Source organism: Tenrec ecaudatus, chromosome 13 (genome assembly GCF_050624435.1).
Source record: "Tenrec ecaudatus isolate mTenEca1 chromosome 13, mTenEca1.hap1, whole genome shotgun sequence".
Lineage (NCBI taxonomy): Eukaryota > Metazoa > Chordata > Mammalia > Afrosoricida > Tenrecidae > Tenrec > Tenrec ecaudatus.
The window spans coordinates 5005110-5146734 of record NC_134542.1 but is presented as its reverse complement, the minus strand read 5'-3'; the positions used below and the strand labels follow the sequence as shown (position 1 = coordinate 5146734).

Genomic DNA, 141625 nt, shown 5'->3' with positions numbered 1-141625 from the left:
TATTCCTCTTTGCAGGCTGCTTGATGCATTCTGGTTCTGAGCCATAGAAACAACGCATGAATAATTAGCCACTCGGCGTGCAGGTGAGTCTTGTCCTGCTTGCAGGGGCAGTGGCTGCTCTGCCAGGGAGGATGAGTCGCAGCCACTAGGTCAGAGGAGGGTGCCCTGGGATGTCCTCTCAACCGCAGTGACCAAGAAGTGAAATGCCAAACTTCGGAGGCCGGCTGGTCACCCCTAGGCTGCCTCTGTGTGAGTGGAAGGGCTGCTGCCAGGTCAGCAGTTTGAAACCACCAGCCACTCGTTGGAGGAAGAGGGAGCTTTCTACTCCCACAAAGAGCGACAGTCTCAGAACCCGCAGGGGTGGTTCTACCCCGTCCTATAGGGTTGCTGGGAATCCGCATTGACTCAATGGCAGGGAGGCTTTGGTCCAGTGTGCTCTGAGAACTGTCCGTGAGGCCATGAGACCTGGAGGGCTCAGGGGACCTCATGGGCACGCGAGAAGCTGGGACAGTCTCACATCAGTTCATTGGGAGGGCTTTTATATTTCCATCAACCCTCTATCATAAGCATTGAGTGGCGACCTTATGGTATGTACCATGGTGAGGAGTGGTGAGATAAGGGGCAAAGAGTCCTAAGCTAATAAGAAAAGCTGGGAGGGGGACCCAGAAGGATTTGAAATGCTCAGTCCCCAGAAAACCCAAGAGCCTAGCTGTGCTCCACCTGCCTGTCCAACAACTCCCAGTTCAAGCTTCCTTGTGTCTCTCTGCACCCCATTTGCCTGCCTGTGGCACACTTTGTCTTCCTGCCTCGTGGGCTTGTGAGCCAGAGAGACCTGGTGCCTCCCACTGGCCACCCTGATCCTCTTATTCTGTCCACCTGATTCAAAACCCCAAACTCAAACCCATTGCCAGACTCCTGAGGGCCCTGTGGGACAGGGTAGAATCACCCCGGAGGCTTCTGTGCCTGTATACCTTCACAGAAGCAGACTGCCTCATCTTTCTCCTGTGGAGCAGCAGGTGGGTACCAACCGCCCCTGCTTTCAGTCAGCACCCAGCACTCACCACCGGGCTATTCTGCACCTCACTGGCCATCCCAGGGATGGTTGTTGGATCAGCTCTCCTGGGCCACACACATTCCCACCACCCACCCTCACTGCCTCAGGACAGAGAGAGTGTCGCTCAGAGAGAGGCCATGGCAGTCCCAGCTCCAGGAATAGACAGAGTCATGCTGGTTAAGAACTTGACTCCTCACCAAAGGGTTGGGGGTTTGATCCTATCCAGGGATGCCTGGGGAGGCGGCATCTCCTCTGCACACACATCTCACATCATTCGGACATGTTGTCAGGAAAGACCAGTTCCCTAGAGAAGGACATCGCGTTTGGTAAAGTGGAGGGACAGCGGACAAGAGGAAAGCCCTGGACAAGATGGATTGACACGGTGGCTTCAACAGTGGGCTCAAAGACAGGAACAATTCTGGGCATGGTGCGGGGCCCGGTAGGGTTTTTCTGTGTTGTGCATCATGTAGCTATGGATCGGAGCCGCCTCGATGGCACCTGACATAAGGTCACCAGTAGTAACCGTGGACTCGATGGCAGTGGCTTCTCACATCCAACTGAAATCCATAAAGGCCTCAATGGAGAAACCACAACCACTCCAAGATTGCTCTTGTTATCAGACAGACATCAGGTTTCACCGTAATCAATATATAAAATCCATTCCAACCAAGGAACGTCACCAAACTGGGTCAAATCATGTGAGACCACATGAAACGGGATCTCCAGAGAAGGTTCTCCGGGAGAGGTTGGCTTCTTCCCGGGTGTTGGGGGCACCACACCCTTCCCCTTGTGTCCAGTGGAGATGCCATCTCAGGGGGTACAGAGCATTGTACAAGCCGGTTCCCTTCGCCCTGGTCCTGGATGTCCTCAGCTTGTCTCTGGTCCCATCGAGGACTGGGGCTCAGAGGGGTGGGCCTAGTTGTTGGACCACAGCACACGGGGCTACGGGGTATTGCATGGGGCCCAGCGTGCTTACAGCTCGGTGATCCGTGGGAATGGACACACACAGCTTACAGATACATTAGCCGAAGAAGCCTGGAGTTGAGTGTGATCATTTTCAGGGTACCCTGTGTTCATCTCCGGGTTGTAATGAGAGAGAGATTGCTCAGAAGAATCTCTGGCAATTATCTCTGAGTGGGAAACCGTGTTGATATTACCGAAAATGGAATGAATTCACTGGGGAGAGGCAATGCCCCCACTTCTCGTGTATTTTCCAATCAGGTCAGGCGCACTCCCAGGAGTGAATGTGTGCTGGTGGCGGCCACGGGAAGCCATAAGAATGCTTTGGCACCAACCACAACATATGAGATCCCTGGTGGCAGAGGAGATTATGCTTTGAGCTGCTAGCCACGTGGTGAGCGATTCAAAGTCACCAGCCACTCTGCGGGAGAACCACGGAGCTTTCTACCCCCAAGAAGAGCTACAGTCTCGACACTCATGGGGACAGTTCTACCCTGTCCTACAGGGTCCCTCTGAGTTGGAATTGACTCGATGGCAGTGAGTTTGGTTTTTCGGTCACAAAATGTAAGCTTATCTTTAGGTGTTTTTAAAAAATGGGTGGGACAAAATATCCCCAACAGATATAACTGCCCACCCCCAATGGGAGCTGGAGACGAATGCTGAGGGTCCCACGGACTGCTAAAAGGACAAACCAACTTGTCTAGGAAGAAGTACAGCCAGAGTGCTCCTTAGAGGCAAGGACGGCGAGACTTCAGCTGACATACTTTGGGCATGCTCTTGGGAGCACCAGTCCCCGGAGGGGGACATCGTGCCTGGTAGAGTGGAGAGGCAGTGAAAAAGAGGAAGGCCGTCAAGGAGATGGATGGACACATCGGCTTCCACCATGGGCTGGAGCGTAGGAACCACAGGGAGGACGGCACAGGACCAGGCAGTGTTGTGTTGGGTTGGTCACTGTGGGTCAGCACTTACTGAGTCGATGGCACCTGACAGCAGCGATTCCCAACTCACAGTCTCCCTAAGTGCTTTCTCAACCTGGCAAGTGTCGGTGGCCACACTGTGCCCCACTGCCACACTGTGGACTTGCTCTGGTGACTCCAAGCAAGAGGAATGGCTTCAAGAGGAGAGATGGGGGATGTGGAGTCGATGTCAGCTCAGGGCAGCCAGCAGGGTAGGGGGTGTGGAGCTGGGCTCTGTGGGGTTTCAAGGCGCGGGGTCTTGAAAACCGGTCTCGGACTTTCTCTGGCTGGACTCCAACCACCAGTTTCTCGGCTGGCAGCTGACCCTGTGAACCCTGTGCACACCCTCACCTGCCGAAAAGGGCAGCCTCCACTCACCTTCAATCACTTTGGGGCAAGTCTCTATTTTTGAGAATGTCCAACCTCCCAAATAATAAGAGTGACGGAGCCATATTGTGCAGACAGAAAATATGTATAAGCACCTGTGATCTCCGATTCCACATTTCTAGGGTGACAAAAAATAAAAAAGGATGTGTTTTCCTCATCAGTCATTCAAATGGATTCTAGTTCGCCCCTTTGATAAGGTCTTATCCACTTTATGCTGACTCATTGTTTGCTGGTGTGTAGTTTATTCCGACTTCAGAAAGCATCCACAGGAGGTAGTCTGGGCGGGGAATGGAGGGGGAACATTGAAAGATGAACTGTGGGTTCCCAAAGCTGGCCCAGCCCAGAAGGGTCAGGAAGGGGGTTCGAACCCTGCCCCTCCTCCACTCCCCACCCCCACCTCCCTCTCCCTTCCCTCAGAAATGGACTCCTCATTTGCTTCTTGTCCCTTGTCTAGGGTCCTTCAGCCCAGCGAGAAAAGCAAAGTCTTCCTTGCTTCCAAAGACCTGTGACTCTGGGGCCTTGAAGACCCAGAGGGCTCCAGCAACCAGACGAACCCCGGTCCTCTAACCTCACATCCCCTTTACCCTTGGGCCTCCTTTGTGACTCATCGTTAATGTTTGAAAGTCTGAGATCGTGGCATGGCTAATAATTAACTGAGTTTCCTTGTTGAGACCATTCAGGTGGAACCGGTAACCATGGGCCCAGGAGAAGCACCTGCAGGGAAGGGAAGAGCTGACAGGGACAGAAGGCAGACCCAGGATGGTCCAGGAATCTAGACAAGGCCAGCAGGAAGCTGATGAGCAGATCAGTGTGTGTCCAGCATCTTCTGCTTAACCAAAGACTAGCATTTCAGCTCGGCCTTTTCAATACATAGACAAGAATACACAGAGAGCTATGGTGGACCCAAGGGTTTCCTGAGGCGTCTGCCGATGGTGTTATGTGATGAACGGCCTCCATTTGCCCTGGCGGTGCAGTGGTGAAGAGTTCAGCTGCTAAGGAAGCATTCAGCAGTTCAAACCCATGAGCAGCTACTGAGAAAGAAATCTTACGTTGTCCGTTGATTCTGTCCTGTAGGGTGGAGATGAGTTAGAATGGACTTATTGACAATGTTCTGTTTAGTGTTTGTTGTTGTTGTGTGTGTTTTCTACTTTTGTTTTCTTTTTGGCAGGCAAGGCCATTCCCTGGAGAAGGACACCGTGCGTGGGGGAGTGGAGGGGCGGCAGAAAAGAGGAAGGCCCACAGCCATGGAGACCATTAGAACCCACCTCGACCGTGTTGCACAAATGAGAATTTGCTCCCGAGGTTCGGAGGCTGGGGATCTTTCCAGAAGCAGGCAGCCACATCTTCCTCCTTCAGAGCAGCCGGTGGGCTTGAACCACTGACCTTGCAGTGAGCAGTACTGCACTACATAGAAATGATATTCATGCTCACAGAGAGAATTCAGTGCCTGAGTGTGAGCATGTGTGTACACAGGGAGAGCTTGGGTCATCAGTGCTGCCACACGTCCCTGGGTCTCTGGGTCTGACCGCCTGCAGATCACCCTCATTTCGGAAACGCTCCAGGCTGAGCATGTACGCAGGCAAAGACGCAAGAACCAAGGCACGTCCCCTGAGCAGACTTACTGGCCCTCCTGGCACACAGAGGCGCTGAGTCCATTCTCTCCAGAGACAGGCTCTGTTCTCCAGGGAGCCCGTCCAGTCCCCAGTCCTCCGGCTGGAGCACAGCACATCTCCCTCACATCCATTCCTGCACAAGGCATACTCCAGCCGAGTGTCAAACCACATCTTGCTTCCCGGACGCGGGACCCGGACCCGCTGCCATTCCAACAGGGTCACAGCCAGGGGGGAAGCTGCCCCTTACAGTTTCCGTGAATCTGTATGGGAACAGACAGCCTCTTCTTTCTCCACGGGAGCTGATGGTTCCGGTGGGTTTGAACTGCCAGCCTTGGGGTTAGCAGCCCAATGCCTAACCCGCAGCACCACCAGGGCTCCTAGGACCTGGAGCAAGCAGTGAGGGTTTCTTCTCTGGGAACCTGGTGGTTGTTACCAGGTGCCCTCGAATCCAGAGAGACCTGAGGTGCAACGGCGCAAAACCCTGCCTGGTCCCGTGCCAGCCCCCCGAGTGTTGTTATGTTTGAGTCCCTTGTTGAAGCCGTGGTGTCTGTCCATCTGGTCCAGAGTCGTCCTCTTTAGCACTTTTGACTTTACCAAACATGCTGTCCCTTTCCAGAGACTGCTCTCTCCTGAAATATGTCCACAGTACAGGAGATCAAGTCCCACCTCCTCACAGCTAAGGGACATCCTGGCTGTTTCGTCCAGCGTTCGCTTACTGGTCCTTCTGGAGGTCCACAGTACTTTCAAGATTCTAACAGCATCATTCATGCACATCAGTCCCTTATTCAAGGCCCCGCTGGCCCAGGCAGGCGAGAGACTGAAAGTACCACCGCTTGGGTCAGGGACAACCTTCATCAAGAAAGCTCCTTTGTGAGGGGTGGATCCCACAGTTCAGAAGGCCTAGGATTTTTTGTCTTGCTGGGATTGGAGGGAATGACTCCCATGGCGGCTGGTTTTCCATTCAATAGTCCAGACACCTTGTGTTTCTTGACATGGACTGTGATCCCCACAACCCAACTCCCTCCCACTCCTGCCCTGTATCCCCTGCCTCCCGCATCCCTCTTTCCTCTCCCTGCCTGCCTCCTGAGCTCTCCCTGGCCAGTGCTGCCCTCTCCCTCACAGTGAATTGTCCTAAGGAGGGTGGCTGTGCCCTAGTGCTACTGTCCTCCTGGTAGACCTGCCTGCCCATTGTTTGCTGGAAGTCCAGCCAAGGGGCTGAATTCAATTCTAGACCTGAAGGGTCACTAAGAGACAGACTCTCAGGCTTCCACCAGTCTCTGCCTGACCACCACGTCGTGTCTCCTCCATGATTTTGAGTAGCTCCGTTCCACATTTTCCTTCCACTCCATTCAGGACCTCCTGTGGTCTCCCATCGTGAGCCAAGACCTGGGTTTTTATTACAGGAGGAAGGAGGGGGTGGGGAAGGGTGGGGGAATTCTTGGGAAAAGGAATTCCGTGGGGGGCAAGCCATGCCAGGAGAAACCAGGCGCCAGGCACACAATTTCAGGAAGCAGGGTGGGGCAGCCAGAAAGTAACACCAGGCAGACCCAGGAGGGGAGGGGCCCAGGCCATCCCTGTGGACTCCTGAGTTGAAGGAGAAAGGGCGGTACCCCTCCATCCATGGTGTTTCCATGGTCACAGTGGTCAGACGCAGGGGTCAGGCCCTTCCCAGGGGCACCTGATTCACATAGGACCACCCAGGGGGCTGCCTTTGTCTTCTTGGCACAGAGATCCCCCACAACGCACAGCAATTCATGGCTGCTGGGCGGTCACTGGCAAAGCAGGGCGCTGCGTTGCCCTGTGCGGAGATGCTGTTTTAATGAGCCACTTCCCCTGCCCCCAGGGCAATTGACACCGCCAGCCTTCAGCCTTCGCTCTGTTGGATCCAGCCTTACATCTAAAACATGATTTCTCCTTTTACGAAGTGCACGGCTGTTTTTCCCTCCCTGTTACCAGGATTGAAAGCCAGCAAGAAACATTTAACTAGAATCTCAGGATAAAGAGCCAGTAAATCTAAAAATAACGGATTTTTATTTGCCAGGAACTGCGCTAAGCCCCTTGCTGTTGAACAAAGGGCGTTCGTGGGCCGTTATTCAAAGGGAATATTCCAAGCACCAAATCGGGAAACATTCCTCTTTGCTACCAGCACACAGCTTTCTATATTGGACCGTAGAAGCTCCGAGAAACATGGGGCACGCTCCTTTTTCCCAAGCATCCATTCCGAAGCCCGCATCTCCCTGGGATACTGTGGAAATGAAGACGGCACTGATTTTACCCTGGATTTAAGTAAGCGGAGATAATTAGAAGCCTCCGTGTTAGTTAAGAAAGAGAGAGAGAGAGAGAGAGAGAGAGAGAGAGAGAGAGAGAGAGGACTTCTTTCTATCGAGTCAGTTGACTGTTACCTTCTACTTTCTCTCCTCTTTCCTTATCAAGGACTTCATCTTGCTTGGGTTCACAGTCAATGCTCAGGGAAGCAGCAGACAGAGGGTTAAACGAGGTCTCCCTCACACTGCACAAAGTGTTGAAAAGCAACGGTGCTACTGTGAGAACTTAGGTGCCCTTGACCTACCCCTGGCATCTCCAACAGCCGCCACAGGCATGCTGGACATCGAAGAAGGAAGACGGAAGGAGAACCGGTGTCTGAATTCTTGAAAGTACCCTGGACTGCCAGAAGAGCAAACACATCTATCTCGGGAAAAGTACAAGCAGGATGCTCCTTAGAAGCGAGGGTCAGTGAGACTTCGCCTCGCGTACTATGGACGTGTTGTCAGGAGAGAGAGGTCCTCGGGAAGGACACCGAGCCTGGTAAAGTGGAGTGGCAGCGGAAAAGAGGAAGGCCCTAGACAAGAGAGATGAACACAGTGGCTGCAACGCCGGGCTCAAACATCGTAACTGTGAGGATGGCACCGGAAAGGGCAGTGTTTCCTTCTGTTTACATCTGGCTGCTATGGGTCCCAACCAATTCGATGACACCTCACAACACCACCTTCTCTTCCGGTGCCACCGAGGGATGGTTATGGCCGCTTCCTGGAGGAAGTCTCCCCCAGAAATAGCCTTTGCCCTTGGAAATAAAGACCAAATTGTAAACAAGATTATTTGTCTTTGGCCACTGTGTTAGTCTGGGTGTACTAGAGAAACAAATTCATAGACACTCATGTGTCTAAGAAAGAGCTTTATATACAAGAGACGTTGACTATTGAGAAAACATCCCCCAAAACCAAACAAACAAACATAAAAAGCCCAGCCCAGTCCAGATCACGTCCATAAGTCTGATATTAGCCCATATGTCTGATACGAAACTATGAATTCCTCTTCAGACTCATGAAACACATGCAATGACACCGAATGCAGGAAGATCGCAGGCCAGTGGGTGGAAATTCTTGTGGATCCAGTGGTGGGAGAAGCATCTCAGTGCTGGCAGGGGTCTCCACGTGGCTCCTTCAGCTCCTGGGCTCTCTAGTGTAGCTCCATGTGTCTTCTTGACAGGAATGTCTTGCAGGGAGTGTGGGTGTGTCCTGCCTCCAGCGAGCTATTTATCTCCTTGGCGCCTCCAAATGAGGTCATTCAGCTGCAACCTGATTGACAGGCTAAACCCCACCCCTTCACCCTGAAGTCTCAAATTGACAGCAGATGATGTAACGACCACAGCCACCTTCCAGCATGTCCCTGTAGCAGAATTTCTAGACTCAATAAGCACCATGAAGGACAGTCAGAGACAGAGCGAACGTAGCAAGGATCCCATGTGGCCCTGGGGTTAATTAGCAGGCTGCTGCTCAGCTCACGAAATGATCGGTGGTTGGTGTCCACCGGCCACTTTGAGGAGAAAAGATGAGACCATCTACCCCTGTGAAGACGTCACGATGTACAAGCTTGGAGAGCCTGCCCTGGGTGCTCACTGCTGCTTCTCGGTGGGTCTGGCGCTCAGGTTGTAGGCGGTTCCTTCTCTAACAAACGGAGAGTCAGGGCAACAAGGGCCCAGCCCAGCAGAGAAGCGGAGAGCGCATGGGAGGACAGAGGGATAGGATACGATGAGGAAGTTGGAGAGTGGAGGTGCCATATGCCTGGCCCCCATCCCATAGGAATCAGTTTTGTGCTGTTCCTGCTTCTTATGCTTTGGGAAATGAGGAATGTTCTTGTGCTAAGCTGCTCATGTCTGGAGACCCACCCAGTAGTCTTACAGCTCCTGTTGTGAGCGGGGGATTCTTGTTAGGTACGCTGCGCTGATCAGCCCCTGAGATGGAGGGGTTAAAGAGTCGGCATGTATATAACAGCCAGACCACGGGTGCACCTGGACAAATGAATGATACTGAGGTAATGCATTTTACTCATAAAAATCAGTAAATAAATGAGTGACCCCTGACGTGGCATTTGACCTTGGGTCAGGCTGCCTGGATGCAGGTGTGATTGTGCGTGAACAACTGTCTAAACTCACTTCACATCCAATGCTTCCATTTTCTAAGGAGGAGGGGTGCTAGGCCTAGGGGTTCTGGCACGCAGAGATGCTCATTAAAGGTCCATTAGTGGATGTTAATGAAATGTGATGTGTTAACCCAGGTTGACTAGAGAAACAAATCCGGAGATAATCATAGATGTGTAAGAAAGAGTAATTATAGATTAAGAAGCCATCCCAGCCCAGTCCAACTCAAGTCCTTAAGTCTGATACTAGTCCACAAGTTCCTCTTCAGACTCATGCAGCCACATGCAGTGATGGAGAATGCAGGAAGATCACAGGCCGGTGGGTGCCAAGTCCTGTGGATCCAATGGCAGTGGCTCTGGCAGCCATCAGGGTCAGTCAGCAGGGAGGTGAAGGCAGAGAGAGAGGGAGGTTCTCAGGACCCTCCTTATAAGAGGGCCACACCCACAAGGAGGCTCCATCAGGCTGTGACCGGATTGACAGGTTGAATACCACCCCACACATGAAATGATGTAGCTACCTCGGTGGGTTCTCCTAGACGACAATACCACCTTATTGGGGGCTCTGGCAGCTCTTACATCCATTGTATCAAGCACAATTGTACATAGGTTGCCCTCATCCTTTTCAAATATTTTCTTTATGTTTGAGCCCTTGGTATCAGCTCCTCTTTTCTCCATCCCCCTCCCCACCCTCATGGGCGCCGGATAAATGATAAGTTATCAATGTTTTCATATCTTACACCGCCTGCTGTATCATAAACCACCAGCTCGCAGGTCATCTCCGGAGTCCCTGCTGGCTCTGGATAGCTGCTGGTATGGTGGGTCCCACAGCAGACAGACCCTGGGCTTTGGTGTGGGATGCTCATCGGAGCCTGACACTCCCTGTGGTGGAACCCCGGAGACTCAATCCCACGGAGCCACCAGGCTCAGGAGACACAGGCACCTTGTCCCATGGTCACCACCCCCACAGGAGATACATACTCCATGTTCCTGGTTCAAATAAGGAAGCTCATTTCTTGTGTACTCCTTGCCTTGTTCCACGCAGCAACACACAATGAATTTCCAAACGACTGCTTACAGGCAGTCACCTCTTGCTGCAGAGCCCATCGCCTGAGGGTGGGGGAGGAAATCAGATTCTATAGAGGATAATTCCCTGGCATGCTCTGAAATTGCCCCTGATCCTGCAGCCCTTCCCATTGACGGCTGTGCCCTGTTAACAGAGCCGACATCTCTGGGAATACGGGGTCCTGGACCAGAGGAGAGCTAGCGGGCAGAGGCACCTGCTTTCTCAGGGATTGACGGGTGTGAGTTTCCACTCAGACAGATGCGGCCTCTCTGGTGCAGAGGGCTTTATTCAAGTTCTCTTTGGCATAAATATAAATCTACAGCTGGAACAGGTGAGGCTGGTCCTGAATGTTCAGAGCTCATGCCGGGCTGTTAACAATGGTGTTCTACTTCTGATGTTTCCCGGTCTCTGGTTTTAGGCGTCACAAAGAAAGTTCCCTCAGTTGACAAAGAGGGGAACTGGAAAAAGGTGAGTACAATGGTTAGAGAGTATGTCCATGACAGACACTCCTGGCAAAGGGCCGGGGTGGGGCCCAACCTATCAGTTCACATCACCGCCCGATGATACCTACTTGGGAGAGTCTATAAGAGAGACAGAGAAGAAAGAACATCTCTTTGGCCCTTCACCTTTTGCTAAAGCCTTATCCTATGTCTGATTAAGTCAATTTCCTGTTGCCACACCTACGGATCCCAGGAGCCCAACTACGGATGGTGGATTCATTTACCTCTGCATCCACCAGCCTGTGGCACCCCTCTACTCCGTTATCCTGCTCGCTGTTCATCAGCTGCCACAATGACCCAAGTCAGGGGAAGCCTGACCTGAGCTGGACTGTATTGACCTATTTCTACCACGGTGTGGGCCATTTCTCAATCTAAATCTCTTTCTATAGGCAAACACATACAAATGGCCCTGGTTTTGCTTCTCGGGTGAACCCAACCAAACAGGGTGAGCTTTCTGGCACCTGTCTGTTGTTTGACTGTTACCTTTGAGCTGGTCCTGGCTTACAGCCACATGAACTCATAGAAGCCCCACCCCACAATAGCACAGAAGGTGGGCCAGTCCTGCACCATCCCCGTGATCAATATATGGATTGGACCGTGTTGATCCAGAGGCTTTTCAATACTGGCTGATTTTCAGAAGTAGATCATCAGACCTTTCTTCCCAATCTTTCTAGATCCGGAAGTTCCACTGAAACCTGTTCAGCATCAGAACAACACACAAGTCTCCATGAACACACAGGGGTGGCTGCACCCGAGATGGCCTGGCTGGGAATGGAACCCAGGTCTCCCATATCTTCTTTTGCATGAGTACTTTGTCTGTTTTAAAGAGCTACATGTGATTAGTGGTCCTGGAAACACCAGTCTAGAGGTAAGATGATGGGCATTCCCAGGATTTCTGTTTCTTTCGGCCACCATCTGCTATGTTGGCCTCCAACCTTTGCCCGCATCCAGCTCACCTGCATCTTTTCCAGGTGTCTCTCCCACCTGGGGGATCTCATGGCGACTGTGTTCATTTTTCTCTATGGTGGCCAACAGCCCTTGACATCCCTTGGCTTGTAGCCTCATCACTACACTCGTGAATTCCTGGGAGACATTATCTAACACGGAAAGCGTGTAGACTCTAACTACCTAAGGAGGTCTGCAGGGGACACCTCCCATGCCAGGACGGCCATAGGAAGATGGCTTTGGTGCTCCACCCCCGGGGCTCTTGGGCCATGCCCAGACGTGGGTGGACAATGTTCAGATTCAAGTTCAGGGGCCATGTCGTTCTTCTTGAGCACATCCTTATGGTCCTTGCACTCTTTCCTTTCCCCTTGGTTCCCCGTCATCTGATTTTGCATGGAGGGTTCACAGCATCCACTCACTCCTGAAAGGGCTCCGATGGACAGCCAAGAGCCACCGGAGGCAGCCTTGCATGGGCCCATCCCCTGGCCTCCTAAACTGAGAACTGGTTTCCTGTCCTGGAGCTCTGCTCCATCCCGGTGTAAAGAGGCTCAAGTTTGGAGGGCCCTGCATCTTACCTAGCTGACCAGCAGATTGGAGGATCCCCAGGAGAGGACTGAAGCTTGGGGGGTGGGGGTTACAGAGAGTCAGCCCCTAGACTGTGCATGCGGATCTTTGTCCTGTAGTCGCACACCTGCACCTACGTGCCCCAAGAGTGACCAAGGCGTCCAAGAGCACATGCAGTCCCACTAGGATGGTTGGTCACACTGTTTGCACACCTGGGTCTCTCTTTCCAAGCTTAGAGACCCCTGAGCTGATGGTGGGAAGTCGTTCTCTCTTTCCATGTTTCCTCCCGAGTATTTCAATGAGAAAGTCCGCCCTCCTTGGAACAGCCCGTTCGATAGTCACACTCAGTACACATGGCCCCCATCAGCCACCCTGATACCTACCGCCATCCGTCTTCCCGCCGAGCAACTTCTAGCAGGACATGGACGGGTCCCTCTTCTGCTGGTGTTGTGAGGGGCTGCAGTGAGCAAGCTGCCACTCTCCTTGGTGTGAAAGTGCCCAGTGCACAACACAAAACGCTGCCCAATCCTGTGCCAGCCTCACAATTGTTCCTATGCCTGAGCCCCTTGTTCCAGCCACGGTGTCACCCCATCTTGTTGAGGCCCTGTCTCTAGTTTGCTGCCCCTCTAATCTACTAAGCAAGCATGATGTCCTTCTCCAGGGACTGGTCTCTGCTGACAATGCGCCCAAAGTATGGAGAGGTGAAGAGGAGGTCTCGCCACCCTTGCCTCGAAGGCGCGTTCCAGCTGTCCTTCTCTCAAGACAAAATTGTTGTTTTTTTGGCAGTCCGTGGCACTTTCAATAGTCGTCTCCAGCACCCCCATTCACATGCATCGATTCCTCTCCAGTCTTCTTGATTCAGTGTCCAACCGGAATGCGTGTGTAAGTTGGACCTTGATTGGACGGGATTGGAGTGGGATTAAGACCTCAGCCAAGTCACGCCTTTTATTTCCTGGGGGGCATCTTTAAAGCCACTTCATTAGAGCCTGTGACTTAAGACACCATCCGTTGTTTTCCTTTGGAGCATGGTCGGCTAGAAGACAAGACCACCCCTCCATTAAGCCAGAACCCTGTGTCCTGCCTGAGCAGTGGTGGAAGCAGGAAGACCTGCTGGGACTTGGGGGCATTTTTGGCTTCTGATTCTGGACCCTGCATTTGGTTCACCTCTGCCTGGCCTTTGGATCTGGGACTGGACAGCACCCACCATCCGGAGTTTCTGTGGGAGCTTGTCACAGATGACAGAGCCCAGGGACATGAGGAACGTCAAGGGAGGAGATCAGGGGTCAGGGTGGGGGTCATAGAGTCGCATCTTGGAAGAGGTGGACTTTGGGGACATCATTCATCTCTGACTCCTTGGGACTCAACCAAACTCACTGCCACAGAGTCACTGCATAGACTCACAGCGGCCCTGCAGGACAGGGTCGAAGAGCCCCTGTGAGTTTCTGAGACGGTCACTGTTTGCAGGAGCAGACGAGCTTTCTCTTTCTCCTTCAGAGCCGCTGATGGTTTCAAACTGCTGACCTTTCAGAGTGCAGCCAACTCATAAATACTAGTACACCCCGGCTCCTTCCTTGGGACTTGTCTGACATGAATTCTTCTCCAAGAAAGTATCACCACTCTCTCAACAAAGCCCAGATGAAGGATGTTGCTCAAATACAGAGAGGAGAGCCCAACTCTGGACAGACAGACAGACAGGGCCAGTCGCCCGGGAGTGCTTCTAGGTGCTGCCCCCTAGAGCCAGGGGACCTGAAGAATTTCAAATCATACGGGGTGGGAAAGTCTGGGGATCCCAGGAAGAGAAGATCTGGAAGTCCGAGGAGACCCTCAAATGAGATGGAGTCTTTAACATCAACAAAACTTCTAATCATGAAACTGGGTGCAGCTTGAGGAAGCCAATCCGCTTTCTATGCAGCAGCTCTTCCCCATTCTGTTTCATCTCACTCGCTGCCACTCCCTCCGCCGGGATCTCCCTTCCCCCCCCCCCATTTCCAGCTCCACTCCTTTCAAGACGCCCCGCCTTCTGAGCTCTGTCCCTGGACAAAGGCTCTGAAATAGATTCTCATCTGAAGAAGAACCACGTGCATTGGGGGTAGACCAGACTCAGTGGTTGGCGTGCGGGAGGCGGGGGCCAGTCACACCTGACCACAGCTCCTGCACCCGTGTCCCGGGCTCCCTGTGAGCCAGGCGCTTCTGTAGGGCAGAGGCAGAGGCAACACAGCAGCTGGGGGCATCGAGGAGAAGGGTCTCAGCACCGGGTGGCACTGGGCCCCGGACGGTGTCAAGACCTTTATGTGAGTACATGCACTCAACACTGGTCCTATGACTCTGCCTAGGCGGAGAGCAGCAAGTGAGCAGCCCTTTGCTGCACCCCCAGTCTGCCCTGGACCCATCAGAGGGCTTCACGTACTAGAGGACCTCTTGTTTTGGGGTGCCAATTCATAACGACCCCGCGTGACGGAGCAGGACAACCCCACGGGGTTTTTCTAAGCTTTCATCATTGCAAGAGCAGATTGTCAGGACCTCTTTTCTGCCTCCCAAAGCTGCTGGGCGAGGAATTCAAACCGCTGGGGGAGGGATTCAAACCGGTAACCTTGATGGTTAGCCAAGTGGTTAACTCTTGTCCAGGCAGGGCTCCCAGGGAAACGCTTGTTCTCATAAATGAGAACAATGGTGAGGAAGCAGGGAGTTGAGTGGCTGACGTTGGAAATAACAATTAGGAGTCATACTTGGGTGGGTGTCATATGGCAGTTTATGCAGAATTGTTAGATGAGATTTAAAGATAAAGTTGCCCTTTGGAGAATACTGAATTTTAGACCAACTCCCACAGAAACTTGTTTTTTATCCTCAGCAGGATGAGTGTACATTTTTCTGGTTGCCACAGTCAACTAATGCAAACTGTGTGCCTTCAAACAACAGAACTTCACCATCTTCCAGATCTAGAGAAGGGGAAAGTGAAATCGCGGGCCATTCTTGTCCCTTCAGATGTTCAGCAGTGCTGGGCTGGGCTAGAGAAGCAAAACTGGGAGTGTGGGGGTGGGGCTTGTACCTGTCTGCCTACAGAATGAGGTGGACATCAAGAAAGGGCTCACACTGTCATACACAATGGGTAAGGCCAGTCTGGTTCATGTCCAAGGTCAGATGTCAGCTGGAGGCTTCTCGTGACTCCCGTAGCTGCAGGGGCTGATGAACAGGAAGTGGGAAGATGAAGTGGGAAGATGAAGCAGGAGAACCCCTGGCAGGTGGATGCTGAACTGAATGCTGCATGAATCCAAGGTTGGTAATCCACAGATGGCTCCTGGGATCAACAGGAGGTCCACAAACTAGATGCAGGATCCAAATCCTGCAGTAGAAATCGGCAAGCTTCTGCACATTGTCGATTTATACTATGACTACTCCACACCAGTGAAACCTCCCTGCATTGTATCAAGGCTGTTAACAGGTGTGGTAGTTACATAATCTCTTGTCAACTTGAGGGTATTAAGAGTGAAGGGGTGGAGTCCAGCCTGTCAATCAGGTCACAGCCAGATGATGCCTCCTTATGGGTCGGGACTTCTCATGGAGATTCTGGGAACTTCCTCTCTCTCTGCCTTTGTCTTCCTGTCGACAAGCCACGTGGAGACTTGCTGAGACCTGTGAGGAGACTCTCTGCTTTACCTTCCTGTTGAAGAGCTACTGAGCTGGAGGAGCCACCTGGAGACCCGGGCCAGCACTGAGATGCTTCCACCACCACTGGATCCACAAGACTTTGCTCCCAACTGGCCTGTGATCTTCCTGTATTTTGCATCATTGCATGTGCTGCGTGAGTCTGAAGAGAGATTTATGCGCTAGTATTGGACTTATGGGCTAATGTAGAACTTTTGGACTTGATCTACAATTACTCTTGATATAAAGTTCTTTCACATACATATGTGCATGTCTCTGGATTTATTTCTCCAGTCAACCCAGAATAACACACCAGGTAAAAGAGGTCTTTTCTCCCCATAACTGCTTGGCTGCTTCACGGGAGATCGCAACCTGGAGTTGACCATAAGATTATAAATCAAAACCAAACTCAGCACCATCAAATTGATTCTGACTATAGAACAAGGTAGAACTGCTCCTGTGGGTTTCTGAAACTGTGCCTCTTTATAAGAGTAGAAAACCTCAAATAAAATATATATTTTTAAAAGAGTAGAAAATCTCCTCTTTCACCCAAGTTACCTCTGTGGCTTCAAACTGCTGACCTTTTGATTATCAGCCCAACCCATAACCCACTACCCCACCAGGACTCCCTCATAAGATCGTCGCATGGGAGAATCCTGGCTCACCCAAGTTGACCTAAACCTGACTATCTCACCAGCCTTCCCTCATGCAGCATCTGGAGGTCCCTTGGCCCTGGTGGGCGGTCATTCCAGTCTCAGGCTTCTGCTGCTGGTGGCCGCTGCCTTCTGCGTCTCTGTGGGCCTCTCCTCCTCTACGGACACCACGCACTGGATGCAGCCCTGCCTGCGCCAACACTACTTCCTGTTATCGGACCCCATAACATCTTCAAAGATCCCATTTCCAAACCAGCTGCGGATCCTGCAGGCTAGGGCTCCACCATATCTTTCAGACACAATGAACCCACAAACCTAAAAGCCAGTCCCACTGCCCTTGAGTCAATCCCGGCTCTCAATGAGCTCGTCCCTGTAACTTTAAATGTTTATAGCGGCAGACAGTCTTGTCTTTCTCCCTCGGGGTGGCTGGTGGATTTGACCTACCTACCTTACAGGTAGCAGGCCAACATGTACCCCATTACGCCACCAGGGGTCCTATCAACCAACCCATACCAGTGAGTAAATTGTCACCCCTTTCGCTACATGTTGGCCATGAAATCAGTCACTGGCCCCTTGGTAAGTTATATGTTTGGTTTGTTTTTATTTTAAAAAAAACAAAACCTCTCAAATTCACTGTCATCAAGTCAATTCCGACTCACAGTGACCATATAGGACAGCTTAGAATTGTCCCCATGATGGAGTTTGTGAAACGCTGACTCTTTGTGGGAGTAGAGAGCCTCATCTTTCTCCTGAAGAGCGGCTGGTGGTTTTGAACTGCTGATTTTGTAGTTAGTAACCTGTAACTCTCCACTATGTCTCAAGGACTCCCGTCCGTTTTTAAGCAGATGGTCAAACTTGTGGATTTCACACAGAAATAATAAGGTTCTGTTTCCTCCAGCAGCCTCATTGGAGCCACTCTCTTGGCATCAGCTGGGGCTTGCTGCCCACAGATGGAAGTCCAGACTCGAGAAATTCTGACCAAGGAAGACAGACCCAGGCAAGGAAATTGGATGGAGACACAGAGACGGCCTTTAAAGCTAAAAATAAAGCCCATTAGGTTGAAAGCCAATCTTGCATTCTCTTCCGATTCTCCCCATTAGCACAAAGAATTTCGATTCAGAAAGGACATGGAGACAATTACGCAAGGATGAGTCTCTTGTCCGAGTTTTAAAAGGGTTTCTGCTTTCTTTTCAGTTGAGGGTTTTCCCTGGTCTGTTTTGCTATGTTTGTTGTGGTTGGATTGCTGGTTTGGGGGTTTTGTGGGGGTGTGGTTTTCTGAATATGAAATCGGGATAGGAAAATCTATAGCAGCAGGAACTGGATTATTGGCTTCTTGGGGGTCTGGCAGGGGAGGTTGGTAGGGAAATGGGGAGCTAAGGATAATGAGTACAAGAAAGAAGGGAATGTTCTAGGTTGATTGTGGTGGTGATTGTACAACTCTTTTTAATGTGATTGGCCTGGGGAGTTACATGAAGTGTGAATTACACATCAATAAAACTATAAAAAAAATTATAAAGATGAAAAGGCTTTCCGTTCCAGGCAGTCATCGAGGGACTTCTCAGGGCTGGCTCTCCACCTTGGAGAGCACCCCAGGAGCAGAAAACAAGTGAGGTCATGCCGGAGTGCTGACACTCACCGCCAGGAGAGTGTTCCCGGGGTAACTCGGCCCCAAGGGGTTTGTTTGCCCAGGAAGCACAAGCAAGCTCTGCCCGGACACACTATCCTTCCAACCTTTATTCTCCCAGGATCTGAGTACGGAGGGGACAGCCCTGGTTATGTGTCAAGGACATGAGAGCTGCCAGCAGCACATTCTTCTGCAGGGTGCCCGGGTATTCCAACACCATGGGGAGAGGCGCCAATGTCAAGGAAGCAGTCCAATGTGCAGATGGACACACATGCTCCATAAAGGGATCACCGGCATGCCCTTGGCTTGGTAAGGGACGGACAATCACTAAACTCAAGACCAAGGGTGGAGATCCCCTTAGGAGTTGTGGGGTGAATCCTGCTTCCCCACAAAGACCGGCTAGAGCCCCGACCCTTGTGAGAGGGACCTTATCCGGAAATCGAGTCTCCGCAGATGTCCTCAGCTAAGTTAGCAGGAGGTCCTACGGGAGTGTGGTGTGTCCTCCTCCAATGAGTGGTGTCCATAGAAAAAAGGAGGAGAGACAGAAGGACAGACACCAGGTGGCCACGGGGGCAGACACTGGAGTTGTCTTGCACCTGCAAGAGGGGACCCCTGTGAGGCTACCAGAATCTCAGAGAGACCAGAGAGCCTAGTCGTCAGAGGGAGAAGGGCCCTGTGGACACCCAGAATACAGCAGAATACAGAGCTGCAGCCTCCCCAAAGGGGAGAGAACACATTTCCATTATGTGAAGCCACCAGCCCTGGTGGTGCAGTGGTTACGGTGTTGGGTTACAATCCCCATGGTCAGCAGTTTGAAGCCACCAGGAGCTCTGTGGAGGGAAGACTGGGCTTTCTACTCTCTTAAGCAATTACACTCTTGGAAACTCACAGAGGGTCGCTGTGAGGAGCAGCATTGACTCCATGTCAGTGAGTCAAGGGTGACTTTGATGTGCGTGGTTATGGCAGGCCCGGTAAAGGCTCAAGACATCAAGTAAGGTTCACTAGCTGAGAGACACAGCGTTATGGATGGACACAATTTCCAAGCCAAAAATGGGGACAAATCTCTTGAAAACTGATGCCATATTTACATTCGAGTGTTGTTATCGTTGGGTCTCTTTGTGTCAGTTCTGACTCATAGCACCCCTACACATAGAGAACAAACCCCGCCCGGGCCTGCACCATCCTCTCAATTACTGTTATGTTTGATTCCAGGCCTGCAAACACCGTGTCCATGCATCTCACTGCGGTCTGCTTCTGTTTCACTAACTGTCTACCAAGCGTGGTGTTCTTCTCCAGGGACTGGTCTCCACTGATCACGTGTCCAAAGTACGTGAGAGGAAGTCTCACCATCCTGCATTCTCAGGAGAATTCTGGCTGTGTTCCTCCTTTGGCAGTCCACGGTCCAGTCGATATCCTTAGCCATCTCCATAGTTCAGGTGCATCAATTCTTCCGTGGTCCTCCTTATTTGCTGTCCAGGTTTCTTATACGCAGATGGTGATTGGAAATGCCAACACTGGGTCAGACTCACCTCATCCTCAAAGGGACATCTTTGCATTGGTAACACCCAAAGAGCCCGTTTGCATCAGATCTGCCCCGTGCACCGCAGCATGTGACTTCTTGACGGTTACTGTCATGGATGCTGCGGGTGGGTCTGAGAAGAGGCAATCCTTGACCGTGCCAGCCTTCTCTCCAGGTATCGTGATGTTGCTCATTGGCCCAGGTGGGGGGCCTTCTGTTTTCGTGTGTGGAGGGGTCCTAGAATGCATACTGAAGGTGGTAGTCTTTCATCTGCACCAGTGTCTCGAGGCCCCTTTGCTCTCAGCAAGCAAGGCTGTGACATCTGCATATCCAAGGGTGTTCGCGGGCCTTCCTCCCAATCGGATGCCGTGTCCTTTCTCCTACAGTGCAGCTTCCCAGAATATTTGCTCAAGGCCCAGGTTGAATAAGCATGGCGGATGCGTCCAACCCTGACGCACGCCTTTCCTGATTCTAAGTCATTCAGCATACCCTTGTCCGGTTAGAGCTACCTGCTCTTGGTCTCTGCACAGGTTTTCACATGGATGCAAAGAAGTGCTCTGGAATCCCCGTTCTTCCCAATGTCATCCTGGTTTGGTGATGAACCACGTAGTCGGGGATGTCTTTCCTTTGGCAGTAAGTCCTGTAAAACCCAAATGGTGGCGTAGCTGGGTTGGCAGGCAAACAAAGGAAGGGCTGAGGGGCTCAACCACAATGGGGACAAACGTGGACCAGGAGGAAGGGAAGAGATTCCTTAAGACAGAGCAGCCCCCGCGTGTGAGGATAGAAGGAGTGTCTTTGTGTACCCGGTGCCTCTCCAGGAGGCCAGTGGGCTGTGTCATTCGCTGTGACTCCGAAACAGGGCTTTCTGTGCTGCTCACGCCTGCTTCTGGGTTTCACCCTTCTTTCCGGTACCGTGATGGCTAGATCCCCACTCAAAGATAATTCTTATGCATCTGTTCTCAGCTAAGAGTTTCCAAACATTAGACACGTGTGTGCTCACACGCACACACACACACACACACACACACAGGAAACATCTATTCACACAAGAGCAGTCAAGCCAGCAGCACACAGCAGGCCACCTGTCACTCAAAATGACTCCGGTCCAGTCGAGTGAAAATCACTCTCACTCTCTTCCAGCCACTACAAAGCGAACTTTGCCAGAGGATCCCCAGGAAGTAAATACTGAGGATGCGTGTTTGCTGATGAAAATATTTCAACAATAAATATTTAGGGGAAAGGAAAGTGTCCAAGTGCTCCCCAGACGAGTGAGTCTCACATCAGGCGGAAAGCAACATCTTCAGTTAGGAACAAGCGGTGAGTCTATTTTAAGTCTCTATTTTGGGAGCCTCAAATGACTCAACCCACTTGAAGCCATTCCAAAATCCTGGGACATGAAAATGCACGGGAGAGTGAATCCTGGGGGAAGCAATACCAATGGGATCCAGAGGGTTGAAACCCAAGGGGTGGGGGTGGGGATGGTTGAGCTTGGCTTTTTAGGTTTATTATGATAATATCTATCACAAAACAATGGCCACTTGGATCATGTTTAAGTGGCACTGATGACATTCAGTGACGTTAATTGCAGTCACTACTTTGAGAATCATCCCCCCTCTCCTTGTGCAAACATTCGTTATCATCCCAAACAGAAGCTCAGCCTCTCTGAGGCCATACACCCCCTTTCTTTCCCTCTTCCTGTCACCCCGAGTGTCACCCAGAGAGCTTTGTCTCGATGCATTTGTCTCCTCTTGGAGGTCTGTATAAACGATGCTCTGTCACATCGTCCTTTCGTATCTGTCAGGTTGATCTTACTTTACACAACGTTTTTGACTGGGAGCAAGCTCTGTTGGGGAAAAGACGTCTGCTGACTTGCTCCGCGTAAGGTTGCCACAGACCCTCAGTACCTGAAATACACATTAGCTCTGAAGTTCAAGAGATGGTTGCCGTTGTCAGGTGCCATGAAGCCGGCTCTCACCCATAGCGACCGTATGCACAGCAGAACGGAAACACGGCCCGGTCCCGCGCCATCCCCGCCACTGCTCCTGTCCCTCAGCCTGTGGGTGCAGCCACAGTGTCCGTCCATCTTGCCGAGGGCCTTCCTCTTATTCGCTGCCCCTCAACTTTACCAAACATGATGTCCTTCTCCAAGGGCTGGTCTCTCCTGACAACATCACGAGGCACGATAAAGCAAGGTACACCTGTATTCAAATGATTGAACAGACCTTAACATTACACAGTGCAACGTGGATAGCCATTGAGAGACACAGATCAACACCCCCGTGTGATCCCGCTGCTTCACGCCCAACAGAATGGCGGAGATCTAAACAAATAAAATGGAAAGGAACAGATGTCATTACGGATGGGGGGAAACTGGGACCCTGACCCTTGTCTGGTGGGAGTGCTGAATGGTGTCACTGTAGCGGGGAACATGGGAGTGGTTTCTGAAGAAACGGAAAAGCGTGCTAGCATGTCTTTGCTAGGTGCTGTTGAATTGGTTCCACCCCCGTGGCTGCTGCACAGCAGAGTGAAACACGGCCTGGTCCTGCCCCACGCTCACAAGTGTCCTTATATCAGAACCCATTGTTGCAGCCACTGTGTCCATCCACCTTGTCCAGGGCCTTCCTCTTTTTGGCTGCTCCTCTGCGGTACGGAGCATGACGTCCTCTCCAGGAACATGTGCACAGTATGTGAAACCAAGTCTTGCCACCCGTGCTTCTAAGGACGCCATTACTCACAACACGCTGGCTGTCCTTCCGAGAAGATGTGTTTGTTCTTTCGGCAGCCCGTGGTCCTTTCACTCTTCTTCATCAGCACCGTGATTCAGACACCGCCTCTTCCTGAGTCTTCCTTAAACGATGTCCAACTTTCGCACGCGTATAAGGCCACTGAAAATACCATGGCTTGGGTCAGGAGCGCCTTAGTCCTCAAAGTAGTATCCTTGCTTTTCAATACTTTAAAAAAAAAAGTCTTGCGCAGCAGATTTACCCAGTGCAACGCACCATTTCATCTCTTGACTGCTGCTCTCAAGAGCATTGATTATGGATCCAAGCAAGATGCAATCCTTGATGTCCTCAATCTCTCCTTTCATCACAATGTTACTACTGGTCCAGTTGTGAGGATCTGGCTTTCTTCACATCGAGTTGTCGTCCATACCAGAGGCTACAGTCCCTGATCTTCATCACACGTGCCTCAAGTCTTCCTCACTTTGAGCAAGCAAGGTCGCTCAGGTTGCTAATGAGCCTTCCTCCAACCCTGGTGCTTCGTTCTTCTTCCTGTCATCCAGCTCCTCTGGTGGTTTGCGCTGCAAACAGATTGACTAGGTATGGTGGGAGGACACAACCCTGATGCACACACACCTTCTCCAGGGGAGCCCCAGGTTCGATTCCTGGCCATTGTCCTTCATGGGCAGCCGCTTCTCTCAGTGGAGGCTTGGGGACAGCGATGCAGACTGTATGGCATTCTGCTGACAGATATTAGTTACGTTTTCTGGCCCGCGGGCTTCATTCCTCAATTGTCAGGGGGGTGGGGGGTGGGGTGGCATTAGTTCCCTTTCTTGGAGATGTGGGAAATTCTGGGAGCACAGCGTGGTGGCTCCGGTATTCAGCCATCACCTTGCCTGGAAGCTGCAGCCACAAACAGAAGGGGTTGGTTTATATGTGGGGGCTTCCAAGGGCTCCTGGGGAAAGCACATTCTCTTTTACTTCCATTTTTCCAAGAACTCCTTAAAGCCCCTCCCTGGTATAACAGGTTTCATGGGAGCTTCCAGAGTAAGGCAGACGAAGAAGAAAGCGCCGGCAAAGATGATTGAAAAGACCATGGTCTCCCAGAAGAACAATCAGCGCTATCTTAGAGGAGCTACAGCCGGCATGCTCCTTGGAAGTGAGGATGGTGAGACGGTATCTCATGTGACCAGGAGGGACCAGTCCCAGAGAAGGACATCTTGCTTGGTAAAGTCGAGGGGCAGTGAAAAGAGAGGAAGGTCCTCTACGAGATGGACGGACACCGTGGCCACAACCACGGGCTCAAACGCAAGAACAATGTGAGGCTGGTGCAGAGCTGGGCGGTGCCTCCACCCCAACGCAAGGGGAGACCGAGGCGCCAGCGGAGGGGTAAAGGCAGGCAGAGCTGATGGAACCACAGGCTCCAGTGGACTGCGGAACCGGGAAGCGCTCTCCAGGAGAGCTGAAATGAAGTGGGCAGAAGGTGTCTGTGAAGGGGGTGGGGGAAGTGCATCAAGTCCAGATGGAGGTGCGTGCTGGATGAAAGCGTTCCAGAGCTCCAGGGGAGGGAAAGGGGCAAGGGAAGAGCAGGCGCAGAAGGGGAAAGAGGAAGTGGGAAGAAGGAAGGGGAAGGGGAGGGTGCAAGAAAAGGGAAGGGAGAGGAGAAAGAGGCGGCTGCCACTCCAGACATACATGGAAGAGGAGCCTAGGGTTCACTCTGTCCGATGGGGTCACTCCTATCGTGCCCACTCTGTGCTATGGGTCATCCCTATGGTGATTACACTATTCTATGGGGTCATCCAGAAGCTGTCCGCGCTCCCCTGTAGTGACCACTCTGTCCTGTAGGATCACTCCTATACTGTCCATTCCATCCTATAGGGTCACTTGTATGGTGTCTGCTCTGTCCTATGGGACACCTTAATAGTGTTCAGTACGTCCTATAGGGTCGCTCCTATGGTGTCCCCTCTGTCCCATAGGGTCACTGTGAGCCGGTCTGGACCCGATGGCAGGGAGTCTGAGTTGGCGTGCTGTCCTCCAGGGTTCAGTCAGGCTCAGCCCAGGACGGACACATTTCCACCCTCACTCAGCAAGTCTGAAATGTTCCCTTTCAGCAACGCCCTGAGAGAGGCTGCTGGGTTTGGGCTCTGTGGATCAGGTACCAGACAGGGTGGTCTCTCTGGGGGAAATGGGCATGCCCAGTTTCTGGATCACACACACACACACACACACACACACACACAAACACACCCCTCGCTGTGTACTCCCTCTTGATGGACAGCCAGAGAGCTCAGCAACCAGCTTCCTGCTCTCCTCAGCCACTCGCTCCATCCCTCCTTAATTCCTACTCAGAACTCCTCGCCATGAGTGCTCCCTCTCTGGGCCTTGCGGTCCATGCCTCGTTTATGGTAAGCTGTCTCCATCCCTTGGGAGCACACCGGCCGGAGAAAGCAGCTGCAGGAAGGGTCTTCCTTCCGCCATCCCATCTCCCCAGCTGCCCAGCACCCCTGGCCAGCCCTTGAACTGCAGGTCAGGGCAGCTCCGTGGAGGATCATCACGTACTCCCTCGGAAGTGCTCTTTCCTCCTTTGGAGACCTGACGGAGGGGTTGTCCTCCGCAAGGAGGGTGTCATGCATGGGGAAAGGAGAAAGGAAGGTGACCAACTGCGACCCAAGTCTGCTTTTCGCATTTCAGTCTCTCCTGCCAGATTCTAAATCCTAAGGACATGGGGTCTGTCTTTGCTCCCTCCTCACCTGCGGTGCCTTCCAACAGTGCCTTGCCTATCACAGGCACGAAGGAGGCACTAAGGCTTGGGTACGGTTGCTATGAGTTGGAATCGACTCGATGGCACACGGCACTTAGTAGGCAGGAACCCTGGCGAGGCAAGCTAACTGCAGACTCAAACGGACCCCGTGGCTGAGAGACAGGAAATCCTGGGTAATAGCCGCAGAAGAATGAGCACATCTATGTTGGGCAAAGTACAGCCGTCCGAGCGCCTTAGAAGCAGAGATGGGAAAGCTTCATCTCAGGTCCTGAGGGCCTTGTATCAGAAGGGACCCATCATGGGAAAAGGAGTGTGTCTGGTGAGCAAGAGAAGACGTCCTTCAACAGGACAGAGGGACACCTGGGCTGCCACCATAGACTCAAACATGGGAACTGCTGTGAGAGGACCCGGGACCGGGCGGGGTTTCCTCCGGTTGTGCATTAGCCCCCCGGGAGTTGTAACCAACTCCATGGTACCTAAGAGCACCTGGGTCTGTAAAGGCTGTTGGTGACGATAGGTGCTGTCGGCTCAGTTCTGACCCACAGGGGCCCTGTGCACAGAAGAACCAAACACTGCTGGCCCCGGACCAGCCTCACCAAGGTTCCTAGGTGTGAGCCCCCGGTTGCAGTCACTGTGTCAGCTGATCTCATTGGGGGCCCTCCTCTTTTCACCGCCCCCTCCCCACTTTACCAAGCACAGTGTCCTTCTCCAGGGTGGAGCCTGAAGAGCGCAGTCTAGAAACCCCGGTGGGACAGTTCTGCTCTGTCACACGGGTTGGCATGACTCGCATCTGACTCACAGAGGCTAACAAGAACAATATGTAGTAGGCACATGATTTGGGGGCTATTTCCCAATCGCCCAGAAAACTTTACGTTGGAAACCAGAACCACGTACCAGAAAAAACAGGCTGATAGGTTCAGCTAACAGAGTTGGGCTCAAGGTTCTGCCCCATCATTGGGCAGTGATCCAAATGCCACCTGTGATGAGCTGCGGGCCATGGGTCTCCACCTCAGGCCATTAGGACAGAGCTGCTTCGATCCTGTTCAGCCTCATGGCCCCAGGTCCAGCCCCAGTGCCGGCTCCCAATCTGTCGATGCCAACTCCTGGCAGTCCACGCCTCTCAGCGTAGCACTCAGTTCACAGGGAGTCTGGCCCACCAGGATGGCTTTGATGGGGGGAACCCGAGCCCAGAGAACTCCTGGGACTCAGGATATTCCAAAGCATTCCCTCACCTCCCCGCTGCCAGCAAATCCATGTCAACATACAGCGACATGCTAGGACGGAGCAGAACCAGCCCTGTGAGTTTCCAGACTAACTCTTTATGGGAGTAGGAAGCCTCATCTTTCTCCCTCAGAGCAGCAGGTGGTCTGGAACTGCTGACCTTGTGGTTATAGCCCAACGTGTAACCACCTCGCCAGCAGGAGTCCTCTTCCAAAGCACAACTCAAGCCCACAACAGCACCCTTGAGGCTGGCAAGTCACACAGGAAGCACCTTCTCCCCCATGGCTAAAACCCTGAGCTGTTTTAACAACGACCGGCTCTCCACATTCAGGATCAGACAAGGCATCTGGAACTCTGACCAAGCAGATGATATCCCCTCGATAGCTGTAGAGTCTGTTTCCAACGACGCCCTCTTCCGGAATGCTTTCTCCTTTGACTCCCTTCGGCTGTGTTCTGTATACGTGGACTCCTGGCCTTGTTTCCCAATGGAGAGGCCCTTTCGGTCACGGTCACTGTATCAGTGGATACAGTGGATGCAATGGACTGCGGTCCTTGTCGATTTCACGTCCTCTCAGACCCAGAGGGATGGCGCTGGAGGCAGAGGAGCGGTCCGTGTTCAGGATGGGCCTCTGTGTGATCTCTGAGCGCTTCTTTCCTCCTGGGAGGGCACTCTACCTGTAGTTCCGGAGCGTTTGCTGAGTTCAGGATAGTGCTGTGCGTGGCCTGGTTCTTGTCAGAGGTGCTCTGTGGGGGACATTCTGAGAAGTCATGTGCAGGACTCACTTTTGGGGGGGGACTGGGCTGGGTTGGACGGTGACCAGTTGTAATAATAGAGGTGTCCTGAGGCTCCTCCAAACTTGCTCCTTTCCCTTCCTCTACCTTCTCCTTGCACCTGACTCACTCAGACGTGGGCAGAAAAGGGAATCGCATTTTTATTGGCTGCCGAGCCCTAACCAGAAGGTCAGTGGTTCAAACCCATCATCTGCTCTGCAGGAGAAAGATGAGGCTGTTTACTCTGATAAACAGTGACAGTCTTGGAAACCCACGGGGGCAGTTCTACCCTGTCCGACAGGGCCAGGATGAGCCGGCATCGACTCTTTGACAGTGAGTTTGGTTTGGATGGAATCCGTCAGTGAAATCAGAGGGTCACATTCTTGGACAGCTGTTGTTGTCGGGTGATGCTGAGTCTGTTCGGACTCATAGTGACCCATGTACAACAGAACAACGATGCTGCTTGGACAGCCTGTCAACCACTGCTCCTTAAAGCAATGTGGTCAGCCCCTCGACAGGTGTAACCTCCACTGTAGAATCCAGTCCAACTCATTTCCCTAGAAGACAGAGTCAGATTGCTCCTTAGGTTGCTGAGGCTATCAATCTTCACAGGAACTGACAGCCTTAGCTTTCTCCCGAGACTGCCTCCTGGGTTTGAACGGCTGATTCTGTGGTTAGCAAGCCAACGCTTAACTCGATACCTATAGGAATCACGACCGTCGAGCCAATTCCAACTCACCGCCACCCTATAGGACAGAAGAGAACCACCCCTATGGGTTTCCAAGACTCATCTTTAGGGAAATAGAAAGTATCCCCACCACTGCCGTTGGTCTCCAACCGCTAACCTTGTGGTTAGTAACCCCATGTGTAACCACTACACCACCGGGGCGACTGTTAACAGCTATGAGGGCTTGAAAAAAAGTATCTCTGTGGAGCTCATTTAGAAGCTAGGTTTATTCGCTTTGGGGTTTATGTGCATGGAAGACTAGCTTGAAGTGCATGTCTAGTAGGTGAGGATGGCATTGACTGAGCTGAAGGAAATGGTGTACGGTGACTGGAGCAAAGAGGCCGTGTGCTTTGCCACAGTTCCCCCTCGCAGCCATCCTAAGGTGAGAGGACAGAGTGACCTGCTTCCATTTACCCAGTTGCAAAGCGGGAGAGACAGTGCTGAGCCCAGGCAGCCTGCCTGAGTTTGCTGCTCTGTACAATCTGTCTCTCTGTCTGTCTTCATGCATTTGTGCATGTGCATGGATGGATGCACTAGCCATGCTTCTTCCAAACAGATCGGTTTGTCCTTCCAGCGCTCCGTGGTACTTTCAGTGTTCAGCAGTAGCAGCAGCAGCACAATTCAAATGCATCGATTCGTCTGCGGTCTTCTTTATTTAATGTCCACAAGGCAACTGAAAAGGCCATGGTTTGGGCCGGGCGCTTCTTTGGAAGAAGTACATCCAGGACGCTCCTTAGAGGCAAGGATGGCAAAACTTTGTCTGACATACTTTGTACATGTTGTCAGGAGAGACCAGTCTCTGGAGAAGGACGTCATGCTTGGTGAAGTAGGGGGACAGCAAAAATCAGGAAGGCCCTCGACAAGATGGATGGACGCAGTGGCTGCAACAATGGACTTGGGTGAGGACGGCGCAGGACCGGACAGTGCTTCCTTCTGTTGTGCACAAGGTCCCATGGGTTGGAACCGACTGGGTGGCAGCTGACAACAGCAGTGTGGATGCATGTTGCTGTGTTGTTGGCTGCCGTTGGGCCGATCCCACCTGCATGTGTGCATGTTCCGTGGGGCTTTGAGGCTGCGATGGGAGAAAGCTGGGGCTGTCTGTTCCCATAAAGACTAAACAGAGTTTCAGGAATCCTCTATGGGGCTGCAATGAGTTGGAATCGACTCATCGGCAGGGGGTCTGGTTGGTTAGGACCCTGGAGAAGCAGAGCCCCAGATTTATCTCCAGAGATGCTGTTGGGTGGGGTCCACCCATCACCTTTTCGGCTAGGAGTTGAACACTGAATTTTTTTGTGCCACCCATGTGTGAAAGCACATACACAGAGACACATGTAGACATTGGCGTTTCAGTGGCAGAATTCTCGCCTCCCGAGCAAGATTCAATTCTCAGACAGTGCACCTCCTGTGCAGTCATGAGTGGAGGCTCCCGTGATGTTGAGATGTCCAACAGGTCTCCGTGGAGTTACTGGACTAAGATGGACCAAGAAGTCCCGCAGATTGCTAAAAGGACAAACTGGTTCATCTCGGAAGAAGTTTGGCCAGAGTGCTTCCCAGAGGTAAGGATGGTGAGAATTCATCTTACACACTTTGGGCATGATGTCAGGAGAGGCCAGTCACTGGAGAAGGACATCATGCTTGGTAATGTCAAGGGGCAGTGAACGAGAGGGAGACGCTCTCTGAGATGGACGGACACAGCGGCTGCAATGATGGCCTCAAACATAACAATGTGGGCACGGTGCAGAACAGGGCAGGGCTTCCTTCTGCTGTGCATACGGTTGCTATGGGCCAGAGTGGACTCATGCACCTGGCAACAAGAAAGACCTGGTAATGGATCTACTCCCAAATATCAGCCAAATATCAGCCAAAAACATTACAGATCCCAACAGCCTGCTCTGAGGCTGGCCATGGGGATGGTGCTGGGCCCGGCAGCTTTCTGTTCTGTGATGCACGGGGTTGGTTGAACACCAGGCAGGGGCAGACCCAATGACAGCTAGCCAACAAACGCATGCAGACTCACAGCCAAAGACACATGTACACTGGGAAGGCTGAACCGAAGCCCATGTCCGGGCACACGGGTTGTGAGGGAAGGTGGGTGATGGTGACCCGTGCTTCATCCTCTCTTTGCTGCTCCAATCACTGCAGGTCCCTGAGACAGACTCGGTCTATTATCTCTGGACTTACAATTGGAGCCCTGGTGGTACAGTGGTTATGGGTTGGGCTGCTAACCACAAGGTTGGCAGTTCCAAACCACCAGCCACTCCTCAGGAGAAAGATGAGGCTTTCTCCACCCCCTAAAGAGTCTCTGAAACCTGCAGGGGGCAATTCTATGATGTTCTAGAGCAGTGGTTCCCAACTTCCCTAATCCTGCCATCCTTTCACACAGTTCCTCATGTTGTGGTGACACCCCCCCACCATAAAATTATTTTTGTTTCTACTTCATAAGTGTCATTTTGCTACTGTTTTGAATCGGGTGACCTCTGTGAAAGGGTCATTGGACCCCCAAAGGGGTCACGACCCACGACCATTGTTCTAGGGTCTCCATGAGTCGGCATCGACTCCTTGGCAGTGAGTACGTAAAGAAAAGGAATCCCCAAACCATCCAGGTATTGATTTTGCTGGAAGCATTTCCACGGGAAATTCCAGTCATTGAATGGCGGGATGCTGTGAACGTGGTTTCAAGTGCAGCATTTTACAAAGACCTGGAGTAGAATCGGGTGGAACCGGAAGACGGTCCTATAGCAGGAAACAGCATCCTCAGAGGAAAGCACAAAAGCAGCCACAGCAGTTCACGGCAACAATGACGCCCATCCACCCTCCTGCCCACCTCCCCGAAGTACCCCGGGCAACTGCACTGCCCCAGGGCAGTAGCCAAGAAGTAGGCTGCCAATCAAAAGGTTGGTGGTTCCAGGCCACCAGCCACTGAACCGGAGAAACTCTGAGCCTTGTAGGGAGAGACGGTAACCCAATCCACAACCCACTGCCATCAAGTCGATTCTACCGCCTAGCAATGTTTTTTGTTGCGACAGTTGTGAACAATTGTGAGGTGGCACAGACTAGGTGGTGCTTCCTTCTGTCCCACAAAGGGTCCCTAAGGGTTGGAATCAACCCAATGACCTCAAACAACAACAGCCTGAATAGAACAGCTTCGTGGCCTCTCTAAAGCTACAAATCCTTACAGAGGCAGGCCGCCTTCTCTTGCTCCTGCAGAACGGCTGGTGAGTGAGTATGAACCACTGATCTGGTGGCTATCAGCCCAACACTTAACCCATGGCGTCCCCAAGGCTCCCAGGGATTAAAAAAAATACCCCATTTGACCCTCCTGTGTCACATGAGGTCACTGTGAGCTGAAATCACAGCCACCGCCTGCAAAAGTAATATTGTCTGGCCTGTCTCTCGGCTCCTCCGACCTCCTTAAAATGCTCCCAGGATGCAGGCCAGCTGAATGATGGCCCGGGTAAGGCCTATCCGTTCAACAGTGGACACTGTGGACCTGGGAGGAGGCTGCCTGCGTTGGCTTTATTTATTCATGGGGTCACCCGCGTGTCCCCAGAGCACTCTTTGTTCTCTGTATCAACTTCCCCGCCAGGGCTGTGAAGAGTCTTTCCCTACTGGCTGATGGATTTCTGCTTCGGTCCCTTTCCATCATCATCCCCCGAGGGGTGGACAGACAGACATCGCTCCTGCTTTAAGTCCCTTGTGGACTATCTGACAATGGTCTTTTCCTCTCCTCTGACCACTGTGCCCCTTACGGTTGGCTGGGCATCATTGGGCTCAGGGTGGCTGCTGGGGAGAGGCGTCATGAATAACGGAAACTGAAGCTACGTTCTGAGATCTCAGGACAGGCTCCCCATAAAAACCTGCGTGTGATTCCTTAATTTTTATGCCCATTTAATCTGCACAACCACTCTGTGAGCATCACGCAAATTAGGAAACTGAGTCATGGAGATAGGAAAACAGCTAGCCAGAGATTTCTGCGCAGGCTGGTGGGCAGGCTGCAGAGGCCCAGCACCTCACTGCCTCCTCAGCACCCCCTAGGGGCCCTGGCCCTTCAGCACTTCAGACTCTGAAAGGACATTCCAGAACCGGAGGCCTGGTGTGGTGGGGGTTGGTTACAAGTTGGGCTTCTAACTGCAAGGTCAACAGTTTAAAACCACGAGCCCCTCCTCGGGAGAAAGAGGAGGCTTTCTACTGTCATAAAGAGTCACAGTCTCAGAAACTAACAGGTATAGTTCCACTCTGTCCTCCTGGGTCGCTATGAGTCGGCGTCAACTCGACGGCAGCGTAATAATAGTTGCTTTAACATTCATTTCAGGAACTCTGTTAACTGCAAATCCAGAGATAGCACGCTAGAGTCCTTGGGTAAAGAGGTGACAGGAGGGAGAGGCAAGGACCTTAAGAAACCAAAGCCAATTTCAGTGCCACCAAGTGGATTTCGACTCATCATTGATTTGGACTCATAGTGACCCCATAGATAGGAGTAGGTTTCCAAGCCTGTAATTGTTTATAGAAATAGAAAGCCTCCAATTTTGATTTGCTGACCCTGCAGGAGGTAAGCATCCCAAGGGGTAAGTTATTACGACATCAGGGCACCTTTACCACTTACAAAAATACTTCAATGCAGTTTCCTAGACTGTGAATCTTTGCTGGGCAGACAGCCTCGTCTTCCTTCCTGGAAAGTCTGGTGGGTTTGAACCTCCAAGCGAGTCTGGGAATCCTGGGCTACCTTGAAAGTCAGCATTCACACAGCGGCTAAGGTCCACAGGCACCTGCAAAATGAGGACAAAGACCACACCCTCTTCCCAGGGGTCCTGGGGACAGGGTCTGGCGGTGTCCAGCCCCCCTGCTCCCTCGCCCAGAGTTTTCCCGGGAGCCTGCACTGAAGTGTGCAACGAAACTAGAAGCCAGCTAGCCAAGGGTACGGAGTGTCGGGGTCCAGCACTTTCAAGTTGTGGCACTGACTAAAAATATATATATTTTAAAAAAAATCCCTTCCCGCCTCAGTTTATTTATCTGTAAAATGGGCCCATTAGTGCAGCCAAGAGGCGGGCTTTGTGAGGACCAGGTGCGTCAGATGCAGGTAGGGGCCAGTCCCTTCCCAGAGAATCTGCTGAGTGCCTAAGGCGGACCCTGGGTGGGCGAAGCCCAGCGCAGCTCTGCCCAGGGGCGTGAGAAGCATTCCTGTCTGCGTCCTTTGTCATTTCATAGAATGCCTTTCCTCTGGCTGCCAACCCAAGCTGAGGCACTCGCCCCTCACGCCGCCCCCCTGCTGTCGTGAACCTGACCCCGGGTCCACAGCGGGGGTTCCCCAGACGGTGTGAGCAGCCTGGGATGCCGGGAGCCTGGAGCGCAGCCAGATTTGCTCGGTAACCAGGGAGCGCGATTGGGGGGGCAGGGGGGACGGTCCGAGGAGGGGAGGGGGCGCGCACGTCAGAGGTTCCCGGCGTTCTGGGACCTGCGGAGTCCCTGGCGCCCCGCTTCCAGGCCCTGCTCTTACCCCCACCCGCTTCAGCGCTCTGTGCGGGCAGCCATCACCTCGGCCCCGTCCCCCGCCAGGTGTGGGGACAACCCCTAATTAGCCCGCTTTCCTCCTCCGCTTGCTCCGGGGGACCTGCCCCGGAGCGATGACCATCCTTCCCCAGGGCCTGGCCCCCAGGAACCCCGCCCCCGTCCCGCTCGGGGAACCACCCCCTCCGCCCCGCCCCGGCGCGGGCCCCTCGCCCCGCCCCCGCCCCGCCCCGGGAGCCACCCTCGGCCGCGGAGGAGGGAGCCGAGCGCTCCGGCGTCTGGGCGGTCCGGGCCCGTCGCCGCCGACACCGCGGTGCCTCCCGCGGAGCGCGCCCCCGGCCGTGCCGAGCGCCGCGCGTGCAGATCCAGCCTCCGGAGCCATGCGAGCCAGGTACGCCCCGCGCCCTGCGCCCCGCGCCCCGCGCCCCACGGCGCGGCCATGCCCGCCCGCCTCGCTGCCGCCGGGCCGTGCGGCTCCCGCGCCCCCAGCGCGCCCACCACCCTGCCGCGCGTGTTCGGGGGCCCGAGAGCCCCGTGCGCCCCTCCCCGCCCGGCCGGCCGGGGCCCTGCTCGGGGCGGGCAGCCCCGGGTCCCGGACCCCGGGGCCGGGATTCTGCGTCCGAGCCGGCGGCCCTGCGGGGCCGGGCCCCCTCGCCCGCCGGCCGGGCCTGGGGACGCGCGCTCGGCTCTCCGGATCGTGGGAGCGCCCCCCTCGTGCTGCTTGGGGTGGAGGGAAGGGAGCGTGGTCCCCGGTTAAACTTCTTGGTGACAATGCACATTTCAAGTTCTTCGGAGAACCTTTGTTTTAGGATAAAAACCCAAACTCCCGAGTCTGCTGGAGCGGGTCCCCAGACCAGGCGGCCGCCAGGGGGACCGCTCCGCGGCCGCGGGTAGGGAAGGGCTTGGTGGCCGCAGGCTGGACTGGAGGTGATGTGGACGGGGACACCCGCGCCTTGCTGCGGACTGCGGTTCTGTTGGGGTCCCAGCCTCGGGGTCCTCGCGGCTCCTGGCCCAGGGCTGGCCTTGCAGCTGCGGGAACAGGCCCGTGCCTGCCCTTGTCCCCGCTAAGGGGCACCGCACCGAGCTTTCTGACTGCCCGGAGCGCGGGAGAGGATGGCGGAGCCCACTCGGGACGCGAGATGTTTAAAGGAAGCGCTGCCTGGGTTTTATTAGTGTTTATTCCTGGCAAGTTCGCGGAGCCAACAGCTAGTACAATGCTCGTAATCGGTAATCCTAATAAAGTTGCCTAACTTTACTTCTGGTCACAAACGCGGTGTTTACACTCAGTAAACGTGGAAATAAAGACAGACAGACGGGGCCAACCAGACACCATCCCCTGAGCCCACCTTCCAACCAGCCCTGTCCCAGGCCTGTCTTGCAAGGTCCAGCAGGAAGGTACAGCTGGTCCCTAAGACAGCCAGTTCATCTTCCCCAAAACAAAGCCACCCCTCTCTGCCTGCTGTGCCAGTTGGGCCCCAAGCACCAAAGTTTGGGTTGATGGGCCTGGCGATCCTCCCAGGTAGCGTTTCCGTGACTGGATGAGAGGGTTGGGTGGGTCAGCAATCAACTAACTCTGAGACTGGCCAAGGCCTAGTGCCTCTGAATTACTGACCCCGCCATCCCATCCCATCCCACTCCACTCCCCCCACTTATGTGGCTTGGGGTTCCCTGCCTTGTTAAAATGAAGGTGGTGATTCTGAATCTGCTTCTCGGGCCACTATAAATATTAATTGGTGGTTTGTCGGGGTATCGACGCTCTGCTTAGAAAGTCAAAGAACCTGGAGGGGCCCTAGCTTCTCTGCCTGGGGTTTTCTGAAAGTGGGGGGTGGAGCGGGGGTATTCTATTGATATGGGGGCTGGTGGCACGCTGCCCGAAGCTTGTGGCCTGCTGCCACGAGCTTATCACAGGAACAGTTTGTTCTGGGAGCGAGGGGAAGTGGACGAACCTGGCTTTCAGGGGATTTGTTTATGAAACGAACAATGACCAGCCGCGGGGAGGCCTGGCCACCAGGCCCCAAGAAGCTCCGCAAGCCTGAATGTTTGTTTTTCCTGTTGTCCCAAGACTCTGGGACCCCGTCCTTATGCCTGCCCTCCTAAACCCAGGTAAGCAGAGGTGTCTCCCAGTTTACGGTTTGCTTCTCCAGCACAGAATTCTGGGCTGGAAGGGCCCCTTTCTGCCCCGAGTCCCCTGGGCGCCTGGTCATCATTGGGTACTTCCATTGTTCACCGCCGCTCCCTCAAGATGTTGATCTGCTCAGGGCGTGGGAGCAGGGCCCCAGCTCTAAAGGGGCAGGGGGATCTGCCTCCCCTTCTCTGAAAACACCTAGAAGACAGACTGGAGGGTTGCTTACCAAGCATCGGAACCCTGCTCTTTGCCTGTGAATATGGTGCCTTTAGATGTGTCCCTGGGTGGGGAGGGAGAGGAACGGCCCCCACTCTCCTTGTCTGGAATTTGCTGCTTGGGTTTAGGTTGTTAGAGGACTGCACGTGTGTTTGCCTCTGGGCCGCTGAATACTTTGTTCTTACTCTAATGCTGGTTTCTAGTCTGGGTCTAAGATAGGCCAATGTCCGCAGGGGGTAAATCCTGGCATCAGACTCACTGCCCTGAAGTTGCTGACTCCTGGGGACATCTTTAGGGAAACGGACTGCCACGCCTTTCTCCTGCAAAGTGAGTGCCTGGTGGGGTTTGAACTGCCAACCTTTTCGGTTAACAGCTAAGCTCTGTAACCGTGATGGCACCAGGGTTCCTAACCCTGGCTGGGGGCTGTGGAAAGCCTGAGGCGCCCCTGACATTGAATGGGAAGTGCTCACTCCTTTTGGACAGGAGGTGGACAGCTTCTAGCAGCTTCTTTGAGGAGCCTTTTATTCAAGCAAGACGGGGAGGCCCCAGTCCTGCCCTGAAGGCCTCATTCCTGGCCCAAGGCCAGCTCCTCCCTCCTCTGTTAAGGCTCAGCCCTGCCCTTCAGCAGAGAGTGGCCCCCAGCTGGCCAGGTAGGCTCCCCTCTCTGTGTCCTTTTTGTTTTTACTTTCCCCCTCCACCTGGGGGTCCCGGGGCTTGTCCTAGGCCCTGGATATGGTCCTGGGCAGGAGTTTGCCCTGAAGTCACAGGCTGACAGCCTGGAGTCAGGGGACAGTTCCCTAGTGGGACCAAGGGGAGGGGAGATCTGGCCCTGAAGGATCTGCACCGAGTTCCCTAGGAGCTGGGTCTCCTGATCCCCACAGTCAAATAAGCCTATGAGCCCCCGTGGAACAGAAACAGCAAATACTTAGTAGCCTTTTGTGTGTGTGTGTGTGTGTGTGTGTGTGTGTGTGTGTGTGTGTGTGTGTGTCTCCAGGGTCCTCGGCAGCTCCTGAGTGGACCGAGGGCATCCCTGTGTTACATAAGGGGCTCCTGATGGCATTGTGACCGCTGTCTTGGGGGAAAAGGTGTCACCTTCAGGGGCCAGTCTGTAGAAGACCGGGGGATGCGGGGTGCGTTTTAGAAATAAAGGTGAGGGTGTCGTTGTCAGAGGCCAGCCGTGAGTCACCTGTACAGTTCTCGCCCTCCTAGCCAGCATATCCCCCCGCCCCCACCAGGACTGAGAGAAAGAACTGGCAGGTGAGGGGAGGCTTCACCAGTGGGGGGAAAGGAGCTGTAAGCCCTTCTAGCTATGATGCTGGGATTCCAGACTGGAGTTCCCCTCAGGTTCCAACTAAACCGGACAGGGCTGAAGTCACTTCTGGCTCCTGAACAAGGCTGATCCTGTCGATAAGTGGTCGTCCATCCCAGCTGCGCCGAACAATTTAATTTTTAATTTGGAGAGGCTTACCTCATCTTTTGTTTATCCATCCTTCGGCTACTGCCCCGTTGAAAAAAGGCTTTTAATTTTTAATAGCTGGCGGAGACGAAGCGGGGAAGAGAACAACTCACAGGAGCATATATCCATGTTCAAATGTAGGCGCTCCCCTGGGAACTGTAGCTTTGACTGAGCGCGGTTTCAGACGTTTGCACTGCGTCCCACGCAGAGGTGGGACAGAAGGTGCTGTGTTCAACCGTGAGACTGCTGCTCTAGCACCTCACCTGCACTCGAGAAGCAGACGCGGGTAGGGGCCTAGAAAAAATAGCACTTTCACTCTCTGCCATCTGGTGGATGCTGACTTCAGCGACCCAAGAGGACAGGGTAGACCTGCCCCCGTGGGTTTCGGAGACTAGCTCTTGACGGAGTAGAAGCCTCGTCTTTCTCCCTCGGTGTGGCTGGTGGTTTCAAACTGCTGGCCTGGAGGTTAGCACCCCAACAGATCACCACGCCACCACCAGACCTTCAGGTAGTAAAAACAGAGCGGTTGTTTTACGGCTGCCTCTGAGTCTCACTTTTCCTCCCTGCTGTCTCTGCCCGGACTCGCTTTTGGTGGCATAGTGGTTATGAGATAGGCTGCAAGGTCAACAGTTCAAGCCCCTACTCTGCAGGAGAAAGATGAGGGTGTCTGCGCCTGGAAGATTTAAAGTCTCAGAAACCCCGAGGGGCAGTTTTACTCTGTCTTACAAGGTCGCTGTGAATTGAAACCGACTGGCTGACAATGGATTCAGTTTTGCTTGGATTGACCCCTGCCCTGGGCTGGGGCTGGTGGTTCAGGGGTCAAAGCCTCACTACCACTTGGGGGAGACCCAGGTTCGATTCCTGGCCAGTGTGCCTTGGGTAAGCCACCACACACACACACACTTTCTATCACTAGAGGATTGCATGCTGCTGTCGTGCGAAACAGGTCTTAGCAGAGCCTCCTGCTTGAGACAGACCAGGAGAAAGGTCTGTGAACACCTTACAGACCCCACTGTGCTTGGAGTCCGCTGCCTTGATGGAAGAGAGACCCTGGTGACATGGGCTGAAAGATGTCCCCGTAGAAGTTACAGCCTCGGAAATCCACGGGGCAGGTCTGTCCTGCCCTATCGGGGTGCTCTGAGTTACATCGACGTGAATGAGTGAGTGAGTGAGTGAGTGAGTGAGTGAGTGAGTGAGTTAAATATAGCATTGGACAAAAAACCAGACATTTCCGGTTCGGGTCATATTCCCATCTGTCTCATCATCAGCGTCTTGCTGAGGGTCTTGGTGGGGGTCCGTCGGAAGGTCCTGGCTCCAGGTGGTGTGCCCTCCTCACATGTCAAAGCTGACTCCTAATATGTATTCAGCACGCATCTTGCATGTGTTTTATGACCACCATCTCTCGACAGGACTGGTCAGTGAGGGGAAAGAATGTGCTCAGAGCCTGTCTCTCAGGAGCCTTCCCGGCTGCGTCACTGGGACACGGGGTTTAATAACGCTGAGCAAGGGACCTGGCAGGGGCACCCTCGGGGAAGGGAGGCCACGAGCAGCGCCTGGGGTCTATCCAGTCCCCACTTAGGTTATTTTTACATGCTTTAAGCCTTTGAGAGACGCAGGTCTCGGACACCTAGACATTACGTTTGCGGCTATTTGCAGGAGTTCTGGTGCCTGGTGGGCTACAGGTTGGGCTGCCTATCTGCAAAGTTAGCCTTTGAACCACCGGCCGCTCCATGGGAGAAAGGTGAGGCTTTCTACTCCCATAAAGTGTTAACGGTCTTGGTAAATCACTGTGGCAATTCTTCCCTGCCCTCCAGGGTCGCCGAGAGGCTGATTGAAGGCAGTGAGTCTGAGGTTGTTTTTAAACCTCTGCGAAGATTGACGGTCTCAGAAGCTCACTGGCTGGCAGCGGGAACACATGTTTCCGGGGCAGTAGTAGTTCAGGGGTAAAATTCTCCACTCTCATGCTGGACTGGAGACTCAGGTTCGATTTCCACCCAGCACCTACACCTCCTGTGTGCAGTCCCCATCACCCTCCTCTCCGTCAGTGGAGGCTCGCGTGTTGGAATGATGCCGACCAGGGAGCCCTGATGGGTACAGTGTTTTAAAGGCTAGGCTGCTAACCAAAAGGTTAATGGTTCAAATCCACTAGCCAGTCTGTGAGAGAAAGAGGTAGCAGTCTGCTTCTTAAACACCACAACCTTGGACACCTGCCTGGGGTGGGTCTCCCTGGTCTTAAAGGATCCAATAGATGAAGAGGCCACACGGGTCTCAGCAGAGCTTGCTCCCAGATTAAGGCAGATATGGGAGACAGGCTTCTGAACGCCTGTGCCTCTCAACATCCCTGCGAGCAACTGACCCTGGGCATGGTCCAGGAGTGGACAGCTTTCGTCCTCTTGTGCACAGGGTCTCCAGGACTTAGGGGGCAGCCCAACAGCAGCCACATGACGGGTGACTCTGTTGAGGCCCCCACCTGTGAGGCCTCTTAATGCACTTTGTTGCTTTCGTTGATCAGTGCCAGTGAATCACTTCCAACTCATAGCAACCCGGTGACGTGGACGAGAGAAGGGGACGTCCTGCACCATTCCCTCGTTTGAGCACATTGTTGCCACCACCTGGCTGAGCATCTTCCTCTGTTTCATCCACTCCCGACCAAAAGGGGATGACCTGCTCCAGGGCCTAGTCCTTCCCGGCTGCATATCCGCCGGGAGACAGAGTCTCACCCCCCCGTGTTTCTAAGGAGCAGTGTCTGGCCGTTGTAAGACAGGCTTGTTCCTTCTGTGTCACTCAGAGGCGACATGGTTACTGTTAGGTTCACAGGGAGATGCCTGCCTGCGCGCACGCGTCGATGGCGCTTCTGCTCCCATCAAGAGTTACTGCATCGGGAGGGGGGAGGGCAGTTCTCTCTGTCCTACCTTGTCGCTGTGAGTTGGCATCGACTGGCCAGCAGTGAGCTTGGTTTTTGAGGTTGGCACTTTTAAACAGAGGTATTGCCGTAGCCCCTGCTGTTCATGTGTTTATGGGACCCTCACAAGCTGAGCCCCTCAAACAAGGCCGTCTGATTTGCAGAACTGAAAAACGGCCTCCCCGAGGATGAAGCGGTTGACCATCCAGTACACGGACGGACGGACAGACACACTGGTTGGTGCCCCAAGCCTTGCTGGGACACAGAACGGGATTCCGACCACCTGGAATGAGAGCTCCCTGTGTTCAGTGGGGTCCCCCGATGGCCGCGGCCATCCTCGTTCTGGGTGACAGCACAGGGGGCGTCGGTGCCGACCATGGGGAACCTTGAACTGCAGTTAGCCTCCTGGTTTAACTGTGGACACGCTGCTGCTGGACTTGTGGAGGCTCCGCCCTCTCATCCGTCAGTCAAGAGTCTCACTCAAATGCCTGTGGTCCACATGGTTCCCATTTGTACCGTAGAGGCAGCCGGTTAAATGAGGAGCTCCTGGAATGTTGGACACGCTGTGACGGTGACTGTCGCCGAGCCCTGTTTGAGCTCTGTACCCACCTGGGTGATGAGTGTCCAAGTCCAGCTCTTCCTGCTGGCCCCGCCTGGGTGCTGCACAGGTGTGGGAGCCTGGTCCCAGGTGTGCGGCCTGACCCAGCGGACCAGCACTGCCTGGCCTGATGCGACCACGTCTCAATGTGAACTAAAACCTACCTGTGTGTGACTTTGACCCATTCCTCAAAGTTCCCAGGCTCCCAGTGCTCCAGGCCTGAAGTCCTGAGGGGGAAGAGGGTGTTCAGTGGAAGTGAGACTCCCCAGGTCTCCTGAGGTCTAGTTGTGGCTCGGGACTTAGCCTAGGGAAACAGCAGCAAGGAGCTGGAAGCCGCAGGCCCGTGTGCTGGATCTCCTGTCTCATGGTGTGGTGGTTTGGAATTGGATTGTCAACCACAAGGTGGGCAGTTCAAACCCATGAGCTGCTCCAAGGGAGAAAGGTGAGGCTGTCGGCGCCCGTAAAGATCTGCAGTCCCAGAAACCCACCAGGCGCATCTGCTCTGTCCCACGGGGTCACAGTGACCTGCTGTGGTTGGGTTTGGGATTTTGCACAGCTGAGCCTGGGGGAAGAGCAGACTCCCTGCCATCAAGGCGGGCCTTGGGCTAGAAAGATGGGGCTGTCTCTCCCCCTGAAGATGTGCACCCTCGGCAGGACACCGGTGGGCATCTCTCCAGCGTGGTCAGAACCCACGCCAGGGCAACAGCTGGCCTCAGCTCCATTTCATATCCTTCGGAGCGCTGGTGGCATAGTGATTAGGCCTTGGGCTGCCAACTGCAAGGCCAGTGGTTTGAAACTACCAGCCGCTCCCAGGGAGAAAGATGAGGCTTCTACATCTGTCAAGAATTACAGTCTCAGAATCTACTCCATAGCAATGAGTTTGGGGTATTTTGTTACTTGGGGTTTTGCTTTTCGGTGCGTGCATGCGTGCGCACGCACACAGACACACACACACAAAAGCGCATAAGCCGTCTGATGGCCTCCGACCCCCGTGACCCCGATGTTGGGGTCAGAGCAGGACAGCACTCCACATTGTCCCTAGTGGCTGTTTCCACTGAGCTGTTGGCAGCAGGACGGTCCCCCTTTGACTGGTGTGTTGATGCTATGAGCTGTGGGGACTTCGCGGGCTGGGGGTGGGGTGGTATTAGTCTAGTGTCATTCCCTAACCTAGGGCTCAGAGCCCTTCCTTTCCCGTAGCTCTGAGGTTTCCGGCGACACCCTTCTGTACACCAGTGGGCTTTGTGGAACCGGCAGTGACTTGATGTCTCTTGTGTCCCTGGTGCCTTGGACCGGGGTGGCTTTGTGGCTCCCAGTCCGTCCATGTTCATTCAGGGACTCGCTCAGCAGATGTGCCCTGGTGACCACCTGCAGCAGCATGGAGGTCAGCTCTCGGCCAACGTCCATTTCTGAGAGCCGAAAAACACTCTCTGGGCTGGTGTCTGCCTGGTCGACTGGTGTCAGTCAGCGGGCACTTTGTGCTGGGTCTCTTGGACTCTGAGCGAGTGATCTTCCTGGGGCTCTTCCCTGCATGTGTGCACCTCTCTTGAGCGAGTAAACCCTCCGCGGCTCCCTACTGTACGAGTGGACGGATAAATGAATGGAAGTTGCAGGTGGAGACAGTAGAACCAAGCGAGGGCCACACCAGGCCTGTTTTTGAACCTATACTCCATGGCTTCTCCACACCAGGGCGGGCCTGGGTCATTTCCAAACCTCTTTCCCCAGCGTTGGTCTCAGGGCATCTGGACGGACCGACAGATGGACAGACACCTGTCCCTCACACAGTCTGCTTCCTCCACAGCCCTGAGAAGGTCTGGGCAGGGGAAGCAGGGGAGAGCGGCCACCCTGGGGACCCCAGGCCACCCCTTCCTTCTTTTATAACGGATCATATATCGAAATGACAATTTTCTCTCTTCCCCCAGCCTCTGGGTAACCTGCAAAAAAAGTCCGCTTCTGTGGGTGTGGAAACCATTTATCTTACTTCTGTTTGGGTTTGTGTTTTTCATACCAGCAGCCTGGTGCGGTATCTGTCTCTCTGGGGCTGGCTGCCTTGGCTGAGCGTAATCTGGTCCAGATGCCTGCGTGTCACGAGGTATCTGACAGCCTCACCCTTGCTCTTTAGGGGTGCATAGGACTCCCTGTGTGTCTGTGCCACAGTGTCATTGTCCCCCAGATCTGGGAGGCATCTACCTTTCTGCCATTACAGAGAGCGCGGCAGTACACCTGGGTGCTCACCTCTCTTGGGTGTTCTGTTCCCTGATGTCTTTGGGGTCTGTGCCTAGTAGAGAGATTTCTGGGCCTGACAGTTGACTGCCCATTTCTGCAATCCCACCGGCAGCCTCGCCTGCATTCATTCTTCCCTGGGCTGCTAACCTCAAGGTCAGCAGTTGGAAACCACCAGCCGCTTGCTCCTCTAGAGAAAGGGCTTTCTACTCCCGTAAACAATTAAAACGGGCCGTTCTACCCTGTCCTTTCCGGCCGCTATGAGTTGGAATCGGCTCGCGGGCACTGAGTTGGCGTGGTTTTATCAGTGCCAGAGAGAGGAGGTCGCTCCTGCGCATCTCTCTCCTCGCTGGTCATGGGCAGCATTTCTCCAGGGCTCCTCGGCCGCCTGGGGGTCGTCTTTGCTGAGCTGTCTGTCCGTGCCTCTGCCGTGTTTTCATTGGCTCGGTTGTAGTTTTCTTTCCTGGGGTGTTGCCGTTTTCTGTAGATTTTCCAGATCCCTCCTTTTTTTGATAAATCACCGCAAATAAACCTTCCCCCAATCTGTGGGTTCTCGTTTTACAATTTAGAGGAAGACTTGGGGTACACAGAAACGTCGCCTTTTTAGGAGGTCCCGGTCCTCTGAGCACCCCTTCATTCTTACAGTGTGTTTCTCTCCGCCCCCGCCATGCCGCCCAGAGCAAACACCCAGATAGGGGGCCCTAGATCCAGGTGGCTGGGGACCGCCTTGCAGTAAGCCAAATACCCTCATTTAAAAGGAGTTACTATGACTGTCTTTTATGTACAGAATCCTCATCAATGGGTCGATTTTTTTTTTTATTCGTCTCCGGAGGTGGGCACATCCCGTAGGCAGGTGTGCAGGGCTGTGCCCCTTACCCCATGCTCTGAGCCTCTGCAGGGCAGATGCTCACTTTCCATCTCGGCCTCCCCAGCAGATGTCCCCTGTTTCCATGATGCCATCGCGCACGCTTCATAGACTATTCCCCGCCACCGACTCACAGCGACCCTGTGGGGCAGTGTAGACCTGCCCCCGTGGGTTTCCGAGACTGTCACTCTTCTTGGGATGTGAAAGCCCCATCCGACAGTGGGTGGTTTTGAACTTCGTACCTTATGGTCAGCAGCCCAACGTGTAAGCACCGCACCACCAGGGCCCCTAACTAATTCACTTCAGTACAATGTAAGGTAACGTTTCTCTGTGCCAGGAAACCGGAATGTTCCCAACACTTGCTTCATTGTGATCCCCCTTATTGCAATAGGCTGGACCCCTACCCGCAGCAGCAGCAGCAGCAGCAGCAGCAGCTCCAAGCACCTCCTGTCATCCCTGCCTCAACCAGGCTCCGTAATGGGGGCCCAGGCCTCTTTCCCAACTCTTTTTGTTCTCCGGTTTTTGTTGTTGTTATTAGGTGCCGAGGAGTTGGTTCTGCCTCAGCGACCCCGTGAACCGAACACGGTCCGGTCCTGCGCCATCCTCACCGCTGTTCTGAGTGTGAACCCATGCTTGCAGCCACGGTGTCCGTTTGTCCAGTTGAGGTCTTCGCTGTTGCCGCTGCCCCTCCAGGCTACCAAGTCTGTTGTCCCTCTCCAGGGACTGGTCTTCCTAATGAGATGTCCCGAGGCCACGCTTTCATGATTCTTGCCCGTTCTTACCAGTATCCAGATAGATCCACTCTGTATTTGCCGTGGGGGCTTGGAAAGTGACATGTAGTTTTACAGATAGGATGAGATAGGTGAATTACAGGATGCAACCTTATATGCAGGGCCTATTACTAAGGATAAGATATACACCAGCCCCACACGTGGAAAAGGATGGTCGAGATTATGGTGTAGGAGCCCCGTTGGCACTGTGGCTAGGCATTTGGACTGCTCACCACATGTTCAGTTTGAAACCACCAGCCATTCCTTGGGAGAGAGATGAGGCTGTCTCCTCCCATGAAAAGCTAGTGTTAAAAACCTGCTGGGGCAGTTCTACCCTGCCTTCTAGGGTCACCAGGAGTCTGAATCCACTCCATGGCAGTGAGTTTGGTTTGGGGTTGGTTTGTTTTTTTAAAGTGTGATGTGGACATCGGCCCAAGGCGCAGGCTGACCTCTGGGAAGTCTTGGCACCTGACTGCTGACCTCAAGCTTGGTGGTTGACACTCCCCCACAGTGTCACAGAAGAAAAACCTGAGGATCGGCCCCTATTATGACCACAGCCAGGAAAGGCGCTCAGAGCAGCCCTGCTCGGTGTGCAAGGAGGCCACTCAGCCATGCTGGCTTGGGGTGCCTTCATTGCTTAAGGCTTCCCTAACTCCCAGCCCTGCCCACCCCTCTCCCCACCCCCCTGCGTCTGAATTCCCCAGTGGGGGTTCAGACAGAAGGACTCATGTTTCCTCTCTGGAGAGTCCTGCAGCTTGGAAGTGCGACCAGTGCCTCCCACCCAGACGGCACCCGTGGTTCTTCTCCGGCGTAGCCGAGGTGGAAAATGACCAGGTTAGTTACCCCCACTGCAATCTGTGCCTTGGCTCCCATGCTTCCTGAGAGGGGTTTGTAACGTGCTTGCGGTGTGCCTAAATCGTCCTGGTATGGGAGGAAGTGCCCTCTGCAGCAGCCTCAAATCTCTCAGTGTGTGGTGTCTGCACCCCCCTTGGCCGCCTGCCTCTCTTGGCCTCCTGGCAGCTGCCTTTCCCCCAGGCGAGCTGACCTTGAATTCCCCGGGTTAATTCCACTCCACTCCGTGATGGTGGATTCTTCTGGTGAATGTGTGGCTGAGGGTTCGGGGTGTGTGTGTGTTCATGTATAGTTTTCTTTTTTGGCTTCTTAGCTTTGTGATCTGAATCACTTTCTCTCTCTCTCTCTCTCTCTCTCTCTCTCTCTCTCTCTCTCTCTCTCTCTCTCTCTCTCTCTCTCTCTTTCTCTCTCTCTCTGCCGGAAAAGGAATCTGAGAGCTGTTTGTTCTGCGTGTCCTTTCACTGCACGAGACCTGGCTTGTGGGGCTCAGTAGGGCCGAGTTATTGTTGGTGGTCGCTGTTCAGTCAGTGCCGACTCACAGCGGCTAGATATACCATAGACGGGAACACTGCCTGGCCCTGCTCCGACCTCACTGTGTTGCTGCGTTTCAGTCTGTGAGTGCAGCATCAGTGTTCCAAGCGACAGACAGGGCTTCTTCCTGAGAATAGTCATCTCCCATCCCACGCGTTTGCTCTGGTGACTTTTTTTCTGAATCAGCCGCTTTAGATATATCAAGTTGCCACTCACCTGGACTAATTGAGCTTCTAACCAGGAGGTCAGCAGTTCGAAACCACCAGCCACTCCTCAGGAGAAAGGTGGGACTGTCTACTCCCATAAAGAGTTGCAGTATCAGAAACCCACAGGGGCTGCCCCACTCTGCCCTAGGGCTGGCTGTGAGTTGGAACGGACTTGATGTCAGTGAGTTTTGTTTTGGGTTTGGGAGGGACCCGTGATGGCTCAGTGGGTTATGCACTAAGCTGCTAAACCATTCAGTCAGCAGTTCGAAATCACCAGCTACTCCTCGGGAGGAAGATGCGGCTTTCTATTCCTGTAAGACTTATAAGATATGAAAGTAATAATATTGTATAATTTATCAAGGAGTCCTGAGGGTGAATGGGGGGGGAGGAGGGTAAAAGGAGGAGCTGACACCAAGAGCTCAAAGAGAATGTAAATGTTTAGAAAATGATGATGTAACATATGTACAAATATGCTCGATCCAATTGATGTATAGATTGTTATAATAGCTGTAAGAGCCCCCATAGGATGATCTTAAAAATAAAAAAACGACTTTCAATCAAGGCAACCCACAGGGCAGTTGTAGCCTGTCCTAAAGCATCAGATTGGAGTGAGTTTGGGGGGGGTGGTTTGGGGAGGAGCCCCCAGAGCCCAGGGGATGGACGCAGTGGCTCAAGTGCTGGGCTGCTAACTGCAAGGTCTGGTTCAAGCCCACTGGCCGCCCCTCGGTTGGAGGGAGAGGGATGAGTCTGCCTTCTCCAGTGAAGTCTCAGTCTCCCCGGTAGGGCTGGTCTGCTCTGCCCTGTTGGGTCGCTCTGAGTCAGGATGGACTGGTCAGGGGGTACCAGCTGGTGACGTCCACGTGCTCCTTGGGAGACGGCATTAGTGTTGGGGGCCTTTTGTGTCCCTGAAACCTGTGTGTTTCATATTCTTTGCCCACACCCGAATCCTAAAGCATTGAATCTTCTGCTTTGTGTTTGAAATCGGCTTTGGTCAGCGCAGCTAGTTCATAATGAAGTGTCAGCATTGGCTTGTTAGTTACAACAAATGTATCCTCCTAGGGCAGGGGTGGGAATCGGGCCTGGGCGGGATGGGAGCTCTGCAGGACACCCCGCAGCTTACTTTGAAATGGAGTGTTTTCCAATTTTCTGGCTATTTAAGAACACGAGGGAATGGCCAGAGAGACTGAAATGCCCTGTGACTGGGGTCACCCTGCCCCTGAGTCTGTCACGGGGCCACCATCCTGTGTCCTGAGCTAGGTGTCCTGCTAATGCCCAGGTAGAGCAGGTGTCCCAGAGAGGCCAGTGGCTGCTCAGGCGCCGTGCAGCCATGGGGTCGGGCAGTGTACGGCCGGTCCATCACGCTGTCCCCGCCTGCTTTGTCTGCTTTGTCTGCTGGAGCAGACGATCGGAGATGAGCCTCTGCCCCTGAACAGTGAGGGTGCGGCTTCCATGGACCAGAGGACACAATGAGTGCCTTTGTCGGCACTTAGTGCCCCAAGTCCCTGGCTGGCGGGAGCCCAGGGTGGTGGCCCTCCAGTGGAGATGGCTGGGTCATGGTTGAGCTTACAGGACAGTGGGCCAGCACCTGCTACCTGGAGGTTTGCTGCTGACAGAGTGCTGGCCAATCTCTCTGTCTTTCTCTCTGTCACCCACACACAGACTCTCAACACATAGACACACACTTCTTCTCTTTTACACAGACACACACACAACCCTATACCAGCTATCAAACACTCCACCCACACATAAACACACACATACACAGACTCAAACACACACACTCACACGCACAAGCCCACACGTTCTCCTGCACACGAACACACACGTTTTCATGCACATCTATAACTGCACACGCACGCACTGCCCTACCCATGCATGCACACACCCACACGTGCTCCTCGACACGTGCACAACACATACACACACTCATTTCTCAGTCACACACAGTCACACGTTCTGTCACGCACACAGCTCTCAATCACTCACATGCACACACATACAAAGAGCCTTCAAAAGTCCAGTGGGAAATTCCATGATCATTTTAAATTCCATTTTCCACACACTTATCAAAGCCCCTTATATACACACTCGTTCCCACACAGCTACCCCCCACCCCGCCCCCCGCAGCATGACCCCTGAAGTCAAGTTCATGGTGAGCCAGGTGAGAAGACTTCCTCCATGAGCTCACCTTCAGGAGAGGGTGGAGCCAACCCCGAGTGCCCCTTGGGGTGGGTGACATGGAAGGAGCCCCTGCGGGGTGGGATGGGGTGCTGGTGTGGCCGGAGTCATGGATGAGGGGGTGAGCTCCTACATGCCACACCGTGTTCACGTGGGTGCCTGGGTCCTTCCTCTGTTCAGACAGCAGCCGACTGCGTCCCCACACTGGAGGTGCTTCCGGGAAGGAGGCCCGTTGCTCGAGGCTCTTTGCTTTCCCTCCTGCAGCCTCACCCCCAGCAGTGGGGGCCCAGGACCTGGAGGTGAGCCCGGCTCCCACGGCAAATTGCACGACCTGGGCTTCCCTTGAAGGGCAGTGGATCTCTATCTGCTAAAAGCGGGACTGGGCCCTGTGGTCCCCAACTACTGAGTAGCAGCAAAGGACCTTTGGAAACATCTGGGGGGAACAAAGCACCCCAACAATGAGCGTTTTGTATTCCCAACTCCCAGGCCAAGACCTGGGACTTGATCTTGAACTCTGAAGTTCTCTGATGCCTTTCCCAATCCCATCCCCCACTCCCCCCACCCCCATCAGAGCCTGCAGGCCCTGTTCTGAAATTTAGGGTGTGCTTTCTGTGGCTTCTAGAAGGTTCTGCCACGGAGAGCTGTTTCTGAGCAGTGTTCTTTCCATGCGTCCCACTCACGATTGGAGGTGTTCCCCCCACCGCCCTTGCGCATGTGAATGTATACACACACACACACACACACACACACACACACACACACTCCATGGTGGGCTCTTGTGCTTCTGAAACGTGACGGACGATGTTCCCTTCTGGGTCCCACACTGGCTTCTGCGGGCAGCAACCGCCGGCCATGCTGGTCGCAGTGCTGAGCTGGGTTGGGGCCCGCTTGTCCAGGGTGATCCAAAGAAATGCATCCCTGGACAAGGTTAAAATGAGCAAAGCCCCACGCCTCTGCCAGTCCGCCGTGGTTGGCCAAGCTTGTTTGTGTACAAGTTCTTCTGGTGGTTGTTTGGCTGTTAGTTTTCTGTGGGGGGCGGGGGTGGTGTGGGATGAAGTCATCCACGCCGGGAGGGGGTGATGTATTTCCATGATAATCTGTGTCCTGGGGTGGCTACCTAGTGTCTGAATCTGGGCTTAATTATAGTGGAAGGGTAGAGGCCCGATACTGAAACAACCCCCTATGACAGCAAGCAAAATTCTATATTATCTTTTTGTTTCTTTTAAAAGTTCTTTAAATAGGCACTAGGAGTTGGGCTGCTTAAGTCCAAGGTTGGCGGTTCAAACCAGCCAGCCCCTCCTTGGGAGAAAGTTGAGGCTGTCTGCTCCCATAAAGAGCTACAGTCTCAGAAACCCACAGGGGCAGTTCCTCCTGTCATCTAGGGATGCTGTGGGTCAGAATTGACTGGGCAGCAGTGGGTGTGAGCCTTACCTTGCTTCTGTAAAGACTTGGAGTCCAGAATTGATCTGGAAGGGACTCGATGACACTAGGATCGTGGGAAGGGAGGGGTCCTTGGGACTCAGCGGTAGAACACCCACCTTCCATGCTGGAAACGCAGGCTCCCTTCCAGCCAGGGAACCTTGTGCCTGTCTGTCAGGGAGGCTGGTGTGTGGCTGTTTTGCTGAACAGGTTTCATCGGAGCTAACAGACGAAGGAGGATGAGGAAGAAAGGCCTGGAGTTCCCCTTGTACAAGTCAGCCAGTGAGCACCCCGGGGGTCACAGGCAGCCTGTTGACCAGCCGGCGCAGGAGCGGGCAGTGTTTTGTTCCATAGTGAGTCAGGGCCAATGTGACCGGCTGCAAAGGGGGGACTCCAGGGAGGACGTGGTTGGGCATCGCGCTGTGTAGGAGTGGACAGCGATTGGCATGCTGGCCCTAGTGCCAAGCCCTCCATCTCCCCAGGAGGCCCAGGTCCTCTGTCCTCTCTGGGAACTGGGCCCTCGGGAAGACCTCTGACTGGCACAGTCACCTCAGTGACACCTTCCCACACTTGCCAAACGCAAAAACAAACCCTCTGCCATCGAGTCGATGCCGACTCCTAGGGCCCCTATGGGACAGAGTAAAACTGCCCTTGTGAGTTTCCTAGGCTGCCAGGCTGTACAGGAACCGACAGCCTGGTCAGCACAGCATGTAGCCCACTAACCACCCGTTTATGCATATGTATGCACACATGCAAATGCAAACCGCTTGAGGCTGTAAATCTTGATGGAAATGACAGCTTCATCTCTCTCCCTCAGTGGCTGGCTGTTTCAAACTGCTGACCTTGTGGCTAGCAGCCCAACGTGTAACCCTCAACTCCATCCATACGTGTCTATGGAAAAACTCACCCTCGAGCACAGTGTCTGAGGCGGTAACTATTTACAGGAAATGACAGCCTCGTCTTCCTCCCTCGGAGCGGCTGGTGGTTTCAAACTGCTGACTTTGGGGTTAGCAGCCCCATGCATACCCCACCGTGCCTCCAGGGCACCCCCTCACCAGCTTGCCAGATTGAGCAAATGAAGATGCAGGACTTCCAGCTGGATCTGAATATTTGAGACATCCGTGGGTGGCCCACGGGGTTAGGCACATGGCCACCAACCCCAAGTGGGTGAGTCAGACCCACCCACAGGTACCTCAGAAGAAAGGCCTGAAGATCAGGCACCTGCAGGGTACAGGTCTCCGACACAATTGGAATCAGTCAGAACTGGTTTGGGATTTACTCTCTGTCTTGCTGCTGGGTGTCTGATGTCCCGGGCTTGACCTGGCCGCCCTGCTCCTGCATGCCCTGGGCTGTCCTCGGTCATGATCTCCTCTCTCAGGGGTGGGGGAAAGGCTTCCCGTGCTCACTCGTGGTGCTGGGGACACACCTGTGCCCAGGGGCCTGGACGTCCTTGCAGCCAGCGCCTGTTCCATAGCAAAGCTTGCAGGGAGCGGGTTTGAAGGCGGGGTGCTCGTTGGATGGATGAGTGGAGGGCCAAGGAGAGCTAGCAGGCTGCCCAGCAGCACGAGTTAAGTAAACATAGGTGTTGCCTGGTCTGACCGGCTCCGCACGGGAGAACTGCCATGTTCCCTCCCTAGAGAGACCGGGAGCTCCCTGGAAACCCCGCCTGGGCTGCAGGGGCGGATGTGTGGAGGCACAGCTGGGCCACCGGGTGTATTTGTTCCCAGGGGCTGTCTAACAGAATACCCAAGCTCGCTCCCCAAACCAAAATTGAGTCCAGACCAACTCATGGCAACCTGATAGAGCAGAGTCAACTGCCTCTGCGGTGTCCAAGACTGTCACTCTTTACGGGAGCAGAGAGTTGTGTCTTCCTCGAGCAGAGGAGCTGGTGGTTTTGAACTGTCAACCTTCGGGCTATCAGCCCCGTGTGTAACCACTGCACCACCAGAGCTCTGCCAAGACAGAAGAACCCCAGAAAAGAGAGAGCAAGTAACATGGAAGCTAAGCCTCCGGGGTCCCCCATCAAACCAGAAGTTCCACTGAGATGCTGGGCTGGGTTGCCTTTAGGCCTAAAGACTCACCGAGTGGTGGGCCGAGGGCCCCACTGGACCCACAGTCAACTGGGCATTGGTTCAACACCGAAGGTGTAGCTCCTTAGGCAGCCTGCGTTTTAGAATAATAAAACCAAACCGAAACCTTACTGCCATCAAATGGATACTAAGTCACACCGACCCTATCGGACAGGGCAGAGGTGCCTCTGTGGGTTTCCAAGAAGGACTCTTTCCAGGAGCATCATCCTTTTCTTAAGAAGGGGCTGGGGGCTTTGAACTGCTGACCTTGCGGTTAGCAGCCCAGTACTTAACTGCTGTACCACCAGGGCTCCTGGTGTGTGAAAGACAGCAAGCTGTGCCTGTCAGCATGGAACTGCTCTGCGGGGTTTTCAAGGGCTGAGTTTACAGGCCTTTCTTTCGTGGTGCCGCTGGGTGAACTCGAATTGCCAGCTGTTTGGTGAGCAGCCTGCTTAACAGCATGTGCCAGGTGCAGGCAGACCCGGTGAGTAGGGCAGATTCCTGTGCTAGGGACCAGGGAGCTTAATTTGGCAAAAATACCAAAGCACACACCTTGGGGGCATTCTACAGCAGGCACCCCAATCCCACCCCCACAAAAACCTAACCCCACTCCCATTGAATCAGTTCTGACCCACAGTGACCCCACAGGGCTTCTGAGGCTGTGAATCTTTTTGAGAGCAGACAGCCTCTTCTTTCTCCCAAGGAGCAGCTGGTAGGTTTGAACCACCAACCTTGCTGTCAGCAGTCCACAGTTACCCCACTGGGCCTCCTTACATCAGCTTGTCCACAGGCTAGGCTAGGAGTCCGAGGTAAGGAGCCCTGGTGTCACATTAGGTTATGTGTTGGGCTGCTAACTGCAAGGTCAGCAGTTCAAAACTACTAGCTGCTTCTCTGGAGAGAGAGACAGGACTTTCTACTCTGAGTTAGAGTCTTGGAAACCCACAGTGGCAGTTCTTCCCTGCCCCATAGAGTTGTTATGAGTCAGAATCGCTCAATGGCAGTGAGTTCTGGTAGCATTGTCAGATTACGTAACAGCAGAGTCAGGAGTTCGAACCTACTGGCTAAGTTCAAAGCCATTGGCTACTCCGCAGAAGAGAGATGAAGCAGTCTGCTCCCATAAGATTTCCACCCTGCAAAACTCTCTGGGGCAGTTCTACTCTGTCCTACAGGGCTGCTGCTGTGAGTGGGAACGGAGTGATGACATGCAGCCAGTAGCTGAAGCAGGGGGTTGTTGGTCTGCTGGCAGAGGCTGAAGAGGACAGAGGCCGAGGAGCTGGGAGTGGTTTTCTTTGAAGCTGGAGGATGAACCACAAGCCAAGGAATGCAGGTGGCTGCTAGCCACTGCTGCCCGGCTTAGCCCAGCGAAGCCGATTGCAAATTTATAGCCTCCAGAAGGGAAGGAGTTTTGGTGGTGCAGTGAGTTACGAGTTGGGATCCCAACCACAAGGTCTGCGGTTCAAACCCACCAACTGCTCCTCCAGACGAAGATGAGGCAGCCTGCTCTCGTAAAAATGTATGGTTTCAGAAACCCTAGGGAGCAGTTCTGCCCTGTGGGACACTGCTGGGAATGAATTGAATGTCAGTGGTTAGATGTGGAAGGGGCAAGATGTGTGTTATTTTAAGCTGCAGCACCTGCAATATGGGCAGACCTCCGAGAGACTGCAGATGCCCGTTCCAGACCACGGGGATGAAGAGAGTGCATAGAACAGTTCTGTTGACACGAGACCGCTGTCGGGGAAGTATGAAGTAATGCTCATGGTCACTGAGGCTGTTCCGACACAGAGTAACCCCATAGCACACGGGAGGAGTGCCCCATGGGGTTTGAAGCTCTACGGAAGCAGAGTGTGTGATTGCATCGTGAAAACGATGTGAAATGTTGCGAGAAAGGGCAACATGGGATGCAGAGACACGAAGCTAGCCCCCCTGGTGCTCTGGGAATAAGGGCACCTCTAGACTTGCTCTGGAAAAAGAGGGGGTGTTCTAGTCCCTGTAAAGATTTCCAGTCTCGGAAACCCACAGGAGGAGTTAGTTCTACCCTGTCCTATAGGGTCGTCACGAGTTGGTATCAGCTCGATGACAGTGTGTTTGATTTGTATAGACTTTCAGGGCTGCCACAACCTTCAATTGAAAAACAAACACTCAGTATCTGCAAAGTACCCTTTGGAGAAGCCTGCCTGAAAGGCGTGGCGGGGAAGGAGGCGCTGGTACAGACGATGCTGTCGGAGCAGAGCTGGGGGTGAAACTGAAGGGGAGGGTCTGTGTCTCACAGCAGCCTAGGCATCCTGTCCAGAGCGGGCTCCTTGGCTACCATGTGTTCTGGTGCCTTGGGGACTGACCGGGCCGGACCAGGCCTTGGGCCTGGCCTCGGGTCAGGAATCCCTCAGGAACTCCCAGCCCTGGCAGCCCTCAGCCTGGACCTACAAGGTGACTTCCAGAAGTTCCTGGAGAAATTCCGCGATCTTTTTTATTCCATCGCCCCACGGGATTTTTGAAGCCCCCTGGAATGTGTATGTGAAATGCAAGCAGGGCTAAAAATACCCTTTGCTTACCTCCAGATTTCACTGCCTGCGAATGTATCTTGTGAATGCGATCAGGTGCTCACTTGCCCCGAGGGATTAGAGATTTCTGGGGGCCGCAAAGCAGCCTGCAAGGTGCGAATAGAACCTGCCAGGAGTATTCGTTTATATCTCTCAGCTGTGTGCCTGTGTCTTGTCCCAGTGCCCGATGGCCCACGGCCAGTTTGATGGTCACCACCCTCCCTGGTGACCCTGACCTCTGCACACCGAGCTTGAGACTGAGGCTTGGGTGCCGTTGGATTTTGGGAACAAGAGTGAGGAGCCAGGAGGGAGAGAGGGAGAAGAAAGAAGGTGGCAGAGGAGGAAACAAGGGGCAGGCAAATCCTAACATAGGTGGTTCAAGAGGTTTGCGTCCAGCGGGTGTCTTCCTCAGAGGAAAGACCTTGGTGATGGACATTGGAAACACCAGCAGACTCTGAAACACAGTGCAGTGCTGGCTCCCATGGGGTTTCCACGAGAGGAGTGGGCTCCATCAGCCCCGAGCCATCTCGGCTTCAGCATTGTCCCTCGGGTGGCTGGGGAGCTGGGGCAGCGACCCCAGACCTGCCCCAGGGAGGGTACATGTCTCCTGCACCCTGCTGCCTTGCCCACAGGCTGAGAGAAGACTTGAGGGGACCGCAGCCCCCCACCCACCTGCCAGTGTGGAGAATATCTTGATTGCCCAGGCAGAAGCAGGTAGCTGATTGGGTAGGGCCCCAGGATGGAATGGCCTTCATGTCCACCCATCCTCTGTGAGTGTTCTGTGATTCAGCAATCATTTGAGTTCCTTCCAACAAGCAGTGAGACAGCGATGGGGTCACAGCACATGAGATGAATGTTCGTCCCCTGGTTTGTAGGGAGCCTTCTGGCTGCCCTTCTTCCGAGCCAGCGTCTTCGGGCAGCCCAGGGCTTAGTCTGTACGCTCCTCCCGCACCATCATTCCAATGCCCTGCGCTTGAATTCATGTCAGATTTTGAAAAGATGCAGGAACCAAGTTTGGGCGGCGGGGGTGGTAGTGTGTGTGTTGTTTTTTCACATCCCTGACCAGCCTCTCTTTGGCCAGTGGAGGAGTAGAGATGAAATGAGGGTTTCTCAGTAATGGGGGTGACCTCCTGGCTCTCTAATCTCTGAGTTTATAGTCCTGCAAACCCTTCGTGCCTAAGTGAGGGTAGCTTCTGACAAGGTAAGAGGACACACCTGGTGCAGAGTGCCTAATCATGGAGGAGAGACTGTTGGCTCCCCGGGGAGGGAGGAGTGGTAGCCAGGTCCCAGCTGTCCTACCTCCTAATGATGACCTGCCTGGAGCATTTTGACTGGGAGTTGCAGCCACCTCTCTTTCCTCTGGGTGATGGCCAGGAGGTTGGGGAGGGGCGGACCTGCAAGGAAAGGTCCAGGAGCCTTGCTGGGGGGCTGGGGCAGTGGTGGGTACTGGGCTCTGACCGTGGAGGGAGCAGCCGCTGCCACCACCACCCTCTACACACACCAATGCTGGGGAGGTCCCAGGCAGACTTTGGGCTGGCTCTTTCTTGTTTGTTTCTCTCTCCCCCTCCCACCCTTGTGACCCCTTGATAAATTATAAATTATTATTTCCATATCTTACACCGAGCGCTGTCTCCCTTCCCCCACGGTTTCTGTTGTCCATCGACCCCCCTCCCTGGCGGGGGGGGGGGGTTAACATGTCCATCATTGCTATGTGTTTCCCCTTCCTTCCCTCCCCTCCTCACTCCCAGAACAAGACACAATGAAGAAGTCAACAGCTAAATTAGCTAGGGAATTTCTTGGCTGGCTTTCTGATGCTGGCGATTGATCAGCGTGGGAAGGGCCTCGTTCTCCCTGAGGTGGGGACAGGTTTTCCTTTCTGAGTCAAGCAGGATGCTGGATGCTTGCCTCAGCAAGGAGGTCGGGGAAGCAGGACGGACACCTCATGGTCTCACCCAGGAGCTATCCAGGAGGGCGAAGCCATGGAGACTGGAAGGAGACCAGAGGCCACCAGGGCCGGGCCGAAGCGAGAACGCAGAGCTGGTGGGCCCAGAGTTGCTGGGTGTGGGTGAGAAGTGGCGGATGCAGTTGGGGATGCATTGTGTAACTCCTGCCCCGGATTTGTATGTGGTTTGAATGATGCCTCTTGATGCCTTTGTGTGTGTGTGTGTGTGTGTGTGTGTGTGTGTGTGTGTGTGTGTGTGTGTGTGTGAAATCGGTCCCAGCTCATAGCAACGCTGTAGGGCAGAGTGCCGCTGCCCCACTGGGTTTCCATCGCCGCTGGCGGCTCTGCAGGAGCAGAATGCCAGGCCTTTCTCCCTCGGAGCCGCTGGTGGGGTCACAAGACCGACCTATTTAGCATCTAAGTACTTTACCTCTGTGTCACCAGAGGGGGGTGAGTGTATATTTGTATGTATATGTGTGTATATGAGAGTGTGTGGGTGTGAGTAGTGTGTGTGACTGTGTGTGTGTGTGTATGAGAAAGTGTGTGTGGGGGTGGTTAGAGAAGACAAAGAGACAGACCTACTGGTGGCCTTGCCAACTGGCTACGTCTCTAGCTACTTCTCTGGAGAAAGCTGGGGCTGTCTGATCAGGGTGTACAGTGTCAGAAACCCCATGTAACGTCAGTGGTAAGTTTGGGACATGAGGGGACTTCAAAACTTTCATGGGAAAAATAGAATCATTTCCCCATGAACTTTTGAAGCCCGTGTGTGTGTTTGTGTGTGTGTGTGTGTGTGTACGTGTGCGTGTGTGTGCAGCTATAGATAGGTAGATATAATGTAGATAGAGAGAGAGAGAGAGAGATAGAGATAGAGAGATAGAGAGATAGAGAGATGATTGATAGCGATAAAACCTTAGGAATTCAAACCCACCAGCTGCTCCTCTGCAGAAAAAAAGATGAGGCTGCTTGGGTCTCTAAGTGAGGATTCATCTTGGGGGGTGGTCCATTCCTAAATTCAGAGGGACCCTACTGGAGCCTCTGTTCCCACCCTGGGCTTCAGAGGCCTCTGGGGACTCCTCTCTCCCCCAGGGCCTTTGTTTCCCAGCTTGTTCTCTGCAGGTGGTCTGGGCCTGAGTGGAGGAGGGGACCGAGCCCACAAGGAGGCGGACACAGTGGCTCCTGGCTGCATTTTCCCCTCTTGCCTTTCACTGTTGCTTAGTGAGAGGTTACAGGGGTGAAGGGTTAACCCCAGGAATAAGAATCCAGTGGTGCTGTGTGGGGCGGGGACACACCTTTGTCTGTCTCTGAATGGAAGCTGCAGCTGGGACAGAGTCAGTGGGGTGGGATTCTAGACAAAGCAAGCAGGACTTCATGCCCTCCCCAGCAAGACACCCCCCCACGCCACCTCCCAGGAAGCAGGGCCAGCCCCCAGACCGTGGTCCAATGCTCCCCTGCAGCTGGAGCAAAAACACCCCAGAGGGTGATTGTAAGGGGCAGACAGTGATGTTCTCACCGTGCATGCTGGAGGGAAGCTCAAGGAAGTTGTCTGTCCCCGCCTCCCCATCCCCCCCTCCTCTCTGCTGGCGGGGATGGGGGTGGGGGTGGGGATGGGAGGATTTGTCTCCTTTTCATTCTGTCCACGGTTCCTTGGCCATCGTCATGTGATACGACATCATCCTTCTCCCATCTGTGCTCCGTATGGGACCTCCTTGTAGTATAGCGACCCCCTGAGTTGGAAAAGAACCCTGGTGGTCTCTGATCTGCAGGGTCCACAGTTCTAAACCACCAGCCTCTCAGAGGGAGAGAGGCAGGGCTTTGTACTCCTGCAAAGAGTTACCTTCTCGGAAGCCCACTGGCGCTGTTCTTCCCTGTCCCGTGGGGTCTCTGGGGTCAGAATGGACTTGGGAGCCGTGGGTTTTACCACTATGTCGGAGTCGACTCAGTGCTGCCAGTTTGGGATTTTGTTTTGCTTTGAGTTTCTGTCACTACTGTCACGGGATCTCTAGTGGCGTCGTGGGTTGCTCATTGGGCTGCTGTCCACAAGGTCAGCAGTTCAAAACCACCCGCTGCTGCGAGAAAGAAAAGTGAGACTTTTTGCTCTCCTAAAGAGTTGCAGAGCCTGGAATCCGCAGTGACAGTTCTACTGTGCCCTGGGGGGTGGGTGTGAGGCAGAGGCGCTCGGTGGCAGTGAGTAGTGCCCGCCTGTGCTTCTTATCTCAGAAGTTTGGGCCTCAGGCCCAGCCCTTGTCCTCTTGGTGTGGCCTCATCCAAACGAGAAGCCCCCCCTGCACAACAGGGACATATACTCTAAGGTGACAGTGTTGTCCACACCACCAGCCAGCATGGAGGACAAAGTCCCAGAATTGCGTCCATGAAAGGAGCCCTGGTGGCTTGTGGGCTGCCAGCCACAAGGTCAGCAGTTCTAATCCACTAGCCGTTCCTCGGGAGAAAGACGGGGTTGTCTGCTCCCCTAAAGATTAACAGCCCCAGAAACCTGGGGAGCGGTTCCCTTCTGTCCTGTGGGGTCGCCATGTGAGTTTGCGTTGACACGGTGGCAGCGAGGATGTTGCAGCAAAGGTCATGTCACCCCATCCGGACTTGCCCTGTTCACAGAGGCAACATTTGTTGGGAGGCTTTTAACAACCCCTACTCCCACCCCTAACCCCCAGACTCCTGGGTGTCAGCCCCCTCCTCCCCCCAATCTGAGGCAGGCGGGGAGGGCACTCAGCCTCTATTTGCTGCTAGAGATGTTCTGGGACACGTGGCCCCGGGCTGATGCCACAGTCTGCGCCCTCACCTGCAGATGCCTGCCTGCTGTCACCTGCTCACCTCCAAGCCGTTAGCTTTGTGCATCAAGGGTCCTGGGGCTGACCTAGCTGAGACGTTGGGTTACATCATCCCAGCACTGTCACCTCTTGACTCTGAGTCGGCCGCTCACCCATTGTCTGAGTGGGTGTGGTGATACCTGGGCACTGTTGGCCACAGCACCCACATGTCTGGACACTGGCAGCCCCACACACAGTCCACAACCACAGCATCCACATATCTGTACACTGGTGACCACACACACAGCCCACGGCCACCACATCCACATGACTGGACACCGCTGACCCCACACATATCCTGTAGCCACAACATCCACATGACTGGACACTGGCAGCCTCACACACAGCCTACGGCCATGACATCCACATGACACTCATAATCCAGAGGCATCAGTTCTTCGTATTCCCATCTGTGTGGCTCCTTCCCTCCCTCCTGTTGAACCTGAACCCGAAATGGTCCCTCCTGGTCCCCTGTGGCACCTGGCCCTTGCCTCAGGGGTCACACGGAGCTTTGTTTCAGCAGCATCTGCTGGTCTCTGCCCCTGGGGGACAGCAGTTTCCGGGCCCGCTCTGGTGGCCCATTGGCATGGACTCACTTAGGCACGGCCTCCACTGCTTCCTGGGTAGGTTTGGACTTGGTGAGGACCCTCAGGGATAGAGATGGGAGGGTCCAGGCTCCCTCCTGCAGGGTTGAAGGAGGCTGACTTGGAAACCCTTGGCTCCGGTAGCCCCTCCCCTCCCCCTTGCAGTAACTGCACACAAGTTAAGCCTCCACCCATAGTGTCACCCAGGTCCCCATTCCCACGTGCAGCCTGACCGTAGAGGTTTGTGTGTGACCATGATACCGAGCAGGCTTCCCAGAAGCTTCCGGGCCGGGGGTGGAGTAGGAAGAAAGCCCTGGAGATCTACTTGCGGAATGCAGCAGAGAAAATCCTGTTTGGGGTCCCGATGGGCTGACCTGCAACCGAGCCTCTCTCTGCCCACACGGTGCCACAGCTCACAGCGGCCTCTGGGACAGGGCAGAGCTGCCCCTGTGGGTCGTGGACTGCGACGCCATAGCTCAAATTCACTGCCAGGGTGTGAATTCCTACCCACAGCAACCCCACAGGGCACAGTAGAGCTCTCCTGCGGGTGTCCGACACAGTCACCACTCCAACTCACTGCTTTCCGGTTAATTCCTGTTCACAGTGACCCTACAGGACTGGGTGGAACTGTCCTTGGTTGATGAGACTTTAACTCTCTATGGGCGTGTTTCTCTCTCAGGAGGGTTGGTGGTTTTGAACTGCTGACCCCAAGAACTATAACCACCGATGCACATGGGGATGCAGATGAGTCTCACAAGCATTTGGCAAGTAGAGATAAGATGCTATCAGAATATTAGGAATGGAGCCATCCCACCTACACAAAACCACACCACACTCAATTCCAATTCAGAGGAGAGCCTCCCCGGTGGGTTGCAGAGACAGTATATTTTTAGAGGAGTAGAAAGTCTCGCGGCGGCTGCTGGTGGTTTCGAACTGCTGACCTTGTGGTTGGCAGCCCCCTGTGTACCCACTGTGCTGCCTTGCGTATCTACTGTTGTCTCTTTCACCAGCACTTTTCTAACTGTTCTGCTTTTATGGGGCCTTTCCAAAATAGCCACCTGGGAATGGCACGGGGGGCGGGGGGTGGGGCGGAGAGGGGGGAACAGAAGCCCAGAGAGCCGCCCCACGAGTGTCAGCATGGAGCTGCCCCAGGGGGTCTCCGGTGGCCATTGGCTCACAAGTGCATTGATCACCAGGCCCTTCTTCCCAAGCACCATTTGGGGGACTTGAACTCCCAGCCTCTACATCCCCAGCCAGGCAGGTTAACCGTTTGCACCACCCAGGACATGTACACACAGAGAGAAGGGCTTGTTCATTCTGAGCTGTTCCTGCCGTCACAGCCCTCCCCCTCCTCCTCCAGGGCCCCCACCCTGGACACCCCCACCAGGACACAGGAGTGTGTGTTCAACACTTTGGAGTGGACCACTGCCTTGCTCCTAGCAGGCGTGCAGTCCCGGGCAGGAGCCCCCGACTGCGCTGAGCATGCAAAGCGGGCTATTGTGAGTGTTTGGCAGTGGCTAGTCCCATCTGAAAAGGTTTACTTGTGTCTCACTGGCTCTGCGAAAGGCATTCAACTGAGTGATTCACAGCAGCGATGGGTCACATTGCAAAGAATGAGCACGTCAGGACACTTCATTGGGCTCACGTGGGACCGGTGCATGGGCCGAGAGGTGGCCGTTGGGACAGAATGAAAGAGTACTGCCTGGTTTCAGATCAGGAAAGGTGTGCGTCAGGCTTGTATCCTTCTACTACACGTATCAACATGTATGCCAGGGAAGTAATCCAAGAGGCTGCAATAAGAACGTGGCCTCCGGGTCGGAGGAAGGCTTGTGAAGAGCCAGTGCTGTGCGGAAGCTTCAACCTTGCTGGCTGAAAGTGAGGAGGACTTGAAGCACCTGCTGATGAAGATCAAGAATGGCTCCCTGTAGTGTGGGTTACAATTCAACATGCAGAAAGCCCAAATCCTCCCAACGGAACCAATAGATACTCACTAGAACCCACAGCCATCCAGTCGATGAGGACTCACAGCGACACAACAGGACAGGGTAGATCGGCCCCCTGTGAATTTCTGCGATCGTGACTCTTCATGGAAGAAGAAAGCCTCGTTTTTCTCCTTCAGAGTGGCTGGTGGTTTCAAACTGCTGACCTTGTGAGTAGCAGCCCAACACATACCCACTTTGACACCAGCGCGCCTGGACCATGAGGTAACATCACCATAAGTGGAGAAAAAAGGTTGGAGTCGCTAAGGATCTCCTCTTGCTGGAATCCACAGCCCATGCTCATGGATGCGGCATTCAGGGGATAAAGGACAGGTGGCGTTGGGCGGACCTGCCGCACACCAGACCTCTTTAATGCATTGAAGAGCAGAGACGTTGCTTCGAGGACTGAGATGGGCCAGACCCAAGCCACGGGGTCTTCCGTCATCTCGTATGCCTGTGAAAGCTGGACATTGAACAAGGAAGACTGTGGAAGAATGGATGCATTTTAAGTTTAGTCTTGGCAATGACTTTTGAAAGTGGACTTCGGAAGAACAGACAGACCTGCCTCGGAGGAAGGATGGCCAGAAGATTTCTGAGAAGCCAGGATGTTGGAACTTGGTCTCGCGTACTTGGACAGGTGATCAGGAGATACCGGTCTCGAGAAGAGGACCTGGGCTTGGTAAAGCAGAGAGAGGTCCGTGGAAAAGAGGAAAACCTTGCATGATATGGATTGGCACACGGTCTGCGTGATGCTCTCCAACACGGCTCCCATGGAGAGGAGGGTGCAGGTGCGGGCGCCGTCTCCTCCGGTGGTAAGGAAGGCCGCTCTCAGTCAGAAGTGACTCACCAGCACCTAACAGCCATAGCAGGCCCATTCCTGGTGACTCAGTGGTTAAAGTGCTTGACTGCTTGCTGAGAAATCAGCGGTGCCAACCCACCAGCCTGTCCTTAGCAGAAAGAGAGGTGGTCGGTTTCTGTAAAGATTGACAGCCTTGAGACACCCCCCCCTAGGCCAGTGCTCTGCCCTGTTGGGTTGCTGTGAGCTGAACCCCACAACCTGTCTGTCAAGCAGCTTGCTTTTTTGTTTGTTTGTTTTTTCTTTTATTTCCCTGTGCTCTCAGCTCATCCTCCTTTCCTTTGTTTTGCTTTCATTTTTTTTTTTTTTTGCTCAGTACCCAGTGTCGGTTGAATAGGAGGGGAAGGATGATACAGGGTTCCCAATGGAATTCTCTGTGAAATTCAAGATTTTATGCACTCTCAGGGAAGCTGAGTGAATAATGGGCTCTGTCGTCCAAGTCACTGCCCTGAACCCCAGAAACTATCTGAGGTCTCAGGTGCTGTCGCTGGCCCTCCGCTAGCGCTGCTGCAGGGTGAGCCTCTGGCCACCCCCAAATGTGTCCAAGGAGAGCTGGGCTCCATTGGCGGGGGAGGGGGTGTCCTGGAGGCCATGGCCCGGCCCTCTTTCTGCAGCATCTCTGGGTGAACTCAACCCGGCTGCACTGTGGTGGGCCGAGGCTCATGCACTGAGCAGAGCACTCCATCCATCCATCCGTCCAGAAACCAGGGTTTTTTCTGACTCTACTTCCGATACAAGCAGGTGGCAGCCTAGTCTTTCTTCCCAGGTCTGGTTCTTCCCATTAGGTATCGAGAGCACTGGACAGTCTGCGCTCCCCTGGGCCCCACAAAACACAGACAAACAACACCTGGTGTCGTTGAGTTGATTCCCACTCATAGGGACCCACCAGGACGGAGGAGACCTACCCGTAGATTTCCCACGGCCCTACTCTCCATGGAAGCATACAGCCTCATCTTTCCCCCAAGGAGCCCCTGTTGGATTCGAACCACAGATTTTCAGTTAGCAGACTACAACTTCACTGTAAAAGATGCCTGTCCTTGTTCTGCTGAGCCTGTCCCAATGCGTGGTGACCCCAGAGGGTCACGTTGAACGGCCCCCTAGGATTTCTAAGACTGTAAATCTTGGCTGAAGTCTCTCCACTGCCACATCTTCCCCCCAATAGGGTGGCTGCTAGATTTGAACCGCCGACCTTAGGTTTCCCAACAGAGCACCATCAGGACTCCTAGAATCTGTTCACTCTCCCTGCCATCGAGTCGATGCCGAATCATAGCAACACTATAGGACAGGGTAGAACTGCCCCTGTGGGTTTCCGAGACTGGAAGCCTTTTCGGGAGTAGATAGACTCCTCGTTCTCAGAGCAGCTGGTGGGTTCAAACTGTGGACCTTGCAGTGGGGTTTGCAGCCCCGCATGTAGCCCCTGAACCCTAGAATCCATGGCAGAGCCCACGTGCATGTGTGTGAGCTGTGAGATGCCCACTCTGATCCCATTCCCGCTGTGCCCTACTACCAACGGCTTATTTTCTTTCTTCTCAGGACTGGTTTTCTGGGGCTGAATATAGGTTTCCTCCATCCACCATGAGAAATGATGGGGTGAAGCCCACCCCCACCCCCCGCCCTGAAATAGGTGGTTTTGCATGTCATTTGCATAGGGATGGTGGTTCCAGCGCTGGCAGCTGGGGGAGGTGGGAGTGGCAGGACCACCCCCTGCTTTGAGAGTTTTTGGCAGCTTAAGATAAAAATGTAGAGACCCCATGAAGCCGCCCTTTCCTTCTCATCTGCCTTGCCATCTTTTATCCTTGCTGTTGGCAGCCCCTTCCCTGGCAGGAGTGCCCACTTCCCAGTGGCTGGAGCCCAGGGCCGCCTGGCCCCAGGCCGTGCATGTTGCATAAGGAGGCTTCCTGAGGGAGGGGGTGGACAGCCCTGTTGTTGGGCACAGAAGTGCCCCGTGTTGTTGGCTGTCGCAGATCCCACCCCGCACACATTGGTGTGGCTAGAAGCCAACACGCCTGTTCCTTGGGGACTGAAATCTGCATTTCATACTGTGTTTGAGCCACTCCCCGCCCCCCATTTAAAAATGGCAAGCCTTCCTTGTTACACACACACACATATACTCACGGCCTGCTTTCTCTCCCTCTGGGTGGGAGGTGTCTTCATCCCTCGCTTTGGGACTTCCACTGGGCTCTTCAACATGAACATTTCTAAAGTCCCGATCAACCTCACATGTTGTTGGTCCATGCTGAGTCACAGGGGCCCGAAGGACAGACTAGCACTGTCCTTGGGGTTTCCATCAAGCCTGATGGCACACACCTTAGCTGATCAAAAGGTTGGTGGTTCAAACCCACTTGTCACTCCTGGGGGAAAAGATAGACCCTTTGCTCCGGAATAGCTGACAGCCTTGGAAAACTCACAGGTGAGTTCTACCCTTGCCCGAAGGCACGCTCGGAGTTGGAATGGACTTAATGGCAGAGTTTCTTTTTTTGTGGGGGTGGGGGTGGATTTGATAGAAGGGAGGGGCTTTCAAAAAAACCAAACTCAAGGCCATGAAGTCATGTCAACTCACAGCAACCTTATAGAACAGGGTAGACTTGCCCCTGTTGCGTTTCTGAGACCAACTCTTGATGTCATTAGAAAGCCCTGTCTTTCTCCCAAGAAGCGGCTGCTTGTTAGAAATCCAAAACATAACAGCCTCCTCCCTTGCAGTAAGAATCCCTTTTAAGCTCAACGGAGAGGAATGTCCTAATTCAGGAAGGTGGGAAGCAAAGCCTTTAAGATAAGTAGCCAAACTCAAAGCATTCCCAGGCGGAGGCCTAAGGGGATATGCTCTGGTCAGGCCAAACATGGAAATATCATTCAATTTAGATAGGCTTCGGGGAATGGTGATCTAATAGCCCTTGGGAAATGCGTCACCCGGAACTCTCCTTCCAGGTAAACTCCTAGCCGGGCCGGCTGTCAGTGCTCGTGGCTTGGCGAGCGTCCCCATGCCAGCCTGCACAGGTGGGGACCTGAACCTGTAAGAACCCTGAGTGACACAGACTGTGAAGCCCAAGGCTGGTGGTTCAAACCCATCTGGAGGTGCTGAGGAAGAGAGGAAGCCTGGCCACCCGTTCTGAGAGTCCGCAGCAGGCCTGAAAACACCGCGGGGCAGTTCTGCTCTGCGCACACGGGGCTGCTGTGAGCTGCCACTGACTGCTTGGCTGCTAACAACAATGTTGAAGACAGACTGGAGCAGGAGGCTGGGGCAGGTGGGGATGGGGCAGTGTCAGGACAGCATCCCATCCACGGTTCCAGCTAAACCAGGCTCATGCCTGCCTCCCCTTGTATGTACCCAGCAGCTTCTTTTTTTCCTCTGGTTCTCCAAGCAGTGTCCCTCTGGGTCAGGGATTCAGGCAGAGTGGTGGGAGGAGGCCCACCCCCGGGGCCCTCAGTAGGGCAGCCAGATCAGGACTGAGGTTGGCAGAGCACAGTGGAGGCAGGGCAGCTGCTGCACCTGAAAAGCCTCCTAAGGTGCCTCTGGGCACCTATCGGGCAACCCTGCCCCCAGTCCTTTTTTATAACCTTGTTTCCTGGGGTGAAAGGACCTGGTTGCAGAGTGGTTAGACAGCTTGGATGCTGATGCAAAAACTGGCAGTTCAAACCCCTCAATTGCCCTGCAGCTGAAAGATGAGGCCGTCTGCTGCCCTAAAGATTAACCACAAGTAAATAAGCAAAACCCACTGGCATTAAGTCGATTCTGGCTCGTGGCGATCCTATAGGACAGAGTAGAACTGCCCCTGTGGCTTCCCAAGGCTATAAACCTTTAATCGAGTGGACGCTCATCTTTTTCCTAAGGAGCTGCTAGCGCACGGTTCTCAACCTGTGGGTCGAGGGCCCTTTGGGGGTCGAACGACCCTTTCACAGGAGTTGCCCAATTCATAACAGCAAAATGACAATTAGGAAGTAGCAACAAAAATAATTTTATGGTTGGGGGGTCACCACAACACGAGGAACCTGTATAAAAGGGTCGCGGTATCAGGAAGGTTGAGAACCACTGGACTCGCAGGTTTGAACTGCTGACCTTGTTATCAGTTCAGCGTGTATTTCAGCACCACCAGGCCACCCTTCGGTAGCCCTGTGAGTCTGAGCTGCCGTGTCCTACAGGACACTCTTAGCCAAGATGGACTCCACAGCGGCGGGTCTTTGGCCCCAGCACTGGCCCCAAACTCAGGAAGGTGAGCAGTTCCGCGTGGTGCTCTGGGCTTGGCAGCCGGGTGTCCCCAGAGCACACCCTGTGTCTGTTTCCTTTGGGCCTGTTCCCTGTCTGTCCTGCCAGTGGGGCTTTGTTGCTTTACCCAGAAACCAGCCCAGCAGCCTGTTCCCTGGGGGCCTGGGGACAGACCTGCTTGTCCACACAAAGGAGCTATTCTTGTAACATGAGAGGTGCACATCTCTCAGACAATGGCAGCCAGTGGCCAGACCCACCCCGGGCAGCAAACGCCACACGGAAGCTTTAGCAGGTGCTGCTCATGAGACAGAAATGGAGGGATGTGCTGCCTGCCGGAACGAGGAAAGAGCAGGGCCAACCAACCCTGGCAAAGTAGCAGGGGTCATCTGGCAGCAATGTTCTTCATCTTCACCCAACCTTCAGGCACCCTGTGGCAGCCACCTCGGAACACATGGAGTCGCCATGAGTCAGGATCGACCTGGTTTGCTTGTTTATTGTTGATTAAGGAGCCCTGGTGGTGTGTGCTGGGCTGCTAACCACGGGTCGGCGGTTTGAAATCACCTGCTGCTCTGTCAGAGAAAGACGAGGCTTGCTAGTCCGTTACAGAGTTAGTCTCAGAAACCCACTGGGGCAGTTCTACCCTGTCATGCAGGGTGGCTGTGCATTGGCAGTGAGTTTGGTTTTGGTTTTGTGTGGTGAGTGGGGCAAAGGGGCTTAGAAGAGCCAATCAGTTGTCCAATCAGTAGTTCACTCATGTTTTGTTTCATGTCCTTGGTTGCCATCCCACAATGCACCATTCCTTATCTTGCTGCCTCTCCTGATACCTGTTTCTGTTCCTGCTGCTTTGAACTTCATGTCCCAGGCACTTGCTGCCCTTCTTATCTCCAATGGTCATTGGTTGGATTTCCTTTGATCTTAAAAGGTCCCGATGATTTGGTAGTTAAGGAGGCGGGCTGCTCACCTCAAAGTCAGCAGTTCAAAACCACCAGCCGCTCCGTGAGAGAAAGACGAGGCTTTCTACTCCTGTCATGAGTCACAGTCTTGGAAACACACAGGGCAGCTCTACCCTGCCCTGTGGGGTTGCCGGGAGTGAGATCGCCTCGATGGCAGTGAGTTGGGCTTGTGGTTGCGGCTTTTCACCCAGGGCACCTTTGTGTGGACACAAACTCAAGACTCTACTGCCCACATGAAGAATGCACAGCCCAGTGAGTCTGCAAGAGAAGCGTTTGCAACGCGTGCGTTGTTTGTGTGCAAACTGCGTCTTTCCTCACCTCCGTGCATTTCCCTACTGTAGATTCCTCGACCCCCGCCTCCGGGACTTCATCTCACTCAGCATTACACCCTCCAGGTCCAGATGGTTCCCTGAGCATCACAACTCTGCTTTTCCTATCGTTGACAACACCCTGGTGGTGTAGTGGGTTACACGTTGGGCTGCAGACCATGAGGTCAGCAGTTTGAACCCCACCCAAAATTCCAGAGGGGACCGTAGCCACCTGTCCCTGTCGAGATTCACAGGCTTGGACATAGCTGCTCCCCTCCACCCTGTGTGCTCATGATGAGTCCGGGACATTGGTTCGGGTGAGGACGGGGATATAGATGAGAGAAGCCGCAGTGAACTGTGGAGGACTGCTACACGAGAGGTTGATAGTTTGAACCCACCAGCCGCTCTGTGGGAGAAAGATGAGGCTCGGAAATGCTGGGATGCAGTTCTGCTCTGTCTGAGGACCCCTGGGGGACTAGGAGCTGGAATTGGCTGTTTGATTTGTGTGGACAAGCCCCGTTTCTATTCCTGAGCTGATAGACCTTTTGGCTACTGTGAACAGTACTGCCCGGGGTCATGTTGGGGTACACCTGTCTGGGTCCCGGCTCTCACTTCCTCTACCCCACCCCATTCTCTTTGTCTGCCAGCTTTCTCTACGCCTTAGGCTATGTCTGAGGGGACCAGCTGCCTTCAGACAGGGCTTGCTATTAGGGATTGTTGGGAATTGCTGTGCCTTAGGACCTGAGGGGTTTGTTAGATAAGTGAGGCATTTGAGAACTCTGGCCCCAAGGCCAAGACCCTTCCCCCTTGGGATCTCTGAGAGGAGACTGCTTCTGCCCGGCTGGCCCTGGGCAGGCAGGTGGCTGAGCGCTGCTGCACCGCTGTTTGGGCTGTAGTGAAACCTGCTCAGAAAATATCCCGGTGCCTGGAATTCCTTAGCCTGGCCAGCTCCCTGATAGCACATTTCTGAGTCCTTACACTAGCTCTTCCTTGGAGAAAACATAGGGGGTAAAAATGAGCCTGTAAGGCAGCCCCCACATGGGCTTATGAGAAGGCTGTTTATTCAGGGTGCAGCAGGGACTCCCCCCACCAAGTCTGAGCAGAGCAGGAGAATATTAGTTGGGTGCCAAGCTTGGGAAGCCCCTTGGGTGTCAGCAGTCCCAAGGTGATGTTTGTGTGGCTTTCTGGTTCTGTCCCTGGGCCGGGGTGACCCGGTCTGTGAATGCAGACAGGAATGCAAGGCAGATGTCCCCAGTCTGGGAGCACACAGCAGTGGCCACACTGACCGCTCCTGTGCCTGAAGCTGGTGGCAGAGGCTGCCGGTGGCTGCCCTCGGAGAGGGCCGAGGTCCACCAGGAGAGGCCCGAGATGAAGTCAGAGGCACAACACACACCAAGCTCACTGCCATCGAACTGAGACTGTCACTCTTTTTTTATTTATTAATCATTTTATTGGGAACTCTTACAGATATTGTTACAATCCATAATTCAATTAGATCAAGCATAATTGTACAATTCCTGCCACCATCAGTTTCAAAACATTTTCTTCTTAAACTCTTTGATACCAGCTCTCCTTTACCCCCTCCCTCCCCCCCAGCCCCCCAGAACCCTTATTATATTATATATTATTATTGTTGTTGCCATATCGTATGTCAGTACATTCATCTTACATTATCCAATGTATCCATTCACCTACAGTTCTGTTATCTGTTCCCCTCAAGAGGGGATATATAGTCCTTGCTATCAGTTCCCTCTTCCCCGCCGCCTTCCCATACCCTCTAGGAATCATTACTCCCATACTGTTTCTGAAGGGTTACCTATCTTGCCTTTCATGCAGCTAATGAACTTAATTATACAAATGAACATATGCAGGCCTAACAAGATTAATGAGGTAAGACAAAGACCAGGATAGTAAGGGGAGGAAATATTAAAGAACCAGGGCAAGCGGTTCTCAACCTCCCTAATGTCAAGACCCTCATGTTGTGGTAACCCCCCCCCCCAACCATAAAATTATTTTTGTTGCTACTTCATAACTGTCATTTTGCTACTCTTATGAATCAGGTGACCCCTGTGAAAGGGATGTTCGATCCCCAAAGGGGTCTCAACCCACAGGTTGAGGCACCTGATTTTACCACAAAAACTGCATTAAAAATGTGCTGAAAAAACTCGGTTTATACACAAGTGTGTACCATATGTGTTTCATCGGTGCTATGACACACTGATTATATCATACCGTCTGTGTGGCCCTTCTATGAGGGACTGTCCAATTATCTTATAGATGGGTTTTGGGTCTCCACTTTGTCCGCACTCTTTCACATCAATTTGATTGCTTGTTTTTGAACTTCTGATACCAATTCCCCTGGACACCTCAGGATCACAAAGCCTGGTGTATTTCTTCTATGTGGGCTTTGTTGCTTCCCTGCTACATGGCCACTTGTTTAACTTCAAAGCCTTTAAGACCCCAGACACTGTATCTTTTAATAGCTGGGCACCATCAGTTTTCTTCACCACATTTGCTTATGCACACATTTTGTCTTCAGCGATCATGTCGGGGAGGTGAGTAGCATATCAATCCCAAGTTATTAGAACAAACCATTCTTGTTCTGAAGTAAGATTTCAGCAGAGGCCCAAAGTCCATCTGCTTCCTTGTGTGCGTGTGTGTACGTGTGTATATACACACGTGCACACACATAGACTGATACACCTATCTTTATAGATTTATATAGTATACATCTGTATTTATACCTATATATATAATTTTTATTTTCTTCTTTACTCTTTTTTTCTTTCCTCCTGCCCCACTGTCATGCTTACTCATCATCACCTCTCATTAATGTCTCTCGGATACATTTCAATTGATCAAACACGACCAGGAACACACCTTCCTCACCATCAATTTATTTTATTTTATCATTTTTCCTGAAATAACATTTTTATTGACATATCGTACTCATTCCAATAGATCCCTTCCCATACAGTCTTGTTCAGTCCCATTGGGTGAGGTTATACAATCATCAATGCCACCCACTCCCACCCCCCATTCCTCCCCTGCCCCCTCTCCTGTACCCTCAGGGAACCGTTACTCCTGCCACTGTCTTGATTACCATGTACCCAGTGATCTTCATGAACAAATGAACATGCACAAGTCTAACATGACCAGGAAGGGATATCACATATGGGCCATGATAGTAAAGAGGGGAAATCTTAAAGAACTAGAGGAAAGTTAAGTGATTCATCGGTGCCACACCACACCGGGATATATCCTCCGTTCCTCCTCACCGCCAGTTGTAGAAGCCTTGCTGTTGCCCTGTCGCTGTTGCTGTTGGCTCACCACTTCTGAGACTCTATTTCTTGATGGAAGTAGACTGGTAGTTTCAAACTGCTGACAGGTCACCCCATGCCCCAGGCCACCCTCCAGCCATTCTGCTCACCCCGATCTTGTGATTTTTCCAGCCCTTTCCTCCTGTGGAGTACCTGCCCCCACAATCGAACGGGTCCAAAGGGCGGTTGCGTAATTGAGGGGTAAAATTAAAGAGACATCAGACAAGATAAATCATGTGAATGCTCACTTCCGGGACGGCCCTGATCTTAGCAGCCAGATCTGCACACAGAGAGATGCTACATTTCCAGGCAAGGCTTATATACACTCTAGGGGCATGCAAGCCCCCCTAATTACAGGCAACCACATGTGTAAGAGGAAGGAGCTGTACAGTAGGCATACGTGTGACAGGAAGGGGAGGCTCTAGAGCCGCACATGTGACAGGAAGGCACACACCTAACAAGGTGGGCGGGCTCTAGAGTCAAGATGGCAGCCTAATCTTGGGTGTCCCTGAGTTGGCTTGGCCTTAGGTGTCTTTGGACTCGCCTTCCGGGCAACAACCCATTATCCTTATCAGAAGGGAGTGGGCTCTACTCAGGGTGGGACAGACAATAGGACCTGATTGCCTTAGATGGCTGACAACCTTCAGGCAGATAACCTTTAGGCAGTTGACCTCCAAGTGTATAGTTGGTGACCATGTGTTTGCAAACAGCACCTTAGGTTTGGGATATATTATGGGTGGGCAATCTGGGGAATAGCTTTTCTGTTTCCCATACCTTGCCCCCCAGAAGTACAAACACAAGGTTTCCCTCATGTTTCTAAACATGGCCAGTTGGGCTCAGGCGGTTACAGAAGCGTACTCAGCTCTCTGCTGGGGCCTGATGTTTTTGGTGTCTCTACCATGGAACTGGATCTGTTGTCCAGTCTGCTCTCTTTAGGGAGATCTTTGAGGACTAAGGTGCACTGAATTCAAGCCGAGTGTTTCCAGTAGCCTCTCGTCATGTGAAAGTTGGATATTGAATGACAAAGGTTGAATCGTGGTGCTAGAGAAGAATATTGAAAGTTCCGTGAACAAAAGAACAAACTTGGAAGAAACACGGCCAGGATGCTCATGAGAGGCCAGGATGGTGGGACTTCGTCTTACTTGCTGTGGACACGACATCAGGAGAGACCCGTCCCTGGAGAAGGACGTGGTTCTTGGCAGGGAAAGAGAGGAAGACCCTCAGTCAGGTGGATGGACTCTGACTGCATCAGCGAGCTCAAACAGGAGAACAATGGTGGGAAGGCGCAGGGCCAGGGTCTCTATGGGGCCGAGCCAACTCGGGGGCCCCTAACCGTAGGAGCCCCGGTGCTGCTGCTGCGGGTTCATCATTGGGGCGCTAACCGAAAGTCAGCGGTTCAAACCCACCAGATGCTCCAAGGGAGAAAGATGAGGCCGTTGCTCACGTAGAGTGACAGCTTCAGATATGCCACATGGGATGAAGATGAGTCAGAATCGCCCCCATGGTGCTTAAGTGCTTAACGTGTGTGTAACAGCACATGTGTATGACATGCGTGTGTATGTATACAGAGAAAGAGACGTGAATTCTAAGGTGTTGACTCAAAGGAGCTGGCCAGTTGAAAGATATGTTGGGGTGACGGATCAGAAGCTCCAGCTAACCTCTGCCCTAAGTCAGTAGACCAGGGGTCCAGCGAGACACTTAAGCTACAGTCTGGGGTGGAATCCTTTAAGAAACTTCAGTTTCTACTCTTAGGCCCTTCACTGATTGGATAAGGCCCACCCAAATCTTCATTGGGTGGGGTAATCTGCATAATCTGCTTTATTTGAGGCCAATGGATTTGATTGTTAATCCCCTACAGATGTCTTCCTAGGGATGAGACTAGTGTGTGACCAAGTCACAGTGTGTCACAGTCTGGCCACCTCTACACACAAAGCCAGCTGCCATTGGCTCTAAGACCAGGTCAGGGGCCAGGGTCGGGCCAGCCATGCCACCTTTCCCCACCTGCCTGTCCAGACCGGCAATGGGGAGGGGCCACGTCCAGGGGTGGTGGGGGAACAAGTCCAGCACAGGCCTGGGAGAATCCAGGCCTCAACAACAACACGCCACCCAGGCAACTGCAAAATGGAATAGAAAGCTCTGGAAGGGACTTTACTCACTCACTCTCGAATCCACTTTACCCACCGTCACATGTCCGCGTGGGATCGATAGAAAGATTATCAAGGAGATGGGAATCTTCACAATCCATGTCTTGTCACATCTCGAGCTGGCTGCTGGCTGGTCTGGTTTCAGGGCCACAGAAAGTCCCTGAACCCTTATAACCAGTGTCTCCCAGCTGGTCAGCACACATCTAGCTCCACCTAATTTCAGTGAATAGAGCAGAGTGACCTCCTGGGGTGACTCCCATCCAGTGCTGGCAGTGGGCCCCTTCACACCCTCCCCGGCCACTGTGTCATACAGAGAGAGGCCTCCTGACCTTGCCACCTACCCTTGGCTCTGGACCGCACTGGAGCCACAGTGAGATTCTAGCAGGGGCCACATAGCAAGGACCACAAGAGCCATGGCAGGTCCAGTAGCAGGGTCCTCAAATCTGTCTTTACCAGAACTGGTGGCCTCCTCTTCGTCCCTCAGAGTGGCTAGTCCTTGTACCCTATGAATGTCCCTAATAAAGCCCTGCCATTGTGACTGATGTTTGAGTTCTGGGTGGCCATTGCAAGGAGTGATGGAACCCAGCTGAGAAGGTGAGTGCCTGGCAGGAACGGTTGGTGTCAGAAGAGGAGAAAAGGGTGGAAGGTGGGTGCCTGCCTATCCCCGCCTCGAGGAGACAGGGAAGGAGCTGGAGCAAGTCACAAGGGGCCTCCCATGCCACTGACTGCAGACCCATCAGGTTTCCACTGCCTGGTTTCGGACAGAGACTTCTGGGTGTTAGTTTAACCACTTTTCGGTTCGCAGCCTCACCCCAAACTCAAAAACTAAACTCACTGCCTTCGAGTCAAATCAACCCTACAGGAGAGGGTAGAACTGCCCCTGTGGGTTTCCGAAACTGTAGCCTCATCTTTCTCCTTCGAGGCTGCTGGTGCTTTCGAACCACTGACCTTACACATCGCAGCCCAACCTGTAACCACATGGCTCAGGTTTTGTTTTCCATTGGGGTTTCCAATGGACATAATGGAAGGAGCCCTGGGAGTACAGTGGTGAAGACCCCCTCAGGAAGAAAGATGGGGCCGTCAGCTTCCAAAAGGATTGACATACTTAGAAGCTCTATAGAGTTTCTCTTCTCTGTCCCTGGAGAGCAGCACGCTTGCTTTTGGGTACATAACATGCAGTTATTATTGTAAAGGGTATGAATCAGTGCACGGGTGCACAGTGACTCCATCTAGCTCACAGACTTCCTCACCCACTTCTCGAACCCACTTCCCCAGCCTCTGGCCATCAGGAAATCGTTGGTTCCCGTTGGAGGTTTGAGCTGGGACTCCAGCCCAGTGTCACTCGCTTGTTAGTTTGTCCCTGTGAAGCTGGACGCTCTGCCACCTAATGTCAACTCCAAGCAGGACTACCCTGGTGGATGGGCTTCCAGGAGCTTCCAAACTAAGACAGACTCAGATGAAACGCCCAACTGTCTATGCCTGACAACTAGGCAGTGGAAACCTTTATGGGTTTGCAGTTGGCGGCATGGGAGGCCCTGTCTGACCTCCTCTCGTTTTCCTGTTGCCAGAGACATGTCCCCCCGCCCTCCATCATTCCGTGGCTGACTCTGACGCCAACCGTTCCTCCCATGGCATTTGGCATCTGTGCTGGGTTCCTTAATTCATTGCAACGACCAGACAGAAAGTCACAGCCCACATGCAGAATTATGGAAGCTTATTAGGGAAGTTAGGAAGTCACCACAGTAACCAATACGCTTGTGAGTCAAGAGCAGTAAACAGTAAGGATATATTGTGGTTGGTCCACATCAGCATCTCTTCTCAGCCAGCCAGCAAGCCCCCCTCTGGCCCTCAGCCTCTCAGCCATGTAGTCCCTGGTCCTTTAGCTTCTGCCCCCCACCCTCCCCATGGTCCAGGAAGCCCACCGGACCCTCTGTCTCACAGGCCCGCAGTCTCAGAGCTGCCCCTCTAGCTCTGTCCCCTGGTCTCCATGCCGCCTCTGGCCTCAGCTTCGGCCGCTTCAGACAGGACTGGAATGTGCTCTTCTGACAGTCCCGGGCCTTCTCTCTGTCCCTGGTGGCTCTTACACACAAATGGCTTTGATGGAGGTGCGGTTTTGGTTTTTTTAGCAGACCATACCCCCAGGGGGACAAAAGAAGGTTACTGAAGTCACACCCTCTAGTAAAGTGGCGGCCTAATGGTTATGTCTTGGGCGGCTCATCTCAAGGTCAGCAGTTCAAAACCACAAGCCGCTCTTCTAGAGAAAGACCGGGCTTTCTACTCCAATCCGGAGTTACAGTCTCAGCAACCCACGAGGAACGACGGGCTCGGAGACTCCCAGGGGCAGTTCTACCCAGTGGGCATCTGCCGGGTGGCAGGGGGCTGAGTTTTCTGTGGAGGTTCCGGGGAGCTGGAGTCGACTTGTTTGTTTGGGGCCCAGATCCATCCCACCTGATTCCTGGAACAGAGAACACCCTCCAAACCAGAACCAGAGCCCCGGGAGTGGAGTCCAGAATGGCCAGGCCTCACCTAGGGAATGGTGGCTGGAAGGAACATCGTTCTTTACTGAGTCTCAGCGTCCCAACAGGGGCGCGTCCACTCCGAGGCCGCTGCTGACAGGGGCCAGGCTGCCTTCGAAAGGGTCCTGTGAGTCGGAGCTGACTAGAAGGCAGCTGAACAGTAAGCCCACGGCCTCCCTTCGGGTCTGGTGGGAGGTACTGGGACAGAGCAGCCAACTCAGAGTCCTTACGAGCTGGGTGTAGGTCTGCAGGGGGCGGGGCCTCTCTGGCCAGGTCTCCAAGCACCACTGCCTCCCTGGAGAGGCCCGCGTGGACGCCCCGGAGGTGGTCCCGGAGCAGAGGGAGTTGGACCCTGCAGCCTCACCTTACTTGAGACAGGACTCAAGCAAGCAGCTGTCAGGATGGCAGAGGCCCGGGTGGTGTTTCCTTCAGCTGGACTGGGGTTCTCACTCAACTTGACATGCCCACCCCACTCTCCTCTCTGCTACACCTTTCTGAGACCAGGCACCTTGTGTCACGGACCCCTGCAGACGCCCCTTGTTGGCCAGCTTCCTCCCTTGCACTTCCCTTCCGGGAGAGCAGCTGGCTGTGCAGGGACCCATCCGTTCAGTCAGTGACTTCACTGTGGGGGCTCTGCACACCGCTGAAGGGACAGCCCTGTCCTGGATACTTCCTTGTTTCCAGGGCCCACTACCCTCTGACCTGGGGCTGTTCTGGCTCTGGGAAGGCCCAGGGGCACCAAGGTCAGAATGGGATTAAGATTGTTCACTGGCCGGAGCCTTGGGGTGACCCTCCCTAGGGGACCATCAGCTCGAGGAGAAGCCATTCAGTAGGTTGGCCATGTGGCTTGGGGATGCTCATGCCCCTGCCTGACCACCAAGTCCTGAGTCACGCTCCAAGTCAGCTCCAGGCCATCGTGTCCAGCTTCTAGGTTTGCAGGGAAGAAGCCGAGAGTTATAAGGCCACGGGCCTGGACCAAGCCACAAGCATGACCTTCCCTGAGGACCGGCTGGCTGCCTGCAGGCAGGACAGGGATCAATGCCTCCCTGAGCCATCAGCCCACTCCGTGTCAGGAGCCCATTCTGGAATCCCACTGCTGCTGGCAGCCCCTTGGAGGCCACTCTAGCCCCTGGCACCCAGCTCCTCCTGATTGGAATTCTTGGGATTCCAATGCTTTAGGACCCATGCAGGCTGAGCCTAGGGCCTAGACTGAATATTTTCTGAAGCGCAATCTCATCTTTTCCTCCCGGAAAGGCGGGAGGACCGATGATGACCTTTTGGTTAGCAGGCCAATGCCTAACCCACATTGCCACCCGGGGGGGCAGGGGGGTGGTGACTCACGTTTTCTCGGGCCCCACCCTAAGCCCTGTCCACGTGGGGCCCAGTGGAGGAGCTGAAAACTTCAGCATCCACTTTTTTGATAAATCAGAAATTGTAAAACAAATGAGAAAACAAGTGACTGATGACCACGTGACGGGTGCCCCAGGTTGACCCAGAGGGGTGTCCCCGGATGGAGCCCTGCTGACCGGGGCCTGGGCTGGCTGAATACATTCTTGATCCTAGAGACCCTTGTTGACGGGGAACACCGAGTCTGCAACAATGGGCTCAAAACATAACAATGGGGAGATGGCACAGGGCCGAGCCATGTGTCGTGCTGGGTCACAGGCGCTGTGGGTCGGGACCAACTCTCCATGGGCTGGTGCCTAACAACAGAGCAGGTGCGTTTACCTGGGGGCTCGTGGTCGCTTGCAGAGCCTTCAGAGGGTCTATGGGGCCCCCAAAACCTTAGGCGTCTTTACATGAAAGCGCAGAACAAGAGATTTGCTCCAAACAGAACCGAACAGAGCTGGCCGCTGTGCGTGCTCCCAAGCCTCTGTGCCTTGCAGCTGGGAGGCCCGGGCCGAGTTTATCTGCCTAGAGATAAGATAACCCAGGGAGAGCTCATTCTGCTGGAATGCGCCCGGAGACAGACCACTCGGGGCAGAAACCAGCGGCGTCCACACCTTTCCTATGGTAGTTGTACATTTTGCAGAAATGAAAAAGACCCCTTTGGGGGTTTTGCACCCACTTACCACGCTGCTCTTAGGTCAGTTTAGCTTCTTATGGACCCCAGAGAACTGGGGCGAACTGCCCGGTGAGTTTCCAAGACTGTGACTTTTTACATGGAATAGAAAGCCCCGTCTTTATCCCTCGGGGCCGCTGGTGGTTTCAACCTGCTGACCTTTCCGATCGAGGCCCAACGCGCGCATGGTGGCAAGCCCTCGTCTCACATTCTTTGGCCGTGGCATCAGGAGAGAGCAGTTCCAGGAAACAACACCCTGCTTGATAAAGCAGAAGGTGAGTGCAGAGGAAGACCCCTTCCCCCCAGGAGATGGGTTGGCACAGTGGCAGCGACAGTGGGCTCAGACGGAAGAGCCATTGTAAAGGTGGTGCAGGGCCTGGTGGCGATCTACTCTTTGGTGCACAGGATGCTGTGAGTTGAACCACTTTGCTGGCACCTACAACACGGGGGTGTTTGATGGTCTTTCGGAGAGCACGCCGCCCGGTCTTTATCCCCAGGATCCACCGGGGAGGTTTCTACCCCCAACCTTCTCATTAGTAGGTGAGCACTTGCCCGCTGACCCGTCAGGGCTCCTCGTGAAACAAACCCACCACCATCTAGTCAGTCCTGGCTCAGGGCGGCCTGGCGGGGAGAGGAGATTGGCTCCCTAGGGCTTCCAGGGAGCAGGGGCTTCATGGGAGCAGCCCACCTCCTTGTTCGCTTTTGTCGCTTGGGGAGACCACAAGTCAAAGTCGCTGTGAAGTGGTGTGCCCAATCTAGGCAGCTGGGGTTTCTGTGGAAATTCTTCAGGTCACCCCGGGGCTCCGTGGATAGGCTGCGACAGCTATCTCTTAGGGGAGACTGTCTTTTCATTAGCCATGGTGGCACAGTGGTTGCAATCCACAGGTCAACAGTTCAAAACCACCAGCTGCTCCTCGAGAGAAAGACGAGGCTTTCTATTCCTGTAAAGAGTGCTGGCCTTGGAAACCTGTGGGGTCGCTGTGGGCCAGCATGGAATCGGAACAGTGAGTGAGTCTTTTGTTTGAGAGTCCTTGTGGAGTTGTGAGGTACGTGCTGGGCTGCAAACCACTCAAAACACTCTCTGCCCACAAACCGAACCCGACTCAGCAGCCCTGTGGAACAGGGTAGAACTGCCCCTGCAGGTCTCCGAGTCCGTCACTCTTTATAGGAGTAGAAAGCCCCATCTTTCTCCCTTGTTGCTGCTGGTGGTTTTCAACTATTAACTTTGCAGTTAGCAGCCCAGCGTGTGGAACCACCTGGCCAGGAAGGTCAAATGAGCAGCCGCTCCGAGGGAAATGGAGGAGACTTTCCACTCTCTTAAAGAGTCACGGGCTCAGAAACCCTCGGGCATTTCTGCCTTGTGAGGTCACTGTGTGTCGGAATCAACTCGGTGGCACTGAGTTTGGTCTGGTCCGAGGGCTTGGACTCCGGCTTCAAAGCTTGGCTCTTTGGTGCTTTGGTTTTCTTACCTGTGAAATGGGGAGCTAGTTTTGTGAGTTTCCAGAGCATGCTCGTGCTCCTCCCAGACTCACATGCAGGGACCCCGTAGCACGCTAGCGGTGTACTGGTTACCCATTGGGCTGCAACCCATAAGGTCAGCAGTTCGAAACCACCAGTCGCTCCTCAGGAGAAAGATGAGGCTTTCTACACCTGTGAGCTCAGCATGTTACTTAGGATACAGGCCGACTCATCGTGACCCTACAGAATAGGGTAGAACTGCCCCTGTGAGTTTCTGAAACTTTCATTCTATATGGTGTAGGACACCCTGCCGACTTTGTGGTTAGCGGCCTAATGAATAACCACTACGCCACGTTCACAGCTGAACCCACAAAACCAAGCCCACTGTCGTCGAGTCAGAATCATCTCGCCCCTGGAGGACAGGACAGGCCTGTCCCTGTGGGTTTCCCAGGCGGTAACTCTTCACTGGAGCAGAGAGCCTGGCCTTTCTCCAAGGAGTGGCTCAGTTTATCACCGCGGCCAGGAACCCCCCCAAATCAAAATATCTCCGAGGTCAGCCCACACAGAACAATTTGTTTCTGAGTTTGCTTGGTTTTCCTCGGGTCCTGACATTCTTGGGCGATTCTGGGAGCACCCTTGAGTTGTGAGAACCTTAAGCTACTGAAAGCAAGGCAGAAACCTGGCCTCAGATACCCACTCCCTGTCCCCTCGCTCCCCATCACCAATGATTTGTGGCCCGGGGTGGAGGGGGGTGTCTCACTGCCACTGAGTGTATTCCGACTCATAGTGACCCTCTAGGGCAGGGTAGAACCGCCCCTGTGATTTTTTGCAAGACGGTAACTCTTCATGGGAGCAGAAAGCCTCACCTTTCTCTCAAAGGAGCAGCTGGTGGTTTCGAACTGGGGCAGACCTTGGGCCCCTGCGTTGGTGTTACTGTTACTTCTGACGCAGAACTGCCGGTTGACTGTGAAGAGCACCCTGGTTTGGGTTTCAGAGTATCATGGAGCATTGCCCTGGAGGGTTGAACCTTGCAGGCCTGGAAATCCCCTGTGACTGCCCCTTTACTGTAATTCCTCTGGCGACCTGGTGCTGGATGGCTCATCCTGGCTGGCCGTGCGAGAGACGTTGAAATGCTGTCTGACACCCATAGTCTAGGTTTGTTTCGATTCGGAGCCTTCGGTCGCTCGAGGGGGGTGTGCACGAGCTTTGCTTGCACCTTCTAGGGTGGACCTTAGCTGCGCAGGCACAAATCCAGTCTACCCGGAACAAACCACACCCCTGCTGTAGAGGGCATTTGGACTCCTAGCCACCCTGTGGGGCCCAGCAGAGCTACCCTGCAAGGTTCGCAAGAGCAGACGGCTGCTCTCTCCCCGGAGGAACAGGTAATTGGGTCAAATGACCAACCTTGAAACTTGCAGCTCAAGGCGTCGGAACCCACTGCCCCACCTGGGACCCTGAGAGTCAAGCTCAGAGTGGGTTTCATGCCACTCTCCTTTTCTGGAGGATCCCAGGTGCGCAGTGGTTGTGTGTTGGACTGCGATCCCCATGGTCGGCAGTTCAAAACCACCAGCCGCCTCAGGGAAGAAAAACTGGGCTCTTGACTCCTGTAAACAGTTACAGACTCAGAAACCCACCGGGGGTCACTGTGAGTCAGCATGGACTCAATGGCGGTGAGTGTAGTTTGGCGTTTTCTTTTCTGGGAGTAAACATGGCCTCCATCCATGTGACTGGGGTTTCCCTCAGACAGAGAACCCCATCCGTATGTGGTCGACATGATCTTAAGCATGGCTTCAGGATGTGGGTTCTGTGTTGAAGGTATGCATTGCCAAGCCCTGATGGATTTTGCGGTTGTTGCCAACAGAGACCACACTGGGATACTGTGGGCTTGTTGGGACAGAGGGCTCCTCGTTGCAGTCTCCTTCCTATAATTGTGAACGTGGGCTGGGGGCCCTGGCAATGGGGCCTAGCGTTGCTGTTTGGCATATACCTCACAGGTAGAATGTGTGAGGGGGCAACCCAGGCTGAGTGACGGGGACCCCTCGGGACAGAAAGGCTCAGCTTGGGGTGAGCCTGAGCCATCTCTGGCTGGCTTCACCCTGTCCCCACCATCTCTGGTTCCGGGACCTCTCTGGGTGGGTGGGGAGCAGGCTTAGCCTAACCCTCCCCGCAGCTGTCCCTGTCAGCCCGCCGGCGCCACCCCCTAATCCATCCTCCGGACACTGTCCCAGCCTTGGGGCCGGGCTGGGTAGGGGGTAGAGGAGCCCGGAGACTGCTGGGGGAGGAGGGGTGCAGTAAGGAAAGCCATCAGGTAGGACGGGTGTACGGGATCACCCCTAGACTCCAACTCACAGCAGGGGCCGAAGAACCCAGTCAGCAAGGTAAGCACGGGCTGACATGTGCTTACTGACAGCTGAGGGGCCCAGTCTCACCACATCTGACATGCTGCTTCTAGGCCTCCTTCCCATTTACAGAGGCCCCACTCAGCCATGTAAGCATGGGCCGATGTGTGCTTACTTACCAGTGTATAGGGAACAGGTCCACGTGGTTTGCACCAGAGATGTGAAGCCTGTGTGAAATTGTTTGCTGCAGAATAGGAAGTAAGCACAAGTCACACCATGCATACCTGGCTGACTGGGCAACCACAGGATCTTCCCATGGAGCCTGGGGTGGGACCTCAGACAGGACGTTGTCTGTGTGAAAGGAAGGGAGACAAGGTCCTGGAAGGTGGGGACCCACTGGAAGGAGAACTACGTGCCCTCTTGGGGAGGGGCCAGGTGCTGGCAGGGACTTGCTGGTCTTAACCAGGACTCCCCTTCCTTCAGAGGAGGACCCCATTCAGGCCAGTGAGAACCTTCTGTATTGAAGAGGAAGGGCCAGAGACTGTGTAAGAGGTGTCTCCATCCATTTAAGCTTCTACTTGTCAGTGGGCAGGATCCTAACCCCCCCAAAAAACCAAACCCACTGCTGGCCATTGGTTCCCACACGTAGCGACCCTGGGGGACAGAGTAGAATTGTCCCACAGGGTTTCGGCATGGTCATCTGTAAAGGGCACGTCTTTCTCCTTGAAGTGGCCAGTGGGGCGGACTGCCAACCCTTCCGTTAGTGGAGAGCGCTCAACCGCTGTGCCTCCAGGACTCCAGGCCACAGTAAGAAAGCACCAGAGTGGATGGCTTGCCCACCGACTCCGGGCGAGTCCAGTGGGGCTCCCAGCGACCGTGTGTGTCAGAGAGGGTCTGTGCTCCGATAGAACTCTCGAGACTGACCCCCTGGAAGCAGACCCCTAGACTCTCCCTGCTTCTGATGGGCCCCTGGGTGGGTTTCCACCGACATTGTGCTTAGTACACAGGTGCTTCATGGAGTCTGCTGACTAAAGCCAGACACCTGCTGCCAGGGCGCCACGCAGGGTGTTGGCTGAGCTCTGCAGGAAGGTTCTTCTGGCAGCCCCAGAGGCTTGTCAATGCAGCTTCCCTCCCCCCACCACCTCCCGCTCTGTGCCTCTGCCTCTCTCTTGTGTAAGAACCCTGCTCACCAAAGCCACAGGACCTGCCTCGGTGAGTTTAACAGATAGCATCACCAAAGACTGTGTCTCTAAAGGAGTTCCAGGTCACGAGTGAGCGGAGGGGCTAGTACTCAAGCACGCCTTTGTGAGGACACAGTTCAGCCCATCCATGCCCACGGGCCATTTCCTCCTCCTGGCTCCCTCCCACTCCCTGTGCAGACTGCTGAACCCCCAGTGCTGTCTAGGCAGCATGGCGGGACTCCAGCCACGGTCAGGAGAGACCAGTCTCTGGAGTCGGACATCATGGTGGAAAGAGGAATTCCCTTAAGGCTGTGTGTGCACAGGAAGGACAGCGGGAGGGCTCAGCCACCAAGGACAGCGAGGAACATTCAGGTCCAGGCCTTGTGTTGTCCTGCTTACAGCGGGTGGCTGTGAGTTGGAAATGACTCTAGCATCTAACACACATGCGGGGTGGGGGGGGGGGGTTGGCTGTGTTGCTCCTGGTCTGGGCTCTGGCGGTCGGGTGGGGGTGGGCAGATGGAGCTACATTCTCTGTGGTTGTCCTAAAATGAGCTGATTTGCATAAGCATGTGCCTCCTGGCAGCCCAGAGCTTCACCTCCATCCCTGGCCTTCTGTTTGCTTCCAGTAAATAAAAGCTGCTCCCCCACCCCCACAGGCCTTCCCCAGGGGTGGGGGCGGGGTCTGGGCAGTGTGCAGTTCACCTGCTTCCTTTAACCCCTCAGGGACCTGCCTTGAGGATCATTGCCATTCTGGTCCCTCTCAAAGCACCCTTCACTGATGGGGTGCCCCTCCAGGCCAGCCACCACCATGGGCACTGGGAGACAGACACAGTTCTTGCTGACCCAGACAGAAAAAGCTCATTACAGTGGGGTGGTGCTGCAGGAGCCTGCCCAAGCAGGAAGGAAGCAGGGATTGTGACACCTTGACTCCAGGTGTCCCTGGCTGATTGGAGGACCCTGGAGGATTCCGGGAAGCTGTCAGCTTCCATCCTGCAGGCATCAAGTGCCCCAGGGCTTCTCAGCAGGGCCCCTGAGCAAGGTGACAGCTGGCCAAGCAGAGTGACAGCAAGGACAGGACTGACTCTCTTTGCACTTGGTTTTTTCTCTGGGGCGTCTGGGTTTTCCCAAGTAGCCGGCTGTTGTCGGCTGTGTGTGTGGCCTCTTGCTAAACCGAGCACATGCCCTGTAAGGCCTGCCTGGCCCTGTCTGCCTTCTTGCATGAGCTAGATGCCTCCCAGGCCATTCAAGTGGCCCTTCATGAGTCGCTGGGCTGCAGGGAAAATGAGATGCCACCTGCAAGGTTTATGCGGTCCTACGGACTCTCAGCCACCAGGGCCACCCATTCACACCCCTGGGGTGGCCTTTCAGACTGACCTTGCTCACAGACCCAGCGTATTGGACTAGGTGGAGGCATTTGGGAAGCCGGAGTGAAGCAAGTCTGCGGTGTTGCCCAGAGAGTGTTGTGGCCTTGGAGTGGTCTTGTGGGATAGGTGAGGTTGGTGGTCAGTGACTGACACTGGAGTGGCTTAGACATAACTAGGGTTTTTTTTGGGGGGGGGGGAGTGCAGTGCTGGGCAGAATCTTGAAGGGGAGACAAGCTCAGTGTCAGTAGTCCTGATTCACCACGGGGATGGAGCAGGTGCGGGCGGCATTCCTTCCACGGGCTGGGGGCCATCTCTACCACAGCTCACGACAGCGGTGGGAAGAAGAGAGCTTTGATCCAATTTCACAGACAAGGGAGCTCAAGGTCAGGTGACAATACCTGAGAGCCAGGCCATGCTGTGCCCTGCCTCCAGGAGCTAGACGGGGACACACCAGCCTTACGGTTTCACTTTGTTGAAATAGAATCAGCTACGTCACCTGCTTATGTCCCGCTGCACAGGTGGGTCCACCTATCGGAAGAAGGCCGGCGTGTTGGAGCTCAGGATAAAAATGAATGTTTCCAAACACAAGTTCTGCTCCGGGTCTTCTTCCTGACCCACTGCCCCTTGGTACATCAGGAAAGGGAGATACGTGGACACCCCCCTTCCCCTCAGTGCATATGCAGAAAGCAGCAGTTCCTGGAAACCTTCTGGCATCGCTGTCTAAGTGGCTCCTCCCCACCTCACCCCACCCTTTCTCCTTCCAGAAGAGGAGGCTGGGCCCCCCTGGGTTCTCTCCTGCTCTGCTTCTCCAGGTAGCCCCCTACCCCCCGCTTCCTGCAGCCTTCTCTCCTGCCCTCACCTGGTCTTCCACCAGCTGCTCGGAGGTTCTGGGGCTCTGCCTCCATGCTGGAGTTCAGGGCTGTGGTTGGAATGTGTCAGCATATTGCAGTGGGTGTGCAGGCAGCAGACTCTCACTGGGAGGAGCTTGATTCCTGTCGGGGTGACTCTGTCTCTGGAGCTAGCACTGGGGTGGTCTCTTTGTGAAGTGGAGGGCCACTGGTGCCCACGGTCCCTGAGGGACACCATTCTCCTATGTCCTTTGAACCCCTTCCCCCTCCTATTTCCTAACGGTTCCAGAAAGTTCTTTGTCCATTGCCATGTGCCGAGAAAGCAGTCTCTAAGGGAAAGTGGTTTCTGTTTGGGTGGCGTGAAGAAATGCCTCCTCCTGGCTCCCTACAACGTGACTTAGCCAGAGTTCCCGAAAAGCCTTTGCCTGGAGGGAGAGGTGTAATTACCGCTGTGAGGCTCACCCCTCAGGAATGTGTGCAGCCTGGTGATTGGGGATGGGAGGAAGGTATTTGAGGAAATGGGGAGACTTGGCAGTCAAGGCCTTCAGTTTGGGGAGCATGACTCTGCCCTGCTGCTGGGGCTGCCGGCTCTGCCCTACTCTGAGACAGAGACATGGAGAGGGGTGCCCTGGGAAGGGAGGGTCTCACCAGGGGGTGGAGGGTCCTGTGGGGTCAGGGTCCAGGAGGGCAGATCTACAGAAGCCCCCACCCCCCCCCCCCGACAGCTCCAGGAAGTATCCCATCACCGCGCCACCCCCTTTTTGGGTGAGCGTTTTGACACCCCCCCCTCTCATAGAGTGTTTTCCGTTGTGGCTTGCAGAGAGAGAGTACTAGAAAACAGAGGGCATATTAGAAATGTGCACTTGTCATGGATCATCTTCAATATCACCCTTCCCCCCACCCCCTACCCCGCCAGTACTTGGATTCCAGAGCCGTGCGTATGTAGGGGGTAGATTTGGGCCAGAAAGGGGCTTGTTTCTGAGCAAGGCTTGGTTTGCTACCCGAAATCCTGAGACACCTCCCCCCACTCACCCATTCCTCAGGCCTTCAATAGCCCCCACGAGTGTCAGTATGGTGCAGTGGGAAATCCTTTGACCTTCTGCAGGCTCAGCCCAGGTTCTGAAACTCTGATCGGTAGGAAGAGATCGGAAGCAGTTGGGGGCTTGTGAGGATGGTGCTGACTGGAGCGTCCGCCGCACGGGCTTTGGTTCTGCTGAGCCCAGCGTCTCGGGGTCGGAGCCCACTCCACAGCACCTCCCACCAACCACACAGAAAGTGGCGCCTGCTTAGTGAGACAGGCACTGCTTCAGAACCCCACGGGGGCAGTTCCGCCTGCCCTGTGGGGAGGCGGCGAGTCGGAACCAATGCCTTAGCCAAGAGTATGGAGTCTTAATATTCGAGAGACAAGGAGTTGGGGTGGTGCAGTGGTTACACACTCGTCTGCTAACCAGAAGGTCAGCAGTTCGAGACCACCAGGAGCCCCTTGAGAGAAAGATGTAAAGAGTGACCATCTCCGAAGCCCACGGGGACAGTTCTCCCCTGTCCTGGAGTGTGCTGTGAGTCTGTATCCGTGGCTCAGTGGCTGTGAGTGAGCGCTGGCACCACCTGCGACCTCTCACCTCGCATCATTGTGTTCTTCAGTCCTTACCAGTTGGTTCTGACTCGTAGCGACCCCCACGTGCTCCAGAATGGGACACGCCTGTCCCAGGGCCGCTCACATAATGCCAGAGCCCCCTGCAGCCACTGTGACAGCCCATCTCCCTGAGGTCTTCATCTTATCGCTGCCCCTCTACTCTAGCGTGACATCCCTCCCCAGGGACCGGTCCCTCCTGGGAGCATGTCCAGAGCCCCTGAGCCAGAATCTCCCTCTTGAGGTCCTCTCTGTTGGAACTGCCCTGGAGGGTGGGGGCTGACGAGGGAGTCGGGGCTGCTTGCTGAAGGCACTGTGAGACCTGGGTGAGGGACCGGGCTGGAGAAGGAACGGGGTCCTCTGGCTCTAGGGACTTGTGCAGGGCGGCTTTGAGGGAGGTGCTGGGGGCGGGAGAGCGGGGGGGAGGCAGGTGAAAGATGGTTACACCAAAGGTGGTGCAGGGTCGAGGCACCTGAAATGCACAGGTGCAGTGCCAGTCTCCAGGTGGACAGATGGGGGCAGCTGTCCCTCTCCTCTTAGAAAGCAAGGAACATCAATTCTTCTGTCTTCTGTTCCTCCCTGTCCAGCTCTCACCTATGTACCAGGCCGTGCAAATGACTTCGCCTGGGTCAGAGGCCCAGTGGTCAGTCCTAAGGCCTGGCCTCGGTTGCAAGTCTCTGGGGGCACCGTTTTCCTAGTTCAGATGGGATCCGTCGGGAACAAGCTTGCCCACCACGAACCCCCATGCTGGAGGGAGATCCCACCAGCCGCGTGGGTGGGAGCCAGCCAGGTCGCCCTCAGTGGAAGGACCTCATCGCCCGGAGCCACTACCCCCCTCCCATGCAGGGGGGTGGCTTCCTTCCGTCTCGGCCACGCTGTTCCGGGGTCCAGCACACCCCAGGGACAAGGAGGCCCTTGTTTGTGGAGCTTACCTTCTGGGCTTGAGCCAGAAGAGAGAGTGGGAAGGCGGAGCAGGGAGGGCCCAGGTGGAGACAGGTGCGTCACAGAAACCACAGCCCTACAGGGGAGGGTGGCAGCAGGGCTGGCTGGTCAGAGGGGCGACCTTGACCTTGCACACCTGGGGAAGGTGGTCAGCCAAGCGGGGACAGGGTACCCACCTGGCAAGTTCAGCCCAGACTGACCTTTGCTACGTGTTTTCACCACACTCACTGCACAGGTGTAAACAAGCACCAGCTGGGCTGTGCTTACCCTGCTCCTGGGGCACCCCATCCCTGTCAGGGTGGCAAATGTGGCGAAGGCTTTCATTCTGTGGGAAGGTGCTCTGGGGCCCAGAGAGAGATGGAGTCTAGCCAAACCTGACCGAAGTCGCTCTTTGGTGGGGTGGAAACATTGTGAAATAATTCAGAAGCAGGCACCAGGGAGCCCGTGCTTACCTTGCCTATTGGATTATATGTCCCCAGTTAAAAGTCCCCAGGCCAGAGCTGGCCAGGCAAAGGGAACCCCACCCAGATCAACTCGGGGATGTGGCCAACCCCACGGAGCCTTGTGGCCAGAGCAAGAAGATGGTATATTCTGAGGGCAGTGAGATCACCTTGGAGAGGTGTGACTTGTGAAAAGGTGTCTGGCTGGCTGCCTGGGGCTGGGGTGGGACCAGGTGCGTCCAGGTGAAAGGTGGGGTGCTTAGCTAGGAATGGGAGGCTGAGAGGAGTTGGTAACTAAAAGATAAAAGATGTCAGGTTGCCCATAGACTTTAGGGACAGCACTGGCTGGACATGCTGATGTCCTGCGCTGGCTGGGGGCTGATGGGCTTGATGGTAGGAAGCAAGGCTCTTCTGCGACTGCAACTGGGAGGGCCAAAGCTCATCTTAACCTGTAAGAGACCTGACTGAGGCTCGGAGTCCCAGACTCTGCTCAGGGCGTCTCTGTTGGCTTAGGGTTTTTGAAAAGCAATGTGTGTTGTCCCTTGCAAGACTCGAGTTGCTGTTGTGTATGATATTGGAAATTAATGGCTGACTGGATTGGCAGGGGGCGGGTTGGAGTAATGGCACAACTGTGGTCCACAAGCAACTGGTCTCAAGGGGACCCTCGGAAGACCGCCAGGAGGCCAGGAGGTGGCCGTGCGTGGCAGCCCCTGGGGCAGCGATGGAGCTGGGGCACCTGCAGGCAGAGCTGTTAGCTTCTCACCAGTGTTCCAGTTCCCAGCGGGTCATTTAAAATACCATTTTAATAACAATCTGAAATGCTCCGCTGTAGAAGTAAATGACTCCTCGTACCCAGCAGTAGTCCTTTAGAACTGGCAAAGAGGTGGTACTCGCCATGGAGCAGAATTGAGCCCTGAGTGTGCAGGTTTCAATGGAGAGAGCACCTTCCCAGTTTGCAAAGACCTGCTCCTCCTGCACCTCTTGCTGCTGCTGCTGTTACTACTCCTGTTACTACTGCTGCTGTTACTGCCTCTATTGCTGCCGTTGTTACTACCTCTATCGCTGCTGCTGTTACTACCTCTATCACTGCTGCTGTTACTACCTCTATTACTGCTGCTGTTACTACTCCTGTTACTGCTGCTGCTGTTACTACCTCTATTGCTGCTGCTGTTACTACTCCTGTTACTGCTGCTGCTGTTACTACCTCCATTACTGCTGCTGCTGTTACTACCTCTATCACTGCTGCTGTTACTACCTCTATTGCTGCTGCTGTTACTACCTCTACTGCTGCTGCTGTTACTACTCCTGTTACTGCTGCCGCTGTTACTACCTCTATTGCTGTTGCTGTTACTACCTCTATTGCTGTTGCTGTTACTACCTCTATCGCTGCTGCTGTTACTACCTCTATCGCTGCTGCTGTTGCTACTCCTGTTACTGCTGCCGCTGTTACTACCTCTATTACTGCTGCTGTTACTACTCCTGTTACTGCTGCTGCTATTACTACCTCTGTTACTGCTGCTGCTGTTACTAACTCTATCGCTGCTGCTGTTACTACCTCTATTGCTGCTGCTGTTACTACCTCTATTACTGCTGCTGTTAGCCCTGCTGTGGCTGGCTCTGTTACTGGTTCGGCTCCTGTTACTATTGCTGCTGCTCATGTTGCTACTGCTGTTATTACCACTACTCTGTCATTACTACTACAGCTGATGTTGCTCTACTATCACCATGACTAGGCAGCTGCTATTACAGCTGCTACTCTTAGTCCTACTGCTCCTGTCCCTGCTGCTGCTGCTGCTCCTATTACTACTGTTATTGTTGCTGCTGCTGACTATTGTATTAACTACCGGTCCTGCTATTGTTGCTGTTGCTGCTACCAGTGATATAACTGTTGCTACTGTTATGACAACCGCTACTCTTAGTCCTACTGCTCCTGTCTATCCCTGCTATTCCTGCTGCTACTCCTACTGTTATTACTGCTGCTGCTGCTATGACAACCGCTACTCTTAGTCCGACTGCGCCTGTCACTGCCGTTAGTCCTGCTGTCACTGAGCACCACTGCTGCTGTGGCTCCTTGCTGTGACTGTTGCCGACGCGGCCACCACGCCTGCCGTTGGGCTGCCCTGGTGGCTTAGTGGTTATGCACTGGGCTGCTAACCCCAGGGTCAGCAGTTCGAAACCCACCAGCCCCCCAAGGGGAAAGATGTGGCGAGAAGAACAGCAATGAAGGAAGAAAGAGCCCTTCTTCCTGGAAGCTCATCAGAATGCCAGCCGCTCCGAATATGGAAGCCCCGCCCCACCCTGATTGCTTTGTATTATTTCCATACTTTATAGCTAGTTGTTTCATTGAATGAGCACAATGGACAGAAACCCTACCATCTGAAAATAAGGCCTTCAGAAACACAGGAACAAAACAAGAAAAACAACCCACGGCCAGGGAGTCAGTGCCGACTCAGAGGGACCCTGTCAGGGCAGAATAGACCTGCCCTTTGGGCGTCCAGGACTGTGACTACGGGAGCAGACAGACTCATCTTCCTTCCGTGGAGCAGCTGCTGGGCTCAAACCGGCGTCTGTGCTATCTGGTCTGTCCACTGTGTTGATGTGTCGGGCCCATGTGTGGAGGTGTTCCTGGCACTCATGCCTGTGGCCCCTTCAGTCCCCGGATGCATACTGTTTCTTTTCAGCGGAAACCCATCTTGAATGAGAGCCTGAGACGGGGCCTGTGCCTTTTGGTGTTGCTTCATAAATCATTTTACTGGGGCTCTTACAGCGCTTGTAACCCGTACAGCAGCTGTATCAAACTCTGTACAGAGGCTGCCATCCTTTTCAAAACATTGTCTTTCTACTTGAGCCCTTGGTATGGCTCCTCTTGTCTTCTCTCTCTCCCCCACCCGCCCACCCTTGTGACCCCTTGATCAATGATTATTATTTTCATATCTTACACCGTCCACTGTCTGCCTTCTCCCACCTTTCTGTTCTTCATCCCTGAGGGAGAGGTTATGCGTCTATCATTGTGTTCAGTTCCCGTTTCTCGCCTTTCTCCCCCCACATTGCCCCTACCCTCATAGCATCACTACTCCCATTACTGAAGGGCTTATCTGTCCTGGATTCCGCATGTCAGGAGCTCTCCGGTACCCAATGTACATATATATGCACATGCTCCAGTCTAGCTGGATTTGTAAGGTAGAACTGGGGTCATGATAGTTGGGGTGAGAGGGGCAGGAATGTTGTATGATTCATCGGTGCTATGCTGCACCCTGGCTGGCTCTTCCTTGTGACCCTTATGTGAGGTCTTATGGGGTGTGGTCTCCACTCCAGCCCCTCTTGTTCACATAGATAAGGGCCTGTGTTCTCGTGATGACCATTCATGGATCAGGTGCCCTAGAAGGTCCTCTCTGCCGTCAAAGGTCACTACACAGACAGTAGGCTTGGTTTTGACTTTCAAATAAGCTAGCCGCAGAGAAAGCCCCTTACTGCGAACACCAAGCTGGCCTCCACATTCTGGTCTGTAAAAGGAGGCTTGGCCGGAACGGAGCTTTCACAACGGTGTCTGGGCCTTGCTGTTTGGAGTCGGAGCGACCTGCAGTGACATCCTGCACTACCTAACGAAGCACTGCCGGTCCTGCCACCCTCGCCATGGTCCCTGTGTCTGAGCCTATGGGTTGTAGCTGCCGTACCAAGGAACCTAGGCCAGGGCCTTCCGCTGTCCGTCGCCCCTGTGATTTCCCAAGCAGATGTCCTTCTCCAGGGACTGGTTGCTCCTCACTACACGTCCACAGTGCCTGAGATGAGGTTGTGCCAATCTTGTCTCTAAGGAGCACTCTGGCCGTCTTGCTTACAAGACAGATTGGTTGGTTCTGTGGACAGTGCGAGATACTTTCAGTAAGTCTCAGGGCAGCGGTTCTCAACCTGTGGGTCTCGACAGGGGTCGCCCGATTCATTATAGTCGCAAAATGACAGCAATGAAAATAATTTCATGGTTGGGGGAGGGGTCACCACAACATAAGCAGCTGTATGAAAGGGTCGCGGCATGCCTTAGGGGAGCCCTTTTTGTTTGTTGTTTATTTGTTTTCTGTTAGTATGTTCTATCCAAGGGAGCCCTGGTGGTACTCTGGGTTATGTGATGGGCAGCTAACCTCAAGGTCAGCTGTTCAAACCCCCCAACTGCTCCCCGGGAGAAAGAGGAGGCTGCCAGCTCCGTCTGGTAGAGATGTGAGTGTATCGAGGGTCACACTAGAACACTTCGTTTCCATTCGAATGGCCCTGGCGTGGACTCAGACGCCGTGTGTCAGAGTTGAACTGTCCCACGGGGTTTCCAGGGGCCAATTTGGGCGTCACCAGGGATTTCTTCGGAGGCACTCTGAGTGGGACTCATACTGCCAACTGTTAGCAGCCAGGGTGCACCCACCACTTAAACCCCGCCCCCACCAGGGAGTATTCAAAGAGCAGGCTTTGAATGGGACAGTGTTTCCGGGCGACGCATAAGGCTTTCAGGGGCTCCTCCCTCCCACGGTCCGTCTTCGTCTTCCTTAGTCCGGAAGCTGGAAGCTTCGCTGGGACCTGCTCACTCTGGGTGGCCCTGCTGGTATTTGAAACTCGAGTCCCATCGCTTCTAACATCAAAGCAACACACGTGGCACCACTGACAGACAGATAGACAGGTGGTGGGCCAACCCTTGGAGAAGGGCCTGGAGCTTGGGAAAGTGGAGGGCAGTGATACAGAGGAAGGTCTGCCACCACAAACACTGGGCTCGGCCTAAGGACCATGTGAGGGCAGGGCAGGGCTGGCGGCGTTCCGTTCTGTCCGTCTGTCCTGCACAGTGCTTTGGTTCAGAACCGACTCGATGGCCCCTGAAGACAACATTTGAATGCAACAGGAGCCCTGGTGGCACCGTGGGCTCAGTGCTAAGCTGCTAACCGAGGTGTCAGCGGTTCAAATCCCCCAGCTGCTCCTTGGGAGAAAGAGGAGGCCGTCTGCTCCCTTAAAGAGTGACAGTCTCAGAAAGCTGAGGAGCTGGTTCTCCCCCACCCCACCCCCCAGCTGGCAGTAGGTTTCCTCTTTTGAGTTGAGTGTCCTGTTTTAAACAGGAGCAAACCTAGGTGGTTTGGCACTCCCAGGCTATCCAAGGGATGTCTGTCAGATGGGATGTGCTAGGCAGGAGCCAGGGCCCCAGCCCAGCTCTTGCCAGAGTCCCCCCGTCCCCCTACAGCCCTGACCCCTCTGTCTGCCTCATTCAGACCTTCTTCACAGATCACGCTGGTGTCTGGAGGGGCTGTGTGTCTAGCCTGGGCTGGTCACAAGACCGACCTTCACAGCCGTCTGCTTGGGGCTGGGTCACGCCGTGGGGCAGCCTGGGGTGACTGGCAGGCAGACCACAGACCTTTGTCCGAGTGGCACTTGACCTGCCATACATCTGATGGTTTCAGGGGACGGGGCAGGAGGCCCATCAGTGGCCCACTCTGAGGGTGCCCACTCTCGTCTTTCTCCCTGGGAATAGCTGGTGGGTTTGAATGGCCAGAGATTACTCCACAGCACCACCAGGGCTGCCCCTGATGTCCTGTGGTGCCCCATGCATCGATCTCTGCCCCAGGAATACACCCAAGGGGGCATTTTCTCCCAGCCCAGCAGGCTAGAAGCCCTGGGATCTTGAATCTTACCTGGTTCCTTTCAGTTTCCAACTCCCCAGCGGTGAGCCCATCACCCGTTCCCACTCTGAAACACTCCCCTAGCCAGGCCAGGCAGAGCCCCATCAAAGCCCAGGGAGGAGCCCCCCACTACCTCTCCCCGACACTGAATCAGGACCCCGTCCTTGCCACCTACTTCTTTGACCTTCCTGCAGTGAAACGCACAGATCTCCGTGCCATCGCGTGGACGCCGACTCACGGCGACCCTACAGGACTGGGCAGAGCCGCCCCTGTGGGTGTCTGAGACTAACTCTATAGGAGTAGGAAGCCTTGTCACTGCTGTTCCTTCAAGAAGGAGAATAACTGCCTCCCAGAACGAGCTCTTCAAAGTGCCTGACAGTCTGTAAGGGACAAGCCGTGATGAATGTTTCCAAACGCGGAGCAGGAGCCCCTGGGTAGGGCTAATGGTTAGCACACTCCGGGAGGCTGGGGGCAGGGGACCACTACACAGTGAGGGGCTGGAGGTGTGAGCCCAGACAGGTGCCTCGGAACAAAGGCCTGGTGGTCACCTAGAGAGCTCAGCCAGGGAAAGCTCTGCTGTGACGTGGAGGGCTGCTGGGAGCCAGCCCGTGTCCACTTGGGCGACATTTGGAAGAGTCTGGGGGTGAGTGTAGGAGCCCTGGTGGCATAGTGGTTCCTGGTTGGGCTGTTAGCCACAGGGCCCATACTTCAAAACCACCAGCTGTTCCAAGGGAGAAAGAGGAGGCCTTCAACTCCCCGCTGTCCAGCGTTCCAGTCCTGGAAACCCACAGGGGCAGTTCCACCCTGTCCCATAGGGTCGCTGTGAATCGGTATCGACTCAGTGGCAGTGAACTGGGTTTTTTGTTTGTTTGGAGGGGCGGAGGGGGGTTATGTCCAGGTGGCCAGGTGTCTCTCCCTGTCAGTGGGGTAGCCCACCCAGAGATCCAAGCCTGAGAGGAAGCTGGCCCACCAGGGTGGGCTCCTCCCCACTCCACCCCAAGCCGCTCCCAGAAACAGGGTGAGAAGGGCAAGGAGAGGGAGCTTCCAGAAGGGACAGGGGTCATGAGTTGGCCTCCTCCCCCCACCAAGGCTCCAGGGCTGAGGCCAGCTCCTGAGACTACATCCCTGGATGCCAGATGGAGTTTGGTGGCAGCAGAGTGGGCTGGCCCTGGGCGGAAAACCAAGGGGTCCAGGCATCCAGACCCGCCCACCACCTCGCCCTCAAGCTCCCTGTGGCCTCGCCCTCAAGCTCCCTGTGGCCCCGCCCTCCTTCCTGAAGCACCCAGAGGCACTTGAGCAAACCCAGGGCTTGCTGGCAGGAACGGGAGTGCTCCTGGCAGAAGGCCAGAGCAGGAGTTTCGGGCAGCCAGGCCCCCTGAGCAGGTCTGTGGGGTGTGAGGTGCGCTGACTTGAGTGTGCCCCTTGCCCTCGGGGAGGGCCTGGTGACCCAGTCAAAGAGGGGGCATGGCTGCGACACATGGTTTTGTTTTTAACCTGGGGAACAAGCTGATGAAATCACATGATACTCCAGAAATTGTCGGCGGCACCGTGGGGCGTGAGTCATCTGAACTGGGCACAGGCCGCTCCCGGGAGGAGCCGGCTCCACTTCGCTTGGAGTCCTCGCTATGGACAGGCGCCCTTCCCGCTGCCTCCAGGGAAGGCGCCTCCAGCAAGGCCGAAAGAAGCACATGGACCATCGAGGGGACACCCCCCAGGAGCCCCTGTAAGGCCCCTGCCCACATAGACACCCCGCACCCTGCTTGGTGCCGGCTGGCGTCTGGGCTGTTAGCTTTGTTGCTCCTTAGGGCAGAGGGTTGGCGGGAGGCTCAGGAGTTCTCTGAGGCTTCGGGGAGCAAGAGGGGCGTGAGGGGGGGGGGCACCTCCAGCTCCGCCCCGGCACTGCCATGTGGTCTGCTCAGATGGAAGCTGGGAGGAGCTAGCACCAGGTCCATGACGTGTGTCTGGAAAGGTGATTGATCAAATGAAGGTCAGTTTGGGAGCCCCTTCCTGCTGTCGTCTCAGGGCACAAGGGAAGGGGGGTGGCTGTCTGGCCGGGGGTGGGCTGTGGGGCTGCAAGTGTCCTGCAGGAGTGCCTGCCCCCATAACCTGCCAGTGTTTCTGAGGCTGTGAATTTTGAGGGAAACAGGAAGCCCCCGAAAGCAGCTGGTGGGTTTGAACCACCGACCTTGGGGTTGCCAACCCAATGACACCCAAAGTCAGGGTCACTGCGATCAAGTCGATGCCAACTCCTCAGAATCCACTTTAGAAGCAAGGAGGGCGAGACTCCGTCTTACACACTTGGCCCACGTTGCCAGGAGAGACCGGTCCCTGGAGAAGGGCACTGTGCTTAGGAGAGGGGCAACGAAAAAGAGGAAGGTCTTTGACAGGACGGATGGACACCATGGGGCTGCCACCATGGGGGCAGACGGAAGCACAATCGTGAGGATGGTGCGGGACCGGGTGGTGGTGTCGCTGTGGTCAGCGCCGAGCAGCCGGAACTCTTTAGTGGGCCAGAAGAACTATCGGGACGTGGGGGGCAGAGTTTGAACGAGATCTTGAATGTAAGGTTCCCTCCAAGACCTGAGCTCACTCCTGCCAGGGCAACCACTGTGAGTCACCTCAGAGCTCCGAGAGCTGTGGGGCCAGGGTGGGGCCACGGAGAGAAGGAGCCCTGGGCCATCGGGTGAGGGGCGGAAGGGCGCTGCAGGCAGGCTCCTTTGTGGAGCAGCAAGTGAACAATGTGGCCATTGATGGTCCTGGGGGTGGAGATGGGAGACTCGCAGGTACTACAGGTGTAGCCCGGCGTGCAGGTGAGCATGGAGGACGTCCAAGCTGGAGGAGGAACGAGGAGAGCCACAGGTTTGGGAGCCTGGGGCAGGGACAGGGCTCCAGGAAAACCTGGGGAGCGGTGACGGAAAGGTCAGACCCTGTGGGCTTGGAGGGGCAGGCTTGGGCTGTGGGGGTGGCCAGTGGGGACTCCCTCAGCCAGGCCTCTGTGTTGGCGCCCGGGAGGAGGTGGCCTGCCTGTGGGAAGGCTCGTTGAGACTGTCTGGGGTGGCTCTCCGTGAAGGTCCCCGGAGATGGGACACTCTCCTGGGAGTGACCCCTCGGGGGCTGTGTGAGCTTCCTGCTGTTGTGTCAGCTCCTCCAGACTGGAATACTGGAGGCATGATCACTAGCCCTTTCAAACCGACAGGGCTTGGGTTTGCCGTGCACCCCCAAGCCCCTGGGTGCCACCCAGGGCTGCCGAGATGGAGGACGGGGATGTGGGTGGTGCAGCACAGCAGCTGCGTGTCCCCCTACAGTCTGGGGCAGGGATTTGGCGCTGGGCTGGCCCCCAGCCCTGTGGGACCCTCTCGAGTGTGGAAGGTACATTGTCTCTGGACCCTGGTCTCCCCATCTGTCTCTTTGTATCTCTGCTCCTTTGTGCAGACTCCATTCAGATCAGGGGAGAGGGAGGGCCCACAGTCTGGCTCGGCAGCCTCACTCACCCACCCATGCCGTCTGCTGAGACCCTGCCCCCAAACACGATTTCTTGATCAGATAGTGGGGTTGGGGTACCCTCTGGAAGAGGGGAACTGCTCCAGGGCAGGGATTGGGGGGAGCAGACTTTGTCTTCCGAGCCGCCTCTGAGTGACTTTGAAGCACCAGTTGGTCACTTAGCAGAACCCGAAACCAACCTGACTACCCCGAAGTTCAATAGCTTCCGACCCAGCAGCCCTGGGAGTGCAGCAGGGTATGTGTCCATTACTCACGTGTCCTGCTGCTCTTCAGAAGAAAGTTGAGGCTGTCTGCACACATAAAATTTACAGCCCGGACATCAGGGAGCAGGCCTGCTCTGCCCCCAGCGTCCTTATGGTCAGGAAGTCACTAAGAACTAAATTGTTTGCACCCCCTGACTTCAGTTGGTCCTGGGGTGGGGGTAGGGGGTCAAGTCCGTACTGGGCCAACAAGGGGTGGGGAGAGAGCAGAACCAGCAGGGGCGTACTCGGGTCTGGCGCCCAGGTGTGGGGTGTGCACGCTCCAAGTGGAGGTGGCACAGGAGGCAGAGGAGGGTCTTCCCAGCAGGAGATAGATTTGGGGGTTACACTCAGAGAGACCCTTGGAGATGAGCTGTCAGAGGAGGAGGAGGGACAGCCAGGCCTCGCATTCAGGCACCTTGTTCCCGTGTGCTTCTCAGATGCAGGTGTGTGGCCACCTGCGTCCAGCCAGCCAGGGGTCACCGCTTGTTTCACCAGCACTAGCTTCTGGCCCTGTGCCCCGTTGTGGTGATCTAGTTATGTTTCAGACCTTCCTGGAGGTCTGCTGCACCCTCATACGGAGACCAGCCAAGCCCCACTGTGAAGTCCACACCGACTCACAGGGTAGGCTGGCCCCCGGGCACTTCCTCCTGAGACCGCAGTTCTGACAGGAGTGATGGCCTCCTATTGCTCCCAGGGACCGGCTGGTGCTTTCAAACTGCCAACCTGGCCGTGAGCAGCCCAACCCTTAACCAGCTCTCGGCTGCCCGTTTCCAGTTACCTCCGTACTCTCCACCCCGGAGCCCAGCTCCCGGAGATCCCCCCCCACCCCCACCCCTAACTCACAGCGCTCCCCTGTGTGTCGGGGTGGAACCGTGCACCGTGCAACTTTCCATTTGTATTTTTCGGAAGCAGATCCCCAGGCCTTTCTCCCTGGTGCCTCTGAGCGGCATGGGGCTGCTTCCTGACTGCAAGATCAGCAGTTCGAAACCACCAGCCAGCTGCCCCTTGGGAGGAAGATGGTGCTAGAACCTCCTCTGGCTGCGTCGTTGGCATCTGAGCCCATTACCCGTTTGCTCCAGCCTGAGGCTTCTGTTCTATTCCAGGACCCTGGCTCGCCCCTCTAAGCAAAGCCTGAGGCCTTGGGGGGAGGAGGACAGGGTCTGCTGGCTGACAGGATGTGGTGGGCGTCTGTCCGTCCCGTCAGGAGGACCTTCTGTACCGAGTGTCATCCCGTGTGTTAGTGTCATATGTGCGGGGGGGGGGGGTGTTTAAGGGAGTGTGGGCAGGATGCAGTGTGGTCTCCTGACAGTTCCCCAAGCCCCACTTCGAGGGGGCCATGAAAGAGGCTCTGTGCTGCACCCCTGCCTCCCGAGGGCTCCCGATTCGGCCATCATCCAGGCAGACACAGCCTGCGTCCTCTCTTCCTGCACCCCAGAAGTGGCGGGACACACTGCACAAGCCCCGTTTGTCCAGGCTTGAAAGGGCTGTCCAGGTGCAAGGACAAACTTCACAGCCCCCATTGTGCCCCAGGAAGCGTGGGCACGGAAACGGGGGGCCAGCAAACACTGCTAGGCTGTGTGCACGCCCAGGGGCCTGGAGAGGGGGCCCTGCCCGCCCCCCGGGACAGATGGCAGGGGTCCCCAACGCACTGTCCCTGGGAGAGAAGGGAAGCCACCTGCTCACCGGACATGCTTTTGTCCCTCCCACTTTCAGGACACAGCCTGTCACAGCCACACTGCCCCGGTGACACCCGCTCGCCTGTGACAGAAGCCCAGGGAGCGTTGGCGTAGCTGGAGGAGGGCTATGAGGCCCTAGCAGCGCCCCCACCGGTCCCCGCCCAGCCAGGACGCGCGTGCCAAGATGGCGGCCCAGCGGATCCGGGCTGCCAACTCCAGCGTGCTCCCTCGCTGCAAGTCCGAGGGCACTCTGATCGACCTGAGCGAGGGCTTCTCAGACACAAGCTTTAACGACGTCAAAGGTGAGTTGCCTCCTGGGGAGCAGGCATGGGGGGGGTTGCACAACCACCAGCACTCACTTTGGCTAAGGGCACAGAAGGAGGTTGAGGATAGAATGAGAGAAAAATACAGAACAACATTCTAACCCTTGGGGAACAAAAGCCAAGATTTATTGGACACACAGACACACCACACACACGACTGTAACCCAAGGCGCTCTTGACATTGGACACTCAGAACACTCCTGGAAGTCACCTGCCAGCCAAAAGACTGACTGGCTCCTAAATGAGTCCTGTCTCCTGCCCCATGCTCCTCCTCCGACACGCCTCTAAGTGCGACTTAGTCGTCGCCTCTCAGCCTGGACCAGACAGAGGCTGAGAGAGGAAGGGCCGGGGAGCCGGCAGCATCCCTGAATAATCAGTACGTTGCTGGGGACGTGGAGTCTGTTTCCAATCGTAGCGACCCTTGTGCACAACCGAGCAGAACGCCGCCCGCCCCGCGCCATCCCCACCACCGTCCCCTAGGTCGAGTCCATTGTCGCAGCCACTGCGTCCGTCCGTCTGCTTGAGGGCCTTCTTCCTTTCCGCTGCCCCAGAACTTGACTGTGATGTCCTCCTCCGAGGAAGCGGTTCTATGAAAACCTATTGTGTTATGTAAACGTCTCCAAAAACACAGGCAAATATAGTTTTTTGGGAGGACCGTGCCCCGCCTTGGGAGAAAAGATTGGCCATGATCGCTAAAAGTCACCAGGTGTCTTGTGGGTGTCATACCGTGGTGGTGTGTGCGCTGCTGAGATGCCGGAAGCGATGTTACTGGTATTTCAGATACCAGCCGGTCACCCAAAGTGGACAGGTTTCTGCAGGACGTCGGGGCTAAGGACAGGCTGCAGAGGAATAGGCTGTCCGCCTCTGCGGTATGCGCCACGGAAAACCTTACGGGTTACCTCGACGCATTGCCAGATCCTGAACACCTCGCGCGCCTTCCCAAGCCCCTTGACAGAGATAGGCAGGAGATGGGCAGTCACAGCTGCCCCTTCTCAAAGTTGAGCCGACCGTGACACCTCGCTCCCGGGAAGTTACAGCTGGGAAGGCCGGCAGGGCAGCTGTGATTGGGGGGTCACGGGCCCAGTAAGTCGTCTTCAAGTTAGCCAGTGAACCCTCTGAGAAGAGCTGTGCTCTTCTAGGGGCTTTGGGGACTGGATTTTCAGACATGAATTGCCGGACATTTCTCCCAGGCAGAAGAAAGAGTGGCAATCTCTACCCAGTCCTGCGGGTGGCAGGGAGTTTGGGGATTTTTTTCTCAAGGCCCTTCTTGGTGGACTTGAATTCCTACCCGCCAGCAGCCCAGGGCATTAAACCACGAGTACCCTCCAAGGACGCCAAAACCAGGGTGCCCTCTGGTCTTCTAGCCCCCGTGCCCCGGTCAGCAGCCTTGGCTCAGGAGACCTCCATGGCCAGTTCTTCAGACGTACAGCTGGGTGGATCCAGGCCCCCCAATGTTCGGGCTAGCAGCAACCGTGACTTCTGCCCCTCCCAGGAAGGGGTATGAGGATCTGGACTTGGGCAGCTCAGAGGACTGGGCCAGGGTCCCCAGGGCAGCACCAACGAGAAGCAGGGTGGGGTCCAGGTCGCAGCCGGGGACTTCACACACCCGTCAGAGGGTTTATTCCAGCCAAACTATCTCCTCTGACATCTCCCGCCCCAGAACCTAGCAGAGGGATGGGGGTGCGGGTTGTATTCTACACCAGCTATCCCTGGCACACGGGTGGGGGGGGGAGTTTAGATTAAAATCAAGGCAGCCGAGCCTCCGGGCAGCACGCCTCAGCATTCACGAGGATGCTGTTGAGCAGGGATGGTGCGCGTGGCTGACATGGCACCCCTCGGGGTGGGGAAGAGTGGGGCCCTCACCCAAGTCTGTGCCCACTGGGGTTTTGGGTGGGACGAGAGTGGGGAAGGGCTGGCTGAGCCAGAAGCCGGAGTGAAGCGCGGGCAGCTTCTGTTCTCATCAGACTGCGTGCCCCGTCATTCCGCCTGCCTTCATCCCGCCTGGATGCTCCAGCAGAGCAGGCCTTTACAGTTTGTTTGCTGAATTTCCAAAGCAAGGCTGGGAGGGTGTGCTTCTGGCAACAGCGCAAAGATAAGCCTTGGGCAGAATTCTAACCAGACTTCACTGGCGGGCAAGCTTGCTGGAATTGCCATCTCATTAAAAGGCTCGGCGGTTCCAGGCCGCCCCCCCCCCCCCCAGCCGCTCCAAGGGAAGAACACGAGTCTGTCTGCATCCGGAAAGATTTCAGCCTGGGGAACCCCTTGGAAGAGTGCTACTGGGCCCTTTGGGGTCTCTGTGGCCCAGCATGAACTTGACTTTGGAGGGCTGTTGTTTGCTTTTGTTAGACCAGGAGGAAACCAGCCCTCAGCACCCTGGTGTCCCACAGGGCTTTCAGGGGCGATTTCTGTAGAAGTGATGGTCAGGGCCTTCTTCCCAGCCACCTGTGGGTGGACTCGCCCTGCCCCCTCTGTGCCCCTCAGAGCTCTCACCTCTGTCAGCCTTGTCCTTCCTGCTCAACTTTTCTCTGACTGTCCTGTGTGTCTGCGCTCCCAGCGCCTGCAGCCTTGGGGACTCTGTTGTCGGTGGAAGTTTAGAAATGTCACAGCGGGGTGAGGGGTGGGGTCAGTCAGCAGCCAAAGGCTGGCTCCAGTGAGGTCAGACCTGTCTCCACCCTCAAACCTGTTGACCAGTTCCAACACCTGCCCTCCTTCCCAAGGCACCCTCTGCTTCATGGCGGGCTGCCATCGTTGGCCACAAGGGACATGCAGAACTCACCAGCAGCACCCAGCCTTGTGGGGTTCAGTGTGAGGACATAGCAGGGTCAGAGAAAGGAGCCCCTGGTGGTGCAGTGGTTAAGCATTGGGCTGTTAACGGCAAGGTTGGCAGTTTGAGACCACCAGCCACTCCAAGGGAGAAAGACGAGGCTCTCTGCTCCCGTAGAGTTACGGCCTCAGAAGTCCATAGGGGCGGTTCTACGCTGTCCCGTAGGGTCACTGAGTTGGCAGTGTTTCTTTGATTTTAGGTCCAACCCTTCCTGGACATAACGTTTCTCAAGGTGGGCAATATAGCCCCCGGGCGGGGTGGTGGTGCTAGAACGATCCAGGGTAGCTGTAGAAGCAGTGTCCACCCTGATCCTGGATGATGGGCGATGTAGGCACAACCATTGGTAACCACCAGGGACCGGGGCTGCAGTAAGTGACACCAAGAAGAAGGTCCCCGTCCCAAGGCCAATTCTCCATCTGTCTGTCTGTACTTAGGTCAGGGTTTGGAAGCAAACCTCTCCCCTGCCTGCAGGCGCTTGATCGAGGGCATCACTGTTGGTGTCCCGAGTCAGCGCCACGGGCATGCTCTCTGTTGGGCACGGTTCTGGCACCGAGTCAGTGGAATGGAGACTGTTCATGGCCTCTTGAGTCAGCCCCACCAGCCAGCCTGAGGCAACCCCCCCACCCCACCCCCAAATGATGCAACGCAATGCCATCAGGCCCTACCCCATCCCCATGACTGGTCAGCTCAGGTTGTCTGTCTGTCATTGGCTGGTTTGGGGGGAGTAAAATAGTGGGTCTTTAATCCTCGTCTGCCATCATCTCAGAACAGTGCTGAGACCTACTCGGTACCCAGCAGCGTGCAGTCCCCACTGACCAGACAAACCTGGGCCTCCTGCATAGGCCAGCCAACCAGACCAAAGGCCATCGAGTCTACTCCGACTCGTAGGAAGTAGACATGCTCCCTGGGGCTTCCAAGGCTGTTGGTCTTTACAGAGGGGACAGCCTCATCTTGATCCTGAAGAGAGACCGGTGGGTTCCAATGACTGACTGCCAGGTTAGCAGCCCACCAGGTGACCCCTACATCCCCGGGGATCCTGGTGTCTTGCATGGGAGACAAGGTTTCTGCAGTGACCACAGTGCTTGATCCATTCCCGAAGGGAAAGGCAGGTCCCCATGAGATGTTGACAGTGTGTGGCTGGTGCTGGTCCCACTGCTGGGGCTCCCGGGGGTGGGCTTTCCAGCTGGCAGACTCTTCCATTGGGAAGCGACCAGGGGCAGTGAAACCACGGGTGTCCTTAACCAGTTAGCCGGCCAGACAAGGTATATAGCCATTGTGCGTTTGGTTTCTTTCTTTCTTTTGTTTTTAATTCATTTGACGGGAGCTCTTAGAGCTGCCATAACATTCTGCGGTCACAGTCACCAGTCGGGTTTCTTTCTCTTGGGAAAAGGGCGTGCCTGCCTGCGTGGGTAGTGCAGATGCTTCACATGCTTGGCTGCTAACTCACTGACCCAAAGGTGCAGGTCCACGTCCACCCGGAGGCGCCTCGGTACAAAGGCCTGGTGGTCTCTGCCTGAACTCTCGGCCATCACAAGCCCAGGCGGCACAGCTTGGCGGTGACGCCAGTTCCCGGGCCCACTTCTCCCTCGTTGCGGGGGGACGTGCAGTGGCCCACCCGGGGCTCACTCTCACCCCTGCCTCTCCGTGTCTCTCTCCTGCAGTGCCTTCTTCCAGTGCCTTGCTCTCGGACGGCCCCGCGCCCTTCGGTGACGCCAAGGAAGTGGTGGCCATCAAGGACTACTGCCCGACCAACTTCACCACCCTGAAGTTCTCCAAGGGCGACCACCTCTACGTGCTGGACACCTCGGGCGGCGAGTGGTGGTACGCCCACAACACTACGGAGATGGGCTACATCCCCGCCTCCCACGTGCAGCCCCTGAACTACCGCAACTCCACCCTCAGCGACAGCGGCGTGATTGATAACCTGCCCGACAGCCCCGAGGAGGTCGCCCAGGAACTGGACCTGCTCGGGAGCTGGACGGACGACAAGAAGGGCGCTTTCAGGAACAAGAACCCTTTCTGGAACGGGGTCCAGACCAACCCCTTCCTGAACGGGAACGCCCCCTTGACGCCCAGCCTGGGCGAGCTGAGCCCCCAAAGCACCGTGGACCTGCTGCTCTTTGACAGGGGCGCGGCCTCGTGCACCGAGTCCAGCTCGGCTGCCGCCAACAGCACAAGCGGCATCTGTGACAAGCCCCCAACCGAGGCACCCGTCAGGCGAGACAACCCCTTCTTCCGCAGCAAGCGCTCCTACAGCCTGTCCGAGCTCTCCGTCCTCCAGGCCAAGGCCGACGCCCCCGCTGGCTCGGGCTTCTTTGTCACCGCAGCCGCCGGCTTGAAGGCTCCCGTCCCCGAGCAGTTCCAGAGCCGGGAGGACTTCCGGACGGCCTGGCTACACCATCGGAAGCTGGCCCGCTCCTGCCACGACTTGGACTTGCTCGGCCAGAGCCCCGGCTGGGGCCAGACGCAGGCGGTGGAGACAAGCATCGTGTGCAAGCTGGATGGCGCTGGGGGCGCCGTGCAGCTCCCCGACACCGGCATCACCATCCACGTGCCTGAGGGCCACGTGGCTCCTGGCGACACGCAGCAGATCTCCATGCGGGCGCTGCTGGACCCGCCCCTGGAGCTCAACAGTGACAAGACCAGCAGCGTCAGCCCCGTGCTGGAGGTGAAGCTGAGCACCCTGGAGGTGCACACGGCCCTCGTCCTGGAGATGAAGGTGTCCGCCGAGGTGAGGAGCGACGCACTCAGCAGGAGCTCAGCCGGCCTCCAGTGCCTACGGAGCGACTCCAAGGAGGGGCCCTATGCCCCCATCCCACTGGCCTACAGCTACGGGGACACGGTCCAGGTCCACCTGGAGAACCTGGAGCCTTGCATGTACCTGGCCATCGTGGCCCACAGCCCCAACGTGCTGTACCCGGCCACCGTGTGGGACTTCATCAGGAAGAAGGTCACCGTGGGGCTGTATGGCCCCAAGCATATCCATCCATCCTTCAAAACAGTGGTTACCCTTTTCAGCCACGACTGTGCCCCAAAGACCCTGCTGGTCAGCGAGGTCACCTGCCAGGCCCCCAGTCCTGCCCCCGTGGCACTGCAGCTCTGGGGGAAGCACCAGTTTGTGCTGGCCCGGCCGCAGGACCTGCAGATCTGCCTGTTCTCCAACAGGACGCTCTACGAGGTGCAGGCCGGCGAGCAGGCCAAGGTGGTGCGGGGCTTCCAGATGAAGCTGGGGAAGATGAGCCGCCTGGTCTTCCCCATCTCCGCCCACAGCCCCAGCGAGCTGTCCGACTTCACCCTGAGGCTGCAGGTGAAGGACGATCGGGACGCCCTCCTGACCCAGTTCTGCGTCCAGACGCCCCCACCGCCCCCCAAAAGCGCCATCAAGCCGTCCGGGCAGCGGCGGTTCCTGAAGAAGAACGAGGTCGGCAAGATCATTCTGTCCCCGTTGGCAGCCAGCGCCAAGTACCCGACCTTCCAGGACCGCCCCGTGAACAGCCTCAAGTTTGGGAAGCTGCTCAAGACGGTGGTGAGGCAGAGCAAGAACCACTACCTGCTGGAGTACAAGAAGGGCGACGTGATGGCCCTGCTGAGCGAGGAGAAGATCCGGCTCAAGGGGCAGCTGTGGACCAAGGAATGGTACATCGGCTACTACCAGGGCAAGGTGGGGCTGGTGCACGCCAAGAACGTGCTGGTGGTGGGCAAGAGCAGGCCCAACTTCTTCTCAGGCCCCGAGCTGAGCACCTCCCTGCTGCTGGAGCAGATCCTGCGGCCATGCAAGTTCCTCACCTACATCTACGCCTCCGTGCGGACGCTGCTCATGGAGAACATCAGCAGCTGGCGGGCCTTCGCCGACGCCCTGGGCTACGGCAGCCTGCCGCTCTCCTCCTTCTGCCGCGCCGAGCTGGGCAGCGAGGCGGAGCGCGTGGCCTCCGTCCTGGAGAAGCTCAAGGAGGATTGCAATAACCTGGAGGCCAAGGACAGGAAGTCCTTCCAGAAGGAGCTGATGATGGTGAGTAGAGGGACGCCGCGTCCCGGTGCAAGGGAGCGCGGGAGCTGGTCGGGCCGGCGACCCAGGCGTGTGCTCTTGGCCTGCTTGCGGTCTTGATGCCAGGCCAGTCCGCCCACCGCCTGGTATCCCTGTGTTCCCTCCACAGGGTTCTCTCGGCTGTGACCTCTCAGAAGCAGGTCGCTGGGCCATTCTTGCGAGATACCTTGGGTGGGTTTGAGCTGCCAGCCTTTCCGTGATGAGTCACCTGCTAAGCTCTGTGTTCTACCCAGGGACTCCTAGTGATGCTTCACTCAGGTCACTCACTGCTGCCCAGTCGATGCAGACTCAGGGCGACCCTGGATGGCAGGGCAGAGCTGCCCCTGTGGGTTTCCGAGACTGGGGAGAGAAGTAGAGAGACTGGTGGATTTGAACTGCCAACCTTGCAGTCAGCAGCCCAATGCATGACCGTAATGCCACCAGGGCTGCGTAAGGAAGGGGGTGGCCGAGCACAAACTTGCCCCAGCACGAATTCAATCTTCGGCAGAGCTATACATTTGGCTGCATTGGGGCCACTGGCTGGGGTTACATTTCTTACGCATCCTTTCTCTTCGGGTTCTGCATGGGGATCCAGTGGGTTACTGGGGTACAGACGGGGAGGAGACAGAAAGAGCCCCAGCCCCTAGTTAGTAGCCAATGTGGAACCTACTCTACAGGAAGTCACTGATGTGTGTTCGGAGGGCCTTTGAGACACCAGGCAGTACACACTGACTGCACAACCCAAAGGTTGGGAGTCCAGGGTCACCCAGAGGCCCCTCGGGAGAAAATCCTGGCCATCTCCCAACAATCCAGCCTTTGAAAGCCCCGTGGAACTCGGTGCTGCGCAGCCGGGAGGGCGGCGGGCATGGGTGGCTCTGCTGGGTTGACTGGGGCTGGTGGTGGTTTCTTGCCTACAGGGTCTCAGAGCTGCCCCAACCCCAGGACATGCCCCTCAGGTCTGTTAGCTGTGGGGAAGTCACATCCACCCACCCCCCCAGGGGTCCTATAGGGCAGGCCGCCTATGGCCTGGCCGTGGAAATGGACAGAAGGCAGAGATGTTATGCCTGCTGCTTCCTGGGGCTCCCCTGGGTGAAGTCATCCTGATCCACTTAATTGGTAAGCCTCGTGGGTAATTACAGCTGATACTAGACTCACTTACCTGGCCACAGTGGCGGCGGTCACATCTCACTTACCTGGTCACAGTTGGGCAGTAGCTGGCTCCATTGCCCCTTTGAGCCAGCAGTCTTAGGACCCAGCAGCATGCCTGGGCCACTGACCCCGAGGCTGGAAGCCTGTGGGCCCAGCCTTCTTCCTAGGAGGGAAAGGAGTCTGTCTGAGTGACAGTGCTGTGGCTGGCCCCTCTAAGCCGGTCTCTCTCTGTGCCCCACTGTGCAGGAAACCAGGGCCTGTGCAGGACACCCCGGGACATCCTGTGGCTGTGGACTGGAGAGTTGAGGGCGTGCTTTGTGGGTTCTCAGGGCTGGGGTTTTCTGTTCCGACCAGGGTGGTTCAGGTGTGACTTGCCTTCCACTTCTTCCTGGTCTCTTTCTTCTCTCTGAATGAGCCCTCCTCTCTCTCCCAAGCCCAGGGTGTCTGGGTCCCAGCCTGAGGTCCGCTTCTGGGGGCAGTCACTGCTCAGCCACTGCCTGACAGTCTGGCTGGAGTCATTGACACCCAGCCCGGCCTCCTGTCCATCTGGTTGTCTTCGCCAAGGGATGCCCGCTCTGTGCAGGTGGGGTGGACAGAGGGATTCCCTTTTCCCCCTGGGGGGGCCATGTCTACCAGTCCAGGGATACTTCCAGGTCCGGCAGGTCACACGCCTGAGGGCTGCCACGTGCTCAGCTCCATCTCTGTGCTGAGACTGCAGGTGAGACAGGCTGCCCGTCCCCTCACACACCTCCTCTCCTCCCCACAGGCCCTGCTGAAGATGGACTGCCAGGGGCTGGTGGTCACCCTCATCCAGGACTTTGTGCTGCTGACCACGGCAGTCGAGGTGGCGCAGCGCTGGCGGGAGCTGGCGGAGAAGCTGGCCAAGGTCTCTAAGCAGCAGATGGACGCGTACGAGTCCCCCCACCGTGACAGGAACGGGCTGGTGGACAGCGAGGTGAGCCACCAGGGGACCTGGGCACTAGCGTGTAATGGTGCCTTCGCTGGTCTCCAGCCAGCGTCTGCACCCTTCCCTGCCTTCATGTGGCTCACAGAAAAGAGCCCCTTCCGGTGGGGTCACTTCTGACCTGCAGCAACACTACAGGTCCGAGTCGAGCCATTCCAAGGGGTCCACAGCTGCCGTCTCACCTGATCCTGACAGCTTCCTCTTTCTTTCTCCCTGGGAGCAGCCATTGCCGGGTTCGAACTGCCGGCCTTCTGTGAGGCCCCCCAGCGCTCTGCCACCCTGCCACTTTCCCAAGAGAGGCCACCAAATCCTCCATTGTGGGGTCCATGCTGATTCACAGTGCCCCCCCAGGGTAGGGCAGAGCTGCCCGTGTGGGTTTCCGGGATGCCCAGCCTCATCTTTCTCCCTTGAAGCCCCTGCTGAGTTGGAACCCCTGACCTTGCAGTTCGCGCTTGCACCCTTCCACCCACAACACCACCTGTTGGCTGAGGCGGCGTAGACTAAGCCTCTGCTGTAGCACAGCATGCTCATTCTCGCCAGAGCCCCCTCAGGGATGGACACCCCAGCACCGCGACCACCTCTGGCCTGTCTCTTCCAGACTTAACCGAGCGGCAAGTGCAGGGTGGCTCTGTGTGCGTCCTCTAACCCCCGTCTCCCTCCTCCTGTGACACCCAGGCCATGTGGAAACCGGCGTACGACTTCTTGCTGACCTGGAGCCACCAGATCGGGGACAGCTATCGTGACGTCATCCAGGAGCTGCACATCGGCCTGGACAAGATGAAGAACCCCATCACCAAGCGCTGGAAACACCTCACGGGCACGCTAATCCTGGTGAACTCGCTGGATGTTCTGAGAGCCGCTGCCTTCAGTCCCGTGGACCTCGATGATTTTGTCATTTGAGCAGGCCCCTCCCGCTCATGAGCCACTGTCACCGTGGAGCCGGAGAGGGGTGCAGAGCCGCCTGCACAGACAGACACTCAGACAGACATCAGGGTACCCGCAGGCTGGGCCCACACCCAGGACCAAGCACACTTCATCCTCTCCTCCCCTTCCCCACTACATCCGGGGAGGCTGAAGGGGGTTTTCTCCCACAGGTTGTTGCCAATCAGAGCGCGTTTCTATTTGTTAAGCATACATTTAAATTGAAGATCGCTTTTTGTAAGGTATGGGGGGGGACACACACAAGAAAGGTTATCATCTAATTTTCTAATGGACCGTAAAAGGGAAAAAAATATATCTATACCGCGTACACACACACACACACACACGCACCTACTGGAAGCAGATGCTGTTGAGGTTTTTATGTTGTTCGAAGACCTTTTTAACTTATGTTACAGATGTATATATGTATTTAAGGCCACTGGGGCATTTCGGATTTCCGGCCACACTGCATTTCAGCACGTCTCCAGGGAGGCAGTTGTTCAAGAGTTGGACCATCTCCTCCCCAGGCCGTCCTTGTGAAGGGGCACGTCAGATAGGGCAAGTGACTTTTTCTGTTCCGCAAGCCTTGCTCTGAGACTGCCCAGGGCCCCGCTCTCTCCCCTTACCTTAAGTCCCCTCCTTCCCATTCCTCTCACGATCCTAAGTGATCCTGCACAGCACGAGGGAATTTTTTCCGAACTTTCGCGAGCAGCGTTCGACCCAACCTTAGCAGTTAGGTGCCACAGAGACGTTCCTCCAATCGGTTAGAAAGCGGCTGAGAGTTGATCTTTCTATTTTTGTTTTGGACAGGGAATGTGTTCCCATTAGGAACCTGGTGGCGATTGGTCACTCAGAGAACAATGCCATTCGGGAGCAAAGTGGACGCCCGATGGCCCCGATGACCACCAATCCTCATGTCCATTCTAAACACTGGTGGTCTCAGAAGGGGCGCCTCTGCCGGCGTGGGGGCTCCTTGCAGCCATTTGCCAAACTCCGCTTGCTTCATCTGTGGTTCCGTCCCTCTCGGCTGGTGCACCTGCCTCTCCTTTAGGGAGTTTAGGGATAAAGGGAAAGATACATCCTGCAAACGTGGAACGATGGTTTGAGCGGGAGGCAGGTCTTCTTATTGTCAGAATATGTGCCCTCAGGTGGAATCCGGGACTTACAGAGGGTGTGTTACTCCCATAGCGGTCAGTTTCCACAAGGGCTGTAGACCAGATTGGAGTGTGGGGAGAGGACGCTGGGGGACACGTGTGCACTCAGTCCCCTGGCTGCCTTGTAGTTTGGAGCAGTAGGCAAGACAAGTGAGATCTCTGGCAGAGACCTGAAGTGAGATGACTCCGTGGGGCATCAGGGGTCAGCTGTGTCTCTTCCTGGTGGCATTGGGCCCCTGGGGACCCCTGCATCCCATGAAAACCTGCCTTCTGGAAACATATTGACCATGACCTAGTTGACAGTGACCTAGCCCGGTGTGTCCCAAAGTGAGTGATGCCACCCCCTGGGGGTGGTGGTGTGATGCAGGGGAGGCTACAGAAGCAGATGCCCACACTTGATCCTGGATGACGGGATCCAGTTACAGGAAGACGTCTTACATTGCCGGGGGGAGGTGGGGGCACAGGGAGTGGGTGTGAAGTGTTGTTTCGTTTTTGTCTTCAGAAAAGGGGGCAGTGGTAGACCATGTTAAATTTGGAAACCTACCAGCAGCATCCCTGAGGACTCCAAAGCATGGGTCCTTTTGATTCCAAAAGAAACCTCACGCCGCCAAAACTGGGAGCTACGATCGACTCCTTAATCATCGCGTGACGCGACCTGAAGCCAGCCCCTCGTCCCTCCTCCGCCACCCCCACCGGAACCCAGCGCCCACCTCCTCCCCAAAGAAGCGACAAAACCAACTGCACCTTAAACCATGAATATTTCTCCTCAGGGGCTTTCAATAGTTTCCTATGCAACGTTGTCTTGTAGCACAAATTCTAACCGCAGCTACAGTAAAGTTTATTGGGATATTTTAGCCTGTCCGTGTGCGCGTGTGTCTTTCTCTGCACCCGGCCAGACGTCAGACAAAGCGAGAGGAAAACCTACCTGCGGGGAGAGGGTGGACCTGTCCCCTGAACGCACTTCCGGGTGGCATGGTGGCAATCCATCTAACCGGCTACTTACTGCCAAGCCAGCCCTGACTCGTGGCATCTGTGGGTGCAGGCATAGAACTGGGCACCATGGGGCTGGCAGTGGCAGGCACGGAGCCCTAGTGGTGTAGTGGTTATACAATGGGCCGAGGTCTGCGTGGTCCGCAATCTGAATCCACAAGCAGCTCCTCAGGAGAAAGGCTGGGCTTTCTACTCCCGTGAACGGTTAGTTACAGTGCCAGAAACCCACAGGGGTCATGAGTTTGGTTTTTTGATTTGGGTCCCTTGGAAAGGTGACAGCCAATCCTGTTCTGAGCCACCTCTGGACAGAGTCCAGCCTCCAGCCTTTCAGTGAATGGTTTGCACCGCCTAATAAAACTAAAATGGGACAGGTTAGAGCTATGGATTTCTGAGACTGTCACTGTCCACGGGAGTAGAAAGCCCCCATCTTTCTCCCTCAGAGCTGCTGGTGGTTTCGAGCTGCCGACCTTTCAGACTGCAGCCCAAGGAGTAACCAACTGCACCACCAGTGTTGACTCAGTGGCAGTGAGTTTGATTTGTGGGGGCTTCACTTCCATTGACTGGATTCTGACTCTTCCCAGGCGATTCTGATGTCCCCCTTGTGTGGTTGCTGCTGAAACTCTGGGCCGTGAACCAGGTGGTCTCCTGGGAGTGTGTACTGACCCAAAGGGAAGCGGGTAGATGCCTGGCCTTGAGCTTACTCTCTCCCTGGGATTGTGGACCCCAGGTTTATAGCACAGAGGTTGGTCAGCGGCTGAGGGGTGGGGCTGGACGGGGGCTGCTAAGGGCCAGGGGAGGCCTCTTTGGGACAGTGACTTCAGCTAGCTGCACCGAAGGCCCCCCAGGCCTGGATTAGCCTGTCAGCCGCATTGGGGCAGGACATGGACGCAAGGTTGTCCCCTTGCGTTGTTCAACCTGACCGACGTCCTTAACACCCGGGCCCGCAGGGAACTCTGCACCTGAACGCAGGGTGAGACATCCAGGCAGCACCAGGTGGCCATGGCTCAGTGGCTGGCTTCTGTGAGTCCCTGTGGGAGATCCAGGTTTGATGCCCAGCCGGCATGTGTCCTACACGGCCACCACCTGCCACTGGGCTCAAACCACTGACCTCTCGGTGAGGCTTAGGTGCTACACCACCCGGGTGCCTCCTAGGGATCACTACTGAGACTAGGAAGAAAGGCCTGGTGGCTGGCTTCCTAAAACCCCGTGAATCACACAAGTTTGACCCCCAGCCAGTGGTGAGGATCCGACCCAGGACGGCTGGGCAGCCTTTCAGGCCACTGCACACGAGGGATCTCGGGCACGCCCATTTGTCACCTGAGGAAATAGTGTCTGCTGACCTGACACTGGCAGCCGGGGGGGATCTTAACCCCAGGGTGAAGAGGGCCCATTCTGCTAAGGAGAAAACCGGGCCCACTTGTGACAGAAATGCTTCACGGAATCCCGTCTTCCCCATGGCGGAACTGTGAGGGTATTCCCCAGCCTTCCTCGCTGTGGGATGTGGCCATGGGTCGTGGACTTGGCCACCATCAAGCCTGGCCCACAGGCAGCCCCAGAGGAGGCTCAGGTGGGAGCGCCCCAAATCCCAAGCCCTGGGACCTGGGGGGAGTGGCTTCTCCTAGCAGTTGGCATGCACCCCGCCTCGCCTCAGGGACCCCGGTAGCAGAGAGCCCTGTGGGAGGACAAGCTGGCAGTAAGGGTCACCTACTGCCCATCCTCTCATCAGTTCCCACCTACGGCGACCCTGTTTGACAAGCACCCAGGAGGGTCGCCGAAGCCACCATCCTGACGGGGCTATGGCCAAGGTGTCTCCCCAGGAGATGCAGGCTGGGCATAAACGGTAGACCCATTTGGTCAGTCACTGTGTGCATAACTGTGCCACCAGAATGGTTGGGTACCTACCCTTAAAAAGAAAGCGAAGCTTCTACCTGGGGTCACTGTAGGTCAAGGTCAGGTGTGCTGTGCACATGTTTGTCTCGGCCCATGCAAGAGCAGAACTGGCTGCTGCCAGCATGAGCACACGGAGCCCTGGAAGCGCCAAGTTACGGGCTCAGTGCTGACCAGTGGCAGGGGTTTGGACCTGCCAGCCCGCCCTCCAGAGGATGATGAAGCAGTCTGCTTCACCCAAAGGTAGAGTCATGGAAACCCTGCAGGGCAGTTCTACTCCACCCTCACGGCCATCGAGTCCCTTGGGACTCAGAGCACCCTGAGGGACAGTAGAACTGCCCCAAGGGGTCACTGCCAAGGCCTTGTCCGGATGCAGTGGGTGCACGCATGTGGGGAAGGAACCATTGTGGTTGGGCGGTGTGCTGTCTTGAAAGGTCTGTCTCCACAGCTTTAGTTCTGTGGCTTCTTGGTCTTTAGTCGGGAAGGCCCGGTTGGCGTTGGGCTGCGATCCTCATGGTCGGCAGTAGTTGGAAACCACCAGCAGCACCGAGGGGGAAAGCCAGCTTTCTGCTCCCATCAACAGTCAGTATCAGAAATGCACAGGGTCTCTGTGAGTCATCAGTGAGTTGGTTGGTTGGTTTTAGGTCTTCATGGGGGGAGCTCCCATGTGGCATCTGGAGAACTGGCCTTGTCTCTCACTTGGCTGTCCCCCCACCCGGTCCCACCTGGGTGGGAACAGCAGGAGTGGGTGCAGCCGGCACAGGTCTGTTTGAAGCCCCTCCGCTTCTACCCGTACCCCGTGATAGGGAAGAGAGATGGGGGTGGGTTGTTCTGGTGATGGGGGAGAGGTTGCCTTGGTGATGGAGCTGTCGTCATGGTGATGGGAAGAGGGCTGTCCTGTGATGGGGGCTGGGGGGGTTGCCCTGGTGATGGAAGGTTTATAATGATAGGGAAAGTCTTCCTGATGGTAGATGCCCTGGTTCCCTGACAACCCTGGGGCCATGTGAGGGTGAGGTTGGGCAGGGTGGTTGCCTGGGAACCCCCATCATCATGGAGCACAGAGACAAAGGATGTGAAGGGGGGGTCACTGTTACAGCTGGCATTGTGCCCCACCCACCCAGATATGTTGTTGAGACCCCAACCTCGCCGTGTGGAAGGAGCCCTGGCGGTCAGTGGGTAAGACGCTTGGCTGCACTCTGAAAGGAAGGCGTGCCCGTAAGCAGGATTAGCACAGGCTTGCTTGTGTTTATTTACTGGTCTGTAGTGGCCAGTTAGTTCCACAGGAGGCTTCTCCAAATTCCTGCGCTACAGATTAGGAAGTAAGTACAGGTAAACCCGGGCTTATCTTGATGGCCAGGCACTCGGTCTTGTCAGGATGCTATGTTGCAGGAAGCGGCTGTGGGCTTGGGAGACAGGCCAGCCAATACCTTGGAGGTGGTGAAAATGTGAAACATATTATACTGATGAGTAAGTAAACCCAAGACAGCCCGTGCTCACCTTGCTGACCGGACGCTCCGTCCCCACCAGAGCTTGTAAATTGGAAAAGAGACCTTGATCCTGCAGGAAGGGGTGTAGGGCGGGGAGAGACACAGCTGCCAGAACCTTTGAGGTGGTGGGGAAAACGTGACATTGTTCCATGTGAACTGGTAATGACAAACTTATCTTAGACGAAGTACAGCCAGGATTCGAGGATGACTGACAAGCAAGGACAGAGGGAGGGGAGGAGGCACACAGAGGATGAAGGCCCCTGCTGGGTTCCAGGAGTGTCCGCACCGGCACTGAATGTGACCCCAGAGCGGACAGAGGACCAGCACCCCAAATTCAAACTTCCAGTCTCCCAAACACAGGCACAACCAATCACTGTGTCTCATAAATGGAGATACAAACCAGCCACTGCCAGAAAGTCCATCCCAACAAACAGAGAACCTACAGGACAGGGTAGAATGGTCCCTGTGGGTTCCGGAGACTTGCTCCTTATGGGAGTAGAAAGCCTCGTCTTCTCCTACGGAGCAGCTGATGGTTTCGAACTACTGACCTAGCAGTTGACAGCCCATCGTGTAAGCACTCCTATGCCGCCAGGCTCCTCGAATCAAAGTGTGTGACGTGCGTGATTCATCGGGAGACCTGTGCTCAGAAGACAACCTGGAGACTTCTAACCCTGGACCTACACAACTGCACCACACCCCCACATACCACCGTGTGTGTGTGTGTGTGTGTGTGTGTGTGTGTGTGTGTTCACACACTGCACGGCTGAAGGTGCAGTTTATGCGAACAGTGAATTCCTGAGAACAGTGACGTGTTAAACATCTCCCTTGAAAGGCAGACTGCGCGTCCCCAAGGCATTCTGGCAAAACACCCTGCTCCCTTCCTAATTACCACCTTCTCTCAGCAAGAGGGGAGCTGAGAAATTGCAGGCAGAGAAACAGTGTGGGCTGAGCGCGTGTGGGGCACTTGACCCAGTTAGAAATGAGTCTCACCAACCCCAGGGAGCAGAATCTTGTCCCCAGGACCTGGGTGAGAGCCATCGGCTCTCAACTCTGAGACCTGCAACTCTTGCATGGCAAGGCGCTGGTGGCTGTGACATCACTGTGCACGGCGCAGCTCAGGCCATCAAAGCAAAAATGAATCTGTGTCCCCTCCAGAAATCCACACCCGAGAGAAAGCGGTTCTGAGTTCTGCCTGCGACCCGGAACACTACCTGGTCGTCTGCTTGAAATACTGCCAATACCTTCACCAGTCAGGCCTGGTAGGGCCCAGTGTTGAATTCACGCTGCACATCAAACAAGGCAATATAAACAGTGTCATTCTTTGTAATATGACTGTGGACCCCACCCCCACCCCACCAATTACAGCGCCCACAGAGGAGTCCTGGTGGCGGAGTGGTGACGTGTTGAGCTACAATCTGAAAGGCCAGCAGTTCAAAACCACCAGCTGCTCAGAGGGAGAAAGAAGGGGCTTCCTACTCCCGTAAACAGTTAGAGCCTCAGACACCCACAGGGGCAGTTCTACCCCGTCTTACAGGGTCCCAGTGAGTCGGCATTGACTCCAAGGCCGGGAGTTTGGTGGCTTTGGAGCACACTCACGGAGAGAATCTGACACCCGGAGGTGGGGAAGCAGCAGGGGTCGCTGGGTGAACATCGACATCGATCAAATCAGCCCGGCCCTGGTCCCCTGGCCTTCCCAGAAGGGAATTCTCCCCAGTCACCGTCACTGGACGGTCCAACGCTGTGACTTGGCTCATGTGTCTGCACTATTGGTCGAAGCCAGGTCAAGGAGTCAGGGATGGGTTCGTTCGTTGCCTGTGAAGGGAAAGGAAACCATTGAAGGTGGATGTGTCCTCCGGGCCTGGGCACAGCTGGCCTGCACACAGTAGGGGTCCTTGTTGGCCTGGAGATGGATGGGGAGTTGGGTGGAGCGTTGTGTGAGCGACCGACCGTCCCAGCCCCAGTCCTGGCCCTGAGAGAAGCCAGGCAACAGGATGGAGCAGGTTCAGCAGGGGCTGTCCCAGGCCTGTCATCCCTTGACGACCTGCCACCACCCCCCACACACACCCACGGCTCTCATGCCCACCGGCTGCATCCATGCAGGGAGAAGTGTGGTGATGGGCTGGCTAGTCCTTGGACAGGGACACATGGCTGTGGCTCGGCTTCTCCACCAGCCAAGGGTGGGCAGAGCCCACACGTCCTGGGCTGCAGCTGGCCGCCCTGGGGAGTTCTCTTCCCAGAGTGGCAGGTTGGAGAGGGGGTCGAGGTGTTTCCTGGCTTGAGCCAGCAGTTTGCAGAGCTGGGAGGGAACCCGCAAGGCGAAGGGCACTTTGGGCTCTTGGAGAGATACAGGATTCCCAGGCTGCTGCTGGGAGCCAAGCCTGTATGTCTGCAGGTACCTGAGCATCGTGCTAGACCAGCGGTTCTCAACCTGTGGGCTGCGACCCCTTTAGGGGTCAAACGACTCTTTCACAGGGGTCACCCGATTCATAATAGTAGCAACATTACAGGTATGAAGTAGCAATGAAGATAATTTTATGGTTGGGGGTCACCACCACATGAGGAACTGTATAAAAGGATCGTGGCGTTAGGAAGGTCGAGAACCACTGTGCTGGACAGAACGTCGAGATCAAAATAAACTAATTCATTTGTGGAAAGAAAACTGAATGATGGTATGACTTGTCCACAAAAGTAACATGCAAGGGGGTCCTGGTACACAAAAACATGCCATGCGCAGGTCACCCAGAAGAAAATACATCACTTGGCATCATTCATGGGACCCGGTAACATAGCGGGTTATGTATGCATTGGGCTGCTAACGACAGGTCAACAGCTCGAACCTATGAGTCGCTCCGAGGGAGACAGGTACGGCTTTCTACTCCTGGAAGGCATTGCATTCTCAGAAACACACGGCCATGCTGACCTGTCCTGTAGGGTCCCTGCGACCCAGCACTCACTCACTCAATGCCAGGGAGAAGGAAGCACTCACCATCCAGGATATCTCGAACTCCCTCGTCTTCCTCACTGGGTCCTTGGCACGCTGTGTAGACCCCGGTTGAAAAATAACCACTGTTTTCTAGTCCCACTGTGTTAGTCCAGGTAGACTAGAGAAACAAATTCATAAACATTCATATGTGTATAAGAAAGAGCTGTAGATACAAGAGCAATTGAATATGGAGAAAACAGCCCAGCCCAGGTCAAGTCTATAAATCTAATATTAGCCCCTATGTCCGTTGCCAATCTATACATTCTTCTTCAGATGCATGCAGCACATGCAATGACGCCACATGCAAGAGGAAGATCACAGGCCAGCAGCTGGAAAGTCTTGTGGATCCAGTGGTGGTGCAAGCATCTCAGTGCCTGGCGTGGGTCCCCATGTGGCTCCTCCAGCTCCAGGGCTCTGACTTCATCAGCATGGCTCCATGTGTCCTGCGGGCAGGAATGCCTTGCAGGGAGTCAGCATGTGTCCCACCTCTAACAAGCTGTTTATCGCCTTCTCCACTCCAAATGAGGTCATAGAGCTACGACCTGATTGACAGGCTAAACTCCCCCCCTTCACTCCACAGTCTCAAACTCGCTCAACTGCCGCCCGGGAGGTTGTTGGTTCAAGTCCTCCCAGGGGTGCCTGGAAAGAAAGTCCCGGGGCGGGTGGGGGGGGGTCTGTTTCAGAAATTGAGAACTCCGAGGCTCACAATTCTCCTAGTACACGCGTGGGGTCATTATGGGCTGGAGTTGCCCCTAAGACCTCTGACTACTGGCTCTGTCCCTGTGGAAAGCTCTCTGTTGGTAAATGGAGAGTCCGCACATCTGGTTACAGCCCCTCCCCTGACCAGACGTTGCAGCATGCTGCCCACGCCCAGCAGACCCGTGCCGGGGAGGTGGATGAGCATCCCTGGGTGGCCCATGAAAGGCTCAGCTGATAATCCAATGTCGCTCGTTAGGGTCTGCCCACAGCTCCTCAGAAGAAAGACCTGGGGATGTACTTCTGAGAAGCCAGCTGCTGAAAAGCCAGGGGCACACAGTTCTACTCTGACAGGTGTGGGCCTACATGAGTCAGAATCAGGGCTTCAAACAGGTTCATGCACCTGGGACCCATCAGATTCACCTGGGATCCTATTAACAGGTAGGTGCTGATCCAGTACATCTGGGGAAGGTGGGGGGGCTGTGGGTGCAGGGAGTTGGGTTTGAGCACTCAACAGGGGATTGATTGAATTGAAGGAACAGGCTAGAAGCTGTGGTTCAAATCTACTGGACGGCAGCTGAGAGCTAGAAGCTATGTGAGGCTGGCCTCGTTTGATTGCACCCGCTGAACTACACCCTGAAGATACTGCTTCTTACAAGTTCAAGGTTGGGGCCAGCCTGTGTCGAGCAGACCCATGGGCACCGTGTTCTGGACGTCATGTCCTCGCGCTGTGTCTCCGTGTCCTATTTCGGTCACGCTCACAATATTTCCGATTCTTTCACCCTGATGTCACCCAGGTCGCAGACCGCAGAATAGTACAAGCACAACCTCCCTGGGAAATGCCCCAAATCACCGTCATTGAGTGGATCCAGACACGTAGCCACCCTCTGTGCACCCGAAACCCCAACACGAATACTGCTGCTCGGGCGGGGCAGTTGAGTGGGCTCTGCCCCGGAGCAGCCCCATGCCCCGCAGGACACACTGCCTGGTCCCGCGCCACCCCACTATGGACTGTGTTTGAGCCATGATTGCAGCGCTGTGTCCAGCCATCCCCTCCAGGGCCTTCCTCTTGTTCGCTGCCCCTCTGCCTTAGCAGAGTGATGTCCTTCCCCAGGGACCGGTCTCCCTTGCTCGCCTGTCCAAAATGTCTGAGACGAAATCTCAGCCTGCCTGCTGCTAAGAGCACCCTGACTGTTCTTCCTCCAGGACGATGTATTTGTTCCGCTCGCCCGCGGCCGTCACAGCCCCTGGCCAGCACCATCGTCCAAAAGCACCAGTTCTTCCCTGGTCTTTATTCAGTGTCCGACTTCCACAGGCCTTTCAGGCGACTGAAAATACAAAAATGCCTATTAATTTTCGTATGAATAGGTTCCTGCCTTTATTTGGCCCATGGCCCCCTTTTCAAAAAAAAAAAAAAACAAGAAAACCCTCAGTGTTCCCCCCTGACAACTGAAAACATTGTTACTCTCGCCGTAACCCAGGGTAAAGTGTAGGCATCTCTCCTGCAGCCCCCTCGGATTGGTCCAGCATTGCCCTCAAGGTCGTGTCATCCAATGTGGGGGAGGGGAAAATGCCCTGGCTGCCATCCAGTGGATGCCGACTCATAGTGTCCCTGTAGGGCAGGGTACAGCTCTCCCTGTGGGTTTCCAAGACTGCATGGGAGTAGGAACCCCACTTTTCTCCCCAGGAGCACTCGGAGGTTTTGAACTGCTGCCTTTTCGGATCACAAACCAACCCGTAGCCTCCACCTTGCTGGTCTAGCTGAATATCAACAGCCAACACTGACGGGCTGGCAATCCAATCCTATAGACTGTTGACGCAGTCATTCTTACGGCGTACGTCCCTGCGAGGTAGCCACCTTTCACGAGCTCATTTGCAGGTGACATGCTGAGGCACAGAGAGGGGAATGCAGCCTGGAGGGGGTTGGGGGGAGCCGAGACTGACACCAAGGCCTCCTGGCTCCAAACTTCTGGCTGGAAGCCCTCAAGGCAGTGTGACACTTTGCTGGTGGAGGGAAAGCACAGGAAGGGAAGCGTCGCTGTCCTTCCAAGTGGTGATGGGAGGGGTGGCAGAGGGTGCCCGAGCCGAAATGCGTCCGAATGACTGATTGTAAAAATGACCAGCTGCTCTGTGAGCCCGCACTTCTTCCACAGCATAAAGTTCTTTAAAAAACAGTCACAAAGCGGCTGTTATGAACACCATTGGGCCCCACCCCCTAAATAAGAAGGGACTTCAAAGAGGTCATGGGAAATGGAGTTTTGATGCAGCCCCAAGGGGTGGTGGAATAGAGCTGAGTCCACAAACTCGGGGAACACAAGCACACAAAGCAGGGGCACCCCAAAAAGATTCCTAGGATGACACCCCAGAACCTGGCCATGGTTTCTCTGGGAACTGGGGTGAATGGGGTGGGGTGGGGAGGACTGGGTTTCCACGGGAGCCCCTTTGGGGCTATTTCTTCTATTGCTCTATTCCAGAGTTGTCATAATTGTTTTCTGTGTGTGCCTATGAGTTTTAATTTACGAGATGAGAGCAAGTTCAAATTGCATCTCAGCTCCCAAACAATAGCGCAAATACCCCCATTTGCAAATTTGAAAATCAAATGAGCACACGATTTCCATGAGATCAATCGCCAACGGTGAGCCTGGAGAAGTCACCCATCAGCACGGAGTGTCTGTGCCTGCGACCCAGGGACAGCTCCTCGGGGCTGTGACGCTGGGCAGCTCCACCTGAGTCGGATGGGTGACACTGTTCCTTGGACTCTTCAGCGGCCGGGTTTCCTGACGTCGGAAGCCAGGCCTTTCTTCTGTGGCATCTCTGTGGGAACTCTAACCTCTGGTGTTTTTCTGCACCAGGTGTGGGTCAGCTGATGACTAGTTGAACCTTGCACCGCGATACGTATATTCTGGTGGCACCATCGGGTGAGCAAGGTTGGTGGTTCAAATCCACCAGCCACTCCTCGGGAGAAAGATGAAGCTGTCTGCTCCCAGAAAGATGGACAGCCAGCCTTGGAGGGAATTTATGAAACAGTTCATGAATTTCAAATGACCTATGAGCGCGCAAGGAATGAATGGACATGTCAGGAGAGACGGGTCCCTGGAGAAGGACATCCTACTTGGTAAGCAGAGGGGCAGCACGAAGGAGGAAGACCCTTCATGAGACGGAGGGACACAGTGGCTGCAGCAATGGGCTCAGACAGAGCGATTGTGAGGACGGCGCAGGACCGGCGGTGTTTCATTCCGGTGTACACAGTAGCTGTGAGTCAGAACCCACTGTCTGCACACTGGTCTGCGGTCCAGCCATGACGATGCTCCTGAGAAGCACAGAGAGCGAGATTTCATCTCAGGTATGTTGGATGTGTTGTCAGGAGAGACCAGTCCCTGGAGAAGGACATTCTGTTTGGTGAATTAGAGGGGCAGAGAAAGAGAGGAAGACCCTTCCCCACCTCATTCACAATAAAGCATTGGTTTATTTAAATCAAAAATTGAATGCATGAAGAGTCATTGTACTAGGATCCTGGGGTGACCCAATAGCCCGTTGTGAAAGTTCGACCCGGGGTGAGAGGTCACACAAACTAAAATTCAGCATCAGATTCTGTCTGATCTTCCCACAGATAAAGATTAAGAAACATGTTTGACAAAGAGGCGAGCCCTTGTGGAGATGGGCTGACACAGTGGCGTCAAAGACGGGCTCACAGGCACAGTGGTGAAGCCGGAGCGGGCCAGAGCTGTGGTGCGTGGGGTCCTTATGGGTCAGCGCTGACTCAACTACTGACGCCCAAACACAACAGGGGCGCTTGCAGAGGCCCTGTGACTAAGCTACTTGTACTGTGCTGTGCCCTCTCTGTCTGCCTCCCTCCCTCCCTGGGAGGTTCTGGGCAGGGACTTTGCTGGGTGTTCGTACCACTCACTGCCTCCCTGGCAGCCGACCTGGTCAACACCTTTGGTGGTGGGAGAGAGGGCAGTGGGGGAGAGGACTCAGGGTGGGAAGAAGGAAGAGAGGAGGAAGAGAGGGAGGAGGGAGTCAGGAAGGTGGGAGGGAGGGTGGAGGAGGGAAAGAAAAGAGGAGGGCTTTTAGGAAGGAAGGTGGAAGGGAGGGGAGGAGAGAGGAAGCTGGAGGGAGGGATAGAAGAAAAAGGGAGGGAGGAAAGGCAGGAGGATGGACCACGTTGTTGTGCCATTCAGTCATCCACAGAGGGTCGCTCCGACACCTGGATGGGCACAGCCTTTGTTTTGCTGGTGGCCTAGTGATTACTCGCTGAGCTCTAACTACAAGGGCAGCGGTTTGAAACAATGTCTGCTCCGAGGGAGAAAGACGAGACTCTGCACTCCCGTAAACAGTTACAGTCTCCGAAACCCACAGGGCAGTTCTACCCTGTCCTATAGGGTTGCCATGAGTCGGCAGGGGCTCGATGGCAGCGAGTTTGAGTTTGGGGGTTGATGACAGCATCCCAGTGCAGCCCCATCAGTGATTGCCTGCCCCGTGAGAACCTGGCTTCCCGCTTCGTTGCTCAGCCATCGTCCTCAGCACCCTTTGCAGTGCTCCCTGCTGCTTCAAGGAGCAAAGCCACCATCGTATTTTACAAAATGCTCTCAGACCCAGAGAACTGGGTGTACGGGGGTGGGAGCGTCCCTGAACATTGCCTGCAGGCACAGGCTCCAATCTCATAACCTGCAGCTCGGTGACTCCAGTTTGTGAAGATCAAGGACTGAGCCAGACCCACAGGAGACCCGCCAAAGTCCCACAGTCTTCTGGGAAGGATGAGAGCCTCTGACTGGCCGTACCGCCTTCAGTTCGGGAGTAAACATTGTCACCTACTGCTGCTCTTCTTGCTTGAGCTATATACAGCCAGAGTGAAACCAAAAAAATCAAACACAGGATGTTTCCGATTGCATTGTGTTTCCAAAAAGGGTACGAACTCCTCACCTCTAACCCTATGGCTCTCATCCCATTTAGGAATCGGGTCTTTGTTATGTTAATGAGACCAAAATCCATTTAGAGTGTGTCTTAAATAAGCCAATTTCTTTAGAAATATAAGAGGAATTTTTTAAAAGAACAGTTTATTGGATTATGATTCAAGTATCATATAATTCACTGGTTTAATCATCTTAAAAAGAGTGGTGCAATCATCGCCAACATCAATTTTAGAACATTTTCTTCTTTATTGTGTCCCTTGTCTTTAGCTCCCTGTTACCCCCAACCTCCCCTGCTGTAACCCACAGTGATAACAGTAAAAAACGAAAACATGGAACAATCTCAATCGAGAAGATCATAGAAACCAGAGCAAAATTATTTTAAATCATTTTATTGGGGGCTCATACAAGTCTTATCACAATCCATGCATACATCAATTGTATAAAGCATATTTGTACATCTGTTACCCTCATCTTTCTCAAAATATTTGTTCTCCACGTAAGCCCCTGGCATCAGCTCCTCATTTTCCCTCTCCCTCCCCTCCCCCTTTCCTCATGAACCCTCGATAATTTATAAATTATTATTTTATCATATCTTACACTGTCCAACGTCTCCCTTCACCCACTTTTCTGTTATCAGTCCTCCAGGGAGGAGGTTATAAGGGAAAACAAATGAAAACATGTTAAATGGTAATCAAACTACATCATGCTTGGTAAAGTAGGAGGGTGGTAGAAAAAGAGAAAGCTCTTGGACAGGATGGACTGATGCAGTGGCTGCATTGATGGGCTCAGACAGAGGAAGAATGGTGAGGATGGCCCAGGAGCAGGCAGTATTTCCTTCTATTACATAGAGAGTCGCTATGCACCATAACCAACTCAAAGGCGCCTAACAACAGCCTCCTGCTGTAATTCACTTGCCACTGTTCTCTGTCTGAGGTCAGGACTCTTCAGATCCCTGGCCAAAGGTCTGAGGGAGTTCAATGGAGGCTTAACCCATGTGGGGGCTCTGCAGTGGATTTGGGGCTTTCGCTGTCATCCATAGCCTTCTGCAAACTGGGTGCTTAGAACGTAAACTCTAATATAATTCCCTCCTCTGATCTTGGATTTTATTATTATAATCCTTGGATCACACAGTCTGGTGTACTCCTTCCATGTGGGTTTAGCTGATCCCTCATGTGGACAGTTGCTTGTTTTAAGGCAAACCTTTAAGATCCCAGATGTTATTCTTTCTGATAGCTGGACGCCATCTGATTTCTTTCTCCTTTTTTTTTTAAATAAAACCAAACTATATTTACTATTTACAGTAATAAAAGCACAACAAATAATGTACGCATTGGTGAAGAAACACAGCAGAGCCAACGCACACCCCATCCCTGCCCACATAGCAAACTGCAAAGGAAACAAAAACATTTTCAGTAAAATTTCATCAAAAGAAGAGATGAAGGGTCATGTCACACCTCGAGGCGACTATAAAAAGCGGAGCATGGCTGTGGAGCAGCGATGAACCCTTACTGAAGGGCAACAGGCAGCATGATGAGGCTTTGTAATGGGTACAGATCCCCAGAGTTCACAGAACTGAAATTGCCATACTAACACACGCCAACTCAATCCATCTTCGCAAAACAGCACAGCAAAAATCTGTGGGTACAACATGAAGCCATCTCTCTAGAGACGTCAGTGGTCACCACACTCCAAAGTAGCTGTGGACAAATTCGGCAATCCTTCATCTTACCTTTTCGTGCAGAGATCACAACGACTCGGCAGAATCACATACCAGAAGAACCGAGCCCACACACTCTGACCGAAGGAGAATTGTGGCCACGAGTTTCCCCTAAATGAATCAAAGGGGAGAAACCAATGGAGTTATGCAGTTGTTGCCCGCTGCACTGATCAGTGGGGACTCTAGGTCACAGAGCCCAGAGCGGACCCACTAGGGAAGGCCCCACAGTGGCCTTTGAAGCAGCATCCTAGTATCTGCCCTTGGCCTTGACCAGATGCTGAACGAAGCTTTCATTTACAGTGTGTGGGTAAAATGTATTAAGACCTGCGATCTTCTCTTCCATCTCACCAGACCCTCCAAACAGGTGTCCAGGTGCAGTGCACATGTGCACACGAGCCATCTACATGATTGGATACAACAGCGGGGGAGGGGGAACACAACACCTGGGGCCACATCTCCACCCACAGACTGAAGACAGATAGGTGAGCCACACATTTGGAGCAAAAGTGTCACAGGAAGGGGAAATAATAACAAAAACAAGCCCCTCAAAAAAACCTCACAACACATTTTACCTAAACAAAGGCAGCCATTTATATTGGCCTGATTTCCATTGTAGGTTTACCCCGCAGATATCAGGTTGAGTTGTTCCCCCAGTACGCCGGAGACGCAAAAGCGACTCTGGTGACTGTCCTCAATTATTATGTAGTTTCTATAGTTTTTCATGTCAATGTGACGAATAATACTAATGGTTTTTCTTATGTTGAACCATCCCTGCATGCCTGGTATGAATCCCACTTGGTCAAGGTGAATTATTTGTTTTATATATTTTTGTATTCTGTTGGCTAGTATTTTGTTAAGGATTTTTACATCGATGTTCATTAGGGATATTGGTCTGTAGTTCTCGATTCTTGTGGGGTCCTTGTCCGGTTTTGGTATCAGTTATACTAGCTTCATAGAAGGAGTTCGGGAGTTTGCCATCTTTTTCTATGTTCTGGAAGAGCTTGTGTAGGAATGGTGTTAGTTGTTCCCTAAATGCTTGGTAGAATTCCCAGTGAAGCCATCTGGTCCAGGGGATTTTTTGTTGGTAATCCCTTGATAACCTTGTCTATTTCTTCTCTTGCTATGGGTCTGTTGAGATTCTTGACGTCCACCGAGGATAGTCTAGGGAGGGATTGTTTTTCCAGGAATTTGTCCATGTCTTCCAAATTTTTGAATTCATTGGAGTACAATCCTTCGTAGTACTGTGTAACTATCCTTTTGATTTCCTTAGGGTCTGTTGTAATGTCCCCTCTTTTATCCCTTAATCTTGCTATTGAGATTTGTTCCCTTCTTCCTTTGGTTAGGTTTGCCAGTGGTCTATCGATTCTGTTTATCATTTCAAATAGCCAACTTTTAGCAGTATTAATTCTTCCATAGTTTTCTTACTTTTGCTCTTCTGAATCTCAGTCCTAATTTTTATAATTTCTTTTCTTTTGCTATCAATAAGATTGTCCTGCTGACTCTGCTCTAGTTGTTGTAAATTTTGTGCCATGATATCAATCATGAGTCTCTCTTCCTTTCTCAGGTGTGCATGTATTGCTATGAAACTTCCTCTGATGACTGTCTTTGTTGTGTCCCATAAGTTTTGGTATATCGTGGCTCATTCACCTTGGTTGCTAGAAATTTCCTAATTTCATCTCTGATCACCACCAGTATGCACTCCCTTTTCAGTAGAGAGTTATTCATACTCCAATTTTTTGCTCTTGTTTTCTTTGTCTCCTTTTGTTGATTTCCAACCTTATGGCACAGTGGTCAGAGAGAGAGGTCTGTATGATTTCAATGTGCTTAAATTTAGATAGATTCGCCTTATGCCCCAGCATGTGGTCTATCTTCAAATATGTGCCATGTGGGCTTGACAAGAATGTGAATTTTTTGTATTTGGATGAAAAGCTCTGTAAATATCTATCAGGTCAAATTGTCTCATTGTACTGTTTAGAACTCTAGCCTCCTTGTAGAGTTTCTTTCCCTGTGATCTATCTGTCTCAGAGAGTGGCATGTTGAAGTCACCCACTATCATTGTTGAGGCTATGATTTCTTTTTTAAATCTTTTGGAGTGTTTGATTGACATATTCAGCGGGTCTCTCATTCGGGGAATATATGTTTACAATACTTAGTGGTTCTTTGCCTACCGTTCTCTTGAGCATTATATAGTGTCCCTCCTTATCTCTTTTTATGGTTTGCACTTTGAGGTCAATTTTATCCAAGATTAGGATTGCAACCCCTGCTTTTTTTGCATTGCTATTTATTTGGTATGTCTTTCTCCAGCTGTTGATTCTCAGCTTATTTTTGTCTGTAGCCTTGAGATGTGTCTCCTGTAGACAGCAGATTGATGGGTTGTGTTTTCTAAGCCAGTCTGCTAGTCTCAATCTTTTAATGCCTGAGTTCAGGCCATTGATATTCAGGGTTATTATCTCCATCTGCAGACTCTGTGATGTCATCTTATACCTTTTGTGTTGGAAGTTTTCCTACTTTCCTTTTTCATTAGTGTGTTGTGCGTGTGTGTGTGTGTGTGTGTGTATCATTCTTGACTTCTTTCCATCCTCAAGTCAATGCTATCTTGGGGTCTTTTTTCTCTTTGTTGCCTTCTGGGTGAGGTTGTTCTATATGGTGGTCACTTATTTATGCTTGGTGAATGTTGTTCTTCTGCCCCCAGGTACACAGGCAGGAATTCCCCTGTGAGAAGTTGGGCAGAGTATCCCCTGATATCCCCTGATAGGAAATCAGGGCTTTCCTTATCCTTGGGCTAGCCACACAGGGTGGAGCTCACCTAGGTGGGTGTGGCGCAGGCGTAAATGCCCTAGGCTAAGGAGCGTGGTCCGGAGGTCAGCAGTGGAGTGTGAGAGAACAGGAATGAGACAAAGGAGAAAAGAAATATTAAAAAGACTGTTTAGACTGTGTGGGGAATATAGGGAAGAGGTAAACAAAAGCAACTAAGCCCCTGGTCAACCCTCAAAAACAATGGGGAGACAGAGAGCAGAGATGTAAACAAAAGCAATAATGTAGCTGAACCCTGATCCCTGCCTGTGGAGCTGCAAGCGCTTAGTCTCCACCCTCAGGCGGCGGAGGCAAGCTGTGGCTGTGCTGAGGGAAAGCCCCTGTACAGACCTGCAGGACTGTGGGGGGGGAAGAGAGCAGAGATGTAAACAAAAGCAACAATGTAGCTGAACCCCGATCCCTCCTGCAAGGGTCCTGTCCCTGTCCTGGGGCAGACAGGGACAAACTGTGGCTGTGCTGAGACCAAGCCCCGCTACAGGCTCCAAATGGTTCAGACTGGCAGAGAGAGTGGCGGGGCCAAGGTCAAGCCCCAGCCAGCTTCCACTGAGGTAAGCAAAAAGCCCCCAGCCCCTCAATACCCCGCGGGTCTGTGCCTACTTATCATTATGATGCACCTCCTGCGTTCCGGCAGTGTTGAATTTCCCTCTAAGCAACTCTCCTGGGCTCGCCATTCTTGCTTCTAAGGAGCACTCTGGCTGGACTTCTCGGTTTGTAGAGAATCCCTTTGTAGACGTCCTTGTTTTTCAGTAGCCTGAAGAGGTCTCATGCAGCAGATTGACCCATGCCACACACCTTTGGACCTCTTGGCTGCTGCTTCCATGAGCATTGATTGATTGTGGATCCAAGGAAGGCAAAATCCTTGACCACGTCAACCTTTTCTCTATTTCTCACACTGTAAGACTGTCTGACATACTTCGGACATGTTGTCAGGAGGTATCAGTCCCTGCAGAAGTACATCGTGTTAGATAGAGTGGAGGGCAGCGAAGGAGAGGACAGATGGACAGTGGCTGCCTTGAGGGGCTCAGGCATAGGAACCATTGTGCGATGGTACAGGACCGGGCAGTGTTTCCTTCTGTTGTGCACGGGTCACTCTGGGTGCGGACTGACTATGCCACCCAACAACCACCACAACACAGAAGTATTTATTCTTATTTCAACATTTCAAAACACCCCCTTCCAGTCCTGCTCCTGGACCCCCAGCTCCACCAAGGCCTGTGTTGGACCCCAGCTCCAGCGGGACCAGCGGGACTTGCTTCAGTGTGATCCCCTTGGCAGTTCGCTCTGACTTTTCATCTGCGGGCCGCCAGGATGTGGTTTGTTCTCCAGCTAAGAGCAAACGGACCCGAAACACAATTTTACTGCCGTTGGCAGAGACGCTCTTGCTCATTAGAGTGGATTTATTCCACATGAATCCCAGCCCGTTTTATTTGGCTCAGGTGGAGCCACCAAGCCCATGCGCCAGCTGGGGACAACATAGGGAGAGTGGAGTCATGGACCACTGATCGATTTAGGTTCTGGGTTCTCTGCCCACCTCCACATGTGGCTGGGGTCCGGGTGCTGTGAAGTCCTCGTCTCTCTCATTCTCTGAGAGCGTAACCATGGGGCCAAGTCCAACCTTTCCCAGGTGGGCTATGTTTGCCCCCATCCCTGGTCCATCTGAGTGTGGAGAGCTAGCCTTCTCTTCCCAATTCAGCTCCTTCTCTTCCTACCGCTAATCCTTTGACCCTCCGCCCATCAAACTGTGCGTGCTACGTGCTCCCCTTGGACACAGAAGGGCTAGGACTGCTTCAAGGAGCCCTGGTGGTGCAGTGGATGATGAGTTGAGCTGCTAACCGTGAGGCCAGCAGTTCAAAACCATCTTCTCCAAGGTAGGAAGATGAGTCTTTCTCCTCCCGTAAAAAGTTAGTCTCAGAAATCCACAGGGCAGTTCGACCTTGTCTTATAGGGTCACTATGAGTCAGCATGGACTCGGTGGGAGTGAGTTTTGATTGTTGGGTTTTTTGGGGGGAGTGGATGACTATTTCAAGGATCCCTGGTGATAGGTGGATTTGACATTGAACTGTGAACCACCAGGTCCATGGTCCAAGCCTGCCAGCCTCTCTGAGGAAGAGGAGACTGTTTCCATACAGGGTTACCATCTAGGAACCCTATGGAGCAGTTCTACTCTGTCCTATGGGGCCCCTGAGTCAGGACAGACTCGGTACAGGGGGTGTGGGGTGTGGGTTTTCTGACTGCTGCATCCAGTCCTCGTATGCACTGTCTCAAAGGCTCTGAAGCCACCCCGTGACTTTATATGTGTACCAAGCAGAACAAAACCTGGGCCCGCTGCGTCTGCATGTTGGCTGCTGTCTGTGAGGCCACTGCCGCTGCCACTGCATCCATCCATCTCATGAAGGGTCGCCCTCATCTCCTCAGCCCTTCATGACGTCCCTGTACCCCCGTCTTTGAGGTTAGCAGCCCAATGCCTACCCTACAGCGTCTGCAACCAGAAGAGTGGGCCCAACGTGGTGCTTTGTGACGTCTGCAGCTGGGGATGGGGGGTGGCGTGTTGTTTCTGGCTGGTCAGGCAGCAGCACTCTGGGCCGCCGTGTGAGAAAGGCCAGCATGAGGAGGCCGCACGGATGTGCTCTGCCCAGGAGTCTGTGGAACTCAGACTTGGACTCACCCTGGCACAGGTGTCAGACATGGGGTTCCAGAAAGCTCCAGGCCGCCCCAGACACTGAAGTCCTACACATTGTAGGACAGACACCCTCCCCCTCAAAAACAAACAAACCCACTGCCATCGTGTCCACGCCGACTCACAGCGACCCCGCAGGACAGGGTAACATGCCCCTGTGGCTTCCAAAGACTGTAACTCTTTCTTTCTGGAGTAGAAAACCTTATATTTCTAACAAGAAATGGCCGGTAGTTTCGAACTGCTGACCTTGCAGGTAGCAACCCAACGTGTAACCACTAGGCCACCAGTGCTCCCGTCCCCCCGAAAACCAAAACTAAGTTCACAGCCCGTGACCCCAGAGGACAGAGTAGAGCTGCCCCGCTGGGTTTCCAAGATTGTCACTCTCGGTGGGAGTAGAAAGCCTCATCTTTGTCCCATGGAGTGGCTAGTAGTTTCGAACAGCCGACCTTGCAGTGAGCAGCTCAACACACCACCGGGGCTCTGCTGGGGAGCTCAACACTCCCCCAGGGAGCTCTGGCCAGCTGTCCCCTCTGTCTGCTCATTGTCTCCACACACCACTGGCCAAACATCTCCCCAAGAAGTCTCGTGAGCGACATGGGGAGAGAACTTGAGCTCTGAGAGATGTGGCTTTGGGCACAGAGGCATCTGGGATCCTCTTGCCCCAGGGACGGAGGGCCCCAAGGGCCAGCAGGTGGTGAGAGGCCCCTCTGAGGACCCTTATAGTTCAAGGTGCACCTGGCTTCTAGAATCCTCAGAGATGGCTTTGCTCCTGGCAGAGCCATCTCTGAGCAGGGGGAGGAGTTTCCCCGGCAACCCAGGAAACATCCCAAGAGAACTCTTATCTTGTTTGGAAGTGTTTTGAAATCTTATCAGTGGTTTCCAGGGAAACATGGGTTGAGGAATGGAGACCCCAGAGGTCCTGTTAAGAACGAGCACATTTGAATGCACCTCGCCTGAGTCTTGCGCTGTTTCTTGGGGGCTGCGAAGCCATCTCTCACTCCCACCTGATGTTTTCATTTCCTGCCCAGCCGGGCTCCACATAGCTCCTGGGGGAGCAGGCAACTTAGGGAGTCACACAGAGTTCTGGACATGATGGCCCTGGCCAGTCCCACAAGAATCAGGATTTTAATTAATATTATGGGTTACACTGCAGGGGAGGGGGGATTTTAAGAGTGAGAGTGGCGGCTGAGCTGCCAACTTTTGGGCAGAGCAAGGTGTAAATCTAACCGCTGCCATGTCCCCAAGCGAAATGGTGAAATAGCAAATTAGCTCAGAGGAAAGTGGCCTGAAGCCCCGGGGTTCCCTAGTCGCCCTTCTCACCAGGCGCTGTTCATCCGACACGCCACCCGCTGGTCAGCCACTGGCTGGCACGTCACCGTCGGCGTCCTGCTGTGTACCAGTGGGTTCTCCGTGGTTGACTGTGCAGTCTGACTTCAAGGCCCCTCTGGGAGGAATAGAACCGTCAGCCTTTGGGTGTGGACCGCCATGGACTCCCCTGCTCTATTTATAAGTCACGAGTCCTGCCTGGACTTGAGGATCCAAAGAGATTTATGATGGGTCTTATTTTGTTGTTGTTGTTGTTATACTGTTTGGGGTTTTTTTGGTGGTGGTGGTAGGGGAGATGAGACGTGGGGTGCCCTGGTGGTGCAGTGTTTACAGGTTCGGCTGCAAACTGCAGGGTCAGCACTTTAAAACCACCAGCTATTCCTTGGGAGAAAGGTCTTTCCATTCCTGTAAAGAGTTGCAGTCTTGGAAACTCAGAGGATTGGCTCTACCTTATCCTGTAGGGTCGCTCTGAGTTGGCATCGACTCTGAGTTGGCATCTTTCCAGGGTCAGGCCATGATCACATCACAGACTCTACCCCTGCATCCCAAATTCACCTTTGTTTATCCCGGGTCGCCCTCAAGGGAACGGGGATGGAAAGGCCAAAGACCCACGTCCTTTAAGTTCAGCCAGTTTTAAAGAACCATGCTCCTGGAAAAACTCCTGTGTAATTAAAATTAAACATTATACTCAACTATCCTGAGCAGTGCTTTTCGTCGCCACGGCACTGTGTCTAAAGCATTGTATCAGGTGAATGTCTTCTATTTTGCTTGGCTTTTAGCAGCACAGTGGTGGTTACATGTTGGGTTGAGATCCACAAGGTCAGCAGTTCAAAACCACCAGCCACTTTGGGAGGAGAAAGATGAGGCTTTCTACCCTTGCGAAGGGTTACAGTCTGGAGGAAACCCACAGGGGCAGTTCTACCCTGTCCTATCTAGAAGCTCACTGTGAGTCGGCATGGACCTGCTGGCAGAGTTTGTTGGCAGTGAGTTTTGCTGGTTTATTTCTCAAATGGATGGATGGATGGACAATGGCGTCAGTATTTCGGATGAAAGTGAATTAAGGGCTCATGAGGGCAATAGGCAGGCGGCTCGATTCAGACTCACAGCAACCCTGTGGGGCAGAATAGGCCTGCCCCTGTGGGTTTCTGAGACTGTGACACATTATGAGAACCGGCAGCCTCGTCTTTCTGGCCCAGAGCCACTGGTGGGTTCGAACTGCTGACCTTGCAATTAACAATCGGGCAAGGTATCACCCACCGCTCCCCCGGGGATCCGTTATAAATATCTGGGATTGCAAATGGCCCATGGGATACCATGGTAACACCAGAGAGGAGGGAGGCAGGGCGGGGCTGGTGTCTAAGCAACACCCCACAAGTGATAACCAACACCCCACAAGTGTTAACCACTGGCTTTCCAGGCAGCTCTCACGTTAAGGGAAGCTCTGGAAGGAGGCCGGAAAAGGGGTTAGATTGTGGGTGTCATCCGATCTCAGAAGGCTTTCACCTCCACCTACCAATCGCACCTTTCCCAGCCTCGCCTCCTCATCCTCTGTCTCCCTTCCCTCACAGCTCACGCAGCATGGGGCTCAGAGGGAGTGCACCCAAAACAGACCCCAACGGGAGGGGAATCAGAATGTTTCTCATCAAAATGTAGCCACCGTGCGCACCCCTAAACAGTACATACATGTAGGTCGCAATGGACCTAAAGCTCCCGCGGTAGGGCGAGCTAACAAAGGCGGCAGTGGACTGGGCATGCGCAGAATCCGTGCAATACCTTTGGGACTACATTTCCCAGAAACCCATTGCTACCCCAGCGGAAGTCCTTAGCAGTCTCTTCCGCGGGAAAATTCAAAAAGCAACTTTCCTAGGCAGCGGAGCGGGCAGAGACACACTAGAGAGAGCCAGCCTGCATGCAGACTCACAGAACAGCCTCTCTCTCGCTCCCTCCTGGGAGACGTTCAATATAATTCTCTATGTGAAAAGTTCATGCCGTGCCTCGCAAAGTAAATCTTTTATTTTGATAAGGCAAGAACCTGAAACTCTGGTAACACCCCCACCTGGTACGGATACTCAGAGTGGATTGGGCGCTTAAATGTAAAGCAATGTGTTAGTCCAGGTTGACTAGAGAAACAGATCCAGAGACACTCAATATGTGTGTAAGAAAGAGTTTTATATAAAAGAGTAATTGTATAAAAACATCCCAGCTAGTCCTATCAAGTCCATAAGTCCGATATTAGCCCATATGTCCCACACTTAGCCTATAAATTCCTCTTCAGACTCACGCAGCCATGCAATAATGCCGAATGCAAACGACAGTCACCAAATCCCTGGCATTCTGAGACTTGGAGTTGGATTGTATCACAGACCCGGGCTACTCAAGGCAGCAAGGAGGCCGGTGGTGCTGTGGGTGAAGCATTGGACTGCCAACCACAGTCACCTGGAGCTCCAAGGGAGAAACAGGAGCCAGGCTGCTCCCAGGAGGATGGGAAAGCCCCAGGAGACCTCCGTAGGGCAGGTGGCTGTGACTTAGGGAAATGACATTCTGCAAACAAGACACACCCAGCTGGCTGCCCTCCCCGCAGCCCCTGGGCTCCCCCACATCATGGCTGGGCTATTTTTTCTGATAAAATATTTTATCTGAGGTGGTAGATGGGAGAAGCACCCCTGAGGAAATAGGCGTTTCTTTCTAGAGTAGAGAAATCCCTGGTCTTCTCGGAGACAGCTGGACAGTGAGAGTGCGCCCCGCCCCCCACATCGGGTCATCTGGACAGCCTGAGGCCTTGACTGAGGCCCAATGGCAGGAGTGTGAGAAAACCCCCAGCCTGATACTGAGCACCCAGCAGCGCCCCCCCACTGGCAGGCAGGAAACTCCCCTCTCACTGCAGGGTCTACAAAGCCCTTGGAGAAGTGTTTATAGGCAAATGTGTTTATGGGACGTTCACAAACACCAGATGCTGAATAAACAAACAGGTCACTGCCCCCCGCCCCCCCCCCCTGCACATCTGCTTCCTGGATGGAGGGTTTGTTGACGCAATCTCCTGGTTGCTGGTCACAATAAGAGCCCAGTGTGGCCTTGGCATCATGGGCATCCCCACACAGCAGAGTGGACAGAGGTGCCTCCCCCCCTTCCCCCTCAGCAGCTTTTAGAGCCAAAGCCATCTTCCTCCTTGGTGGAGGGGGGGCACATCTTGAAGACGGGTCAAAGTTCAGCTCCCCCCAGGAGGGAGCCTGCTAGGATGGGGCATGGGGCCTGGCACACCCTGGGACGCCCCATGCTCCCCCTCCCATGCTCACACAGCCAGAGGTGGAGGGCACCTTTGGGAGGGGGAGGTGTTAGCTTGTCTCCATCAGGTGGGAATGGCTGATTGAAAATGAAATGGCATGCCAGGTATGCCGGTCTGGCGCAGCTTAAACTCAGTGAGTGAATCCAGATTCCAAGAAGAATCCAAGAGGGGCGAGCCGAATGGAATTCTGATCAACAGCCAGGAGCCTTCTACAGGCCAGCAGAGTGCCAGTCGAGGTGCAGGAGGCCCGCTCAGAAGTAACAAAAGCAGTGGATGGAAAATGGTGGGTCAGGCGGTGCACTAATATGCCCCGTCCGCGGGGCTCCTGACCCCCGCTGGGTGTGTGTGTGTGTGTGTGTGTGTGTGTACTCCATGAGGAAGCCCGTGTCCCCCCAGTGTGGGCGGGGCATGTGACTGTGATGGAGGAGGCCACTGACACCTTATGACAAAGGTCCTGGGGAGGTGAGTTCCTGGGGGGCATCAACAAAAGTTTGGAGAATCTTCCTCTCTTTACCAAACAGAACGTCCTCCTCCAGAAGCCAATGTACCTGAGATGAAATCTCGCTCTCTGTGCTTCTCGGGAGCATTGTGGCTGGATCGCAGGCCAGTGTGCAGACAGTGGGTTCTGACTCACAGCTACTGTGTACACCGGAACGAAACACCGCCGGTCCTACGCCGTCCTCACAATCGCTCTGTCTGAGCCCATTGCTGCAGCCACTGTGTCCCTCCGTCTCATGAAGGGTCTTCCTCCTTCGTGCTGCCCCTCTGCTTACCAAGTAGGATGTCCTTCTCCAGGGACCCATCTCTCCTGACAACATGTCCATTCATTCCTTGCGTGCTCATAGGTTATTTGAAATTCATGAACTGTTTCATAAATTCCCTCCAAGGCTGGCTGTCCATCTTTCTGGGAGCAGACAGCTTTGTCTTTCTCCAGAAGAGCAGCTGGTGGATTTGAACCACCGACCTTGCTCACCCATAAGAAAGGCTCTGACATCTGTGAGGCTGCCCTGCCTCAGAGTCAACTCCATGTCGACTGGGTTCTTAACGGGACAGTCACTCGGTCACTGGGTATGGCATAGATGTCCAGACTCTGTTGTCACAGACTGCCGGAGGTGCTCCTGCTGACCTGGAGAAAGCAACCTGCGGAGCTGGACCCCCATGGAGTCAGCGGGCCATGGGGCTGAGATAGACCCGGGGTGACCGCCAGAAAGAGAAGCAAGGCGGTGGGTGGGAGGACCCCCAAATTCTTCCAGCCACCATGACAGCTTGGACAAAGATCTGAGCCTTAGATGAAAGTTCCAGCCTCAGAGGCCAACCCTTAGCTTCAGCCTATGAACCCCCAGCAGATGACCCAGTGAGCCAGACTGGACAGTGCCCCTGTGTGTAATAGGGTCCCCTCTCTAGAGGTACAGAGTACCGTGGACCCCTGATAGTCTGTGACAGAGGAGGATTGCTGCCCTTAAAGTACCCTAAAAGATGGGCCCCACTTGGCCCACCCTCCCCACCCCCATAACCCTTAGCAACCAGCAGTCTTTTTCTTTTTTCTTTAAAACATTTTATTAGGGGCTCATACAACTCTTATCACAATCCATACATATACATACATCAATTGTATAAAGCACATCCGCACATTCCCTGCCCCAATCATTCTCAAAGCATTTGCTCTCCACCCAAGCCCCCTGCATCAGGTCCTCTTTTTTTTCCCCCTCCCTCCCCGCCCCGCCCCCCCAGCAGTCTTTTTCAATGTCTCTACAGATCGGCCTTTTCCAGAATGTTCCATCACTGGAACCATGTAAGATGGGGCCTTTTGTAACTGGCATAGGTGACAAGTTGGTTGTCAGAGCTCATCCCCGGTCTCCCCTGCAGGACAGTGGCCTGGCAGTCTGCTCCTGTCATGATGGTTGCCTTGGAAACACGATGGGGCTGGGGCGGGCAGTTGTGCCAAAGGAGCAAACAATCTGTCTTGGAAGAAGTACGACCCAAATGCTCCTCAGAGGCAAGGATGACCAGACCTTGTCTCGCGTACTTGGGACATGTCAGGAGAGACCTGTCCCGGAGAAGAGCGTCAGGCTGGGTAAAGCAGAGGGACGGTGGGAAAGAGGAAGGGCCTTGACGAGATGGACGGATGGACACAGCGGACGCATTAACGGGCTCAAACATAAGCGCAGGTATGAGGAGACGGGCAGGACCGGGCAGTGGCTCATTCTGTTGTCCATCAGGTCTCTGTGAGTCGGAAACAGCTCAGCAGCCCTTCACAACAACAACAACAGCTGGAGATGGGGGTGGTTAGCACCCACCCTTCCCCCACCCAACCTGTGGTCCTGGTCTCCGGCCAGCTTTCTGCTGTGACTGCTGGGCCCATGCTGAGGGCACTGGCTGCAGTAGCCCCTCCACCCACTTCCTGTCCTTCTCAGACCCCAGAAGGGGACATTATTGGGAACTAGATGTCATTCTGTAAGTGACCCTTGGGTCACGCAGAGTCGGGCAACCCTGGTCCAACATGGCGGGTGCTTTATAAAGAGAGGCGGCAGGTATGGCGAGTTGGTGGGATGGAGTTGGAGTTTGCCACAAGGAGAGGGAGATGGATTGGAGGGAGGCGTCTGTATGCAAAGGGACAGCAGGAATGTAGGGTCGAGGTGCCGGGCTGTGGGAGAGGCCGGGAGCAGGTGCTCAGAGCCTCGAGAAGGGGCAAGTCCTGCAACAACCAGATCTCAAGACTTCGGGCCTCCAGAGCTGTGAGCGTGCATGGTTTCTTGGTTGTTGGTTCCCACTGAGTCGGTTCCAGCCCATAGCAACCTCATGTACAACAGAACAGGACGTGGGCATCCTTGGAAGCCATCTCGTTTGTAGGAGTTCGCTGAAAGAGTCCAGGAAATGCGGAGCGGGGGATCGTTAGTTGCTAAGAAGGTAGAGTTTGGTTCCTTGCTCTCATTCCACGTGGGCTCTTGCTGAGCCAGGGACATGACGTGAAGTGGGGTGACCACAGCAGGGTGCATTTCATAGGGTCATGTGAAGACTTCAGAGGAGACGTGCCTGGGACCCACACAGGCGGGTGTGTAGTGTGAGCACATGGTAGGGACTGTGGCTCTCTGGTTCCTGTGATCCTCTGCAGACACCCATCTCCATGTGCAGGCTCCTTCACGACTGGAGGGTCCTGCCCGTCCATCTACGGGCACCCTCTGGGCCTGACCTTGGGACCCCAAGTCTAGGCACTAGCCCTTAGGAGGGCTTCGAAATTCCTGCCCTTTGCAACCTTACTGAGGGTCCAGGAGTAGAGCTGACCTGGAAGTAGGATCTGAAGGCCCTCTGCAGTCCGCTCCCCTCTTCTGACAACCTCATGTGAAGTGGGGTGACAGGCAGTGGGGTGGAGTAGGCAGGCAGGCAGACAGACAGTTGTCCAAAGAAGTCAGAAAGCAAGAGAATCTGCTACCAAGAGATCGACTTTGGGGTGTTGGGGCAGCGTCTAAAAGTACTGATGGTGCAACAGCAGTGAGCTGTTCAGCCCAAAACCCAAAGGTCAGCAGTTTGAACCCACCCGCAGCGCCTTAGGAGAAAGATGAGGCTGCTGTGAAGAGGTGCAGCCTGGGAAAGTTGGTGGTGAGGTAGTTCTCCTCTGTCGGAACTTGAGGGCAGTGGATGGGCAGGCTGTCTGCTTCCTGGTGAAGTCCAGCGGGAAGTTAGATAAACACCGCCCACCTCCTTTGGAAGGTGACCTCAGACTGGGAAGCCGGCACCACCTAGTGGCCCCCAAAGCTCACTGTTTGGGGACATCTCCACCTGCCCACCCCAAACTCCAGAGGGCCCTGCCCTCCTGGTTCAAGGTTTAGGTTAATATTGCCTGTAATCTGGGGAAGAGCAGTCCTGACCACTGCCCCACCCCACCCACACACGCCCACACCCACTGACCTTAACTCTGCTTAAGAACGCCCGGTGTACTGGGCTTGTGTTTGCTTGGGTCTGGGACTTGGGGTTCCCAGACTCACCCTGAGCCCTAAATGTCTTCTCTAGTGGACAGACAGAGAGAGGGTCAGTGGAAAAGAGGAAGACCCTCAGCACCCTGGGTGGACACCGTGGCTGCAGCCCTGGGCTCGGGCATGGGAACAGTTGTGAGGTTGGTGCAGGACCGGGCAGTGTTTTGTTGGGTTGTGCGTGAGGTCACTATAAATCAGAACTCACTTCATGGCACTTAGCAACCATCACCAATGGACAGTCTCACCCAGGGAAGGCATCCTGGTGGTGTAGGGGCCTAAGCACTCAGCTGCTAAGCAGAGCATCAGCGGTTCAAGGTCTGCATTAGAAAGCTAGCTGGCTCTCTGCTTCTGCAAAAACTAAAACCAAAATCCCGAACTCACTTCCATGGGGCCATTCCCCACGGGACCGGGTAGAACTGCCCCTGCGGCCTTCTGCGAGTGCGACTCTTAGAGGAGAAGGGAAGCCTCATCTTACTTCCTTGGAGAGGCTGCTGGTTTCAAACTGCTGACCTTGCGGTTAGCAGCCTAATGTGTGACCACTGTACCACCGGGGAAGCTCTGGTCTGATATTAGCTCATATGTCCGATACCTATCTACAAAGTCCTCTTCAGACTCTCAAAGCACACGCAGTGATGCCGAACGCAGGAAGATCACAGGCCAGTGGGTGGGACGTCTTGTGGATCCAGTGGCAATGGAAGCATCTCAGCGCTGGCAGGGGTCTCCACGTGGCTCCTCCAGCTCCAGGGCTCTAGCGTAGCCCCATGTGTCTTGTCAATGGAGACGTCTCGCAGGGAGTGAGCATATGTCCCACCTCCAGTGAGCTATTTATCTCCTTAGCTCCTCCAAATGAGGCCATCAAGCTGCGACCTGATTGGCAGGTTAGCCTCCACTCTTAATCCTCTCAAACTGACAACAGATGATGTCACTACCATAGCCTCTATGCACAGAACAGAGTACAGCCTCACATCAACACACCTGAGCCCAAGCTCACCGCCGTCCTCTCGACTCCGACTCACAGCGGTCCCCTAGGACAGAGTCGAACTGCCCCCAGAGGGTTTTTCCAGACTAAATCGCTAGGGAAGCCGGCTGCCTCGTCTTTCTCTGTCAGAGCCACTGGTGGGGTTGAACTGCTGACTTTTTGGTTTGCATCCAATGGCTTTAACCACTTCGTCACCAGAGACCCTTCCGCTGGGGCCTGGAGAAATGCTTCTCTGTGGGACTGCGACCTCGAGGCCCCAGTGGGCTGGAACCAAGGCTGTGTAGGTCCGGTCAGTTGTACAACCACTGCTGTGGGAGGGACCGGAGCTCAGGGCCACGAGCACTGGGTTAGGACAGCGGAAACCGCTCCCTCGGGGCTAGCGCTTGTGCACCTGGCCCTTCCACTCCACGTCTGAGCATCGGTCAGTGTGTTCGCTTCAGGAGGTCGTCGTCACAGATGCATTAAAGACGTGGGTCTCATACCTGGCTGCAGAGCAGCACCGTTGTGTGTGTGTGTGTGTGTGTGTGTACTCTGGAGAGGATCTAGGAGCTCCTGGGAACTAAGCCAGTGACTGCTCATCAGGACGTTGGCAGCTCAGACCCACCCAGAGGTGCCTTGGAAGAAAGGTCTGGCTATCTGGCTGTGAAAGGCCACAGCTCTGACCGCCCCCCGGTGGGGGCCCAGCTCTACACGGGCTGTGCATGGGGTCACCCTGACTCAGAAACTTCTCAGTGGCAACAGCTGTTGATGTTCGGTGCAATTGAGTCCACCCGTGGACAACAGAATGAATCTCTGCCCAGCCCGGCGCCATCCACAGCAGGTCGTGTCCGAGCCCATGGTTGCAGCCACTGTGTCCGTCCACCTCCTTAAAGGTCTTTCTCTCGTTCACTGACCTGCTTTATCAAGCAGGATGTCCTTCTCCGGGCAATTGGTGTGGCTTATTTTTGGTAAGACGCTACTGGTGTGGCAGAGCCCTAGTAGGGTACTGGTTATGAGTTGCTCTGAGATCTACAAGGTCCACAGTTTGAAACCACCAGCAGGGCTTTCT

At 54.5% G+C, this 141625-nt stretch overlaps 1 protein-coding gene across 4 annotated transcripts; it reads left to right on the top strand.

Moving 5' to 3' along the window:
* The first annotated feature begins 33841 nt into the window (after positions 1-33841).
* SH3BP4 (SH3 domain binding protein 4) lies at positions 33842-111708 on the top strand. Of its 4 annotated transcripts, none has more exons than XM_075529241.1 (5): positions 33842-33992; positions 99533-99797; positions 104304-106651; positions 108582-108770; positions 109455-111708. In XM_075529241.1, exons 2-5 carry the CDS (start codon positions 99680-99682, stop codon positions 109677-109679), a joined length of 2880 nt encoding a protein of 959 aa, XP_075385356.1. In that variant the 5' UTR covers positions 33842-33992; positions 99533-99679; the 3' UTR covers positions 109680-111708. The 4 variants fall into 4 exon arrangements, with proteins under 4 accessions (XP_075385356.1, XP_075385359.1, XP_075385357.1 ...); XM_075529244.1 differs by lacking the exon at positions 33842-33992 and adding an exon at positions 35560-35704; XM_075529242.1 differs by lacking the exon at positions 33842-33992 and adding an exon at positions 95658-95799.
* The last annotated feature ends 29917 nt before the right edge of the window (positions 111709-141625 follow it).

Excerpts from the sequence above, each read along its gene's own strand:
- SH3BP4 (XM_075529241.1), top strand. The coding sequence starts at position 99,680 with ATGGCGGCCCAGCGGATCCGGGCTGCCAACTCCAGCGTGCTCCCTCGC. Across the intron at positions 99,798-104,303 it reads AAGCTTTAACGACGTCAAAG|TGCCTTCTTCCAGTGCCTTG; the intron begins GTGAGTTGCCTC and ends TCTCTCCTGCAG. Across the intron at positions 108,771-109,454 it reads ACGGGCTGGTGGACAGCGAG|GCCATGTGGAAACCGGCGTA; the intron begins GTGAGCCACCAG and ends TGTGACACCCAG.